General features: G+C 63.6%; 17 protein-coding genes, 1 long non-coding RNA gene and 1 other non-coding gene across 63 annotated transcripts; 8 read left to right on the forward strand and 11 right to left on the reverse strand.

The window, feature by feature from the left end:
• The first annotated feature begins 5,987 nt into the window (after positions 1-5,987).
• CIAO3 (cytosolic iron-sulfur assembly component 3) lies at positions 5,988-12,667 on the forward strand. The gene is made up of 11 exons (XM_006049904.3): positions 5,988-6,144; positions 6,993-7,088; positions 8,468-8,611; positions 9,106-9,238; positions 9,713-9,847; positions 10,087-10,205; positions 10,300-10,429; positions 10,538-10,610; positions 11,073-11,210; positions 11,572-11,729; positions 11,811-12,667. The coding sequence occupies exons 1-11, from the start codon at positions 6,079-6,081 to the stop codon at positions 12,047-12,049; spliced, it is 1,431 nt and encodes a 476-aa protein (XP_006049966.1). The 5' UTR covers positions 5,988-6,078; the 3' UTR covers positions 12,050-12,667.
• Positions 12,668-12,674: 7 nt separating this feature from the next.
• Positions 12,675-15,740, reverse strand: HAGHL (hydroxyacylglutathione hydrolase like). Of its 5 annotated transcripts, none has more exons than XM_025274843.2 (9): positions 15,600-15,740; positions 15,001-15,184; positions 14,586-14,650; positions 14,380-14,497; positions 14,201-14,309; positions 14,020-14,123; positions 13,721-13,819; positions 13,350-13,426; positions 12,675-13,075 (listed from the first exon to the last, which is right to left on the reverse strand). In XM_025274843.2, the coding sequence occupies exons 2-9, from the start codon at positions 15,103-15,105 to the stop codon at positions 12,907-12,909; spliced, it is 846 nt and encodes a 281-aa protein (XP_025130628.1). In that variant the 5' UTR covers positions 15,106-15,184; positions 15,600-15,740; the 3' UTR covers positions 12,675-12,906. The 5 variants fall into 5 exon arrangements, with proteins under 5 accessions (XP_025130628.1, XP_006049968.1, XP_025130627.1 ...); XM_006049906.3 differs by having other exon boundaries at positions 13,350-13,429; XM_025274842.2 differs by having other exon boundaries at positions 13,721-13,822.
• A 32-nt stretch (positions 15,741-15,772) lies between these two features.
• CCDC78 (coiled-coil domain containing 78) lies at positions 15,773-20,220 on the forward strand. Of its 14 annotated transcripts, none has more exons than XM_025274833.2 (14): positions 15,778-16,413; positions 16,616-16,711; positions 16,822-16,908; positions 17,088-17,264; positions 17,344-17,427; positions 17,525-17,592; positions 17,711-17,786; positions 17,875-18,000; positions 18,227-18,414; positions 18,546-18,687; positions 18,809-18,852; positions 19,526-19,592; positions 19,666-19,766; positions 19,859-20,214. In XM_025274833.2, exons 1-14 carry the CDS (start codon positions 16,366-16,368, stop codon positions 19,968-19,970), a joined length of 1,416 nt encoding a protein of 471 aa, XP_025130618.2. In that variant the 5' UTR covers positions 15,778-16,365; the 3' UTR covers positions 19,971-20,214. The 14 variants fall into 14 exon arrangements, with proteins under 14 accessions (XP_044791883.1, XP_044791880.1, XP_025130618.2 ...); XM_006049909.3 differs by having other exon boundaries at positions 15,783-16,413; positions 17,711-17,789; positions 19,859-20,213; XM_025274834.2 differs by having other exon boundaries at positions 15,788-16,413; positions 17,088-17,240; positions 17,711-17,789; positions 19,859-20,212.
• Positions 20,221-20,262: 42 nt separating this feature from the next.
• Positions 20,263-21,738, reverse strand: ANTKMT (adenine nucleotide translocase lysine methyltransferase). Of its 4 annotated transcripts, none has more exons than XM_025274825.2 (5): positions 21,439-21,738; positions 21,123-21,227; positions 20,890-21,030; positions 20,646-20,696; positions 20,263-20,518 (listed from the first exon to the last, which is right to left on the reverse strand). In XM_025274825.2, the coding sequence occupies exons 1-5, from the start codon at positions 21,598-21,600 to the stop codon at positions 20,297-20,299; spliced, it is 681 nt and encodes a 226-aa protein (XP_025130610.1). In that variant the 5' UTR covers positions 21,601-21,738; the 3' UTR covers positions 20,263-20,296. The 4 variants fall into 4 exon arrangements, with proteins under 4 accessions (XP_025130610.1, XP_044791891.1, XP_025130611.1 ...); XM_044935956.1 differs by having other exon boundaries at positions 21,114-21,227; XM_025274826.2 differs by lacking the exon at positions 20,646-20,696.
• Positions 21,739-24,869: 3,131 nt separating this feature from the next.
• Positions 24,870-27,097, reverse strand: METRN (meteorin, glial cell differentiation regulator). Its single transcript, XM_006049911.3, has 4 exons — positions 26,885-27,097; positions 26,199-26,599; positions 25,383-25,442; positions 24,870-25,295 (listed from the first exon to the last, which is right to left on the reverse strand). The coding sequence occupies exons 1-4, from the start codon at positions 26,980-26,982 to the stop codon at positions 24,979-24,981; spliced, it is 876 nt and encodes a 291-aa protein (XP_006049973.2). The 5' UTR covers positions 26,983-27,097; the 3' UTR covers positions 24,870-24,978.
• Positions 27,098-34,564: 7,467 nt separating this feature from the next.
• Positions 34,565-45,674, forward strand: FBXL16 (F-box and leucine rich repeat protein 16). The gene is made up of 6 exons (XM_006049912.4): positions 34,565-34,937; positions 41,325-41,980; positions 42,898-43,406; positions 43,784-43,868; positions 44,158-44,221; positions 44,421-45,674. The coding sequence occupies exons 2-6, from the start codon at positions 41,339-41,341 to the stop codon at positions 44,567-44,569; spliced, it is 1,449 nt and encodes a 482-aa protein (XP_006049974.1). The 5' UTR covers positions 34,565-34,937; positions 41,325-41,338; the 3' UTR covers positions 44,570-45,674.
• A 1,689-nt stretch (positions 45,675-47,363) lies between these two features.
• On the forward strand, positions 47,364-52,739 carry WDR24 (WD repeat domain 24). The gene is made up of 8 exons (XM_006049915.4): positions 47,364-48,564; positions 49,727-49,904; positions 50,047-50,719; positions 51,237-51,355; positions 51,434-51,555; positions 51,652-51,756; positions 51,841-52,181; positions 52,323-52,739. The coding sequence occupies exons 1-8, from the start codon at positions 48,084-48,086 to the stop codon at positions 52,674-52,676; spliced, it is 2,373 nt and encodes a 790-aa protein (XP_006049977.4). The 5' UTR covers positions 47,364-48,083; the 3' UTR covers positions 52,677-52,739.
• Positions 52,740-52,902: 163 nt separating this feature from the next.
• Positions 52,903-55,710, forward strand: JMJD8 (jumonji domain containing 8). 4 transcript variants are annotated; one of them, XM_006049914.4, is made up of 9 exons: positions 52,903-53,057; positions 53,144-53,242; positions 53,432-53,480; positions 53,558-53,654; positions 53,744-53,812; positions 53,890-54,009; positions 54,097-54,164; positions 54,248-54,382; positions 54,473-55,710. In XM_006049914.4, exons 1-9 carry the CDS (start codon positions 52,966-52,968, stop codon positions 54,551-54,553), a joined length of 810 nt encoding a protein of 269 aa, XP_006049976.3. In that variant the 5' UTR covers positions 52,903-52,965; the 3' UTR covers positions 54,554-55,710. The 4 variants fall into 4 exon arrangements, with proteins under 4 accessions (XP_006049976.3, XP_025130630.2, XP_025130633.2 ...); XM_025274845.3 differs by having other exon boundaries at positions 53,144-53,230; XM_025274848.3 differs by lacking the exon at positions 53,890-54,009.
• STUB1 (STIP1 homology and U-box containing protein 1) lies at positions 54,600-56,850 on the reverse strand. Its single transcript, XM_006049913.4, has 7 exons — positions 56,692-56,850; positions 56,003-56,201; positions 55,751-55,916; positions 55,476-55,563; positions 55,267-55,323; positions 55,063-55,179; positions 54,600-54,985 (listed from the first exon to the last, which is right to left on the reverse strand). The coding sequence occupies exons 1-7, from the start codon at positions 56,848-56,850 to the stop codon at positions 54,860-54,862; spliced, it is 912 nt and encodes a 303-aa protein (XP_006049975.1). The 3' UTR covers positions 54,600-54,859.
• On the forward strand, positions 56,849-58,483 carry LOC102415074. 2 transcript variants are annotated; one of them, XM_025274851.3, is made up of 5 exons: positions 56,849-56,979; positions 57,389-57,482; positions 57,612-57,771; positions 57,944-58,096; positions 58,197-58,483. In XM_025274851.3, the coding sequence occupies exons 1-5, from the start codon at positions 56,849-56,851 to the stop codon at positions 58,358-58,360; spliced, it is 702 nt and encodes a 233-aa protein (XP_025130636.1). In that variant the 3' UTR covers positions 58,361-58,483. The 2 variants fall into 2 exon arrangements, with proteins under 2 accessions (XP_025130636.1, XP_006049981.1); XM_006049919.4 differs by lacking the exon at positions 56,849-56,979 and adding an exon at positions 57,086-57,316.
• A 185-nt stretch (positions 58,484-58,668) lies between these two features.
• Positions 58,669-61,803, reverse strand: RHBDL1 (rhomboid like 1). Of its 4 annotated transcripts, none has more exons than XM_025274822.3 (8): positions 61,171-61,796; positions 60,565-60,723; positions 60,114-60,338; positions 59,885-60,033; positions 59,648-59,760; positions 59,476-59,576; positions 59,334-59,394; positions 58,669-59,263 (listed from the first exon to the last, which is right to left on the reverse strand). In XM_025274822.3, exons 1-8 carry the CDS (start codon positions 61,654-61,656, stop codon positions 58,992-58,994), a joined length of 1,566 nt encoding a protein of 521 aa, XP_025130607.2. In that variant the 5' UTR covers positions 61,657-61,796; the 3' UTR covers positions 58,669-58,991. The 4 variants fall into 4 exon arrangements, with proteins under 4 accessions (XP_025130607.2, XP_006049978.2, XP_006049979.2 ...); XM_006049916.4 differs by having other exon boundaries at positions 60,565-60,726; positions 61,171-61,781; XM_006049917.4 differs by lacking the exon at positions 59,476-59,576 and having other exon boundaries at positions 60,565-60,726; positions 61,171-61,803.
• Positions 61,804-62,697: 894 nt separating this feature from the next.
• Positions 62,698-68,015, reverse strand: RHOT2 (ras homolog family member T2). Of its 3 annotated transcripts, none has more exons than XM_025274807.3 (19): positions 67,858-68,015; positions 67,696-67,754; positions 67,524-67,605; positions 67,402-67,445; positions 66,520-66,573; positions 66,044-66,096; positions 65,859-65,967; positions 65,674-65,775; positions 65,504-65,602; positions 65,270-65,378; positions 65,058-65,178; positions 64,781-64,865; positions 64,565-64,707; positions 64,381-64,481; positions 64,166-64,296; positions 64,003-64,077; positions 63,773-63,895; positions 63,483-63,682; positions 62,698-63,251 (listed from the first exon to the last, which is right to left on the reverse strand). In XM_025274807.3, the coding sequence occupies exons 1-19, from the start codon at positions 67,892-67,894 to the stop codon at positions 63,125-63,127; spliced, it is 1,854 nt and encodes a 617-aa protein (XP_025130592.2). In that variant the 5' UTR covers positions 67,895-68,015; the 3' UTR covers positions 62,698-63,124. The 3 variants fall into 3 exon arrangements, with proteins under 3 accessions (XP_025130592.2, XP_025130591.2, XP_044791895.2); XM_025274806.3 differs by having other exon boundaries at positions 63,483-63,685; positions 67,858-68,014; XM_044935960.2 differs by lacking the exons at positions 67,524-67,605; positions 67,696-67,754 and having other exon boundaries at positions 63,483-63,685; positions 67,858-67,968.
• Positions 68,016-68,161: 146 nt separating this feature from the next.
• WDR90 (WD repeat domain 90) lies at positions 68,162-83,505 on the reverse strand. 7 transcript variants are annotated; one of them, XM_025274793.3, is made up of 43 exons: positions 82,728-83,505; positions 82,442-82,533; positions 82,150-82,326; positions 81,956-82,064; positions 81,597-81,758; positions 81,223-81,337; positions 81,079-81,146; positions 80,628-80,731; positions 80,328-80,546; positions 80,081-80,176; positions 79,778-79,846; positions 79,047-79,157; positions 78,834-78,979; positions 78,708-78,765; positions 78,196-78,314; positions 77,971-78,114; positions 77,754-77,884; positions 77,568-77,684; positions 77,046-77,281; positions 76,728-76,867; positions 76,497-76,627; positions 76,025-76,155; positions 75,593-75,754; positions 75,283-75,411; positions 75,046-75,200; positions 74,913-74,953; positions 74,610-74,738; positions 74,318-74,485; positions 73,925-74,022; positions 73,318-73,420; positions 73,025-73,146; positions 72,757-72,916; positions 72,473-72,663; positions 72,225-72,393; positions 71,984-72,095; positions 71,668-71,839; positions 70,033-70,155; positions 69,676-69,850; positions 69,432-69,562; positions 69,183-69,326; positions 68,997-69,116; positions 68,802-68,886; positions 68,162-68,548 (listed from the first exon to the last, which is right to left on the reverse strand). In XM_025274793.3, the coding sequence occupies exons 1-43, from the start codon at positions 82,735-82,737 to the stop codon at positions 68,391-68,393; spliced, it is 5,532 nt and encodes a 1,843-aa protein (XP_025130578.3). In that variant the 5' UTR covers positions 82,738-83,505; the 3' UTR covers positions 68,162-68,390. The 7 variants fall into 7 exon arrangements, with proteins under 7 accessions (XP_025130578.3, XP_025130577.3, XP_025130576.3 ...); XM_025274792.3 differs by having other exon boundaries at positions 68,997-69,326; positions 75,046-75,176; XM_025274791.3 differs by having other exon boundaries at positions 68,997-69,326; positions 74,318-74,467.
• Positions 83,506-83,652: 147 nt separating this feature from the next.
• Positions 83,653-89,233, reverse strand: MCRIP2 (MAPK regulated corepressor interacting protein 2). 4 transcript variants are annotated; one of them, XM_025274853.1, is made up of 6 exons: positions 88,653-88,813; positions 88,430-88,544; positions 85,592-85,747; positions 84,594-84,721; positions 84,261-84,362; positions 83,653-84,041 (listed from the first exon to the last, which is right to left on the reverse strand). In XM_025274853.1, the coding sequence occupies exons 1-6, from the start codon at positions 88,702-88,704 to the stop codon at positions 83,971-83,973; spliced, it is 624 nt and encodes a 207-aa protein (XP_025130638.1). In that variant the 5' UTR covers positions 88,705-88,813; the 3' UTR covers positions 83,653-83,970. The 4 variants fall into 4 exon arrangements, with proteins under 4 accessions (XP_025130638.1, XP_044791900.1, XP_025130639.1 ...); XM_044935965.1 differs by lacking the exon at positions 84,261-84,362 and having other exon boundaries at positions 88,653-89,233; XM_025274854.1 differs by lacking the exon at positions 85,592-85,747.
• A 2,695-nt stretch (positions 89,234-91,928) lies between these two features.
• LOC123331588 lies at positions 91,929-95,648 on the reverse strand. The gene is made up of 2 exons (XR_006548310.1): positions 95,210-95,648; positions 91,929-92,207 (listed from the first exon to the last, which is right to left on the reverse strand). It is a non-coding gene; the product is annotated as an uncharacterized LOC123331588 (long non-coding RNA).
• On the forward strand, positions 95,496-95,566 carry TRNAG-CCC. The gene has a single exon. It is a non-coding gene; the product is annotated as a tRNA-Gly (tRNA).
• Positions 95,649-95,974: 326 nt separating the features above from the next.
• Positions 95,975-97,673, forward strand: METTL26 (methyltransferase like 26). Of its 5 annotated transcripts, none has more exons than XM_006049922.3 (6): positions 95,990-96,272; positions 96,358-96,595; positions 96,772-96,831; positions 97,161-97,228; positions 97,318-97,396; positions 97,476-97,673. In XM_006049922.3, exons 1-6 carry the CDS (start codon positions 96,076-96,078, stop codon positions 97,521-97,523), a joined length of 690 nt encoding a protein of 229 aa, XP_006049984.1. In that variant the 5' UTR covers positions 95,990-96,075; the 3' UTR covers positions 97,524-97,673. The 5 variants fall into 5 exon arrangements, with proteins under 5 accessions (XP_044791899.1, XP_044791898.1, XP_006049984.1 ...); XM_006049923.3 differs by having other exon boundaries at positions 95,996-96,272; positions 96,433-96,595; XM_025274852.2 differs by having other exon boundaries at positions 96,081-96,272; positions 96,372-96,595.
• A 300-nt stretch (positions 97,674-97,973) lies between these two features.
• WFIKKN1 (WAP, follistatin/kazal, immunoglobulin, kunitz and netrin domain containing 1) lies at positions 97,974-101,825 on the reverse strand. The gene is made up of 2 exons (XM_006049926.3): positions 100,464-101,825; positions 97,974-99,582 (listed from the first exon to the last, which is right to left on the reverse strand). Exons 1-2 carry the CDS (start codon positions 100,632-100,634, stop codon positions 98,101-98,103), a joined length of 1,653 nt encoding a protein of 550 aa, XP_006049988.1. The 5' UTR covers positions 100,635-101,825; the 3' UTR covers positions 97,974-98,100.
• A 142-nt stretch (positions 101,826-101,967) lies between these two features.
• RAB40C (RAB40C, member RAS oncogene family) lies at positions 101,968-124,542 on the reverse strand. Of its 3 annotated transcripts, none has more exons than XM_006049927.3 (7): positions 124,362-124,499; positions 123,418-123,636; positions 111,053-111,113; positions 110,544-110,604; positions 104,696-104,773; positions 104,173-104,395; positions 101,968-103,712 (listed from the first exon to the last, which is right to left on the reverse strand). In XM_006049927.3, exons 2-7 carry the CDS (start codon positions 123,557-123,559, stop codon positions 103,432-103,434), a joined length of 846 nt encoding a protein of 281 aa, XP_006049989.1. In that variant the 5' UTR covers positions 123,560-123,636; positions 124,362-124,499; the 3' UTR covers positions 101,968-103,431. The 3 variants fall into 3 exon arrangements, with proteins under 3 accessions (XP_006049989.1, XP_044791897.1, XP_006049991.1); XM_044935962.1 differs by lacking the exon at positions 124,362-124,499 and adding an exon at positions 124,218-124,319; XM_006049929.3 differs by lacking the exon at positions 123,418-123,636 and having other exon boundaries at positions 124,362-124,542.
• Positions 124,543-125,319: the final 777 nt, after the last annotated feature.

Here is a 125,319-nt window from a genome sequence, read left to right on the forward strand (position 1 = left end):
GCTGGGTGTCACCCCGTCCACATGCCTTGACCCCAGAATGAGGGGCTGCTGCAGGGTCTCCAGCTGCTCCAGCACCAGGGCCCACAGCATCTGCTGAAACTTCCTGCCCTGCAAGGTGTCTGGGGGTGACGGCAGGTGAGCAGGGCCACCTTAACTCTCTGACCCCCAACCCCACCAGTCTGGGGTCCTGGGGTGGTCACTGGGGGCAGCGGATGGGCAGGGTTTGGGAGCAACCCTGGCTAGAGTCAGAGGTCAGGCTCGGACCCCGAAGGGCCCGTCCCAGGTCAGGCTCGGGGGCCTTCTCCCTGCAGGTGTCTCAACCCCAGTGTGGGCAGAGAGGGTGCGCACCTTCACATGCACACGCGTCTGTACCTGAGTCTGTGCAAACTCCCAGCTGTGGAGGGAAAGGACCTGGGAAACCACCTGTCTCCAGCTCAGCACCTGCTTGGAAGGAAACTGAGGCTGGGGTTGGGGGGGAGCGGGCAGGGCGAGGAATGGGGGAAGGCAACTTGAGCAGACAGGCAGGGGGCCCGGTGTCAGGGTGGGGCCAGGTGTCACAGTGGAGTCCAGGTTCAGGGTGGGATAAGGCCAGGCTGACGGGCAGTGCCCACCCTGGCCTGGGGCCTGGGCACACTTATGCTGGCCCGGCTGGCCGCCAGCCCCAGGACCTCAGGCGTCATCATCACCCGGAAGCTGGATGAGGACCAGGCCTTGGACCAGCTCTTCCTGGAACTCTGTGGGTGGGCCTTGGGACTGGCCCCTGGCCTTGGCACAGTTGGCACGGGGTGGCGTGCCCAGCCCCTCCCACTCTGCCCTCAGGCTGGGGCTTGTCCCACACAAAGCAGGCAGGGGGGCTGACAGATGTAAGTCAGGAGGGTCAGACTGGAAGGAGGGGTCAGACCGGCAGGAGGGGCACAGGGATGATGCCCCTGAGGCTCACCTGGTGCTCTGGCCGCCAGCACACCAGAGGGGGACATGCTCATGAACCTTGACCCCAGGCAGTCTGGGTGGGCAGCCCAACTCCTCCCTGACCGTCACGTTCTTGGGGCCAGGCTGGTGGAGCAGCTATGGACCCCCCATGCCCCCGCCTGGAGTCCTGCTGCGAGGGCCAAGGGTAGGGGAGCAAGGGAGGATGAGGAGGGTGCCAGGGGACTGGGGCCTGACGACAGAGACGAGGGGGCCACCGGTCCCACAACACTTGCAGGGGCTGCCTCTCTGGAAACCAAGCCCCCAAGACCTGCGGTTGAGCCTGCGGCTCTGCAGGCTGTGGGCACCTCAGGGAGTGCGGCCTGGGTGGGGACCCCTGCCCCACCCAGAAGCCTCGCGGTCCTGCTGCCAGGCACACGCCACCTTGGAGGCTCCAGGTGCCCCCTGACGACCTGTGGGCTGAATACAAAGTGTGGCTGCAGAGGCAGCAAAGGGTGGGCCGGCCTTGACACTCTGACAAGGCGGCCGGGGCAACAGCACCACCAACCAGCTGCAAACCCGCCGTCAGGGCAGGCCGAAACACGCTTTAGCGGACGCCCTGCAGAGTTAGACCCCCTCAAACCAGCTGTGTGACCGGCGCTCACCCTCGGAGACACAGACCAGGTGCCCGGCCGCCATCCTTGCAGGCCCGAAGCCCCGAGGCTCCACGATGGAGGTGGGCCCCGTGCCCAGCACCCCGCAGCCGGTGGGGGGTACCCCCTCAGCCTCCCCACCTGTGCTGCTTGGCCCACCGTCCCAAGAAGCAGCCTCCTGGGCTAGGGCAGGGCCAGCCTCCGGTGTGAGGACAGTGTGCGGGCCCTCCCGAGGTCTGGAGTTAGGGCACGGCGAGGGCCTCTCTGGGACCGAGTCTTTCTGCTGCTTCCTGCAGCCCCCCAGCCCTGGGCAGCAGCGTGGGGGACCCCGAAGGGCTTCTGGGCTCTCCCGGAGCCCTCTCCTCTCCAGCCCTGGCCCTGGCTACAGAGCGAGTCACACAGGCCCCTCATTAGGCGCTAATTGCCGCAGGCGCCGGGCCCCCCCTCAGGGCCGTTGCTGGGATCACACCTGTTGACAAGCTGGGGCGGCCCCGGCGGGAAGGCTCACGGCATTGATGATGCCGCTAATGATGTGTTCTTGGCCCACAGTGATTCCCTTCCACTAATAAAGCCCTGTGCAGCCCGGGGCTGCAGGTCTCGCCTCGCAGAGCCCGGGGGGCTCGGGTGGGGATGCCTCAAGCCAATTTCCTACAAAGGTCGACTCCTCTCTGGGGTTCTAGACTGAGAAGCACAGGGACCGGCCCCAAGTGGGCCCCCCACACCCGGTGCTCAGAGCCTGGAGCCGCTCAGAGGGCAACGGGAGGGTCTGCACAGACTGGCCCGGAGGCTGCGCCTCCATGCCTACTGAGTCATGGCTGGGGGAGCACCTGGGACCAACAGAGACCAAGCTGACCTGCCCAGAATCCCCAAGGGTGAAGACTCTTTACCTTGTAAGGAGACCCTAGCGGGGCACCCGTACTAACAAACAGTACAGTCCCCGGTTTATGAAAAGGAAGAGGAGGGCTTGGAAGGCAAGAGCCCCGTGGCTGGGTATGAGGCTGGCCTGGCTCCGGGACAGTTGCCTGGGGCAGGCCCCTGGGACACGAGGCCCTGCAGCCACGTGGGCAAGGCCTGCGGCCCCGTGGTCTCCCCATTCCTCTCACCCGGTGGCTCCCGGCCCCAAACTTAATACGGAGCACTTTTTGGCAGGTGGCCCTGCCAAGCTGGGGCGGCAGCAGGAATCCCCTGCCCCTGGCCCGAGTCACCCTCCCCAGTCCAACCTCCACAAGGGCATCTGGGTGGGTCCTGTGGACCACAGAGACCTTGACCACGTGGGCTGCACCCTTGAGGCATATCCCTGCTCCTACACCCCAGCCATGTGGAACCCCACTTCTGTCCAGCTTATTGGGGGGCGTTGACCCACAACACCATAACAGAGAGAACATGTTTCAAAATCACATGTTTAGGAACATTTTTAATTTATTTTGGGAAAGACAAACTACCTTTTACTTGTCCCCACCAGGGTCATTGTATTCCCACTGCACACAGACTGTCTGCCTGGCAGACAGCTGCTGGCCCAGCCCGGGGCTGGTGGTCCTTGACACCAAGGCCCATGTCCCCTCTGCCTGCCCGTGTCCCCTGACTGTCTGCCGGCCCCTAGAGGAGGGGGCTACAGCCAGGTGAGCCACACCCCATCATGCAGCCCTCTGCTGAATCCCCCGATTCCCATGAAAACGTGGACATGTGGCCTGCGGTGGACTGAATGGTGCCTTCCAGCAGAACCCGTGGACGGGGCCTTTGTAGACATAATTAAGTCAAGGCTCTGGAGAGAAGCTCATCCTGGATTAGGGTCCTGAACCTAGGGATCCTTACAGGATCAGAGAAGTGGGGAGACACAGGAGCCATGTGACAATGGGGACAGAGGCTGGAGGGACGCAGCCCACGCCCAGGGAGGCATGGATGCCCAGAGGCTGGATGGTGGGACGGATCCCCCCAGAGCCATTAGTGGGGCCCAGGCCTGCCAACACATTGATTTCAGACTTCAGGCCCCCAGACCACGAGAGAAAACTCTTCCGTGGTTTTAAGTCTCCCAGCTATGGTTTTGTCCCCGCAGCCGCACGGTTCCGACGCCTCACAGGATGAAACTGAATCCACGGGCAGGAGGGCTCAGTATATCCACATGCCTTGGGAGAAACCCCACCTGCTCCTGTCCAACCACCAGACACTCGATGGTCAGGTTTGGACAAAGCAGGTCCTGTGGGCGTGGCCAGAGCAGAGGACGAGCTCTGCACCCGCTCGGGTTCAGGGACAGGGGTGCCCACACACAGCCAGAGCGTCAGAGAACGTGCTCAGGCCTACCAACCCGGCCTCAAGAGCCTCAGCCCCTCCCTGTGTCCTCATCTGGCCCTCGCGGTCCCCCACGTGTGTAAACACTGGCATTGCACATGGGAAGCGCAAGGTGAACACTCGATAATGATGATGATGAAATAATTTGCAAAATGTGAGGGCACACACACCGGAGGCGAGGTGTATTGTTGGCACAATAGCCTAGGGGCTCTAGGGACATGGCTGTGAGTTAATAAAATACCCCGAGGGGCTGAAAAGTCCCTGCTCTTGGCTCTACTCAGAGCAGGCAGGAGGAAGACCTGCCCTCATCATGTGTATGTGTGTGTCAGAGAGAGAGGTCAGAAACCCCTGTTCAGCTTTTTTCACCAGAAGCTGGCTCTGGCACTCCCCCAGGCCCTCCTACACGGGTAGACCAGTGTGTGCTTACTGCCTGGGCCTCTGGGGGCCTCTTGGGGTAGCCAGCTTGAGTGGCAGCCTGCAGCCCCATTTTTAAAAATACCTTTAAAGAGATATAAATACACATACCATGAAATATGCAATTCACCCATTTGTAGTGTGTGATTCAATGGTTTTTAACATAATACATTATTAATTTTAAAATTGTGTTAAAACATACATAACAGGTCTTCCCTGGTAGCTCAGCGGTAAAGAATCCACTTGCCAATGTGTGAGACGTGGGTTTGATCCCTGGGTTGGGAAGATTCCCTGGAGTAAAAAATGGCAACCCACTCCAATAATCTTGGCTGGAAAATTCCACAGACAGAGGGGCCTGTCTGTGGGCTACAGTGGGGCTACAGGTGGGCTACAGTCCGTGGGGTCTCAAAGAATCAGATACTACTGAGCACACACACAATAATGAGACTGTCAAGATTTCAGGAGCTGTACCCCAGACCTTAGTCAGATATTGCCAGGACATGGAGGGGATGCCGGGCCCGGAAGCCCACCGTACAGCTCCTTGGGAAAACCCCTCTTGATGCTGAGAAGGAACTCCCATCCTGGGAGCCAAGAGGAGCAGCTGCAGGGGCTGGAGAAGGTCACGCCAGCTTGTGGGCTGCAGCGCCCTGGACTCCACACTTAATCCACAGGCAGGTGAAGAGTCAGCAGGTAGCGCCCACGTCAGGACAAGAACACCAAGAGCAGAGGCCGGGATGGCCTCCCAAAACGTGAGATCATGCCCAGGGGATAGTCTGGGGCTGACCCTGCCAGGGTGCCTTCAGGGCTGGGCCCAAGTGGGGCCCTAGGATGCACCAGATTCGACCACTGGAGTTTTCTGGAAAGCCCCCATAAAAAGTGGTCATTAAATGTATATGACGGAGACGTCCCTGGTGGCCCAGTGGTTGAGAATCCACCTTCCCACGCAGCGGACATAGCTTCAATCCCTGGTCGGGGACTAACATGCCACACGCCACGGGGCAGCTAAGCCCAAGCCGCAGCTGCCGCCTCTGTGCTCCAGAGCCAGGGCTCTGCAAGAAGGGATGCCCCGAGCGCCGGAACGGAGACCCAGCGCAGCCAAAATGAAAATAATAATAATAAAGACCTTTAAAAAATGTATAGGACCACTGAAGAATTGAGTCCAGCCAGCAGCGTTCTATCCGCGTTCCACAGAGAAAAGGGCTTTTCTCAGGCCGGTCTCCGGAATAACCGGGGGCGGGCTTGCCAACGCAGGGGACGCGGGCTCGATCCTCGGGTGGGGAAGATCCCCTGCAGGAGGAACTGGCAACCCACGCCAGTGTTCTTGCCTGGGAAACTCCATGGACAGAGCAGCCATGGGGTCGCAAAGGCGTCGGACACGACCACGTAATTGAGCACACACCCTCCCAGAGCTGCGGGGCCCTGCACCGGCCGGCCGCCTGGGGGAGCCGCTCCGCACCCCTGCTCCCATTCCCTTCTCACTCCAACCGAAGCTGGCCGCCTCTGCGCGTCCGGCGCCCTTCCGGGTTCTTGGGCTGGTCCAGAACCAAGAACAGCGACTCTGCGGCTTCTCTCCGGGGCTGACACTCGGGGAGGCGAGCCCGGCGCTCCGAGAGAGGCGCGGCTCCTTCCCCGCGGCCCTCGCCGGCGCGGGGTGCGGAGCACCGGCCCGCCAGCAGGGGGCGCGCGCCCCCGGGAGCCCGGCCGCGGGGCCAGCCGCGCATGTGCACGCGGCGCTTTCCGGCAGTGTGGCGGAACTGCCTCGCTGTTTCGCGGCGTTTGGCGACGCCGTCCGTGCCGGGGCCGGCGGCAGTGTGGCGCCATGGCGTCGCCCTTCAGCGGGGCCCTGCAGCTGACGGACTTGGACGACTTCATCGGGCCGTCTCAGGTGGGCGGGCCGGGCGGCTGCTTCGCGCAAGGAGTCCTCTCCGCCGCGGTCTCCCCCGCCAGCCCGAGAGAGGGGGTCGGGATCGGGGGGCCTGCTGGGTCGCACAGCCCCGCGGTTTCCGGGTCCCCTTCCCGGGCGGCCACGACAACCAGCTCGGGGCCGGGAGGCCCCGCCGAACTTCCCTGGCCGGTTCCTCGCACCGCAGCGAGGGCAAGGGGGGGCGTTCCGCTGCGGTCAGCGCTGTGGTCGGCGTAGGTGTCGACCTCCCGGGGAAGGAGACAGAGCGTGTCCCCAAGGGGACAGGCCAGCCGCACGTGAGGGCCGGCCGCCTCCCCTGCTGCCCCGCTTATCGGTTGCCGGCAGCCGCGCGGGACCAGGGCTCGGCAGAGGCGTGTCGAGGGGAGCGCGAGAGGCCGGACGGACCTCCTGCCAAGGCTTTCCGAGGCTGCTCGCTGGGAACGCGACGGCCCGCGAGCTTCCTCTCAGGCGGAGAGGAATTGGGGAGAAAGGAACCATCTTCCAGGAACTGGGCGAGGCAGAGCTTTTCTGCCGACCCTCGGCCTCCAATGAAATACTGGCCTTCCGTGCGGTGCCCCAACCGCCATTTACTGGCGGTGTCCGCGGACAGTTAAGTTGGCCACAGCGCCTGCACCTGCATCAGGTCAGCGACCTCGATGCACTCGACAGGCAGGGTAGTGTCTGAACGCGCGCGAGTAGGGTAAGCAGCCACAGCGCCAACCGCTTCTGCGGCGGGAAGGCCGGAATCAGGGCAGAGTTTTCGTTCCAGTCAGTGTTGGGGCCCCTCCGCCGCTGTGCGCTCAGGCGCCCTTCGGGTCTTTTACGGGTAGGACTGCATCAAGCCCATGAAGGTGGATAGGAGGCCGGGAAGTGGCGTGGCCAAGATCCACATCGAAGATGACGGGAGTTACTTCCAAGTCAGTCAGGTAAGTTCCAGCCCAGCTGACCTGTCCAGTGACAGGTGCAGTGACCATGGCACCTTCCACGTGTCACCAGCCCTTTCTCAGGTGTGCACTGCAGAGGGCTCTTTGCAGAGGTGGCAGTTCCGGCATCCCTCTCTCTCGAGTTCTAATTGTGTAACATTTTTTAGTCCAGACCACTTGTTCTTAGTGAAACCTACTTCCTGTGTAATTGAGCAATGCCAAGACCCTGGTCCCACGGCGTTAAAGTTGACACCCCGACTGTCTGCCATTTGGGTCCTCGAGAACACCCATGCTGTCCCGAGGACTGCAGGCACCACTGGGCGCACCGGCCCAGGGGTCCCCCCCAGCAGGCGAGGAGCCACAGGATGGCTCGCGGCAGGGCCAGACAGCGGGAGCCAGCGATTCCGGGGAAGGAGTCGATGTTTACTCAGCCCTGGAGGGCGACCTGGCAGCCCAGCTGGGGTCCCGCCTGAGCCCAGCAAGCATGGGAGGCGGGGTCCTTCATGGGGCCGGGGGCCCTGCTCCAGAGCAGCAGGGGTTGACCTGGAGGGAAGGCCAAAGCACATCAGTCCCTGTTGGCCTCGAGGCTGGCCAAGCACCCTGAGCTCCGCCTGCCACTGCAGTGCAGCGTGGGCCTCGTGAGTGGGCTGGGAGGGGGTCCCGGCTAGTCAGCCCCCAGTCACAGTTTGGGCCCCTGAAGCTTTGCCGGCCCTGACTCAGACCACTCCCGTGTGTGCAGAGGAAGCGAGGGCTCTGCTGGGCCCGTTTGTGGCTCAGAGCTGCCCAGCCGTCGGCCTGGAGGCCAGTGTGAATGCCCAGTCCTCGACTGTCTGGCTGAGTCTGGCGTCCTAACTGCCCCTTGCCTGCCTCGCCCACTCTTCTCTGTGCAGGTGTTGGGGGACACAGGCTCCCACCACCTCCTCCTCCCTGTTCCTCTGTCCTTTCTTCTTTCATCTTCGCCCTTGCCTTTCTCTTCCTTCTCCTTTCAGAACCTGGCCTTGAGCATTTTCCTGTCCCCACAGCACTTTCCTGTCCCCGTAGGCACAGTCTGGGGACCAGTGATGAGTCGGCTGCTTCTTTGCACATTTAATGTCCATGTCCCTCCCCTGGTGGGCAGCAAGGCTCTTTAATACAATACGCCAGCCACGTTTGTACCCGAGTTAGGATTTGGTGCCTCTAGGAAAGTTTAGAACATATATATGTATTTCTGTACTAAGTATTTACTTTCTAAAAACTTACGGCACATGAAGCCAGCCAACTACCATGCTGCTTGTCAGCACTGTGAGCCAGAGAATGAAGCTCTCCCATGGGTCCCATCATCCTGAGCGCGCTGTGTCCTCGTGTGGAAGGGCCCTTGGGGTACCGGGTTCTTGTGCTTCCAGGATGGAGGGATGAAGAAGCTGGAGAAGGCCAAGATCTCGCTGGACGACTGCCTGGCGTGCAGTGGCTGTGTCACCTCAGCGGAGACTGTGCTTATCACTCAGCAGAGCCACGAGGAGCTGCGGAAGGTTCTAGGTGCCAATAAAGTGAGCAGTGGGCCGTCTTCACTAGTGTGGTTAAGGCAGCTCATCTGGTGCTACTTGTCCTGTGTCTCCTGGGGACTCCTGGCATTGAAGTGTTAACCCTAAACTTCGAGTTCTGTGTGTTTGCAAAATTGACACGCCCTGATGTGGTCAGCAGAGAAGGCAATGGCAACCCACTCCAGTACTCTTGCCTGGAAAATCCCAGGGACGGAGGGGCCTGGTGGGCTGCAGTCCATGGGGTCGCTAGGAGTCGGGTCGGACACAACTGAGCGACTTCACTTTCACTTTTCACTTTCATGCGTTGGAGGAGGAAATGGCAACCCACTCCAGTGTTCTTGCCTGGAAAATCCCAGGGACGGGGGAGCCTGGTGGGCTGCCGTCTATGGGGTCACACAGAGTCGGACACGACTGAAGCGACTTAGCAGCAGCAGCACCAGCAGCAGATGTGGTCAGGCTGTAAACCACACAGAGTGAGCCGTGGGTCCCGTGCTTTACAGACGGCAGCACCTGATCAGCAGAAGCTGGTTGTCATCTCGGTCTCGCCCCAGTCCAGAGCGTCGCTGGCTGTGAGGTTTCAGCTGAATCCTACGGACACCGCCAGGAAATTAACAGCATTCTTTAAAAAAATAGGTAGGTGCTGAAGCTCGGCGAGCTCCCGTGTGGGCACGGGGCTGAGGTGACACCCGGCTGTCACTGGACTTAGTGTATCAGAAGCTCTGTTGGAGGTCAACTCAGCTTGAGCTTCTGTTGTGATGATTGAGAGCAGGGCCTTTTAATAAAAAACCCCCTGAATTTTGATGCTGCACATCCCCGGGCCTGGAGTTCACCTACTCTTTACTTCGTTTTTAAATTATTACCACCAAGGCACGGTTCTCAGGCCTGAGTTCGGCCCCTGGTCGGCCCCTGCACGCCGGGGGCAGGGCTGGGAGGGCATGGGGGGCCCAGTGCAGGCGGCTGTGCCGGCGTGTGCGGGGTGCGGCCTGGCACCTGCAGGCCTGAGCTCAGAGGCAGGGCGCCGGGCGTCCACCACCGACGCATCCCGTGACACCCGCCCAACCTGGGCGCAGCCGTCCTTCCAGGGGTGAGGTGGGTGCTCCCTCACAGGCGCACACTACGTGTTCGACACCGCCTTCTCAAGGAACTTCAGCCTCCTCGAGAGCCAGCGGGAGTTTGTGCGGCGGTTCCGAGGACAGGCCGACCCCGAGCAGGCCCTGCCCGTGCTGACTTCCGCCTGCCCAGGTGTGCGCCCGCGGCCGGTAGCTGGACGTGGTGAGGAGGGTGGGGGCTCTTCGGCAGGAGCCACCTGAGGGTCACCTGGAGCTACTTCAGTTCCTGAGGGGTGATCACGGGGACACTAGAGACACGTGTTGGCAAGAGCAGAGCAGAGGGCTCTTTGGTGGGACCCTAACTCCTTGCATGAGTCGGGCCACCCCCGGAAGTCACCTCACTGCCCTGCTCACACCCCGCGTCGGCCTCAGGCTGGATCTGCTATGCCGAGAAGACCCATGGGAGCACCCTCCTCCCCCACATCAGCACGGCACGGTCCCCGCAGCAGGTCATGGGCTCCCTGGTCAAGGACTTCTTCGCCCAGCAGCAGGTAACGGGGACCCAGAGTGAGCCCCCTGCGGTGCCCCCCACGCTGCCCCCCGTCAGCCCCGCACCATCACCTCACTGCCACGCCCTGCGCACAGCATCTGACCCCCGACAAGGTCTACCACGCGACAGTAATGCCCTGCTACGACAAAAAGCTGGAAGCCTCCAGACCCGACTTCTTCCACCAGGAGCACCAGACACGCGACGTGGACTGTGTCATCACCACAGGTGCGCGCCCGGGCCAGCCAGCGCTGTGGCCGGGAGCCGCGCGTCCGTAATGGTCTCTGTCGCTCTTGAGACTCAGCTGAAGCGCGTCTGTGCTGTGGTCTCCTGCAGGCGAAGTCTTCAAGCTGCTGGAAGAAGAAGGGGTCTCGCTGTCAGAGCTGGAGCCGGCTCCTCTGGACAGTCTGTACGTCATCACCGGCCGTGTTGGAGGAGCTGTAAGCTCACCCAGCACTGGGTGCTCTCCACCGGGGGGTCCCGAGGGTCTGGGCAGGCGGCAGGAGGGGCCGTGGCCCTCAACGCAGGCACTGGCCTCCTCCCTTTTCTCTGGCCTGGCCTCCCTTGGCCCCTCGTGTGTCTCGGTGTCCAAGATGCTTGAGATCCCGAGGCAGCCTGTGGACAACTGGCTGATGGTCGTCAGAGCTGACCCTGACTTCACACAGGTCTGAGCTCCCCCGGGACAGGTGGTACGACGGAGGGGACAGTCCTTTGCCGCACAAGCCTCTGCCCAACACACCCTCAAAGCCTTGGGCTCTATGACTCATCTTCTGCTTAGAAAGCAAATGCTCTCAAACCTGAGACAGAGGTTGCTCCGAGGCCTCGGTGGGCAGCAGCCCCAACACCACCTGAGGCCTGGCCTCTTCCCCAGGTGCAGCAGTGCCTCTGCCCAGGAGCCCACGAGCCATCGGGGCGGGGGCTCAGGGGGCTACCTGGAGCACGTGTTCCGGCATGCAGCCCAGGAACTCTTCGGGATCCATGTCACTGAGGTCACCTACAGACCCCTGAGGTCAGTGGGGAGGGCCGGAGTCAGGCCCTGCGCTCTAGCTCAGGTGATGGGACCAGCGCTCCCGAGCCCTGGGTCTCCTCATGGTAGAGCTCAGTGTCCCCTACCCACAGCACTGGGCTGCACGAGGGCGGGACGGAGCTCCTGGCACACACTGTGTCCTGATGTGAGCCCCCACTCCAGGGAGGGTGGGCTGGGGCTCATCTGACCTTGGGAAGGTGGGGTTCCCATTCTACAGACCAGGAACCTGAGGCTGGGACTACCTGCCCCACTGGTGGGAAGGAGCTTCTTCCCCTCCCCCCTCACCGCCCCCACCGGGAGTGAGCCTGGTATGCTGTGTGGACAGCCAGGTCTGTGCCCTCAGGAACAAGGACCTCCAGGAGGTGATTCTGGAGAGGGAGGGCCAAGTCCTGCTGCACTTTGCCGCAGCCTACGGCTTCCGCAACATCCAGAACCTGGTGCAGAAGCTCAAGCGCGGGCGCTGCCCGTACCACTACGTGGAGGTCATGGCCTGCCCAGCAGGTAGCTATGGGCAGGGGGCCCCCGGGACCCTGTGCACCAGCCGGCATTCTCCGTGACCACGCCTGCCCCCCTCTGCCACAGGGTGCCTCAACGGCGGGGGACAGCTCAAGGCCCCCGACATGCCCGGCAAGGAGCTCCTGCAGCAGGTCGAGAGGCTATATGGCCTGGTCAGGACAGAAGCACCGGAGGACGCACCCGGGGTCCAGGAGCTGTATGAGCGCTGGCTGCAGGGCGCAGGCTCGGAGCGAGCTGGCCGCCTACTGCACACCAGCTACCACGCTGTGGAGAAGGCTGGCTCTGGACTCAGTATCAGGTGGTAGAGGCCTCACGGGTCCAGCCAGTCCACTGCCACCAACACCAGGACTCCTGAGAAGGTGGGGGGTCTCCAGCAGGGCAGTTGCCCGAGACCCCGAGGGGCACCCCAAAATGCTGCAGGGACACTGGGACCCTCGGAGCAATGGGACTCGGGATCGCTCTCACCTGGACTCCTCCTTCGGGGCCGCAGGCTCTACCAGTCGCTGGCCCTCTCCATGGTCCTGAGCCTTGAGAGGCCCGGGCTCCCCCTGGGTGTGGGGTCTCAGCTCGTCCCGTGGGAGGGCTCCTCAACTTCCACCTCTAGAGTCCCCCCAAACTGCTGTGGGGCGGTGGTGACAGGCTGGACCTGCCCAGCTGGTGAGGTCACAGCAGAGCCTGGGGAACCTGCCACACTGGGCAGCCGAGGACACTGGCTGGACACAGGCAGCCAGCCCATGACCCCACCTGGGGTGGGGTGCCCTTCCACCGAGACCAGGTGTCTGACAGAGCTGTGATGCCTGGGGCCAGAGAACCTGCCTCCCGGGGGCTGAGTCCTGTGTCCACAGCTGGACCCCTACTGGCTGGAGCCGGGGTGGGACACGTCCCTGAGAAGCTCATCTCTAGTAAAAACAGCTTCTTTTCAAGAGTGTCTGTCTGCATCGAGAAAAAGGCCTTTCCAAGCTTTATTTGAAGTTCAGGAGCCCTGCGCACCCCACTGCACTGTGTGCAAACACCCCTGTCTCACTGTGGCCCGGAGTGGGGCTGGGTGTCCAACCCCAGAAGTGCCAGAGCGCCCACCCTCTGGGGCCGGGCAGGACTGAGGATGGCCGAGCCCTCCTGTGGGTCGAGGGAGGAGGGCCGTGTGGCCTGGCCCATGTAGAGCTCACTTCTGCCGGGGTGTGCTCAGGAGCCCCCACTGCAGCGCGAGGAGAGCCCGGGCCTGTGGCTGCAGCGGCTCAGCCGCCCTCTCGAAGCTCGCTCGCTCCCTGCAGAGCACGTCCAGGACGTCAGCTGGGGCCGCCTTCCCTGTGAACTTGCGCACAGACTCCTCTCTGTGGGGAGAGGGGCACTGTGGGGTTCAAGGGAACCCACGGGGTGAACCAGACGTGGTGGTAGAGACAGCCCAGGGACCGGCCCCCTGCCACCTGATGTCCAGATAAGTGCAGGGGAGACCCAGAGCACAAGTCAGCCCCATGCCAGCCTGCTGTGCAGCGAGGTGCCTGGGGAGGACACAGGTCCCCAAGACGCACTGGCTCAGGTCCTGCCCCGTGCTCCCCAGCCCCCCTCACCCACACGCGAGGGCCCAGCATGTTGGCTGGTACTCACGCCACCCTCAGGAAGGGGTTGTAAAGGAGTTCCTCCCCCAGGGTTGCGGGCACCGTGGGCACATCATCCTCATCCCTCTGCTGGAACGAGCACAGGCCCCAGTCACCGCCTTGTCTGGCAGCCCCAGGCAGCTTGGTTCCGTCACCTGCAGCCTGGGGGTTTGAGCCTAGGCCCTGAAGGTGGGCACTCAAGGGCCAGTCTGCAGGTGGCCCAGAGCCTACGATGGGTGAATGCCCCAGCCAAGCCAGGCCTGGTCACCCAGGCCAGTAGTCATGGCTGACACCCCACCCACACACACACACTTGGTGCTGTCCTGGCCCCAGCCCGCCCCACCCTCAACCTTGCCACCGAGAGTGGAGGAGCGGCCACACCTTGGCCCACGACAGCTTGGCCTTCACATGGTCGTTGTAAGGCTCCACTTTCTGTGCGAACTCGAGGTTGCCCAGTGTGTGCTCATGACCACAGAACACCTTCTGGAGAGACGAGGTGCTTGGGTGCACAGCAGTGCCATGGGCAGAGATGCTCCCCACCCCCTCGCCGGTCCACTTCTCGCCACAGCTGGCAAGAAGGCAGTCATCCTGAACCCTGGCATAGGCAGGTGCAGTGCGTGCTGCTTATACGGGAAGCCGGGCCCCCACAGCCATGAGAGGGCAAGGGGCAGACTGCTCACTGTCTCAGGGGGCAGGGTGCCCAGGGTCTCCACCAAGCTCTGGTACATCTGCTGAACTGTGCCCTCCAGGCGTGAGCCGCAGCCGGCCACGGACAGTGCATCCCCTGGGGAGTTGGGTGGGTCAGAGAGAGTGGAATGGGGCACGGGGAGGTGGGGCAGGTGGGTACAGGGCAGCCAGTACCCGAGAACACGGCGGGAGGGTCCAGACACTCCTCTTCCCACAGGAAGTAGCTCATGTGGCCCAAGGTGTGGCCGGGCGTCAGGAGGCAGCGCACGTGGATGGCCCCAAACTGTGGCAGAGGAGCAGGTGAGGAGGTTGGGCTCAGGCTCTCTCCCCGTCCCTCCCAGGCGAGCGCTCACCCGCAGCTCCTCGCCATGTGCCAGCCTGCGCGTCAGCGCACAGATGCGCTCGTCCGCACCCAACACCACCAGACCAGGCAGCAGCCTCGCCAGTTCCGCGTTGCCGCGAGCGTGGTCCCTGAGGATGGGTGAGAGTGGAATCACGTGGGGTTGGGGCTGGGTTGGAGTGAACCCGCCTGCCTCAGCCCTGCCCCTACGGCACTTACCAGTGGTGATGGGTTGTCAGCACAGTGGTCAGTGATACCCTCTCCCGGCCCACGATCTCCAGCAGCTGAAAGGGATGGGAGTTAGGGACATGCAGATGGCCCAGGTGGCTGCCTGCATTGGGGCACCAGGCCTGGGTGCACAGTGTCCCAGGCACGGGATGGTGCTAGGGGCAGTGGAGACCCAGCAGACAATTAGTGAGCACCCACTGCGTACAAAACAGGCACCAGGTGAAAAAGTCCAGAGATGGCTCTAACCTCAGAGAAGACCCAAATCAAGACACCCTAAACTCCAAATAACCAGAGACCAGAGAATAGGGGAGGGTCTGCCCCCAGCAGTGTTGTCCAGAGCCTCTACCGGCGGCCTAAGGTGCCTGGGCCCACAGCAGTGCCCCCGCTGCCTCAAACCTGCCCTCACCCTTTTGGGCACGGCCACGTCCACGGCCACAGCTTCCCGCGTGCGCTCCTCGATGACCAGGTACATGTAGTTGTCCTCAAGCACAGGGATGACTTTGACCTTCATGGCCGCAGAGCTCAGCCGCACAGCGCCTCCTGAGCCCCTTCCTCAGCGTGGGGCTGCCCTCTCCAGACCCTAGGCAGGGCTGTGCGCGGGAGGGGTCAGTTCCACACACACGCCAGAAAGGAGCCCCGCTGGCTGCTCCCGGACTGTCCCGAGGCCCGTCTGGAAGGCCAAGCTCCAGGTTCCAGATGACCTGCAGCTGCGAGGACCAGTCCCTCGCCGAGACGCCTCCCGCCGCAGGCTCCGCCCCCACGCCAGAAGCCCCGCCTATACAACCACGCCCCCTTCCGGTCCTGCCCCCAGTAGGACCGCTGCCCGAGTAGGCCCCGCCTGCTTCCCAGGCCCCGCCCCCCACGCCCTCCCGGCACAGCGCGACCCCGGGCCCGCCCCTCTCCGGACCCTGCCCCTCTGCGGATCCGGCCCTCAGCGCCGCTCCTCAGGCCCCCGCCCCAGACACCCTCCCGGCCCGGCCACCCCCTTCCCGAAGGTCCTCTCACCTCTGTGGGTTGCGCCAGCCGGTCGCGCGGACTCCCTGAAGGACAGCCGGACAGAGGCGGACCTCGGGCGCCAATCCCGGGGCTTGGACGGAGCGCGCCACTCACGCCGCCGCCGCCAACGGCCCGGGCCCGAGGGGCCCGCCCGCGGGGCCGGCCCGGAGCCTGCGCGCCGCGGGACCCGAGCCCGGCGCAGGGAGCACGCGTGCGCGGAGGGAGCGCGCGCACTCGTCCGGCCAGTCGCGTCCGGAGCTCTGGCCCCTACTCCGCGAAGCCCTCTTGGCACCGCGCTGAGCCAGTCTTCCCGAGTCCCCCGGCCCCGGGTTGGGATGTCTTCGGTCGGGCTGGGAGTGTAGGGAGGCTCCCGTTTGTTCGCCTGCTCGTCCCGGCGCTCAGCCTGGGGGCCTAATGAGTGTGGAACCCACATGATAAGGCAAAGCGCGCTGCCTGAGGATAACAGTGACAGGGGCGGCCGCTGGGCTCCCTGTGCGCTGTCCCACACCTCCCCAGCCTGGGCCTTCTGCGCACTCCTGATTCCATTCTCGCCCCTGAGATATGCTGGGGTGACCGTCTGAATTTCCCAGATAATGGAAAGGAAGCCGGAAAGGTGTCACCAACCACTGAACTGTTCTGCTTGCCCTCGTGGGCGGGGCACCGGGAGTCTCCTGGGAACGACAGAGGCCTTGGCAACACAAGCCACGGTGTTGCAGTAACAGGCCGGTAGTCGAGGCGACACTGGGCTTGGGGCAGCCTGCAGTCCCTTCTGTGTATGGAGCATGTGGCAGCCCCAGGGCCCCCTCCTCGGGCCACTGAGAATGTGAGTCCTCCCAGGACGCTGCTGCTTTTGGGGGTGTCCCCTGTTCCCTCACAGGCCAGGAGGGGTGTATGTACTCAGGAACCGAGCCTGATCCTGGCCACGGGAGAGCCTGCCCCAGCTCTGCCAGGCTGGGTGTGCGAGGGTGGAGGCCACAGCCCGGGCCTGAGACGAACCTTGGGGTTGAGTGGTGGTGCCTCCCTAGGTTCTGCCACGGGCCGAGGCCTGGCTGCCAGGAGTCCCTGGGGGTGCCCCAGCCTGGGCCACCAACCTTGGGACAGAGCTTCCCTCAGACCTAGAGGTGAGTGAGGAGCAGCGGCTGCAGGTGGGTGTGGGGCTTCTGGGTGCTGGCAGGAGGGAGGGCATCCCCAGGGCCTCACAGACTCCACCTCTCACCCTGACCAACCCCAGGTCTGCAAGGAGCTGGTCGACCTGCAGATCAAAAACCAGCGCCTGCAGGAGCAGCACGATGCTGAAATCTTTGAGCTGAAGACTGAGGTGGGCACTGATGTGTGCCCAGGTGTGGCATCCCGAGGGCATGTGGGGGGGGGTACAGGTATGCCCCGAGTGACTATGTACACTTGCACAGTGTCTGTAGACACTCACACACCCCACCTGTCCTGTGTGTGCCGCGTCCCTGTGGATGCCCAGATGGACAATGACCTGGTCTCACGCAGGTCCTGTGGCTGAAGAGCCGCATGCTGGAGCTGGAACTGCAGGGAGCGCAGGCGGCCCCCGCAGAGGCTGATCCAAGGCACCACCCGGCCCTGGCACAGGAGCTTGGGCACAAGGCCGGGGGGCAGGGACACTCCTACCGTCGCAGACTCCAGGTCACCGGGAGTGCACAGCAGGAGGTGGGGGCGGGGGCTGCCTGGGTGGAAACTAAGCGGGTCCAGGGAGGAACAGTGAGGCCTAAACAGCTCTTCTGTGCAGGCACAGTCCACAGACTTCCTGACCCCCGAGAATAAGCAACAGGAGCTGGGGGATGGCACAGGTGTGCAGCCACCCAGCCCGAAGGTCTGTCAGGGTTTCTCTCAGCCTGGGGTGGAGGTGGGGCGGAACAGGGGACCTGGGGCTTGGGCTTTCATCCAGCCAGCCATCGTGTGCCCCACAGCTGCCGGCAGAGGCAAAGCGGGTGCAGGAGCAGCACGGGGCTCAGCAGAAGGCCCTGGAGACGTGTGTGTGAGTGGCTGCCTCCCTCATCTGGGACTGGAGGGCCCAGCGAGCCAGGGGGCTGTTCTCAAGGGGAAGAGGGGGTCACCCTTCCTGGGCCCGGCTGAGCCTCACACTCTGTCCACAGGGCAGCCCTGGGCCGGCAGCTGCAGGGAGCCTGGGAGGAGGCCAGGACAGCTGGGCAGCGACTGGCTGCACAAACCGTGGTGAGGCCCAGCCATACCTGCTTTGCAATCTGGCTCCGCAAAGTCCAGCTGTGGGACACAGACTCAGGGCCTCCTCCACCCCCAGGTGTTGTCTTCCTGCCGGGGCCAGCTCCACCAGGCTGAGGCAGAGAACGCCCGGCTGCAGCTGCAACTCAAGAAGCTGAACGAGGCGTATGCCATCCGACTGCAGCACTGCGCCCAAACCGTGGCCGTGAGCACCGAGGGATGGCCTCGTACTGGGTGGGAGGCCTCTGGGTCCTGGGGAGCCTGAGCCTGGCCTGACCGCGATCAACCACCTCTGAGACTCCTGGCCTTGTTGGAGAGACTTCAGGCCTACCCAGCACACTATCCTCAGACCAGCTCTAGGGAGGGAGTTAAGAGGGAGATTGGATCCGACCAAGCCCCGCCCTTCCCGGTCCTGGCCCCGCCTCCTCCAGGGATACGCAGATGGCGCAGGCCCGAAGCCCACAGCCGCAGCCCTTCGGACATTCCTGGAGACCACTCTGGAGGACATTAGGGCAGCTCATCACAGCCGTGAGCAGCAGCTAGCCCGGGCTGCCCGCTTCTACCGCAAGTGCCTGGCAGATCTGAGCCGGAGGCATGAGGAGCTGCTGACCGCCCACAGGTGGGCCCCTCCCTGAGACTGGCACCTGGGGGTGGACAGCCCCTCCCTGAGGCAGGCATCGGGGGGGCAGACGGCCCTGTGAGACCCGGTGTGGAGCTTAGTGTGCAGCAAATGCTGGTGAACCCTTTCAGAGCCCCGGGGACCCCCAGGGCTGCCTTTGGTGCGGCCCCCTCAGATGTGGCGCTGCTGCCCCTGAGCACAGTCACTGAATCCACCCACCAGACAGAGGACCAGGCCAGGATGGAGAAGCAGCTCCAGAAGCTCAAGGCCCAGGTGACCCCTCCCTGCTGCCCCCTAACCCACCCAAGGACCCCTTCCAGGCTCAGCCAAGCCCAAACCCTCAGGCCTTGGAGCAGCCTGCCCTGTTTAGCAACCCCTGCTCTTGTTCCCACAGAAGGGATCCAGTGAAGTCTCCCAGGGGGGCACATTAGAGCCACAGTGAGTACCTAGTGTGGGTGCTGGGGGGACCCATTTATTCTGGAAGCTAACTACAGGGGCAGTGTTCTGGTTGCTGCAGCAAACAAAGTGATCTAGCTGTGACTTCCAGTCTCGGCCTGCTTAGGAGACACTATCTCAGAAAACCAAGCGCCTGGAGTGAGGAGGGGTCCTGACAGGAGAGGGGCTAACCTTGAATGGGAGGGTCAGGGAGACGCCCCAAGGAATGGACATCTCGGCTGAGACTCAGGAGCCCCAGCTGTAGACCGCTGGGGGTGTGGACAGAAGAGGGCCCGACCCAGGACAAGGCAGGAGCAGCTGCCCGGTTACTTTCACAGCCTTTGTGCCTTCATGTTCCCAACATGAAGTCTCCTTACTGACACTGCAGTCACTGTCTAAGCTGGCCCGGTGGCTCAGCTTTCTGAGTGGCCAGTGGGGCCCCCACCCCCACCCCCTGCCATACAGAGCTGGCGCCAAGACTCAGGCAGGGCCATCCCAAACTTGCTCCCAGGAGGAACCTCAAGGACCGCAGAGCCCTGACTTGAGCAGGGTTGTTGATCAGCACTTGGGTCAACGAGCAGGGTTGTTGATCAGCACTTGGGTCAATGAGCAGGGTTGTTGATCAGCACTTGGGTCAATGCCAGCTCTCATGCCCACCTCTCTGCCTCCCCTCAAGGGGCCTGGAAGCTGCGTCCTGGGCCCAGATCCACCAGAATCTACAGGAGTTCGCCCGTGGCACCCAGGTAGTGAGCAGAGCCTGGCCCGAGGCCCATCCTCACACTGAGCCTAGCTCATGGCTTGTGTCCCCCACGCCAGGCAGAGCTGGAGCGGGAGCGGGCACAGCTGCTGGTCCGCGCCACGATGGCAGAGGAGCAGCTTTCTGAGCTACAGGAGTATGTGGACCAGCACCTGGGAAGGTGGGCCTGGGATCCGGGGACCTCGGTTCCAGGCACTGGCAGCAGGGCTTGTCCACAACTAGGCAGGTGACTAACCTGGTTTCTCTGAGCAGGTACAAGCAGGAGATCCTGAGGCTGAGAAAGCTGGTGGGTACAGGGGACCCCTGGAAAGTGGGGGCCATACCTTCAGACAAGCCCCAGCACCCAAGGACCTGCAGCCACTAACTGGTCAACAGGCAAACCTGGAGCAGAACTCTTCATAGTCAGCCAGCATGGTGCTCTCCCCACAGCACCCCCTAGAAGATGACTTCACCCAGCCCTCCAGCCAACAAGCAGCAGGGTGGGGTCTTCCCTTGTGGTCCAGTGGCCAAGTCTCCACACTCCCAATGCAGGGCACCCTGGTTCAATGCCTGATCAAGGAACTAGATCCCACATGCCACAACTAGGAGTTCTCAAAACATCCCACTGCTGCAACTAAGACCCAGCATAACCAAATAAATATTAAAAAAAAAAAGAATCAAGGTGGAGCCCAGAGTCTTTATTGCGTGCAGTCAGCCATTCTGAGAATTGGGGGTTCCAAGTATGGAGGCAGAACTGGGCCCTGGCACAGCCTGCCCAGCGGGCCCACCTCTATGGATGTCATAGGCCCAGACTCGGTCCAGGCCCTCACCTACCACAGCCACAGGCTGCCAGGTAGGGAGGGGGAAGCGCCCAGACACCACGCGGGCTCCTGCAGGCAACTCTGCCTGCAGCTTGTCCTCCAGCAATGGGAGCTGTGGGAGAGAGGGGAGGGTGGCGTGGGCCAGGGGGACATGGCTCCCCCTAACAGCTCCTCCAGGTCCAGTGCCTACACTGGGGATGGCCTGGGCGTCCCATGGAGTCATCAAACCCCAGACCTACCACACTAGGAGCCAGGAACACAGACACATTGTGGCAGTCCCTCAGGCTCACCTGCAGGAAAAGGAAGTCACCCCAGCTGGGAAAGAGGTTTGGTGGGCATGGAGTCACCACAGCTTCCAAGGCCCAGCCCCAGCCTGCCAGGTGGTAAGAGGCACCCGGCGCTGTCAGCAGAGCGGCCATGCCAGAACTGGAAGCGTGGAGATCAGGCCTGGGGTCTGAGGGGATCCAGGGCTCCCTGGGTTACCTTCCAGAGGTCCTCACGGTGGTAGCGGACACTGCCAGCACAACCTGCCCTCCAGGCACGCAGCCGCGCCAGTCCCACCAGCCAGGGGTTCAGCTCGTAGCCCACAGCGGGGCGGAGGCCGCACCTGTGGGCAGCCAGCACCTGTAGGCCCAGAGAGTCAGGACCAAGAGACGCGGAGGCGCGCTCACAGAAAAGGTTATAGCAAAGATGTCCCCAACACACACAGTCCTTACAATCCTGCCGTCCCCAGAGCCCAGGTCCACTGTCTTCCCAGGACGGCCTCGCAGCAACGACAACACGTGCTCCACCTGCCTGGCACTCGCGCCGACATACGGCACCTGGACGCGGAAGACGGGGCTGTGAGGGTGGGGCCCGCCTCCCAGGCCTCCTCTCTGGGCGAGGGCTGTCAGGTCCCACTTGAAGCGAGCTCCACCCCACAGCCCCGCCGGCCCGGCGCAGCAGCACCCTCCGCCTCACACCTGCGCTCAGCGACCCGCCCCAGCCCAGCCCACCCGGCCGGCGCAGGCCCGCCGCACCCCGGCCCCGCACCTGCAGGCGCAGCGGCACGCGGCGGAAGCCGGGCTGCAGCAGCAGCGCCCACACGGCGTAGACCGCCAGGCCCGAGCCCGCCGCCACCTGCAGCAGCTCCAACGGGCCCGGCCGCCGCTCGCGCAGCTCCGTCAGCGCCTCGGCCGGGTCGTCCTGCTCCATGGCTGCGGGGCACTGGCTTAGGGGCGTCCCGCCGCAGGGACCCTCCCCGGCTCAGGCCCAAGAGCCTCACACGCCAGCCCGGGCCAGAGACCGCCCCGCCCCGCCGCCCTCGGCCTGCACCGCGCAGCTCCCTCCTGCTCCCCGCCCTCCCGACCCGAGTCGCCGACGCCGGAAGGGGCGGGGCGATGGCCGCTCTGAGACGCCGGAAGTGGCCGGTCCTGTCGCGTCCCGCTTCCCCCGGGTCCCGGGCCCGTGTCGCGGGTTCCGGGGCGACGCTCAGGGGTTCTGGCCGCACAGCACGCGGCGCATAGCGCGCGTCCCTCAGTCGCGGACTGTTGCTGCAGACCCCAGTGCCGCGCGTCCCAGAGCGGGGGCCGCCCGCGGGAGGCAGTGCCGGGCCCCGGGGACTGGCGGCGGAGGCCCGTGCGGCCTGGGAAGGGCTCGCGCGGCTGAGGCGGCGACCAGCACACCCCGATCGCCCGCCGAGCCCAGGAGCAGTCTCGGGGGGGCCCGGGCCCTCCCACGGCTGAAGGCAAAGAGCCCGGGTGCGCGGGAAACGCCGGGTTCTGCAGGGGCGGGGGCCGGGGGTTGGTCTCCGCTGAGGGGCCGGCGAGGGGGTTGACAAGGAGAATTCAGCAGAACGGAGAAGACAGATGGCTGTCTCAGCGCGACGGGAGGGGAGGCGAATGCGAGGGGCCGGACCCTCTGGCAGCTGGCCCAGCCATGGGGGTGGGAGGAAGAGCCCCAGGAACTGGGGAGACCACCTCCCTTCTCCAGGAAGCATCACACACACAAAGAAAGATGGAGCTCCCAGAAGTGCCCTGGCAGAACTTGGGAACGGGAGAGGGAACTGGCAGGACAGAGCCAGGACCCCCTCCTGAGGCCAGAAGGCCTTGAGTGGTAGAAACTTGTCTGCACACAGGCTCCTCCTCCATCCATGGCCCGTCAGTAGGCCCAGCGGGGACGGACGCTGCTTCAGGCAACGTGGACCTGCCGGATACCACTGTCCGCCCGCAACCCCCCCCCCAAGTGCAGACTGCTTCACACTGGGGCCCCGCTGCCACCAGCGTGGAAGACAGGTGTCCTTGTGCCCTGCTCCCGAGACCTGAGTACTGAAGAGGAGGAGGGCTGCTCCCACCTCCAACCCAAAATCTCGTGCCTCCTTCCTGGCTCCCACTGCCCCTCTCCAGAAAGGGCGACGTGCACTGGGCTTATACAGCATCCCATTCTTGCCTCTTTAGTTCCTCAAATTATTCCTGGTGCCTGGCACAGCACCTGACACCTAGAAGAAACTCAATAAAAGCTGGTCAAGTGAATGACAGCGCCTACCCAGACTCCCCCCTGAGCATATTCACAAGTCCTTCACTTTCACACCTGCATCTGCTCCTCACCTTTGGGCACCGGTGCACAACTCTGTAAGTACACGCACCCAGTGGTGCCCCAAAGGCATCTGCTCCCATAGCCCCAGCCCACATGCTCACCCACACTTTTCCCTTTGGCCACTTCCTGGAGAGCAGGCATGAAGCTCCTGGCCCAAGCCTTCCTGGTGCCTCCCAGAGCACCCTGGGGCTCCTTTGGTCCTGTTGCCACACCCACTCCTGCTCTTTCTGCTCCTCCTGAACTGGTTGCAAAGCTCACACTTTCTCTGGAGGAGGATGTGTGCATCAGAGATGCTTCATCAGAGGCACTTCCTGGGGCAGGTGGGTAGAGGCCAGTGTCCAGCCGAGGGCCCACCCCAAGGCAGCTGCCCTACATTTTTATGACAGATGGTCCCAGAGGCAATCCACAGTGACCACTGGGTGTGGCTGTAGGCCTCTCTCCAAAGAAGAGGAGAGCTGGCCAGAGCATCATGCCAAGAGCCAAGGGTAAGGCACCCCTCAGGTCTGGAGGGGAAGCCCTCCTTGGCCAGGGCCTCTGCAGACAGAGAGGAGGAGGGGGCAGGAGACCACACCCCCCCCTCCTTCTCCTTTGGTCTTTACTGAGATACTCCCTGTTGGGGTTGGGGGGGGGGACAAGTATACAAGGGTCTGGTCGAGGAGAGAGGTCCATGGGAGATCCAAATGTGGGGTGATCAGCATGTTGGTGGTATTTAAAGGCAGGAGGCTGGCCTCGCTCGGGATGTACTCGGAGAGGAGGTCTGGGGCCTGAGCCCCGAGCAATCTGGGGTTGCCAGTCTGAGTCTGGGGGAGCAAGAAGCTCCACAAGGAGCCTTAAGAACAGCAGAGGTGGGAGGAACCCAGGGGCTCTTGCCCTCCAGGGTGACTGTACTCCCCCTCACAGTTCTCAGCAGTCCCCTCAGCAAGTGGCCCATCCGAGTGAAGAAGTATGTCCCCCCGGCACTGTAGCCTTAGACAGTCTGCCCCACGGAAACTCCAGAGCAGCCACTGGAGTGTCGCACTGTCTGCACAGGGCGTGGCCACACGAGGCACCTACACCAGCTGAGTCTGGCAGCAGGCGCCCCGAGGAACCTTGCTCCCTTCCTGCCGGCAGGATGGCAGGGCTGCTTCTCCAGTGAGGACTGCAAGGAAAGTTGTTTCTGGGGCTCAGCCCAGGAATCTCCCCAGATATGAGCTATGGGACTGGGTCAGCAGAGCCAGCTCGTTCTAGCTTCCGAAGTCCCCCATGCACAGCCCCCCACCCCCTTCTCTTTCCCCTACCCCCCGCCTGGCACTGGGGCCTTTCAGCCTCAGGGCCTTCAGCGTGGTCCAGAGCGCGTGGTCCAAGGCAACGACAATTAGGCCACTGGGGAGAGGTGGTGGAAATGGTCCTTAAGAGACCCCATTGTGTACCCCCACCCACTGGAAATGGGCAACAAATAGGACCCCTGCAGGAGAGACCCCACAGCTGTGGGGGAAACACATCAGAGGGGCCTGGGGACAGAGGCCCATTCTTCCCCATGGGTGGGGTGGGGCCAGGGTGACCGCTGGGCTTGCGGCACACCACTTGGGGAAGTTGGCAGGTTGCCAAACCGCAGCCCTTTCCCTCAGGGTGGGAAGTGGGGTTGCCTGCCTGCCCACCTGAGACCTTGGGGGTTATGGCCCCTTTTCATTCCCACTCTGGTGGTAGAAGCACCTGGCATTGGGGCAGCAGACCGAGGGTCACATGAGAGGGGGTCCCTGTGTGCACCCCCAGCAGCAGCCCCTCGCCCGGGCATGGGCTGTGTGGCCGCGGTCTTGGGCTCTCTGAAGCAGGAGCTGTGTATCCCGAGGCTGTGGGAGGAGAGAACGGAGTGAGGCGGCCACACTGGGGACCATATGCACACTGGCTCATCCATTCAGCGCTCTTATTGGTCATCGCTGTTACCTCAAAAGCAGGTGACGCTGTAATTCCATCTGCAGGCCACCCCCCACCCTCCCCAGCACCCTGCTCCCAGGCCTGTCAGTCCAGCACCACCTCGCAGGGGTGCAGGTGGTCAGCGTGGGCAGCCGCGTAGGCACGGCTGAATTCCTGGAGGCGGGGAGCGCAGCCCAGCCAGGCCTCACCAAAGCGGTTCCAGCCCATGAAGAGGAAGGTGCCAGGGCCGGGGCGCACGCCGCAGTGCAGTGGGGTGCGAATGGAGGCCTGCCTCTGGCCCCCAGGGCCCCCCACCCGGAAAACCGGCAGCGTCTGGCGGAGGACGCGGGCAGTTGCCACAGTGATGACAGACTCCTGTAGCTCTGCGTCGTGGGCGACCCCGAGGATGGTTCCGTAGATCACTGTGGGGACACGTGTTGGCCAGTGGCCTCAGGGGAAGACAGGCCCCTGGCTCCTCCCCACCACCCGCCCCACAGCGGGGCACTCACCAAAGTCACTGGTGCACACAGCCAGGAGGAGCTCGGCATCACTGCAGGGTCTGCAGGCAGCTGACATGCAGGGCAGGGCAGGAGTGGAGCCCTGAGCCCTCCCCGAGCTGGACACTCCTGTGTCCACGGCGAGGGCAAGCTCCCAGACCCCCCTCAGGGCCTGATGGCACCTGTGGTCTCAGATAACTTGTGTGCACACTCTGAAGACACCCTGCACTTGTAACACTAAAGGTTCGTGCGTGTGTGATGCACACACAGCCATGGGCCAGCACGCAGGCACAGGGCCCACAGGCCTGGAGCTGCAGGGCCAGGTGCCCGCCCATCTCCCATGCAGTACCAGCAGGCAGTAACTCCCTGTCTCCCAGAGCTGCTTCCTGGGCCCAAAGACACCAGCCCAGCCCACGGGGCAGGAGGTTATGATGGGTTCGGGGGTCAGGGGACAGAGCAGACACCACCGTCATCCCCCGTGGGGTCAGGCTCCGACCTCCCTGAGAGCAAAGAGCTGGGCCTGGGGCCCTGCGGGGAGGCGGGGCTGCGTCTCCATGGTGACAGGCTCACAGTGGACTTCTGTTATACTGGGCTAGGGGAGGGGAGGGAGGTCACCGCTGGGCCAGGGAGCCCTGGACAGCTTTGGCCGTCATCCCCTCCCCAGCCCTTCAGGACCGGGTGGCCCTGCCTGGTCTCCAGGCCCCTGCCTGGTCTCCAGGATTCTGCCCCCCGCCCCTCCCCACCTGCCCTGCCTGTGACAGGCCGCCTCCGTTTCTCCCCCGGTGCGGCGGGGAGGACAGTCAGGTCTCCACCCAGACCCGCACTCACCATCTGCTCCAAGGCTGCGGGCCTGCGGGGGCAGCTCCGGACGCCCGTCCTCCCGCAGCTGGAAGCGGAAGGAGGCCAAGCGGCGGCTGAGGTCGGGATGCGGGGTGGCCTGCAGGAAGAGGGCCCGGCGCTCGCGAGGACCCCAGCGCGCGCACCGGGCCCCGGCCGGGCCCTGGCCCTCGGCCAGCAGCAACTCTAGCGCGCCGCCCGTCCGCTCCACGAAGACTTGGGCGCCTGCGAAGGGCCGCGTCGGCCGCAGGCAGACGATGCCGGGCTGCGCGCTGGGCTCGGAGCCACCCAGGGTGAGGCGCAGCGCCCCGGCCGGGTACAGCCACTCGATCTCGCCGTCCGCACAGGCCAGGGCGAGCTGTCCCACGCTGCCGGGCTCCTGGGTCAGGCCGCTGCGGACGGACAGGCGGCGCTGAGACGGGCGGCCGGCGTCCCCACCCGGTCAGCCCGTTCCCCCTGCACCCCGTCCCCGCAAGCACCAAGAGCCGCGTCCACTTGGTGGAGAACGAAACTGAGGCCCGGGGTTCAGAGACTGGGAGGCGAAGGTGGCAAAGGCAAGGGTTCGGCGCCGGGACGGAGCGCCCGAAAGGGCGGGCGACACATCTCCCAGCCCCCGCCTAAGAGGCTCACACAGCTCCGAGGCGTTGGCCCGTGGGGGCTTCCAGTGGGGCTCGTACCTGCCCCTCCAGCTGCAGCGGTCCTCCGAGTAGCCGGCGCGAGCGGCCGCGGCCAAGAGGCAGAAGCAAAGCGCGCAGAGCAGCGCAGGGGTCGGCATGGCTCGGGGGACGCGCGGGGGCGCGGCGGGAGCAGCCGGGGCCTTGGCCCCGGCCCCCGCGCAGCCCCGACCGCCCGCGCCGCCGGCCACGCACCGGGTAGGAGCCTGGGAGCGGCTTAGGCAGTGGGCGGGCCGGACGGCCAATCGCGCCGCGGGCCCAGAACTTTCCACCAATCGCAGCGGCGCTCTCGGGGTGGGCGGTTCGCCAGGGGCCCGGGAGGAGCCGGGGAGGGGGCTCCGCGGACGGGGAGTTCTGCGTCACCTCCTCAAGGTCCCCCTGCTCCCCGCCCGCCTTCAGCCTCGCCCTGCACGGCCCCTGTCCTCCAGGCCTTCGGCGGCAGTGGTGCCCACTGGAACATCTGGGGTAGGGGGGCTTCATCTGGGGGGCTCTCTCTAAGAGTGGTACCTGGGCCTGCGGCCCCCATCTCTCCCCAGCCTGGCCCTGGTGACTCCCCACATCCAGGTGGGTAACCCCGCGATGCGGGCTCAGGCTCGGTGAAGCAGCAGGAGCAAGAACAGCCCTAGCCCCCGGAGTCAGGCCCTGGTAGGTCGGGCAAGCTAGAGCCGGGCACTCTTTTAGAGGAAACTCGCAGCCAGTGTCACTGTGGAGGCCAGCGCAGGAGGAGAGGCGGGGTGGTGATCAGCTGGGGATTGCAGAGACGGCCAGACAAAAGGGAGGGGCAGACAACCTTGGCAAAGGCCTGACGGTGTGGACCCAGCAGACAGGCCCCAAAGAGCCTGGTGAAACGCCGGGGTCGGATTACAGAGGCCTTAGGCCCAAACCCAGGACTGCAGCCTCAGTACTGGACCGCTTGGGGTCCCTGAGAGCTTTGGCTGACAAAGACCCTCTGCCATCTCTGGGTGTAAGGTCCCCCCGGCCCAGCCTCCTGCTGCCCTGGGCCAGAAGTCCACCCTGACAGATGAGGCAGACGGCGCCAATGGGAAGGCGGCATTGGAGCTGTTGCCAGGCCGAGCAGACCACCGCCTCCTCTCCGGCCCCACAGCCCTTCCAGGTCAATGAAAAGCCAGGCACACACAGGGCTCAAGGGCTCAGTTGCCCCTGGCTCTAGGCAAGGCGGGTTGGAAAGTAAAAGTGTTAGTCACTCATGTCCGACTCTTTGTGACCCCATGGACTGTAGCCCACAAGGCTCCTCTGTCCATGGGATTCTCCAGGCAAGAATACTGGGATGGATTGCCACACCCTCCTCCAGGGAAGCTTCTCGACCCAGGGATGGAACCCAAGTCTCTTATGTCTCCTGAACTGGCAGGTGGTGGGTTCTTTACCACTCGCACCACCTGGGAAGCCTCTCAGTGAAGTAAGCCAGTCACAAAATATGAGTCTACTCACATGAAGTACCTAAAACAGTCAAATTCATAGTGAAAAAGTAGAATGGAGGTTGCTTGGGGCAAGGCAATGGGGGACTGGTGCTTAATGGGGACAGGGTGTTCATCTGGGAGGAATAGAGTGTTCTGGGGGCGATGGTGGTGACAGTGGCTTGACACACACACTCGACGCCCCAGTGCACTTGGAAATGCTGAAGATGCTAAGCTTTATGTGTATTTTACCCAACTACGAATTTAGAAAGGGGCGCACAGGGCAAAAAAGATTTTCATGACCCAGATAACCACGATGGTGTGATCACTGACCTAGAGCCAGACATCCTGGAATGTAAAGTCAAGTGGGCATTAAGAAGCATCACTACGAACAAAGCTAGTGGAGGTGATGGAATTCCAGTTGAGCTATTTTAAATCCTAAAAGATGATGCTGTGAAAGTGCTGCACTCAATATCCCAGCAAGTTTGGAAAACTCAGCAGTGGCCACAGGACTGGAAAAGGTCAGTTTTCATTCCAGTCCCAAAGAAGGGCAATGCCAAAGAATGCTCAAACTACCACACAACTGCACTTATCTCACACGCTAGTAAAGTAATGCTCAAAATTCTCCAAGCCAGGCTTCAACAATACGTAACTATGAGCTTCCAGATGTTCAGACTGGATTTAGAAAAGGCAGAGGAACCAGAGATCAAATTGCCAGCATTCATGGACTATGTCAAAGCCTTTGACTGTGTGGATCACAACAAACCGGAAAATTCTTAAAGAGATGGGAACACCAGACCATCTTACTTGCCTCCTGAGAAATCTGTATGCAGGTCAAGAAACAACAGAACTGGACATGGAACAACAGACTGGTTCCAAATTGGGAAAGGAGCATGTCAAGGCTGTATATTGTCACCCTGCTTATTTAACTTATATGCAGAGTACATCATGGGAAATGCCAGGCTGGATGAAGCACAAGGTGGAATCAAGATTGCTGGGAGAAATATCAATAACCTCAGATACACAGATGATACCACCCTTATGGCAGAAAGTGAAGAAGAAATAAAGGGTCTCTTGGTGAAAGTGAAAGAGGAGAGTGAAAAAGTTGGCTTAAAGCTCAACATTCAAAAAACTAAGATCATGGCATCCGGTCCCATCACTTCATGGCAAATAGATGGGGAAACAATGGAAACAGTGACAGACTTTATTTTATTTTCTTGGGCTTCAAAATCACTGTAGATGGTGACTGCAGCCATGAAATTAAACGACGCTTGCTCCTTGGGAAAAAAAGCTCCTTGGAATTAAAAAGTGGACATATTACTTTGCCATCAAAGGTCCGTCTAGTCAGGGCTATGGTTTTTCCAGTAGTCATGCATGGATGTGAGAGTTGGACTATAAAGGAAGCTGAGCGCAGAAGAATTGATGCTTTTGAACTGTAGTGTTGAAGACTCTTGAGAGTCCCTTGGACTGCAAGCGGATCCAACCAGTCCATCCTAAAGGAGATCAGTCCTGAATATTCACTGGAAGGGCTGATGCTGAAGCTGAAACTCCAATACTTTGGCCATCTGATGCGAAAAGATGACTCATTGGAAAAGACCCTGATGTTGGGAAAGATTGAGGGCAGGAGGAGAAGGGGACGACAGAGGATGAGATGGTTGGATGGCATCACCAACTCGATGGACATGAGTTTGAGTAAACTCTGGGAGTTGGTGATGGACAGGGAAGCCTGGTGTGCTGCAGTCCATGGGGTTGCAGGGAGTCGGACAGGACTGAGCGACTGAACTGAGCTGAGCACAGGGTGTGGCACTGAGCACATAGAAGGCAAAGAAGTCTCCAGTGGGAGAAAGGGAGCGGGAATCCCGGTCGGTCGCCTTTGCTGAGACCTAGGTTCAGTTCTGGAGGGACTCCCAGGGCCCTGGACCGCCCTTGCCCAGGCTGGCGAAGCTGACAGCGGGCTTCAGGCGCCCTCCAGTGTCAGTGTGGGGATTTGCTTCAGACCCTCCTTCCGCCGGCTAGGGGCCCTGGCTCCCCACCCTCCCCGTCGGCCCCCTCCCACCCTCTGAGAATGGGACAGTGTCCCTGGGTTCCTGGGAGGGGTTCCTAAAGAGTGACCTGGTCTGGCAAGGGCACAAGCCTGGCCCTGAGGTGGCCCCCCCCGATAGCAGGCTTCCCCTTCCTCCTGCCTAGCTGGTTCTCCAAGGGCTGGGTGGTGGCACTGTCACCTGCGGAAGAAGACCCCGCAGGCTGCCTCTGCTCACAGCTCCTGGCCCTGCAGCCTGTGAGGGGTGCTTCTCTGAAGCACCCAGTGCGGTTAGCCATCAGAGGTCTGCTGCCCACATCAAGAAGCCCAGAAGGCTGTGGGTGCAGAAAAAGACGTGCTCGGTAAACACCCAGAGAGTGAGTGTGTGGACGGACGAATGACACCCCAAATCTCAGGTAACTCCCCCAACGCTGTGTTCCATTGGAGGCTTTTGCGTGTCCCCCTAGCTCCAGACCCTGCAGTGCTCTGACCCTCCAAAATGGGCCTTTCTCCACTTCCCACTCAAAGCCCAGGTCCTGGCTGGGGATGAGCAGATGGTGGAACCAGGAGCAGTCTCAGGTGGGCCATGCCCTCTGGCAAGGGGGCAGCCCCGCAGGGTGCAGGGCACAGGTGAGGAGCACGCAAGATCGGGGTGGGGCTGGGCCGTCCAGGGCCTGTGGGAGCCACACAAAGCCCACGCAGAGTCAGTGGGCATGGACGGATAGGAACAATGGCCCAGGTCTGGTTGGCGCCCAGGGCAAACCAGGAACAGGAAGCTGGCCAGTGGGAGGCGGGAACTGGCTTCAAGGGGTCAGCTAGCCGAGCTCCTGAGGAAATGGTGGGAAATCCCAGAGGGGTCAAGTTCCCCCAGCTGCCGAGACGTCTCATTTGGGCTCCCGTTTCAGCAAAATCGAGGAGAGGGAGAGACGTGGGCTGAGCAGAGGCCAGCTGAGCCTGTGGGCATCCAGACCCCCGCAGCCAGGACCTCCTGAAGGTGTGCTCCAGCTGACCTGGGGCAGGGCGCCGTCACCCTTGGAGGGGCTGGGGGCTGGAGACACCAAGATGGTTCCCACAACTGAGAGCCACGTGGTGCCAGGAAGCTGCCACCCAGTGGCACACTCCAGGGGTGCCCACCATCAACACTGGCCTGGAAGGCTCCTGGCCAGCCTGACCTAGGGAGCCCCAGGGTGCTGGAGGGACCAGCCCTCCCAGAAACCCCTTCAGGGAGCCAGTCACATCTGTCAGCTCTCGCGGGAAGCCTAAACAACCTCTGGTTCCCCTTCACCTGCACAGCCCCCACCCTGCTCCCAGGTGGACTCTGGCCTGGCCCACCTATGAGCCTGTACCTTAGGACACATGGCAATTTTCCTCCCTTGACGAGAAGTCCACTGCCTCCCTCCCGCCGCCCCACATACACCTTGCATCTTCAGGAGCCAAAAATGCAGCTGCAGATTGATTTGCAGCTGAGCTAAAAATAACCGCCAGGCTCCAGCCAGGGCCCGGGAAAATATCCCATTGCTAGGAGACAACGTTACTGGGAAACCGCCATTGCTAGGCAACAGGGTTGCTTGGTGACAGCTGGGCCCTGAGTCATACTCAGCCCTGGCCACTCCACCCCCCGCACCCCCTCCCCTGCCTTGGTGAGTCGGGCCTGGGTCCCAGGAGGAGGGAAGGCAGGGAGCAAAAGCTGGAGGCAGCAGAGGCCTGCACCCACCGCCCGCCACCTCCCACAGCTGCCAGGGCCGCCCCACGCTGTGAGGTTCTCACTTCCCTGGGCTCCCATTGGGCTTCAGAGTGCTGAGGACCGCCAAACACACCTGTGGCCTCCCCACGCCACGTTGTCCCCCCCACAGGCCCTCTCAGAGGGGCCCCTGCCTCTGGGTGGGGAGCAGGGGCAGTGGGAGCACAGTGTCCATCCTCCCTGTGGGTCCAGGGCAGCCTGACCTCTGGGGAGCATGGGACTGTCCCGACCCGCGCTACACCAGGATATCCAGGGCGACCCCTTGGGCCCCAGACTCACTTTCCAAGAGGGGACCTGCTTGTCTGAGGCCCCACCCCGGGAGGGCGGACCTGAGCCCAGGTTTGTGATCCCTGAGCACACACTTCACCCCAAGGAAAGGCCGTTCCTTCCCCGTGAGGAGGTCGGGCCTGCAGAGCCCTGAGGTAAGCAGCTCCTCCGCTCCCCGATGTGTCTGCGGCTCCCTCTCAGGGCACAGTGTGCCAAAGGCCTTTCGTCCTCACCCCCTCATGCTCCAGAGCTGGAGACCCCCAGCTGCCTGGGCTAGGGAGACTCTCTGTGCCCAGGCATCAAGACGAGGGGAGCTCCAGGTGAGGGGTGCCCCAAGTGAGTGCAGGGGTGTTTTAGGTGATGTGGTGATTAGGTGAGGGGTGTCCCAGGTGAGGGGAGCTCCAGGGGAGGGGAGCCCTAGGTGATGGGAGCTCCAGGGGAGGGGAGCTCCAGGTGAGGGGAGCCCCAGGTGAGGGATGCTCCAGGTGAGAGGCACTCTGGGTGAGGGAAGCTCCAGGGGAGGGGAGCTCCAGGGGAGGGGTGCTCCAAGTGAGGGGAGCCCCAGGTGAGGGGAGCTCCAGGTGAGGAGAGCCCCAGGTGAGGGGTGCTCCAGGTGAGGGGAGCTCCAGGGGAGGGGAGCCCCAGGTGAGGGGAGCTCCAGGGGAGGGGTGCTCCAAGTGAGGGGAGCCCCAGGTGAGGGGAGCTCCAGGGGAGGGGAGACCCAGGGAAGGGGAGCCCCGGGGAGGGGAGCTCCAGGGGAGGGGTGCTCCAAGTGAGGGGAGCCCCAGGTGAGAGGAGTCCCAGGTGTTGGCACAGCCTGCTCTCTGCCTGGGCCCTGGCACCTGCTGAGGGACGAGAGGCCCGCAAAGTGCAAAGTGAAGCCCTGCCTCTCAGTCAGGGCAGTGTGCACACCGGGTCGGGGTCTGGGCTGCCCCACTGCCCTCTGCCCACCTGGGCTGAGCCCACGTGGAGGTGACAGGCTGGGTCAGACAGCACTCCCCAGTCACCTCAGGTCTCACGCACCCCCACCCACCCCACCAGTCCTCCTCCTTTGGTCAGGGTCAGCAGGATGGGGGCACCAGTCTCCACCACACACAGAGGTGTCCTCACCCCGCCAGCACCCACACAGCTGCCGGCACCGCCCAGGCCAGCGCGGAGGGCCAGCCTGCCCCCTCCCGCTGCCCCGCCTCACACCAGTCCCCCTGGGTCTGCTTCCTGTCAAAATGTTGCTGACAACAGCTGGTTTCATTTTCTATTAAGGCTCTCAGGGGGCTGCCTCTCTGCCCTGAGGCTCTTTCCCTGGTGCAAAGACCCCGCTTTGCTCTCCCCACACCTGGTCCCTCTGCTGTCTCCCAGGAGGTCCCGAGGTGGGCAGTATGAGCCTCGGTCCTCCACGCCGAGCCTGCTGGGAGGCCTGGCGTCCCCAGGGGCCCAGACAGAGCCTTCCGCATCCTCCCGCCCCGCCCCGTCCCACCCTCTCTCCAGGCCTATTCCAGAAGGAACGTGCCTCAGGACCTTTGCACACCCCTTCCTGAACAACTTCCTTTGCCCTCTCTCCCTTGGGGGACTCAGTTTAGTGTCCTGTCCGCAGGAGCCCCACCACCACCACCACCCTCGGAGGCCTCCATCACGTGTCCCTCTTGAACCTCCATCGCGCTCGTCTCTCTCCAAAATGATCTACTGGTCACTTGTTTCTCTGCTCTGCGGGTGCGCAACTGTGTCCCCCGCTGAGGGAGGTTCCAGGGCCTGGTACCCACAGGTGCGCGGAGGATGTGATGGCCGGGCGGTGAAGGGGGCCCGGCCTTCCGCTCCGCAGGAGGGGCCGGAAGGGGGAGAGTCGGACCGCTGGCGCCCAAGGGCTCGATCCTCTGGGGCCCGCTGGATTCGGGGTCCCCGCCACTCCTCCGAGGCAGGGCTCGCTCTAGCCTGGCTCTCCGTTCGCGGGCCTGGACCTTCCTTCGGCCTCCCTCCTGCCCTCGCCGGCCCTCCTCTCCGCTCCCCGCCCCGCGCGCGCCGGGTTTGTTATTGTGCGGGCGCCCGTGGCAAGGGGGAGCGGGGGCGCGTGCCGGGCCGGCGCGTGGCCGTGGGCGTCGCGGCGGGAGCGCGCTGTGCGCGCGGGAGGGCGCGGCGGGGCGGGGCGGGGCTCGGCATCCTCAGCACCCCCGCCCGGGCTCGCCAGCCCGGATTGGCTACCGGCGCCGGGAGCGCGCGAGGGAGCGGCGCGTAAGGCCGGGCTGGGGGCGCGCGCGGCGCCGCCGGCGGCCGCGGAGGAGCGCGGGGAGGAGGGCGGAGGAGGAGCGCGGGGAGGAGGGCGAGGGGAGGGAGGAGGCGCCCGCCCGACTCCCTGCAAAGCGGCCTTATTTATCTGGGCACAGCCATAGCCTCCCCGGTGGGAGGCTCGGGGCGGCCGATCCTCTCCCACCGGGGAGCTCCTCTCGGGGGGCAGCGGAGGGGCCCGGCCAGGCCGGACGCGGGGCGCGGGGCGCGGCCGGGCCCTGCCTGCCAGGCCAGCACCTCGGTCGCCTCCCTGCCTCGCCGGTGCCCATGCCGGGCTCCCCATGACGGGAGGACGCCCGGTGGACAGCGTGGCATGAGCCAGGAGCCCGGGCCGAGGTAAGGTGTGTGTGCCGGGCCAGGCTACAAGGCGGGGAGGGGGCAGGCCACAACACTGGGGAGGGGGCAGGCCACAACACCGCGGAGGCCACAATGAGCAGGAGGCTGGGAGGGGTCTTGGGACAGCGCCGCCGCTGCCCCCCCGAGGGCTTACGTAACCGCAGCCCCTTCCCTGGCGGCTGCAGCTGGGCCTCCAGCCCTGCCAGACCTTCCCCCAGCCCTTCACCCCAGTGGCTGCCTGGTTGAGGCCCGATCCCCATGGCAACTGGACCAAGGCTGTGGGTCGGTGCCACCGTGCTGTTCCCCCATGGACCCCGAATTACAGGCCCCCAGCTGGGCTGCCTGGGTGAGCTCCTGGACCCCACAGCACTCAGGACTCCTCACCCCAGCACCATGAGCCCCTATGCCTGGAGACAGGTGTTAGATACAGTTACACTCCAGGAGGAGCTTGTGAACGCGAGGCCCAGTCTCTGACCTGCCCCTGGACACCTGAGCCCGGCCCTGCATGGAGCTGCCACAGTGGGAGGTCGAGGGGAAGGGAGGGCGCTGGCCACGTGTGCTCTGGAGGAGGGGCCGGGCACTGGCCAAGGCTGGAGGGCCCCAGAAGCAGAGCTGGGTACCCTGAAACTTGCTGGGGGAGGGTCTGTCCTTCTGGGGGGTTGAGTGGGTCGAGGAGTCCCCCACCCATGACCTGAGAAGGAGAGAAGGCCTGGCTGTTGGAACCTCCAGGAGCCTGCAGCCTGGCGGCTGCTCCTCCACCCCTCCCAGCCTCTGCACGGGAGGCTTTCCCTCCATGGACAGGGCCCACGGACCAGGGTCAGCCCAGGCCCCCCTGGCGCCAGGCAGAGCCTGGGCCCCTTTCTTCCCACAGATGCCTTCAAAGGATGCTGGACGGCAGCCTTGGGGCAGGAGGCCTGGGCGGGTTGGGAGCCTGAGAGGTTTCGGGCCCCCCAGGGCGACCCACTGGCTCCACAGGAGGCGGCTCTGGGGCTGGCCGAGGCTGTCTGGGGAGGAGGGGGATTCAAGGCCCAGTCCCAGACACAGGCAGAGCGGGGAGGCTGTGCAGGCCCCAGGGCACCCCAGGACTCATCTAGCCGGGTGCCTGCTCCCTCTGTGGCCTGGCTCCCCCTCACCGGGGGCCTGGGGGGCCTCTGCCTCCCCTTGCTGTGGGCCAGGCCTACGGGCATCTCTGACGCTGCGGGGATTCACGGGGCCGATGCCACCCTCCAGCTCACACCCACTTTTGGGGCACTCACACAAGTCCTGTCGCCCACTAGTGAGAAGGGAACAAGTAGTTGTAGGTTGGAGCACCCGGACATTCAGGCCAGCTGGGCCCAGCCTCAAGAAGGGCTGCGCTGCGGGGACCAGGGAGACCTCACCTGGAGGCTGGGGAAAGGGTTCCTGGGCTGGCGCTGTGAGGTGTCTGCAGCCCCCGTCTCATCACACGTGGGAGCTGCTACTGTGTCTGAGGGCTGGCTTGAGGGACGAGCGGAGGTGGCAGCGAAGCGGGTGGCCCAGAACCTCCCCTCCCAGTGGCCCGGGGGAGCCTCAGTCAGACCCACTGCAGTGGGTAGGCTTGGCCTCCCCTGGGCAGTGTTTGAGGCACTGGATGCACCAGGCCCTGGAGGGCATGGACCCTTCAGAGCAGAGAGGCCTGGAGCCTGGCACGTACTCCCAGAGGCGCCCGGTCCCACGTGGCTGAGCTGCCCTGAGCTTGGCCACAGGACATGCTCTGCTGGAGCGCCAACTCGGCTCTCTCTTGAGGCCCACGTGCTGCCTTTCCAGAGCCCTGGGCGCCCGGGTGGGGCAGCCCTCACCCCCAAGCATCTCTGAGCTGGGGGCGGGAGGGGAGCGCTGCTGCTAGGACGTGTGCAACGTGGTAGGGATGTGCGTGTGCCTGAGTCACAGAGCTTGTCACGGAATTTGTCAGCCCGCGCCGTGTCCCCAACCCCAAGCTACCCTGGTCGTCACCCCAGTCCCTGGGCCACTGCTGCAGGTTGACCTGATGTGAGCTACCCATGCCCTGTCTAGCTCGATGGCCCTCAGCCGGCAGGGGGAACTGATCAGTGCAGGTTCTGTTGTATTAGATGGGGTATCAGGGGTGAGTGAAGAGACCTCTGAGCTGAGGACCATGATGGGTGGGTATGAGCAGTCCCAAAGATGAGTGTCTCAGTGGTCAACACGCAGCTTACAGCTTCTGGAAGGAGAGCAGGGGCGTGACAGGGGGTACACTGGGAGAGACCCCGGCCCAGGGCTCCAGGTTGGGAGAGCATAGGGACTGAACCAGAACAGAGCAGAAAAAAGGAGGCAGCAGCAGTGGGCGGGGGTGGGGGTGGTGGTGGTGGTGGGGCGCAGGGTTGCACTCTGGACAGCCATGCCTGGCCTGAGTCTTGGGAGTAGATCAGCTGGAGGACTTGGGGTCAAATCCTAGATTTGTGCAACTTCTGAAAATGCACTCTGAACCTTGCTGTCCTGGCTTGTGTGTGATGGGCTGAGATCAGCAGTGCAGTGGGAGGACATGGCGCTCGGAAGCTTCCCTCCCTTCTAATGCTTCCTGTCCCCTTCCCCCTGGTCCGGCCAGACCATTGGGAACAGGCAGCCAGCACCCTCAACCCTGCAGCCCTCAAGGCGGGGACTTGGCCAAAAAGAAGACACAAGCCGTCCCCTTCCCAAAGGTCTGAGTAAAGGTACAGCCCGCCCCAAGCTCCAGGGTCTTGGGAACCTTCTCAGAGACCCTGGCATCACTCTTTCCCTCCCTCATGGACACCGGCCTCTGTCACAACCTGGACTGAAGAGCTGAGCCACAGTTGAGCCCTTCTGTCAACTGCCCTCCGTCCCACCTCCGGGGAAGCTGCACCCCTTTCTACATGACCCTGATCATTGGGCTGGCATTCTTCATTCACTCAGCCACCCAGCCAGCATGCTGTCTGTCCTCAGGAGAGACAGACAGGTAGACAGTGATGACAGTCCACGTCATGGCGGACATCTGGAGATGCTTTCAGGCCAGGGGTCCCACGGGGAGAGGCAGGGCAGTGCTCACACCAAAGGATAGAACAGGAGGAGCTTGCGGGGTTAAGGATCCTGGAGGCCTCCTGAGCAAGCAGGGGACCAGCATGTGCCTGGGCAGAGGGGGAGGAGAGTACAGGACAGCAGGTCTCACTGAACTGTAGGGTCAGGTCTGGAAAGGGGCTGGAAGTGAGGCTCTTAGGTGGACTTGCTGGGTCTCAGGGCCCAGTGACTCCATCTGTAGAAGAGGCAGCTCCTCAGGAAACCCCAGCATGGCCATCTCCAGACCTGGAAGCCACCAAGGTCTGGAGTCCTTGCAGGACTCACAGTGCTCCCCAGGTGCCCTCTGGCCCCCACGGTTCCCGTGAGTCTTCTGGGGAAGCAGAGGCCTGGTTTGCTCTCCTTGATTCACCTCTGGCTCAGGCTGGTGAAGACAAGAAGCTAAATTAGTGACTACCTCACTCCTCCTGTGGTGAACCAGGAGCCTGGAGCCCCTGCAGCCATCATAGGAGAAGCCCTCCCCCAGAATCCCACTCCTCATGGAGACACAGCACACCAGGGGCTGAGGCTGAGAATAGTGCAAGCCTGACTGTCTTATTTTAAAAGCCTCTTTCCCTGCACGTTAGCTGCTGGTGCTGCTCCCTAAAGGGGAGTAGTCCCCAGGGGACTGGCTGCCCCTGCCCCGTCCTGACAGGAAGACCAGGCGGGTCCTCCTGGACACACTAGGTGCAGCGGGGGCAGGTGCCAAGAAGGTAGAGACTCTGCAACCTGTCTTCTGGGTCAGAGGGTCAGAACCAGGCTGAGGGGCCCTTGTCCCAGCCCCCCAGGGGCCTCTTGCCTCACCGGCAGGAAGACCCATTTCTGATTTGAGCATTGTCCCAAAGCCCTGACCCCTGCGCTAAGGTGTGGCTGTTTCCAGTTTCGAGCTGAAGATCTAGGGCTCAGACTAAGTCAACGAGGCTTGGAGGGTGAGGAGCAGCTGGAGCGCAAGACCGTGGACACGGCCGGGGAGCAGCAGGCCTGCTCTGTGGGAAGGAGGCTCAAACCCAGAACGTAGTGGGTGGGGAGGCTAACCGACAGGCCGGCCAGGGGCTGTGGAAAGAGGGGCGGCCAGGTCTCGGACACTCCCTGCAAGCTGCTGTAAGCTCTTTTCCGTGGATGGGCTCCACCCAGAGGTCTGGGGGGTGGGGATGGGATTGTGGGTGTATGCAAATGTGAGCTGCTGTGGGGGACGGAAGGGAGCCCCGCGGATGCCCGGGGCATACACGTGATCCCCTCGACTCAGGCTCCACGTGCGCACCCATGGCTGGGAGAATTTTCAACCTAAATCGGCACTGCTCTTGAGTTATTTCTCCCTTGGTGCCGCCTCCGCCGCCTCCTCCTCCGGATCTTAGCTGGGCGGGCGTCTTCTCCCCCCTCCCCCCGCAAGCCTCCCGGGCCCCTCCCAGCCGAGCTGAGTTTGCCGGGCCGTAGCCTCCCCGCCGCGCGCTGCCGCTGTCCGTGGTGGCGCGGCCCGGCCCGGCCCCGGAGCCCGCACGAGGCTGCTGCGGGGGCGCTGTCCATGGTGCTGCCGCCGCCGGGCGCGCCCTGCTCTAGGGACGCGGAAGGTATTCAGACAGGGGCTGCCCCTCTAACCAGCACAGCCCGCACGAGGGAATTGCCAGGATGCTCTCCCTTCTGGCCCCAGGATGGGGGTGGGGGGTGGGGGGCACTTGTAGGCTTCATACTGTCCCTCCATGCGGCGCTGTTGTCCCAGGATGGCCCCTCCTATGTACTGGCATTAAGGGGTCTGGCCACCCCTGCCACTGTGGGCAACTGTAACTCCTGGGAGCCTCATGTTCCTGGTCTGAAAACGGTGCTCACAGCAGTGCTTCCTCCTGTGCCCCCCAGCCGGGCAGTTGTGAGGCTGACATACACTACTAACCCGGTGGGCACTCGGCACGTGCTGTTAGGGATGTCGTGTATCAGCCCAGGTGAGGAATGCAACTACCTGGTCATGGCCTGCAGTGAACGGGCAGCCAAGGTGTGGGGGTCTCCTCTTGGGGTGTAGACTGGCAGCCTGAATGTTCATGACTATCAGGGCACGAAGGCCTTTGGATTCAAAGCTGGGCTGGCAGCCATGAGGGCCACGTGTCCTAGTTAGACCCTTGGGCCCAGCCCAGGATGCACCCTCCCCAGATGTGGAATGCCGGCAAGTGTAGTCCTGTTCAGGGCTTGGGAACCAGTGGAGGTGTGACTCTGGGAAGGGCAGGGCAGTGAAGGACCACTGGTTCCTCTCCCCCTCCGGCCAGCAAGCTCACTCTGAGCCATGCCCTTGGTCCTCTTCTCATGCTGTTCCATGGGGCATATCGTCACCCCCAGGCTTTGAAGTGAGGAAAGTGAGGCTTGGAGCAGGGAAATGGCTCCCCAAGGCCACACAGCAATTTGGGGTGAGCCACGGGGTACCCACCTCCAAGCTGAGTGTCAGAGGTGGGGACAGGCAGGAGATCTGGAATGAGAGGCAGATGGTAGCCCTGTGAGGGACTCACTGCCTCTTCTCTCTGGGGTCATCTGCATCCTGTGCCCTCTGCCACCCATTCACAGCCTTGGAGGCCTGAGCAGGGGAACGGGGGATGGTCTCAGTCCCACCCTGTGGGAAGATCCCTACACATAGCCTTTTGCAGCCAGTTCTGTGTTTGTGTCTTGGCTCCACCACTTGCTGTGACCTCAGGCAAGCAATTCATGCTCCCTCAAGCTATGGTTTCCTCATCTGTACAATGGGTACAATCATCAAAGCATTGTCCTCCGTGGGTTGAGTGGGAGATTAAGGAAACAATATATGTGCAGGGCTCATTGTGCTGGTATCACCATGAGCACCCTGGGAAGACACTTGCTCTTTCTCTGGGTATGTTCTGAGCCATAGAACCTCCTGCAGCCACAGAGATTCTCAGTGCATGCGCCTCAGATGGAGCACTTAAACCACTCCAGAGAGCTACACAGGCGTGACATAGAGGAGTGGCTAGAGAATGCCCCAAACCCTCAGTTCCCCAGCCCTGCCTGGCAGAGAGAGGCCTGGCAGGTGCCGATGGTGGGCAGCAGAGGTGAAGGGGACGGTCACCAGCGAGTGTCCCTCCACCTCTGTTCTGTCCACAGAACCTGGGGGTCAAAAAGCTCTGTGGTGGGTGGAGGTTGAGCTCAGTGCATACAGTAGGTGCTCAGGAGTGTTGTAGTTGTGACCAGCCCTGCCTTCCTGCACCTGCTCAGTCAGGGAGTCAGGGCTTACACTCAGACCCTTTCTGTTGGGCGTTTCTGGGAATGGCCTGGGAGGGGACGCGGGGGGGTGCGGCGGAGCCTAGTCCTCCCGCACAGGACTCACTGCCGTCTCCTGGACCCTGTCTGCAGCCCGAGCGAGGAAGATGTCGAGCCCGGGTGTCGACGGCGACCCCAAGCCTCCATGCTTGCCTCGCAATGGCCTGGTGAAACTGCCGGGCCAGCCCAATGGCCTGGGTGCAGCCAGCATCACCAAGGGCACGCCAGCTGCCAAGAACCGCCCTTGCCAGCCACCCCCACCCACCCTCCCACCACCCAGCCTGGCTGCCCCGCCGCCCCGGGCTGCTCTGGCCGGGGGCCTGTGCCCCCAGGCAGGGCTCCCCCTTGGTGGACCAGCCTTAGCCCCAGTGCCCGGGCCCCCAGCAGAGCGACCGCCCCTGGCCACAGATGAGAAGATCCTCAATGGCCTCTTCTGGTACTTCTCGGCCTGCGAGAAGTGTGTGCTGGCACAGGTGTGCAAGGCCTGGAGGCGTGTGCTCTACCAGCCCAAGTTCTGGGCGGGCCTCACGCCTGTGCTGCACGCCAAGGAGCTCTACACAGTGCTGCCTGGAGGTGAGAAGGAGTTCGTGAACCTGCAGGGCTTCGCAGCACGTGGCTTTGAGGGTTTCTGCCTGGTCGGCGTCTCTGACTTGGACATCTGTGAGTTCATCGACAACTACGCGCTCTCCAAGAAGGGTGTCAAGGCCATGAGCCTCAAGCGCTCCACCATCACTGACGCCGGCCTGGAGGTGCGCACTGCCACGGGCCCAGAGGAGCAAGGGTTGGGGGCTGGGCCAGGCAGCAGCCACTCAGCACATGTGTGTTGTAGGGGTGGGGCGGTGAGGAAGAAGCTTTCACACACAAGCAGCAAAGTGGCTGAGGGTGGGGCTGGTGCCCTGAGGAGTGTGGCTGTGGGGTGGGGGGAGCAGGGCTGGCTACTTAGTTTGGGGGATCTAGTTCAAAATGAAAATTTGGGTCCTTTGCTCAAAGATAACTAAGGATTTCAGGACAGTAACAGCAAAGCAGGGGCTTCCCAGGTGGCGCTAGTGCTAAAGAACCCACCTGCCAATGGAGGAGACAGCTTCAGTCCCTGGGTTGGGAAGATCCCCTGGAGGAGGATATGGCAACCCATTCTAGTATTCTTGCCTGGAGAATCCCATGGACAGAGGTTGCAGAGTTGGACACAACTCAACTGACTTAGCACTCATGCATGCAACAGCAAAGCAGACAAATGTGAGACCCTGCATGCTGAGGATGCTGGAGGAGGTGGGAGAAGCAGGGGCAAAGGTCAGAGGAGCAGCTGTGGAGGTGGCCCCTTCCCCAGGAAGGGGACTCTAATCATCACATCATTAACACCAAGGGCTCTGAGCACCTGCTGGGGCCTGGCCCCGGACTCCCAGATCCCCTGTGCCCTGCCTCCTCTCTTAGAAGGTTGTTTACATGTAACGAACACACTGTAGAGTGCACTTGGCCGAGTCCAGCTTGATGGATGTTTACACTGTCTGCACCCTCAAGAGCACAGCTTCCTGCCCCTCGGCAGGCTCCTTCCACCCTGTCTGCTATCAGCCCACCATGCCTGTGGGGAGTCTCATGCTTGGGAAAGCACGGTAGGCTTGAGCCCCATGGAGGCCTCCTGACCCCCTCCTGACCCAGCACCTGTCCACAGGTGATGCTGGAGCAGATGCAGGGCGTGGTACGCCTGGAGCTGTCAGGTTGCAACGACTTCACCGAGGCTGGGCTGTGGTCCAGCCTGAGCGCACGGATCACCTCGCTGAGCGTGAGCGACTGCATCAACGTGGCCGACGACGCCATCGCGGCCATCTCGCAGCTGCTGCCCAACCTGGCCGAGCTGAGCTTGCAGGCCTACCACGTGACGGACACAGCCCTGGCCTACTTCACAGCGCGCCAGGGCCACAGCACGCATACACTGCGCCTGCTCTCCTGCTGGGAGATCACCAACCACGGCGTGGTCAACGTGGTGCATAGCCTGCCCAACCTCACCGCGCTCAGCCTCTCTGGCTGCTCCAAGGTCACGGACGACGGCGTGGAGCTTGTGGCCGAGAACCTGCGGAAGCTCCGTAGCCTCGACCTCTCCTGGTGCCCGCGCATCACTGACATGGCGCTCGAGTATGTGGCCTGCGACCTGCATCGCCTGGAGGAGCTCGTGCTGGACAGGTGTGCACGGCCCCACCCCTAGGCCACGGAGGGCAGAGCCAGGCGAGGCTGCTGGACCTCTAAGAAGGGAGCCTAGTGGACAAACCTGTAGTTAGAGGAGGGCTGCAGCGAGGGGGGCGGGGCCCTCATAAGAGGCTAGCCTAGTGTGGACCATAACACGGGGGTGGGGCTGAGCAGTGCCCGCCACCCCCCACCGCCCTCCCAGGGAATATGACCTAGCGGCCAGTTGGGGGCAGAGGCTAGGTGGGGCGCGGCACTGTGGGGCAGGAAGGTAGCTCAGCTCTGGGCGTCTGGGGCGGAAAAGGAGGAAGGGGCCAGAGCTGAGGGGCGGGGACAGGTGTTTTGAAGGTGGGCAACCCCTTCTGTTGCGACCACAGGTGTGTACGCATCACGGACACTGGCCTCAGCTATTTGTCCACCATGTCGTCCCTCCGCAGCCTCTACCTGCGATGGTGCTGCCAGGTATCAGCCCTCCATGCCTCCAGAGACTAGGGAGTAGCGGGGGAGGTGGGGGGCGCGGGGAAAGCCCCCACCCAGATATGCCGCTGACCTGTAAGGAAGCCCACTCAGATCCTGTAAGGAAGTCTGGGATCCCTTCACACCCAAGCGGCGCGCACGGAGTTCCCAGGGCCCTCAGCAACTCCCTGGGGACCTGAGAACCTACCCCCCTCCCCCCTACGGCCTGACGCTAGGAGTGGGGCTCCCTCGAGGCGGAACGGAAATAGCTAACACGCCCCGCTCTCCCGCCCAGGTGCAGGACTTCGGGCTGAAGCACCTCCTGGCCATGAGGAGTCTGCGTCTCTTGTCTCTGGCAGGTGAGACCCTGTGCCGCCCTCCTGGGCAGTGGCCACTCATCCCCACCTAGGCCGACTCCGCCAGCACTGCCGGGACCCTAGTGCAGACCCACGCCTGGTGTTGACTCACGGCGGCCCAGGCCCCACCCGGCCAGAGGCGGAGTCTCGCCTGGTCCGGGCCCCGCCCTGGTCACGCCCACTAAGCCCCGCCCCTCCGCAGGCTGCCCGCTGCTGACCGCCACCGGGCTGTCGGGCCTGGTGCAGCTGCAGGACCTGGAGGAGCTGGAGCTGACCAACTGCCCCGGAGCCACCCCCGAGCTCTTCAAGTACTTCTCGCAGCACCTGCCCCGCTGCCTCGTCGTCGAGTAGTCGGGGCCTCCCGGCCCTCGGCCCCTCGCTCTCCTCCCCGCCCCGCCCCGAGCAAGGAGGGCGGCGGGCGGGCCAGCCCCGCGCACGCACGCACGCACGCTCGGGGAATTTGTGCATGCCCCTCGCGCCCGCAACTGCACGCCCGCCCTTCGCCACGCCACAGTCGCCTCCATCATTCGCCCGCCCGCCGGAGGCGGAGCGCTGGGGCTCGGTCCTGGGGGCGCTTTGAGCTCGCCAGACGGCCGCCCCTACCGCCTTCTCCGCCACACCCCGCTCTGTCTCCCCACCCCGGGCAGGGCCCAGGGGGATTGAGGGGAGCTGGGTCCCCTAGGACACAGGGGCCCGGAAGAGCCCCCAGGGCTTCCCGCATCTTCCACTGCACCGCGCCTGGAGCCCTCCGAGGGGTGCGAGGGGAAACAGGCCGCCGCCAAAGCCATGGCCCGCCCAGGAGCCCAAGTCCCGCCCGCCCTTCCCCCGCTCATGCCAGCCTGACCCTCAGCGACCTCCCCTCTTCCTTGCCGCTGTGTGAGAGAGGCCCGGCTCGCCCCACCCCACCCACAGACCTAAGGTCCTCGGACCCTGGCCAGGCTAGGGCAGAACTGGATTAGGAGAGGGGCCACTGGGCTGACAGTGACCTTGGCATAATCAACATTAGCCCAGCTGGCCCCAGTCCACCTCAACTCAGGGGTGGCATAGCTACCTTGAGAAGCCTGCAGCTGGAGCGACCATTAGGGCCTGCAGGCCTTGGGAGCAGTCCTGAGTGGACCCTGCCCTGCAACCCCTGTAGCCAGCTGGGCCCAGGCCCCTCAGCGCAACACTTCATCCTGGGCAGGTCTCCACCAGGTGGAAGCTGGGAAAGGGGGCCCTAGCCAGTGACCAATCTTCCAGTGACCAGCTCCCCCTCAACACCCAAAGGGAGGGCTCCTTTCTAGCCACAGCCTCCCTCTCCCCAGCTTCCCAGACTTCTACCTGCCCATGTGGGCGCATCGTGTTCTGTCTAGTCCCAACACATCTGGAAGTCCTGGGGTGCTGGCCCATCTTGGCGATTGCTGAGGAGGGGGCTGGGACCCCTTTCCATCCCAACCTTGAGCACCCACACCCTATCTTGGGACACCCCCCCCCCCCAATCTGGTTGGAAGAGAGTAGCCAGTTTCCAGAGAGCCAGAGAGTGACAGAGAGAGAGAGAGAGAAAGAGAAAGAGCGAGCGAGAGATGCTGTTGAAGAGAGACAGTTCAACAGCCCAAAGATTTCCCTGCCCCTGGAGTGCTGGCCAGAGGCTCCAGGGCTGAGAAGGTCAGGAGCCAGTTTCTTCAGCCCCTTCTCCCCACAGCTCCCAGTGGGGAGGGGCAGCTGTCCATTTGTCCAAAGTATTAATGCAACTGAAGCTGTGATATTTCCAACGACTGTAGGAGGAAAAATTAGGGGGACAGAGGAAAACAAAACCAACCAACCCCTAAAATCATTTTCTTATTGTACATAACGACCTCATTCTCCTGTATATGCGGAAGATATAACCTTATATTTGGTAAGTGTTTCTTGTGCTATTTTATCACGTGACCTGTTTATAAAAATATATATTAAAAAAGTTGTAAAAACACATGTCTGAATTGTTTTTAGGTCATCAGACCATGGTGGGGGGAAGGTGTTATCTGTCCTGAGTGGCCCAAGTCTGAATGTTTATGCACCCCTCATCAAGTTTATTGGTTCTTTCAATAAACATGCAGAGACTGGTAACACTGTGCCAGGCTGGAAACCCAGCAGTGACCACCACAGAAGGCCCCTAACCTCTCACTGTGTCAGCGAGGAGAGACACTAAAATCATTACATATAACAGTCCTTCCAAAATATCTAGGATATAGCCCATTCTTCCAAGGGCAAAAATGAGGGCTGCTAGGGGTATCCTTGGAGAAGGAAGTGGCAACCCACCCAGTGTTCTCGCCTGGAGAATCCCAGGGACGGGGGAGCCTGGTGGGCTGCCGTCTATGGGGTCGCACAGAGTCGGACACGACTGAAGCGACTTAGCAGCAGCAGCAGCAGCAGCAGCAGCAGCAGCAGGGATATCCTAGACGATCACACAGAGCAGCAAGCACAGGCCAGGGCGCATACCCAGCAAAGAAAGGGCGGCTCAGAGAGGGTCACTGATTGAACCGTTTGTGTGAACAGGTCCAGTCAGGCACCAGAGCTCTTGGAGACAGACGGATGCGAGTTCACACTCGTGTGAAACAGATGTAATCAGTATACCAGGTTGTGACGAGTGCCGTGGAGGCCACTTAGATGGGGTGGCCGGGGAAGGCCTCTAAAAACGTGCCATTTAAGCTGAACTCTGAGGGATGAGAAGCGTTCTGGGGAGGACAACGAGCGAGCACGTGCGATGACCGTGAGGCAGGCAAGGGCTCGGCCGGCTGGGAGCCGCCGTGGCGGGAGCTGCGCGGAGGGGACGGGGCCGGGAGCTCGGGATTTGCCTCCCAGCGCGGTGAGGACGTGTGGAGGCCCGCAGGCCGAAGAGTCCCTGGCTGTGTGGAGCTCAGATGAGTCGGGAGGGGGACCCCTGGAGAGCCGCTAGGAAGCTGTTCCCGAGTCCCGAAGAGGGCGAAAAAGAAGGCGGAGACGGAGGAGGGGTGTGGGGCTAGCCTGGGGATGCCTGGGCTTGCTGATGGACCGTGGGGCAGAGATGAGCACTAGCGTTAAAATAACACGAGTAAAAGAGGAAGAGGAAGAATACCGGAGGCGGAACCGGCGGAGCCTCTCTCCCACCTCTGCTCGCCCCTCCGCCTCCAAGGCGCGCTCCCGTTCCGGAACGTTTGTGGTGTGGGCACCAGCTTCCAGCGCTGGGCTGGAAAGAAAAGGACCACGTTCGGCGGGGGGCGGGACGGAGACGGGCTGCTTCCGGCGCGGCCGTTCCTCCCCGGCTCGGCAGTTTCGGGAAATGGCTCATCTGCCCGCGGAAGGAGAGACTTCTCCCTTCCTCCGGTTCTGTTCCCGCTGTCTCCGCTCCTGCCGCAACCTCTGCGCCGCCAGGCTCTCCTGAGCGGTCGCGCCAGCCATCCCTCGGGCTCCGTAAATAGCTCAGTCCTGGAAGCCCCTCTGACCCTCGCGCCTCTGTAGCCTGTGTTCTCTGGGAGTCTCTGGTCTTCCTGCCCCCTTTCCAGAGGCCGACGGTGCACGGTGGGAGCCATCTGGCTTCCCTGGCGGGACTGACTGCCCGAAGGTCCAGTGACCATCCTGATCTGGCAGTTAGGGGGTTGGAGAATTGGCCTGGCCTGGGGCTGACCAGGTAAGGTCTCCCCCAGAAGTCACACATGGGGCTGGCTAGCCTCAGGGCAGCCATGGCGCCCTCCGACTGCCCGGTGAGGGTGATGGAACTTGCCTATCAGACCGACTAACGGTGGACTCCCCTGGACTAAGCAGTTTTGGAGGAACCACCCAGGGTGAAGGGTCTGAACGGCCACGCCCCTGCCGCCAGGCTGACCAGGCCTGCCCACTTCACTGATCTGTCCTCGCCACCCGTGCAGCCATGGAGAAGATGTCCCGCGTGACCACGGCCCTCGGTGGGAGCGTGCTGACTGGCCGCACCATGCACTGCCATCTGGATGCTCCGGCCAACGCCATCAGCGTGTGCCGTGACGCGGCCCAAGTGGTCGTAGCAGGCCGCAGCATCTTCAAGATCTATGCCATTGAGGAGGAGCAGTTTGTGGAGAAGCTGAACCTGCGCGTGGGCCGCAAGCCCTCCCTCAACCTGAGCTGTGCAGACGTTGTCTGGCACCAAATGGATGAGAACCTGCTGGCCACGGCAGCCACCAACGGCGTGGTGGTCACCTGGAACCTGGGCCGGCCGTCCCGCAACAAGCAGGACCAGCTGTTCACGGAGCACAAGCGCACAGTGAACAAAGTGTGCTTCCACCCCACTGAGGCCCACGTGCTGCTCAGCGGCTCCCAGGATGGCTTCATGAAGTGCTTTGACCTGCGCAGGAAGGACTCTGTCAGCACCTTCTCGGGTGAGGCCCTGGGAGGCAGGTCAGGCAGGTGTGCATCTCTGCAGGTGGCCGACCTGTCTAGGCAGACTGAGGAGTGCTGTGTGTCAGAGGCCCTCAGGTGTGCTCCCAGAGGGCTTCCTGGAGGAGGAGCCAGCTGAGCTGGCACTGGAGGAGGGGGTGGAGGTCAGCAGGGAAGGGGCAGGGGTGGGCCTGGTGGAAGTGTGAGGGGTACCTGGAGTGTGGGCACAGCGTTGATGCACTTGCGGGGCCAGCAGGAGTCAAGGGTAGTATGGGATCAGGGAGAGGGCAAATGGGTGGCTGCCCTGGCAGCTGAGCCTTCTCTCGCCATGCCTCAGAGCTCCAGGCCACCTCATTGCATGAAGTCTGCTTCCAGGGTCCTCAGCCCAGGGAAGCAGTGGGGAGTGGGGCATTGCCTGGTTCCTCCCCCCTCAAGTTCCCTTCCCAGCAGGCCCAGCTCTTGACACCCCCGCCTTGAGCCAGCTCACGTTTTTACCTCGATGAGACCAAATGAAGGACAGGGCAGAGCCCTCAGATAATCAGGGAGCATCTTACGACAGTCCTTGAGCTCCCTGTGCAGGGGAAAGCTGGGTGCTGCATTCGCAGGCTCCTGGTGTGGTGGTCCTCAGGGCTAGACGTGTCCCCTCAAGGTCTCCAGTCCTTGGGGGCTGGCCAGCCTGGCAGCTCCAGCTCAAGGTGTAGGGCCTGGGCAAAGCCTGGGGCATTCTATCCCTGCCTCCTGAGGCCTGAGGCTTCCAGAGGATTGTGTTTGGCCCACCAAGGCTCCTGTTCACACAGTGCTCTGACACCTGGTCCTGAAGCCGTGACAGCTTTGCACAAGGATGGATGTCAGATGCAGAATCCAGAGAAAATCAAGGTCCAGGAGTCTGTTAAAAACCACCCGATGCCTGGTGTCCCTCTCACCTGCCTAGGCTATTATCTGCTTTGCCATGCCTCTCTTCGCCCCTGTCCACTCTGGACAGGCCTTGGCAGTGTCTACACCACCCTCCAGGCCTTCTGGTCTGGGTCATGGGCAGGAATGCAACACCAGCCCACATCCATTCCAAGGAATCCCCATTGGTTGCTTGCTTTCCCTCCTGGAGCTCCTGTGGGCCACCCCGTCCCCCACCCCCAACCTTCTCCCTCCACTAATGTCCATCCACAGGCCAGTCTGAGAGTGTGCGTGACGTCCAGTTCAGCATCCGGGACTACTTCACCTTCGCGTCCACCTTCGAGAATGGCAACGTGCAGCTCTGGGACATTCGGCGGCCTGACCGCTGTGAGCGAATGTTCACAGCCCACAATGGGCCTGTATTCTGCTGTGACTGGCACCCCGAGGACAGGTGTGGGCTGGGGGCCAGGGCAGCGGGGCAGGGTTGGTGGGCTTGTGGAAGGGCTCTCTGACTGCCTCAAGACCTGTGAGACAGAGTGGGGAGCCCTCCCACCCCTAAAGAGGTCACTGAGGACTTCATGGGCCTTCCCCAGGGGCTGGCTGGCCACAGGTGGGCGTGACAAGATGGTGAAGGTCTGGGACATGGCCACACACCGTGCCAAGGAGGTGCACTGCGTGCAGACCATCGCCTCCGTGGCCAGAGTCAAGTGGAGGCCCGAGTGCCGCCACCACCTCGCCACGTGCTCCATGATGGTGGACCACAACGTCTACGTGTGGGACGTGCGCCGGCCCTTTGTGCCCGCCGCCATGTTTGAGGAGCACCGGGACGTCACGACGGGCATCGCCTGGCGCCACCCGCATGACCCCTCCTTCCTGCTCTCTGGCTCCAAGGACAGCACTCTGTGTCAGCACCTGTTCCGCGACGCCAGCCAGCCTGTTGAGCGTGCCAACCCTGAGGGCCTCTGCTACGGCCTCTTTGGGGACCTGGCCTTCGCAGCCAAGGAGAGCCTCGTGGCCACCGAGTCGGGGCGCAAACCCTACGCTGGGGATCGGCGCCACCCCATTTTCTTCAAGCGCAAGCTGGACCCTGCCGAGCCCTTTGCGGGCCTCGCCTCCAGTGCCCTCAATGTCTTTGAGATAGAACCCGGCAGCGGCAGCATGAGCTGGTTCGTGGACACGGCCGAGCGTTACGCCCTGGCCGGCCGACCACTGGCCGAGCTCTGTGACCACAATGCGAAAGTGGCTCGAGAGCTTGGCCGTAACCAGGTACACAGGGTGGGCTGAGGGCTAGGATCTTGGTACAGGGCCTGGCACTCCTCTAACAGCTGCAGCCGGACCCTGCCCTGAGTTCAGAGTTCAGCTCTGGCTGAGGACACCCCCAGCTTGCCCCAGTAACTGAGAGTGTCCAGAGCCCCAGGAGTGGGCCAGATGCCAGTGCCATTCCTGGGGTGCAGGCCTGGGTGTTGGGTCTTGGCCCCTCTTGGCTTGTCCTTGCTTCTAGACTTCCCAGGATGTCCAGCCCTACAGAGAATGTCCACATTGCCTTGCTCACCATCTCCCTGGGACCTCAGGCCCATTTCCATGTTTCCTCTGCCCCTACAGGATGGAGGCTAGGTTTTTTGTTTTTCCTATGGGCCTTGGCTTCCCACCTGGGGTGGGCCAGGACATTGGGTCCCTGGGGCAGCTGAAAGCTGAGGGTTTGTGGTTCTATCCAGGCAGAGGGGAGCCTGTGCAGGCCTCCAGGGACCCAGGACCCCCAGGAGTGACTAGTGCCTACCCCTAGGTGGCTCAGACGTGGACCATGCTCCGGATCATCTACTGTAGTCCTGGCCTGGTGCCCACCACCAATCTCAACCACAGCGTGGGCAAGGGCAGCTCCTGTGGCCTGCCCCTCATGAACAGGTAGACACCTGGGGGCAGCTCTCCCCAGAGGGTGGGACTGCTGGTGCCTATCCACCCATCGGCCCTCCCTGCCTCCAGTTTCAACCTGAAGGATATGGCCCCAGGACTGGGCAGTGAGACTCGGCTGGACCGCAGCAAGGGTGATACACGGAGCGACACAGTGCTGCTGGACTCCTCAGCCACACTCATAACCAATGAAGGTAGGGTGGGGGCGGGCAGAGAGCCTTCATGGGATTGGGAATGGGTCTCCAAGCGTGAGGCAGTCCTGGAATGCCCTCCTTCCCTCCCTTGGACAGATAACGAGGAGACTGAGGGCAGCGATGTGCCCACCGATTACCTGCTGGGCGACGTGGAAGGTGAGGACGATGAGCTTTACCTGTTGGATCCGGAACACGCACACTGTAAGTGGGGGCGTGGGGAAGGGGTGGGGTGGGGCTGGGAGGCGGGGCCAGAGCCTGCCTACCCTTCCTGCCCCTATGTCATAGCGGAGGAGCCCGAGTATGTGCTGCCCCAGGAGGCCTTCCCGCTGCGCCACGAGATTGTGGACACCCCACCGGGGCCCGAGCACCTGCAGGACAAGGCCGACTCGCCCCACGTGAGCGGCAGTGAGGCAGATGCAGCCTCCCTGGTGCCTGTGGACTCCTCCTTCTCACTCATCTCGGTCTCGCACGCGCTGTGCGACAGCCGCCTGCCGCCCGACTTCTTCAGCGCCCTAGTGTGTGACATGCTGCGCTTCTATGCCGAGCAGGGTGACGTGCAGATGGCCGTGTCCGTGCTCATTGTGCTGGGTGAGCGCGTGCGCAAGGACATCGACGAGCAGACCCAGGTGGGTGACAGGGTCTGGGGGTCTTCCCGGAGCAGCTGCCACCCCGAGGACTGCCCCTGCACGCCCCGCCTACACCCGCACCTGTGTCTATGCCCAGGGAACCCTGGGTTCTTACTCCGCCCTCCCCGCCCTGCCCACCAGGAGCACTGGTACACGTCCTACATCGACCTGCTGCAGCGCTTCTGCCTCTGGAACGTGTCCAATCAAGTGGTCAAGCTCAGCACCAGCCGCGCCATCAGCTGCCTCAACCAGGCCTCCACCACCCTGCATGTCAACTGCAGTCACTGCAAGCGGCCCATGAGCAGCCGGGGCTGGGTGTGCGACCGCTGCCGCCGCTGCGCCAGCATGTGCGCCGTCTGCCACCACGTGGTCAAGGGGCTCTTCGTGTGGTGCCAGGGCTGCAGTCACGGCGGCCACCTGCAGCACATCATGAAGTGGCTGGAGGGCAGCTCCCACTGCCCCGCCGGCTGCGGCCACCTGTGCGAGTACTCCTGACCCGCTGCCGGGCTGGTGGGGATGGGCTTGTGAACCAAATAAAGGACGCGGGAAGCATTCTGAGCGGCTTGTTACCTACTCGCGTCGCTTGGGGTCAGGTGCCGGCGCGGCCTACTTTACCGGGCGGAGGGCGAGGCCTCCGCGGCGCAGTAGCCAATAGCATCCCTTGGAGCGGCCCTCGCCCCGCCCCCCGGAAGCGCCCCCCTCCTTCCGGGCCGAAGGAAGCGGCTCCCCAGCCGGTCGGTGGCCTCACGGAGGCAGTCCCGGCGTGCCTCGCGGCGGCAGGCTCATGGCGCTGGAGGCGCGGCCGCTTCTGTGGCTCGCGCTCTGGACGCTGGCGGTTCCCGCCCGGAGCTTCGGGAAGGACGCCGACGGAGGGTGGTGAGCGGCGCCGGGCGGCCGGGCGGGGCGAAGCGGGGCGGGGAGCGCAGCGGGGCGCCCGACAAAGTGAGCCGCTGTGTCGGCAGGCGACGGCCCGGACCGGGGGCGCCGGCGGCCGTGACGGAGGAGGAGCACTGCACCGTGGAGCGCCGGGCTGACCTCAGCTACGCCGAGTTCGTGCAGCGGTACTTGCGGCCTCCTGCGGGGCCACACCTCCCGGAAACCTGTCCCTAGAGCCGTCCCCTGCACCGCCGAGGACGCGCACTACTCGTCCTCCCTATGCCGCTTCCCCTTGAGCCCCTTCGAGCGCGTGTGGGCGGGAGCCGAGGGTGGGCGCGGGTCAGACCTGGCCGTGACCCTGCCCTTCCTTCTAGCTACGCCTTTTCCAGACCTGTCATTCTGCAGGGGCTCACCGACAACTCGGTGAGTATTCACGCCCCTCTCGACGACCACTCGCCAGTGCAGGGCCCCGCCCCGAAGTCCTTTCTCTATCTCCGCAGAGGTTCCGGGACCTGTGCACCCGTCAGAGGCTGCTGGCCTCCTTTGGAGACAGCGTGGTCCGGTTGAGCACCGCCAACACCTACTCCTACCAGAAAGGTGAGCTGCCCCACTCTGCAGCCCAGCCTACTTGCCAGCATCTTGCAGGCAGCACCAACTAGTCCTGACCAACGCCTTTCAAACTGCAGTGGACCTGCCCTTTGAGAAGTATGTGGAGCAGATGCTGCACCCCCAGGACCCCATCTCCATGGGCAATGGTGAGCCAGACAGGTGACCATGGGTGTGTGTGGGGGGTGACTTGGAGATCCCTGTGTCCTGTGTTTTCCGCTGGCAGACACTCTGTACTTCTTTGGGGATAACAACTTCACCGAATGGGCCTCCCTCTTTCGGCACTATTCTCCACCTCCGTTCAGCCTGCTGGGTACAACTCCTGCTTACAGCTTTGGAATTGCAGGTGGGTGCCCTCCAGGACAAAGGGACTTGGGGGCTGGGTTGGGGAGGATTAAGCCTGGTAACCAGGTGCTCGTAACTTGCCCCACAGGAGCTGGCTCTGGGGTGCCCTTCCACTGGCACGGACCCGGGTTCTCGGAGGTGATCTATGGCCGCAAGGTCAGCACAGGGTGCGGGCTGAGACTCTGGGTTCACTGACCAAAACACAAAGCGTAACTTTGCTGCTCCTCCCCACCCTCCAGCGCTGGTTCCTGTACCCTCCTGAGAAGACACCCGAATTCCACCCCAACAAAACCACACTGGCCTGGCTCCGGGACACATACCCGGCCCTGACACCATCTGCACGGCCCCTGGAATGCACTATCCAGGCTGGTGAGGTCAGTAGCTGGCAGGCAGGGGCCAGGCTGAGCCGGGCTAAGGATCCCCAACCAACCCATCAACCCACATGTCCCCCCACCCCTCGCCAGGTGCTGTATTTCCCTGACCGATGGTGGCATGCCACACTCAACCTCGACACCAGCGTCTTCATCTCTACCTTCCTCGGCTAGCCAAAGGGGGTGGCTGGCGAGCCCACTGCACACCAGCACACATCCCTGCAGTGCTCACAGGTTTTATTACAGGGACAGAGGTGGCGGCAGCAGCCTCAGCCCAGCCCACCTCACCCCCCCTTTCTGGCCCAGAAGGAGGATGAGAGGCTCGTTGCCCAGCAGAACTGATGGGGGTGGGGTTGGGGACACCAGGGTAGGGATCCAGGGACACAAACTATATACAGAAAACTAGGGGCTACTGCCCCAAGGCCCTCCTGAGCTAGGGTACAGGGCAAGGCAGGTGGGTGGCCCATACACCCACCCTGCTCAGTAATCCTCTACCCAGCCATTCTCAGAGATGAAGGCATCGATGACCTCTTTCATGGCCAAGTTGGGGATGAGCTGTTCCTGGGTCAGGGGGCTCCGAGTCACAGGGTCAAAATGGCCCACGCGCTGTAGTGACGACAGGATCAGAATTAGGAGCTGCTCAGTGTGTGTGGGTCCTGCTGCCAACACCCACAGGCCCTCACCTGCAGGTGCTCCTCGATGTCCTTGCGGTCATACGTGATGCCGCTGGGCGTGATGCAGGGCTCCCGCATCAGCTCAAAGCTGATCTTGCCGCACAGGTAGTCGGGGATGTCTCGCTTCTGCAGCACACAGGGTTGGATCAGGTCAGGGGCTGGGAAGGGACACTGCTCCGGCTACCCACAGGCCCCAGAAGACGGGCAGCTCACCTTTCTCTTCTCGTCTACCTGGGAGAAGAGCTCGTCCATGTCCGCCAAGTACTTGTCCTGCAAAGAACCAAGCAGCCACTTGTGGGCCTGACACCCCTCTCCCCTCCCCAGACACTGAGACACACAGACCCAACAGGAGCTGGGGCACCGCACATCACAGGCACGCACACACACACACAGGAACCACACTTTGGCTGGGGCATCCTCACATGCTTGGCTTCAATGCAGGCCTGCTGGGCCCGTATGTGGCTGTCGTCCTCGTCACCCTCGTGGTTCCGCTGACACTCTTCCAGTTCCCTGGGGGTTGACCAAAAGGTGATCAGAGATGGGTCTGGCCAGGGGCAGTCAGACTCCATTCCAGTCTTAGGATCATTCAGGCCTCATTCCCCTCCATCTCCTGCGTGCCAGAGTTGACCTTCAATAAACACTTGTGTTCACACCTCAGAGTTAACCTAAGAGTGGTGACTCGAGGAGGGGAGCCCACCTCTCACGCTCAGCCACAATAAGCCGTGTAAGATAAGAGTGCAACTCATTTTCCTGGTGGATGCGTCGCTCTTCGATGCTGTTCCAGCGCTTCTTCTTTGCGATGCGCAGAGCACTGGGGATGTCATCCCCAAAGTTGAGCCGCTGCTCCTTGGCCAGGTTGTAGGCTGGGGGATAGAGTATTTGGGTAAACTTCAACCAGTCCACCCACCTGGTCCCAGGCACCCTGGAACCGGCTAGCCTATAAGCCCACCTCGCTGCAGGTTGGCAATAGCCTCATCATAGCTTTCCATCTCCAGCTGGCATTGCCCCAGGAAGAAGTGTGCCTTCACAGACTGCCCGTCCAGCTCCAGGGCGCGCCGACAGTCAGCCAGGGCTTGCTCGTGCTGCTGCATCTTCAGGTAGCACAGTGCCCGGTTGGTGTAATACACTGCCACCAAGGGGTTCCGGGTCTGGGGACCAAGGCCGGACCAGCCGGCATGAGGGCGTGAGCTCAGCCTGCCCACTCTGTCCCAACTTGAGGCCCACAGTTGGAACCAAGACACTAGCGTTTTCTCAGCTTCCAAGCCCTTGGGTTCTGAGGGAGGGTGAAGCCTACGTGTGCCCACTCTCTGGACTCCAATGAGTCTTGTGAGGTAGCTTTCCCAGACTCGTGGAAATGCCCAGCATCGCGTTTGACTCCTCAAGGAGCAAGGGTGCCTGGTCCCCAGCCCAGTGGGCCTCGAAAACCTACAGTTCCCACCCAACACAGTTCTCTGGCAGCCCGCGCTGGCTTGGGAAAGGCGCGGCCTTGGCCCCAGACCCCAAGCACCCACCCCCTCCCTCCGAAAGTCTGGCGGGCACGGCCTGACATGTTCTGGAGAGGGCGCGGGGCAGAAGCCGCACCCCGGCCCCTCCCCTGGCTCGGACGCCAAGCCCCTCCCGCAGCGCGGGCGCACTCACGATGGCGCGGCCGTAGCAGGCCGCCGCCTCCGGGTACTTGCGGCCCACGAATAGCCGGTTGCCCTGCTCCTTGAGCTCCTGTGCGCTCGGGCTCTTCTCGGGGCTGCCGCCGCCGGCGCCCAGCCGTGCGCCGCCCTCCTTCTCCTCCTTGCCCTTCATGGCGCCGCGCGGCACCGCCTGGGCTCCGCTCCCAGGCTCCGCGCCCAGCCCGCCCTGCGCCCGCAGCCCGAGCCCTCGATCCGCTCGGGCCCGGTCCAGCGCTCCGCCACCGGAACTTCCGGTCTGCAGGTAGGCGGGGCCAGCGGAGCGGACCGCCGCGCGGGTGGGCGGGGCCGCGCGTGCCCCGGCGCGCTGCGGGGGCGGGGCCGGCGGGGAGCGTGACTCTCTGGCAACGCGACGCGACGTCGAGGCTTGCGAAGCGCCGGGTCACACGGGCAGACGCCCGCCGCGGCCGTGCTCCGACGCCCCGCCCCCGAGGCCCCGCCCGGCGCGTGGAGATGGCCGCGGCCGGCGGGCTCTGGAGCTGTGCGGACCCGAGTCGCTGGGCCGCGGTCTTGGAGTGCCGCGGGGCGGTGCTGGGGGCGCGCGCGGGTCCCCAGGGGCGTCTGGAAGCGCTGGACCGGTGGTAGGGCGGAGAGGGCAGGGGCGGGCTGGCCGAGCCCCGTGGCCCGGATTCCGTAGCGCCGCCTTCCCCCAGGTACCGAGAGGAGCTGCCCGCGGCCATCGGGGACCGCGCGGAGAAGCACGTGACACGAGACGAGCTGGAGCGGCTGCTGGCGTGGAAACTAGCGGTAAGGTTTCCCACGTGGGGCGCGGCACAGCCACGTGGGCGGGGTTTCTCTGGGGGCGCACCCTCGTGGCAGTCTTGGGGCTCCTGGCGAGGGCCACCACTCGTGACACCCGACTCGACCTGGCCACAGAGGGGCCGCTTCCGACCGCGCCTGCAGCAACTCGTGGCCGCCAACTCTCCGGAGCTGGTGGTGCAGCATTCGGCCGCCGCCTTCCGTCTTCTGCCAGACATGCACGCAGCGGTCATGGCTCTGTGCGCCCTCCGTGGCGTGGGCCCGGCTACCGCCTCGGGTTAGTCGGGAAAGCTGGACCACCCCCGGGCAGGGTCGCGGGCGGAACCTGGCCTGTTAGTGTCCTTATCCATGAAGTGGTCCGATGGTCAGATACATGATACAGGAGAGTTGCTGGGGACAGCAGTCCCAGGCCCAGGCGGGGCTGAGTGCTGTCCATTCACTGCCCACAGCGGTACTGGCTGCTGGAGCTCCTGAGGTGGCAGCCTTCATGTCTGAGGAGGCAGTGGCCGCAGTGCCCGGCCTGCCCGCCCTGCAGTACACCGTCAAGCACTACCTGCTCTACCTGAGCCGGGTGCAGGAGCGTGCAGCAGCCTTGAGCCAAGGTGCGGAGACCACGGGCGGCCAGGGTGGTCACGGAGAGTTCTCTCTGACGGTAGGAAGATCGGTATCTCTGAGCCCCAGACTCTCTCTGCCCTTCTCTAGGCAGTGCGTCTGGGCTGTGGACCCCGCACCATGTGGAGACGGCCCTGTGGACCTGGGCTGTAGGTCAGAAGATGTGCCCAGACCTGCTGCCAAACCTGGGTCCCAGCCCGGTCCCTGCTGAGGACATCAGGCCAGCCAAGAAGCGCAGGACCCAGGCTGAGTGACTTGGCTGCAGCCCAGAGCCTGCTCACCTGCCCTGTGATCTCAGGCCGTAAGTCTCTGGACAGGAGGCTGGCCGGCCAGGAAGCTGGTTGCTGTTGAAGCTCAATAAATGCCTGCTGAACTGACACCTGAATGTGAGGCCCACAGCCCCTCCCCAGGGCTCCTGGCTCCCACAGACACACCTCATGCTGGGTACAGAAAAGTAAGGTGGGGGTGCCCTCAGCCACTCTTGTGGAGGGAAGGGCTCTCACAGTTGCTCAGAGTTAGCGGGGAGATGAGCCCAGCCCCGGGCCCCAGTACAGCCAGCTGATGCTGTGTAAAATATTTATTTATTCTTCAAAAAGGCTTAGACTGCAAGTCTCAGGGAAGAGGTGGGGGCAGGGTCTCCTCCGGGGCCACCCTTGGGGACCTCCACCACCCGCCCCAGGCCAGCAATCCTGTCCCTCCAGCCTGGGAGGGGGTGGCCAAGGCTGGTGTAAGGCTCGGCCTGGACTCAGTGGGCCACAGGGGCCACCAGCCCACACCGGGAAGGAGCAGCCTCAGGACTACATTCACTGAGGGTGGACATGCAGGCCCTCCCAGTGGCTGGCCCTGGGATCCTGCACCCTGGCCCCTATAGACCTGGGGACCCTGTCAGGGTGGTGGGGGGATATGGGCACCCAACAGGTCGTAGGCAAAGATGTTCCAGAAGATGGCGAACAGCAGGAAGGTGCCATAGGCAAGCAGCACCACCCACCAGCCGCACTGGTCCCGCAGGCGCTCTTCGTAGCTGCGCAGGATGGTCAGGCCCATGCTGACGCCCACCACCGCGCCCGCCAGGTGCGCCATAAAGCTGGGCTGTGGGCCTGAGGCAGGCAGTGGCGGGGAGAAGCGCAGCCACACGGCCCGGCCTACCTCGGAGCTCACTGCAGGGGGAGGCGGCAGGTGAGGCCCCCTGGCCAGGGGCTGAGACCCCCGCCCTGGCTCCCTACTTACTGCACACCAGGGCCAGCACCATCCTCAGGAGCTTGTAGGGACACCTCATCCCAGCCCAGTTCTGATGGGGTGCAAAGAAGAGGTGGTGAGATAGGTCTTGTGGGCCCCTCCCCGCACCCCACCCCAGGGGCTGCCCCGTTACCATGACGACATTGGCCAGGTGTGCAGAACACAGGGCATAGACCCCGCCGGAACCCCCCACCACAGGGGCCCGCATGTCAGTAATGGAGACGGTCAGGGAGCCTGTGTGAGCAAGGGGAGAGCCGTGAGGGCGAGGCCGGCCGGGGCGGCCCCGGCGCAGGCAGCTGCCTCACCTGCCAGCACACCCGCCAGGTAGAGCAGGCTGATGCGGAGCAGGCCGTGCACCATCTCCAGCGGCACTCCAATCATCAGCTGCAGGAGGGCATTGAACCCCAGCTGCTCCAGCCTGGCCATGGGGGGCAAACGGGTGTAAAGGGAAGGGTGGGGTCCACAGTGGGGCTGCCAGCCCCCTGCCCCCTCCTCAAGGGGCTGAGCTCTCCAGACCCAGTCTGGGAGGGCGGGGTGCTCACCCGACATGCATGAACATGTAGGTGAGGAAGCGCCAGGCCCGAGCGCGGTGGCCGGGGTGGTACACGAGGGGGCTCTTCATATATTCGGGGTGGTAGGTCTGCAGCACCCACTTGTTGAGCCGGGCCCCGTAGCACAGGAACACGATGATCTGGGGGGACAAGTGCTGGGGCCAGGCAGGACCAGGGGCGCGGGAGGCTCCCAGGGAGCTGGCTGGACAGGCAGGCCCACCTGGGCAAGGGTGACCGAGGCCATAAACACAGGGGGCGGGCAGCTGCGGTGCCGGTAGAAATACCAGTGGCGGTCCACCTCTCGGGGCAGGATCTCGTAGGCCACGTAGCGCACGAACCGCTTGTAAACACCCAGGCCCGGCTCATCCAGCAGCCCGTCCCGAGGCAGTGCCCGCTGTCCGTTGGCGATGGCCCTCTTGAAGCTGCTTGAGCGCTTGCTGCTGATCTAGGGGGCGGGGCCCAGGCATAGACCACCACACTCCCCCCCAGGGCCGCCCCTCCTGAGCGGTCCACCCAGCTCCTCACCGGGTCCCAGGCTCTGCCCCATGTCCACAGCCCCGACCTGGGTGGGCAGGGCAGGGAGGAGGGGCCACCTGCCCACCCCGCTCCAGCCCAGGGTCTGCACGCGCCAGGTCGAGCCCCACCCCGCTGCCCGCCTGCAGCACACTGACCAGGTCCGCCAGCTCCTGGTAGCAGACCTGGCCCCGCTCGTTGCTCTGGGCCAGCGCCACCAGCATGTCCAGCTTGGCTGGGTCCAGGGGCAGCTCATGGCGGTGCACCAGGCCAGTGAAGGTGTCCGCACCGATGAAGCCTGTATTCTCAGGGTCCAGCTGCTGTGGTTGTGGGGGAGGAGGGGTGGCCAAGGCTTGAGCGTGGGCCTGGCCCCCAGACCACAGGGCTGGGCAGGTCAGCCTGGAGAGGCAGCCTCTGAACACCCCAGGTCCAGGCCCCTGTGCCCACGTGGTCCCAGGAGCTGCGGGCACCAGCGCCTAGGTCCCTGGCCTGAAGCTCCGCTAGTTCTCTAGGGGTCTCCTCACCTCATTTCAGCCCTGCCTATCCTGGAGGGGTAGGGCCAAGGTCTGAGGGCAAGCACCCCCCTCCTGCCACGCTGCAAGCGCCCTGCTCTGGCTCGCCCTTTCCTGGGTCTTGGGCAGGAGGCTAAGGTCGTGCAGGGAGAGGTTGGGCTGAGGGTCTCTGAGAAGTCCGTTCCCCCGGCCCACCCAAGGGCGAAGGGCCGCGTAGGGGGCGGTGCCGTCGCCCCCTACCTCCGCACGCACCTGCTCCTGGATAAGCTGCAGCAGCGAGCTCCTGTCCATAGAGCCGGGCCGGGGGCCGGGGCCGGGGTCGGCGGCCGCGGCCGGGAGGGGCTGCTCTGCGGACGACTCCGCTCCGCCCCGGCCCTCCGGCTCCGCCCGCTCCGCTCGGCGCCGCGTCACGGAGCCGCCCGCCCCCGCCGCACACGCCGCCGCCACCGCCCGCCCAGCCACGCGCGGTCGGGACACGCGCGCGCCCCGCACGAGGACGTGCCCGGGCAAGAACGGTGCGCGGCTCCCGGTTCCCATCCCGCTAGTCCCGCGGAGCGGCAGCCGTGAAACTGAGTCAGGCGCAGCACCCAAGCCCCTCCCGCGCACGACCCGTTTTCCCGGGCGGGGTCTCAGCGCCAACGCCACCTCCTCAAGGAAGGCCTCAAGGGAACTGCCCACTGCTGGAACTCTCCAGGCGGGGGCTCCCAGAAGGTACCTCCCTGTAGGCAACTTGCCCATCCTGACAGACTGGCGTCACCGCCCAGCCGACAGACAACTAGCAGGGGGCAGGGAGGGCCTGCAGTTGGCCCTGCTCGGCAGGCAGGGACCAACACACCTTGGCCTGGAGGCTCCTGACCCCGCCTGTGGCCACAGCTGGGGTGGGATGGGAGGCGGACCTGGCCCCCAGGGAGAGCAGGCGGACAGCTCCAGTAAGGAAGGTGGCACTCGGGACACGCACCACAGGGCCACCCTCACCCCCGTGCAGCTGGGCCTTGCGATGGACCCAGCAGCAAAGAGCATCCTGCCAGGCCTGGCACCAGTGAGGACTGTACCAGGAGCCTCGGGTGTGGAACTGGGGGCCAGCGGGATGGTCGGACAACGTCCAGGTCTGACCCCCAGCCCCTCCTGGGCTAGGCCTGAGCGTCCCTTCTGGGTGGGCAGCTCCCCGCCCCCTAGAAACAGCTTGTCAGGACTTGAGGGCCCGGGCCCAGGGCCTACCTTGCACAGAAAGACCAAATGTAGGCCGGAGGGGGCAGGAGCCCAGGACGCAGGCCAGAGCAAGGCCTGAATGCCGAGCTGGGCCCCCACCTCAGCCCCAGGAAGGCTCTCTGCCCGCTTGTCCGCAGGCTGTCCTCTGCCCAGCGGGAAGGGCAGAGGCTCGGGGGGGGGGCGGGAGGAGCAGTGAGAAATAAGGCAGCTCCCCTAGAGCAGGGCCACCGCACACCCCAGAGCCTCAACACACTGTAGCCAAGCTGACAGCCGGAGGCTGAGATTGGAGAGTGGGTACTCCTGGCAGTGGGGAGGGGGTCGCATCAGGGGGACCTCCAGTATTAGGCAGCCCAGCCTCTCACCCTCAGCCAGCATGGACTCAACTTGAGGTCCTCAAGGCTCTGAGGCTGCATCAGGGCTGAACTGGTCCTGACCTGGACCGGAGGCCTCAGGATGGTCACCCAGGCCCAGACGGGAGGTGTGAGCTTAGGAGGGATGTTCCCAGCCCACACCCATGAGGACGCACTTTAGTTAACTCAAGAATTCGTTTTCAGTAAGCAAGACTCAATATGGAAAAGACACAAGCGACGTTTAATCAGGAAACCCAATCTCACGTCTGCCCTGGACTGGTCTTCAAATCGGGGTGGGGGAACATGCTGGTCCAGCCGTTTCTTCCTCCCACCCCCTGCCTTTAGTCCCAAGTTCCTACCTTTGTACCCCCTTCACACCCACTGGCCATACACGGAGGACCAGGAAGAAGGGATGGAGCCCTGAGAATTCGGGTCTGGGGGCACTGACTTGCTCAAACACCCCCGGTCCCTCCAACACCTGATGCCCAGAGGCAGGCCACACCCAGCATCTGCAGCAGCTGGGAGCCAGGCCTACCTGTGGGCAGGGCAGGGGCAGGGCAGTGGGGGGCTGTCCTCAGGAGGAAAGCGGAGACCGGGGGGAGCCCTGCCCCCCCAGCACCCTGAGATAGACCACGGGGCCCGGGGCCTCATCGGCTCTTCACCAGAACCCTGTAGAGGGAGAAGCTGAGGACGGCAGCGACGGCGGCCCCCACAGCCCCCAGCGCCACCCGGAGCCAGAAGGAGGTGGCCTGTAGCTGCCGGTGGACAAGGTGTCTGCAGGAGAGAGGAGACCCTTGCTGCTGTACCCCCGTCTCCCAGAGACCACAGAGCCCCCGCAGCTGCTCCCTGCCCGCGCCCACTCGACAGACCGCCCAGAGCAGGCGGATCCTATGAGGTCCGGTCCCTAGGGCCCGCCCTGCCCCACCGCAGTCCCAACACCACAGCCACGCCGCCCTCCTGGGACAGGGTGCATCTCCCACACGGGGGCTGCGTGCTGGTACCCACGGGAAGGTGGCCATGGTGGCCAGCCGGGTGAAGATGCCCATGCAGGGCTCCACTGGACCGGCACAGGAGAACAGGGTGGGGGCGGGCAGGCGGTGCCGGCGGCAGAACTCAGCAGGTGACAGGCCGGGCAGCGGGACGCCTCCGGGCAGGTCAGCCTTGGAGCAGACGAAGAGGCAGGGGGTCTGCCCATCCATGTAGTGCTGCTGCAGGGCGGGGGCCAAGTGAGCACGCCGGGGGTCCCTGCTCACGCGCTGCTGCCTCGCAGGCCCCCAGGGCGGGCGGGACCTTGCCTTATAGACGCTGGCACACAGCGCGAAGGACCTGAGGTCACTGCCATCAAACATCAAGCAGGCCACGTCACAGGAGGCGTCCGCCGAGGCGGTCAGCAGGCTGTCTGCAGCCACCTCGCACAGCTAAATGGGATGGCCACAGAGGGGCACAGGGCTGGGTCCCTGGGCCATGCTGGGCAGCGCCCCCCGCGTGCATGTGCCAGGCCACCCTAGGGACGCCCGGCACTCACGATTAGGTATTTCTCCTGCCCGTGGACCTGCACTGTGTCGATGGCATAGACGGAGGGCTCCCCGGCATCCTGGTGCTGAGGAGGAAGGCCCCTGCAGCTTACGGCTCAGCCGCTCCCCAGAAGCCCAGCCCCCAGGTCCCCTCACAGCCTCACGGACGCTCACCCCCAGGCTGTGGCCAAGGAAGGCCCGCAGGAAGGATGACTTGCCCACACCGCGGGCCCCCACCACCTTGCATAGGAGAACGTTTCTCTGCGTCTGTCCCTTCTCCTGGTCCAGTCTCTTCTCTCGGGTGACTGTGGGCAGGAAGAGAGGATGAGCAGGAGGCGGGGGCTGCGAAGGAAGCACTGGCCAGGGGCTGGGGTGAAGCGGGCACCCACCTGTGATGGCGTGGGCCTGGGAGTCCTGCTCGCAGAGCGTGGGGTAGCCCAGATAGCCCAGGTGCTCAAGAGAGCGCCGGACATCCAAGTAGGTCACCAGGCTGGGGACGGGAGAAGGGGGCATGTGGCGTCGCTGCAGGGCAGAGGGCGTGGGCCTGTCTGGGCAGGCGAGGGCTACACTTACGTCCACTGGCAGAGGTACCCGTGCAGGGGCAGCCTCCCGGCCTTGGTGCGGACCGTGCTGGGGAGTTGGGGGCCCCAGGGAGCAGCGGGAAACACGCTGAAGAGGCTCTGCAGCTCCGCCGGGGACAGGGCACCGTCCCGGTCCTGTGGGCAGAGGGGCGGCGGTGACAGGAGCTCAGGAGGCCACGGGGGTGCAGCCGGGGCCCAGCGCCCTCACCTGGTCGTGCTTCTCAAACATCCTCTGCACAAACTGGTAACCTCGGTGGTTGAGCTCGGCGCTGCAGCCAGGGGGCACACGGAGCCTGTGGGCGCCGGGTGGGGCTGTGCTCAGCTCCCGGGCACTGCAGGGCACTTCCTCCCAACACAGGCCGGCCACACAGCCAACCCCCCAACCCAGAGAAAGACATGCCAAGAGCCCCCAACGCAGGATCCAGGAGCCCCATGCCCAATCCGACACAGAGCGGAGGTGAGCCCTGAGCCTGAATGCCACTCACGGTGGGCAGAGATAATCAGCTGTCAACTCCAGCGAGTCTCCATAGCCAAAGCGCCTCAGGATGGTCCACGTGGTCTCGTGGCGGCCTCGCTGGATGAAGAGCGTGTTCAAGAAAAGGAAGCCTGCTCAGGGGTGCAGAGGATGGAGTGGCACCGGACACAGCCTGGCCTTGCCCACCCCCGATCCCCGGGCAGGAAGGGCGTCAGGCCTCACCGTCCAGGGTTAGCTGGTCATCCCGCACACCTCCCGCCACGTTCTTGCTCACCACCATCTTCACGTCCTCCAGGGCCTGCGGGGCCAGCGGGTGCCCGAAGCAGGACGTCTGTCTCCAAGAGAAAGCAGTTGTTGGTCAGGGATCCTCTCCCTCTGTCTCAAGGGTGGCCCAGGAGTGGGGGTCCGCTGCTGCCAGGGGGCATGGGAGGAGCCGGGAGACAGGCAGGGCCGCACCTGGAAGGCGTTGAGCTCCTGGTCACTGAGTGCCTGGTCCATGTCCTGGTCTGAGAGCCTGAAGATGCGGGTGAGCGCCTGGGCGCACGCGGGCCTCAGCTGTGGAGACAGTGGCTCAGCAGCCCCGCCGCTCCCTCCTGCTCCCCCCACCGCCAGCACCCGCTGCCCACCTGCTTGGCCTCGGGGTCGTAGAGGGGGGCTGTGGGGTGCAGCACGGCCTTCTGAGCATAGTAGAACAGCTCTGAGATGTTCTTCAGGTTCTTGGCCGAGCACTGGGACGTGTGGGAGCAGACTCGGGTGAGACACTAAAGTGCATGCCCTCGCCTCTGCAGCCCCGTGGCCCTGGTCCACTCACCTCCACGCAGGTCTCAATCTCAGGGAACTGGCTCATGATGGGCAGCACGGCCTCCATGGAGCCCCCTGGCCTCAGGTCCGACTTGTTGCCCACCAGGATGATGGGAACCCTGGGGAGAGGCCCATGGTCACCAGGGATCAGGGAGCTGGCAGGGCCCAGCCTCCTCCCTGAGCCCTGCCTCCTACCTGGGTCCCCTCTTGGTATCCCCGTTCACCAGCGGGATCCATTTGGTTCGGATCTGAAAGTAAGAGCTGTTCGTGAGGGCTGGGGCCCACCTGGCCCACAGCTCCCAGGTGGAACTCTCACTTGGCTCAAGACAGGCCCACTGAGGAGCGAAGTCACAGCCACCGGCAACAAGGCCAGCGTGGGAGAGCAGCCAGCAGGCGGTTCCCAAACACCCACAAAGGGCCTGATGTCAGCAGCCCTTCCCCAGGGCCTAAAGAGACTCAAATGTAAGGCCATCCACCATCTCTGCTCAGACACGTTCCGAGGAATTCCAGGGAAGCTGGGTGCCAGGGGCCCCACGAGACTCCCCAAAGCCCTCGTGAAACACAGGGTCGGCTGCGGATGCAAGTTGCCCTGAACCTGGGCCAGCCTGGGGTGTGTGCGAACGGGTAGGTGACCAGGCTGAGCACCAGTGACGAGAACCTAGAACGCTCACCTTCTCGACGGTGGCCTCTTCAGACACGTCATACACCACACACACCACGTCCGCCTGTTGAGAGAGGGCAGAGGTTGCACAGCGGGACCTGAAGCTTCCTGCTCTGCTCACAGGCGAGACAGGACAGGGCTCAGAGATCAGAGAAGCCCACTGCTCCAGCTGCTCCCAGGCTGAGTCGCTGGCCGTTGGCCACCCACACCTCAGGCCAGCCCTTCGCTGCCCTCTTCTGCTGCAGAAGCCAGGCCCTAGTACTCAGCTCTGGCCAGCAAGTCCCGTGAGGACTCAGGACACAGCCACCCTGACATTTGGCACCCCAACCCCAGCCTCAGCTCTTCGCTCCCTGGCCCCTACCGACAACAGCAGATAGACAGCGACAGCACAACGGGGTGATGGTAACACAGTGGCTGTGGCCTGGACCCTGCCCGGCCGCGCCCCAGGACACAGCGGAGGCTGCAGGGGCAGCACCCGAAGCTTGGTCCAGGCCCAGGTCCTCTCGAAAACAGGAAGGCAGAGAGCCCTCAGCCCTGGTCACGATGCCCAATGCAACTGGGTTATCCAGGACGGTGTGCTGGACTAAAGGGTCAGGACTGGGGGTGTGGGCACACAGCTGTCAAACGGATCACTTTCAAGAACTTGGAGGCTGCTCCCCAGGGTCCAGCAGAAGAGGGAAGACGAGGCAGGGAGGGCTGGAGGGCTGACCAGCCCGGTGCGCAGGAGAGGTGGAGCCCCGCCCCCGCCCGAAGAGCTCGGGACAGAATTAGCAAGGCTGTGGCTCCTTAATCCGCTCCCTGGGAGGATGAAGCGGATCCGGCCCTCGGCGGCCCCGCCCACAGGCCATGAGCCCTGACCCCGCGCCCAGCAGCCCCCCAGGACACCCTATACCTTGTCAATCTCACCCTGGAGCTCCTCCACCGTCTGCTCCGTTTCTGAAACAAGAGACCCCGCTGCAGACCTGCCAGAGACGCCGGCTCCCGGGCGGAGCAGCGGGCGGCCGGCCGCGCTACCTGAGTAATCCACGATGTGGGTGGGCACCTTCTCCGGGGTGACGTCCGCGGGAATCGTGATCTCCTCCGCCCGGGCGGGGACCTGGGCAGACGCGGCCGTGAGGGAGCCGGGCGGGGGCGCGGGGGGCGCAGGGGTCGTGGGGACGCAGGGGCGCGGGGCGCTCAGCCTTACCTCCTCGGGGAACTCCTCGCCCACCAGCGACAGTATTAGCGACGTCTTCCCCACCTGGGCTGCGCGGGGCAGCGCGGTCAGCGCGGCGACCGAGGTCGCGCCGCTCCGCCCCGCCCCGGCCCGGCCCCGGGACCCCCGCCCGCCCCGGACCCAAGCGCCTACCCTCGCCCAGCAGCAGAATGCGCACGTCCCGCTTCATGGTGGCACCGGGAGCTGCAGCCCGGGGACACCCACCCGCCCGCGACCGCGACCCAGACCCGGCCCCGCGCTCGCGGAGCTCGCACTTCCGGCCCCGCCCGCGCAGCCGCTCTGAGGCCGGCGGGCCAGAGCGGCGGCGGAGTGCGGCGGCGCCTCCGTGTGGGCGCGCCGAGCACTGCGGGCGCGTGCGGTCCTGGCCCAGAGCAGGTCTGGGGCTGGGGGTAAGCTGAGCTTTGGCAGTAGTCTGCAGTGACAAGACGACGATGCCTCACCGCTACACGCACATTTATTTGAACTGTACAAGGCAGAAACAAAACCCCAAGGGAGAGGAGCTCCGAGTACTTCCCACACGTTCAAGGTCCTGATGCTTCACACATGCTCCTAAGGTGCCGGTGAGGAGAGCCCACTGGGCCGACAGAACCAGCACAAGGCCCGGGGCGGACCCAGCTTCTCAGTCAAGCCTCTGCCAGGCCAGGGGCCCAGCTGAGTGGCAGGGCTCAGCGGCCTGTGACTTCCCACACCAAGATCTCGCTGTGGGCCGCCGTGAAGAGCAGCTGGGCTGACGGGGCGAACCTGCACAGCTGCACAGAGTCGTCATGGCCCGCAAAGTCCTGTACGGCCCCCGATGCGCAGTCCAGCAGCCGTACCATGCGCTCTGCAGGCAGACAGCAGGGGCTGGGCCAGGGTGGGGGCGGGGGGCCTGCTGCCCCCTGGCCCTCTCTCCAGATGGTGCCTCGCTGGGGAACCCGGCGCCCCACCCCTTCACAGACCCTATCTGTGAGCCCCAGGAGTGGTATCCTCAGTCCACTTTTAGGGACAAGAAACCCGGGGCCCAATGGTGAAGAGTATGGCTCTGTGAGGGAACACAGCAGTGCCCAGCCGGCCCGACTCGAGTCACCAGCACTCACCAGAGAAGCCAATGGCCACAAGGTGGGCCCCAGGGCACAGACTCATGGACACAGCAAAGAAAGGCAGCGGGATCTTCTCCACCACCTGCGGGCAGCAAGCATGAGGCTCTGGGGGAGGGGCCCCTGGCCCTGAGACCTGGCCCTCCCCAGCCCTGGGTCCCTCAGGCTCCCAGGACCACGGCGAAGTACACGTGCCTGCTTCTGGCGGAGGCTGTAGAAGACCACCTCAGGGTACACGCCAAGGCCTGCACACACCAGCAGCGCCGGGTCCCAGGGGCAGAAGGCGGCGAGCGAGGGTGGCAAGCAGCCGGGAACCTGTGGGGGCACAGTGCAGGGTGGGAGCCGGGGGCACTGCGCCCACGGGGCCGCCGGGACTCTTACCTCTGTGAGGCCGGGTGCTGGGAAGCTCAACCAATCCACGAGCTCACAGTGGTCCCGCAGCCAGTCAGAGGCCCACACGCTGACTCGCTGGTCCCCGCTGGCGGCCAGCCACAGGTCCACGCCCTCTGCCCCGAAGTCTCCACACTGGGGGAACAAGGGCTAGTGGTGCTGCCTGCCCTGTTCTCCCACCCTGTCCCACCAGCACCCCAGCCTGTGCGAGCCCCACCCAGAAAGGACCAATCATGTCACCTCCTTCCTCGTGCTCTGGAGAGTGCAGATGGGGGCGCCGCGATGGTCACTCAGCACCCGGAAGGTCATCCCTGTGCGGAGGCGGCTCACGGCCACGAGCCCGTCCTTGTCTCCAGAGATGATGGTCTGACCTGGGCCAGGCAGACCCCATGCTGTCACTTGTGCGCCCGGCCTTCAGCCCAAAGGCGCGACCTGGGCCAGGCAGAGCCGCAGAGCCATGCCGCCACCGGGAGCCCAGCCTCACCGTCAGCGGAGAAGGCAAGGGCCCTGATTGCAGCCGCGTGAGGGCACATCTTGAGCTCTACAGCCGAGCGTGCGATGCTGAAGACCCGCAGAGTCCCGTCGCTGTAGCCCGCTGCCACGTGCTCCTCTTCTGGGCGTCCGCACGACGGGGGGCTCCAAGCCAGGCAGAGGCAGCTCTGGGGACCACCAGCGGAAAACATCAGGACCCCCCGGGAGGGGGCGGGGCCCGGGCCCAGCCAGACACCAAGGCTGGAGGGAGGCCATGGGGCCTGCATGAGGCCAGGCCAGCAGGGACCTGGCCCGGGCTCTACCCGGATATGCCCCCAGCCCCGGGCGTGCCCCCAGCCCCGCTGAGTACCTGGCTGAGCACCTGGAACTGGATCAGCAGCTCCGTGCTAGCCACGCACCACACCCTCACGCTCCCGTCGTCACTGCACGTGGCGCAGTGGGACTCGTTGGGGCTGAAGGCCACCTCATTCACCTGTGAGGAGCCACCAGCCTGCCTGAGCCCATGGCCAAGGAGGAACACAGCCTAGCCATGTGGCTCTGGAGAGTATCCGCCTCCCCCTGGAGTCTGCCAGGCCCCAGCCCTGCCATGTGACACAAACTCACTGTCCCAACCTCCCGAGGTCCCCCACGAGGCCTGGGTGAAGGCCCCTCCCGAGGTTCCCTACGAGGCCTGGGTGAAGGCCCCTCCCGAGGTCCCCCACGAGGCCTGGGTGAAGGCCCCTCCCCAGGTCCCCCACGAAGCTTGGGTGAAGGCCCCTCCCGAGGTCCCCCCACGAGGCCTGGGTGAAGGCCCCCACCCGAGGTCCCCCACGAGGCCTGGGTGAAGGTCCCTCCCGAGGTCCCCCACGAGGCCTGGGTGAAGGCCCCTCCCCAGGTCCCCCACGAGGCCTGGGTGAAGGCCCCTCCCCAGGTCCCCCACGAGGCCTGGGTGAAGGCCCCTCCCGAGGTCCCCCACGAGGCCTGGGTGAAGGCCCCTCCCGAGGTTCCCCCACGAGGCCTGGGTGAAGGCCCCCACCCGAGGTCCCCCACGAGGCCTGGGTGAAGTAAGGCTCCCTCCCAAGGAAGGTCCCCCATGAGGTCTGGGTGAAGACCCCCTCCCGAGCTCCCCCACGAAGCCTGGGTGAAATGTGAAGCCCACCAGTCAGCTGAACTTGACCGTCCACTTGCTGGGACGTGACAGAAAGAACTGTTCTGACAAAACCTAGAACACAGGACTCCTGGGGACCACAGACTGAACTAAAGGACGTGCTGTTAACCAGGCCTCATGGGGGGCTGCGCAGTGGGGGGTGGCCTGAGATCGTCACGTGTGTGGAAAGAAAGATTACACAGAATCAGGGTCTCTGGTATAAGAAAAAGGAGATGAAGACCATGCACCAATGTGTGGGCAAAAGCCAAGTCTTGAATTTGAATAAAAAGCTAAAAATTGAGCCCTGCCTGGGTGAGAAGTGCTTGTCCCTCTGGCCCACAAACCATGACCTCTAAGCCCAGTTCCCACTGGAGGGGCACAGAACTGAGGCAGGCAGGCCAGGGTCAGGCAGAGCCACAGAGGGAGGGCCTGGAGCACGCGTGCCCCTCGGGAGGCGGGACCAAAGTCAGCACCAGCTCTGGGAGACTTGGTACCAACAAGGCCACTGCCACTGCCACCAGACACGGGCACTGCTGGAGAGACACAGCGCTCCCCAGGGAGTCAACGCCGACTGGCTGGCCCTGCGCCAACTGGCTGGCCCTGCCTAGACCCCGGCCCGGCCTCCAGACCCCCGGGATCCTAGAGGGGCACACACAGCCCCACTGGTGGGGGATCCCAGCAAGGACGACCAGCTTTCTCCAACAAGTAAACTAGAAGCAAAGGGGCGGGACAAGCAGGGTCGCGAAGGCCATGGGGCCTGGGGCTGCTGCGGGGACACCTCGCAGACACAGCACCCATGGGCAAGGGGGAAGGAGCGAGGAGGCTTCCCACTTGTGTGAGCAGCGGCCCGGCACTCACCTTGCTCCGATGGCCACTGATGAGGCGAGTGCTGGTGCCCTCAGCCCAGCTGATGTACCAGAGCGTGCCCGCTGTGGTGCCCACCACACCCATGTCCATGCTGTCGTGGAAGACCGCGCTCACGATGGCCCCGTCGAGGGTCAGCTCGCGCTCCAGAAACACGGAGCTGGACCTGGAGAGCAGGGATCGCAGGGCAGCAGCGGGAGGCCAGGGCGCCAGGTGGATAAGTCCACAGCCCTGACTTGCCCGAGCACACCCCTGGGGGGCGGGTCCAGCCGGCTGGAGCGCTACCTGCGGACACAGCACGCACGCTCACCTGGCCCCCGAGCCCCTGCGCCGCAGCTCCAGCACAGCCCCCACAGCCCACAGGCGCAGCCGCCGCGTGTTGCTGCCGCTGACCAGCCAGGTACCCGAGCACAGCAGCACTCCTGGGGAATGGGAGCTGGCGTGAGCCGTGTCCCCAGAGGCCTGGGGCTCGAGAGGGCATCCCACCGCCCTGGCACTGTGACTCCCAAGGGAACAGCGCCCCAAGGGCCGTGGGCTCGTCTGATACCCACCGATCTCGCCATCGTCCGCCTCCCAGGCCAGGAAGCAGCAGCCGGCACGTGTGTCCCACACGGACACCTGGCCCTCGCTGGAGCCGCAGTACAGCAGGGGCGCGGCCCCGTAGCAGAGCGAGCTCAGCTCGCAGCCCCCTGCCTCCTCGGGGACTGGCTCCCGGTTGGCCTGGCGGGAGAACAGCAGGGGTCAGCCACGCCCGGGCCGCCACACCCCGTCCTCCAAGGCCGCCTCCCAGCCCCGGCACCTGGAGGCTGACGTCGCCCGCCTGCCCCCACAGCAGCTGCAGGATGAGGACGCCCCGGCCCACGCAGGCCAGCTCGCCAGCGTGCCAGGGGCTGAAGGCCATGCTGTGCACTGGCTCCGGGAGACGCAAGGAGGACAGGAGCTCACAGGTGGCCGTGCTCCACAGCGCCAGGGTGCCGTCGCCGCAGTCCCCTGGGGAGACGCAGAGGGCCCGTGTCAGCAGCCCAGGGGTCCCAGGATCGGCAGGGGCTCAGAGACCACCATCCTCCACCCCTGTCCACTGACCCAGTGTGACGAGGAGCCTGTCGTCTGGTGAGAAAGCCAGAGCCTGGACTGCAGAGTCGTGGTGAGAGAGGAGCTGCCGGCAGGAGCCCCGGGGCACGTCCCAGAGGCGGATCTGGCAGCGGGAGGCAGTGCCGCTTCCGCCGGAGGCTGAGGCCAGGACCTGGCGGTGGAGGAGCACCATCAGCACGGAGGGTGCAGTCCACGGGCCCGCTCGGGTTGCAGGGGCACCTCAGCTCCAGGCCTGTGCAGGGGGCCGCAGGGCGGGCACCTGGGCGTCGTGGCTGAGGGCCAGCGTGGAGATCTCCTCGGGGTGACCGAGCCAGTGCCGCTGGGCGCCCGAGTGCAGGTCCTCCACCACCACCAGGCAGCCGCACGTGTAGGCGAAGAAGCCTGTGGGCAGACGGAGCCCGGCGGGCCAGCACACCATGGCACGCTTCCCCACGGGCCCAGCCACAGGGGCTCACACCCGCGCCCCACCCCCCCACGGAGAAAGGCGGGGGGGCAGGGGGCCCAGAGGAGCATCAGGACAGGCCCCCCACAGCCCCTGGGCCGTGGCCACACCCGTGTGTGGGCTCCAGATCAGGTTGGTGCGCCCGTTCCCATTGTAGCCCACGACGGCCTTCAGACGCAGCCACTCGTCACCAGCAGGTGGCAGGGAGAGGCCCTGTGGGGAAGCGACCAGGACGCGGGTCCCCACCTCAGACTCTGCCCTCAGGCCAGGCCTGGATGGAGCCCGCAGGTGTGGCTCCGGGGGTGAGGCGGCAGAGGGCAGGACTGTGGGAGGACGGGAGAGAAGGGAGGCCAGGCAGGGGCTCCTGGGAAAAGCCTGGGGTGTGGGGAGACCTGGGCAGGGCAGGGAGGAGCCTGGAGGAGGCCTTGGTGGGGGGAGACGGGAGGGAGCCGGCACGGTGTGGGGGAGGGGGCACACAGGACACTCCCCGCCCCACTGGCACGGAAGCGAGCCTTAACCAGCCCGTTGGAGGCATGGACCGGGCTTGAGATGGAGGGTGACCAGAGGCCTCTAGCCCAGGGAGCTGCCCCAGGGACACGCCAGGAGCCACTGCTGACGGTGGGGGAGCCCCTCGGACACCACAGGCTGCATTGCCCAAGCCCAGCCTCCACAGCATCCGTCAGTGGCCAGGACCAGGAGGACCCCCGCCCGGCCCACCTGGGCCGGTGAGGAGGCCTTGTAGCGCGCAGTGAAGTGCCTGTAGGAGTCCGGGCGAGCGAGGGTCCGGGCCCTGGCTCCCACTGTGCTGCAGGCGCCTGTCGGGCAGGGCGAAAGGCTGTAGACCTTCGGGACCACACAGCGACCTCCCCGCTGTTGCCCTGCCCTGGCTGGTCAGACGCTTGGAATCAGAGGGCACTGGCGGGCCACATCGCCCTGCCCGCCTGGCTTGACTGGGGCCTCGGGCTATCTGCCCTGCAGGTGACCCCGCCTTGTCTGCCGGGGCAGCTGGCTTTGTCCTTAGACCACCTGGAGTCCACGAGGTACAGGCACCTGGGCCCCAGCCCAGTTACGAGGGACCCCGCCCCACGCTGCTGCCCTGCCCCTGCTTACTGGGCCAGCCACAGGGGTGGGGACGCCTGCCAAGGTCCCAGGGGCCTCCTGTCACCCCACAGGCCCCATCGTCAGCCTGGCCAGCCTCCTTCTGCACCAGCACGGATGGGCCTGAGGCCTGATGGAGATCCTCGGGGCCACGGCTCTCGTCTGATGGGAAGAGAGCACCTGGGGAGGTTGGGGAGACAGCAGAGGTGGGGAGCAGGCGCTCTGAGCCCCCAGCCCGCCCCCAGGCCAGGAGCAGCAGAGCACGTAGGGGGGAGCCTCCCCCTCCCAGGACCCCCACCCTCACCGTCAAAGCCCTCAGGGGGCCCAGCACAGAGGCCCGGCTCGGGCGGGAGTGCCAGGGGTGACACAGACACCTGCCGGGGGGGCCCTCTGGCCCCGGACGCCACGCCCTCCAGCTCTCCTGCACCCGGGCCTGCGGACGGAGGAACCAGGCTGTGCTCAGAGACGAGGAGCAGGGGCACAGAGCAGGAGGCGTGCCAGCCCCCCGCTCCCAACCAGCTCTGGCCTGGGGCCCCAGCCAGCATTAGCGTGTGCCTCCCACACCAGGGGTCACCGCAGGGCCTGCCAGCCTGGTGGGGCCACTCACCTGCTTCGCAGGTCAGGGGGGGCCTGGGAGCACCCTGGACACTGCAGAGACGACAGAGGAAGCTGTCAGTGTGTGTTGGGGGTGGCGGGTGCCCAGAGAGGCCTGGCAGGTTCAAGTGAAGGCAGACACCTACCTGCCTGGGGACCACCCCTCACGGGGAACCAGAACGTCCCAGAGAAAGATGGTGTCTCCCACGCTGAGGAGCTGCTGCTGGTCGGGGGTGAAGGCCACGGCCCGCACTGGCTCCGAGTGGCCAATGTACACCTGGGGTGGCGGTGTCGTGCAGACCTGAGGCACGGCCCTTGCGCAGTATCAGCGGGGCACCCAGGGCCGTCCTCTACCTTCCTGCCCACCCGCCTGGGACACACACCTGGCAGCTGAGGCCAGCCTGCGTTGCGTAGTCCCACAGCCTGACAGCCCGCTCGGCGGCTGTGAGCAGAAAGCGGCCATCTGCGCTGAGGGCCAGGGAGGCGCAGGCCGTGGGGTGGCCACAGGACAGCTGCAAGAGAGTGCGCTTGCTGCGAGGCAAGGTGGGCGCACCCGGGACTGCCAGCCGGGGGAGCCCTCCCCAGAGCGCAGCCACCCGGGAGCAGCAGGCAGCCCAGGGCCGCCCCGCCGTGGGCAGCAAGGCCGGAGCCGGGAGGAGGGGGGCCAGGTCGCCAGCCACGGCCTGGGCTCACCTGCCGGACCACGCGGCCTGACCTGGCGTCCAGCACGGCGATCGTGTTGGAGGACATGGACACCAGCAGGTGGCTGGGGGATGAGGGACCAAAGCAGAGGGCCACAGCCGAGTCCAGGCAGCTGCCAGCCAGGTCCAGGGCACTGACGTCGATCCTCAGAAGCTGCAGGAGGAGCAAGTATTGCCCCCATGAACTCCAGGCGGAGCTGGGGCCCCCGAGCAGAGGCCCAGGTCATGGGCAGCCTCGGGCACTCTGCCATGCCCAGCCACCCGCAGCTCATGGGTCCTCTATGCCCCTGAGGGGCCCGGGACCTGGGTCCTCTCTGCAATGAGTGTGGCCTCCCGCCCACAGTAACAACCCAGCCACCAGGATCAGGGGTGCCCACAGGGCCTGTGCACCCTCAGCAAACGTGCAGGGCTCCGGCTGACTCACCTCATCCAGTGAGGCTGTGTCCATGACGCTCACCGTATACTTGGAGGGACCCACGAAAGCCAGCAGGCAGCTGTCCCCGCTGACCACCAGGATGCTGGAGCTTGGACAGGCCTCCTGGCACACCACGTTAGCTGCCAGCACACGGGGGCAGGCAGTCAGCCGGGCAGGGCGGACCCCACGGCAACGTGCACTGCCCGAGCGCCGGGGCTCTCCCAGTGACCACCCAGAGACCGCCTGGCTGCCAGAGACACAGTGTCCATGGGGGCCCGGCCCTGCCCTCTGGTGCTCGGGCTGCAGGCGATCACCCACTCCTGGCGCAGGGCGGGCGCACTCTGATCTCCCACTTGGGGAGTGCTGGGCAGTCCTAAGATCACATCTGGCCCCATGGGTCTATGAGTGAGGCTATGGGACACAGTGCCGTGGTCAGGGAGGTACTGGGAGGGCCAAACGGGGCCGGGCGTGGGGGCCTGACCTGCTACTCGCAGGACACGGCACCGGGGCGCACCGCTGTGGTACTGGGTCAGGGCGCCCTGGGAGCAGGCGCTGAAGAGGAAGCGACCGTCAGGGCTGGTGGCCAGGCCGGTGATGGCTCCTCGGTGACACCTGCACCACACGGAAAGGTGTCAGACGCCACGTGTCCAGAGGCAGCAGAGGGCGGGCGTCCACGTGGGTATCTGTGGGGCAGGCCTGCCTGGGCACCCACCTGTGCTCCACCAGGGCCTCGGCAGACTCCAGGCTGAAGGAGCAGACGGCCCCGCTGCTGAAGCCGCAGAAGAAGGTCGGCTGCGTGGGGTGGAAGGCGACAGCACGTGGGGCCTCCTCGGGCGACGTGAAGTCATACAGCTGTGGGGGGGGCATGTTAGGGCAGACAGCGGGCCCCCGAGAGCCAGTCTCCCCAGGGGGCTGGAACCTCAGGCCCCAAACCCGGGCAGAAGAACCCAGGGCCCACCCTCCAGGCCTCAGTATGGCCTGTGGCTTCCAGATCGCCCTCCCAGCCGGTGCCCCTCTAGCTACACCCCACCTGCTGCAGGGTCGCCAGGTCCCAGACGCGCACGGTGCAGTCCTGGGACACAGTGGCCAGCTGTCCCCGGCTGCGCTCGGTGGCAAGGGCCAGCACCGGGGCCGTGTGGGAGCGCACAAGCATGCGATACTCCTGGGACGGGACGTCCAGGAAGCCCAGGTGACCCGAGGACGTGGTGGACAGCACACGCAGGCCGCCGGGGCTGACGCGGACGGAGGTGACTGGCCCCTCGTGCTCTGCAGGCAGGGGGCTCGGTGACCATCTGAGCCTGCAGTGGGGCGGGTCCCGCACCAGAGCCCACCCAGGCAGGCTGAACCAACCCCTAGCCCCTCGTCCAAGACAGCAAGAAGTATGTTTTCCTGCAGCCTGGAGCCCTGTCTCCCTGTGAGCTAGGACCAGCACCGCCCCCGTGACTACCCACTCCCAGGTTCAGGACACAGCCCCGTGGAGCCCCACGCTGTCCAGCCTGGGGACACGGCCCTCCTGTGCCGCCTCGGGGGCGAGGTGGTGTGCAGGCCCCACCTGCCTCCAGGAGGACGGAGGAGAAGTCCAGAGGCCAGAGGCGCAGGTAGCCATCCTCGGAGCCCACGGCGCACACGGACCGGGAGACGCCAAGGCTGCTGATGGCGATGCCGGGGCCTGGGTGGGGGGAGCCGGGTCAGCCCCCAGCAGCAGGGCCCCTCCCCCTGCAGAGCAAGGCCCACCTACCCGAACTGAAGGTCTGTTTCTGTGCGAGGGGGTCGCGGGGGGTCTGCAAGGGCAGGAGGCGGCGAGCGTGCCGCACGGCCATGCGCTGGTGGTCAATTTCCAGGATGTGGCCGCTGCGGCTGCACACGTAGCTGCCAGGGAGCAGCAGGTAAGGGCTGTGGCGGCGGGGGCGGGGCGCCGGGCCTTCAGGGAAGGGGGCGGGGAGGGGGGTGCTCACAGAGTGTGGCCATCCTGGGCTGGCCCGAAGGCCAGGTCGGTGAACTCCAGAGCGTGGTGCTCCCCCAGATCCACAGCGCAGGAGCGCAGTGTCCCACCTGAGAGCCGCCACAGCCGCACACTGCCCCGCCCGCACGATGCCATCCTGCGAGGGTGGGAGGTGAGTGGGGCGAGGGGCGGGCTCACGACTCAGCGGCCCCAGCACCCAGAGAGGGCAGGCAGTCACCTGGCTTCGTCGAAGAAGGCCACCCGGAACGCCTGGACATCGGCGTCGCTGTGCGCCTGCGCGACGATGACGGCCTCTCCGCCTCGCCCCAGCTGGGCCACGCCCCACACCAGCACCATCTGCAACAAGCCTGCACTGAGTGCCTGCCCACCCACCCGGCACCTCCAACAGAAGTCAGAGAAGCCTGCCCGTGCCCACCCAGGGAGTCCACAGACATGTGTCTGCAGAGAGGAATGGAACACGCAACCATAAGGGGAGGGGAGGCCCCGGGGGAACACCCAGCTTCAGAGACACTGGCGTGAAAAAACATCTGTCTCAGGCCTGCAGGACTCGCCAGCAAAGAGAGCAAGGCCAGTCACTCGAAAGGCAGCTCCACCCACAAGGGCGAAACAGGTGCCCTGTGGAGCGTGTGACTTGGGGGTGCCCGGCCAGGCTGAGGGAGGCCAATGGGGGTCCCTGCCGCCCGCCTGTACCCTTGGACGGCTGCCCCACCTCCCCGCTGGCTCAGTTACCGTCCGCCCATGGCGGTCCTTGCCAACGCCGCAGAGCAGCTCCCCGCTGTTGGAGAAGCTGTGGACAGAGGCGACAGTAAGCGTCACAGGAGCTGGCCCCCACCCCTCCGGAGGCCCTTCACCCACCTGAGGGAGCAGATGTTGTGGACCGGGCTCCGGAACAGGGCCAGGCAGCTCCCCGTCTGGAAGTCCCAGAGACGCAGCATGCTGTGGGGCCGGGCCTGGGCCGAGGCCAGCAGTGAACCGCTCCCATCCAGCGCCAGAGCAGAGACCTGGGGGCAGGGAGTTAGGAAGGGTACAGGCCAGCAGACCAGGCTGCCCCGGGCCAGGGGTGCCCACCTTGTCTGTGTGGCCAAGGAAGAGACGCTGCTCCCGGGTTTCGACGTGCAGGACGACAACGACTGCGTGGCAAGGGTACACAACAGCAGCCCCATCCGGGGTCCACAGGGCCTGCAAGCAGGGGCCGGAGGCTGAGGTCACAGGCTAGTCAGCTTCACTCCCCGCCACCCTTGAGCCCCCCGAGACACAAGTACAGGATTCACCATGCTGCATAAGCCTAAAGGACAGAAAGCCTGGTTGTACGTGGGTATGGCAGAGCTCCCGCTAAGCAGGGAACTATAGGGTTAAACTAACAAGAGGCTGAGAGCCCACAAAGACTCAGAGCCCACATCCAGGACAGCCTAGTGAGCACACGGCCACCTCTCCCACGGCTGCCTCCACAGGGACCCTGTCTTGCCCACACCAAGCCCCCTTCGGCTGGACGACACGCATCCAAGACTTAAAGGATGAACAAGGGTCTCAGGTCTCTCAAAGCTCGAGCATCTGGACCAGCACCACCCCAGCTGGTGCTCACAACACAAAGGGCCGCCTGTGTCTGGACATCACAGCACCAAGGACGCACCAGGCGTGTGCGGACGCGGGCGGGGCTGGGTGACCACAGCAGTGCGGGGACCTGGTGCCTAGGGGAGCTCAGAGGCCCACAGCCAAGGCAGGGAAGTGCAGCATCTGCCCGCTGTCTGCTCGGTGTAGCTGACGCTTATAAGACCCAACATGAACACAGGATCCCTCACCCATTTGGTGCTGTGACCCCCAAAGCCGATGACCCCCTTGAGCCTCAGGATCGGATCTGGGAGGAAGCTCTGAAACAGGCAGACGCACAATGAGACCCAGGTGGCAAGGCCCCCGTTGCAACAGGGCTGTCCTGCCCAGAGCCAGTTCCGGCCTCCCAAGAAAGCCACCCAGTCCTGAGCTCCGGCCAGCTACTCTGCGGCAGGAAGCCAGGACTGCAGCCACTGCTGGATCCTCCAGGTGCCCCAGCCCTGAGGTTTCCCCGCAGATCACCGGGGCTGGGGGCAGGGCACCGGCTCTCTTACTCTTTGTTGAAAACGCTTCTTGCCCAAAGCCGCCTCCGGTAAGCTCTGCTTCTTTCCCAAAGCCGCCTCCGGTAAGCTCTGCTTCCTGCCAGGAGACTGGATGGGAAGGGACCATCAGAGGGGACCACCTGCCCCTCGCCCATTCCCAGGCGGGCAGCAGCCCGGCAGCCCTCCATCCACTGCTCATCCACACGCAACCCCCTCGGGGGCACAGTCCAGCCCCACCTTCCTCGGGAAAGGCCCTCACCTCATGCGGAGCTGCATGCTCTGGGACCGTGGGCTCCACCGTCGGCTGACGGGCAGACACGTGAAGGCCGTCACCAGCTGCATGCTCATCAGTGGCCACCGCCCAGGCCGAGGGCTCCTGGATACAGCCACCAGGGCCAGCCACACGGGAGACCTCTGAGTGCTCACAGGACACGCTGACCTCCGGAAGGGGCCTGGGCATGGAGGGGGCCCAGCAGGACTGCAGGAGGACAAGTGCCCATGAGCACCCTGCCTGAGACCAGCACCCCCAGCCCCACCTCGGAGGGCGCCGGGCACTCACGGTTGCGGGGTCATGCTTCTGGACCATGAGGGCCCTGCTGTCCCGTGCACGCTTGCTGCAGGCCACTGGGGAAGGGAGCAGCCGCGGCACATGCCCCACTAAGACTGCAGCGGAGAAGAACCGACTGAGCAGAGTGCAGACAGGCACAAGGCACTGGGCAGGGGCGGCAGGGGGCCCGGCCTTGCCCACTCTGCAGGAGAGGGGCCACGCCGACAGCGGCAGCCCACCTAGCAGGGGCCCCAACACCCATACCAGCAGGAAAGTTTGAAGCCCCAAGCACTCAAGTCACAGCCTCCCGCTGCTCCAGAGCCTCAAGGCCACCTCCCCGCGCCCTTACAGGCACCACACTGCTGGGGTCACCTTCCCAGATGCAGCATCAGTACCCCTCTCCTGCCGAGCGCCATGGGCCCTGCAGACCTGAACCCCGGTCACCGCTGCCCCACAGGCCCACCTGCCTCAGGAGGGAAACCGCTCTTCTGTACCAGCTCGGAGGGCACGTGCGAGCTGCCGCTCGGAAACCTCGGTGGGGTAGAGGGAGAGTCAGCTTCCGGGACGGCCCTGCCCAACCTGTGCCTGGGACGGCAGAAGCACTCACCGGATATGGACATAGCGGTCGTGCCAGCTCTCTCCCTTTGGCACTGGGAAAGCCATTTCTCGAGGTATGGGGGTGACAGGCAGTTTTGCACGCCGGGCTTCAGCAACGGTGACGGCTGCAAAGAGCAGCGCTGGTCCAGGTCCAGGGAGCCGTCCAGGCCCCTCTCCCAGCCCAGGGCTCTCAACCAGGGGCCAGCAGGGTCCCGCCTGGCCACCAGCCCAGCCGCCACTCCCTCTGATGGCTGCCTCGGGAACTGGGAGGCTCAAAGCTGGCACAGCATGGGCATTTCCACTGAGTGCCAGGGACGGAGCGGAGGGCAGCACACAGGGAGCAAAAGCAGGTGGGCTGCAGGCTAACACAGCTGGGGTCCTCACCGGGGTCGAAGCACAGGTCACTGGTGTAGAGGTTCCGGACCATCATGCTGGCACACAGCCTGACGCCCTTCAGGTGACTGTAGCATCGGTGCAGATACACCAGCAGGATGTCGTGCAGGTCAAGCTGCAGGCAGGTCCAGCGGGCACCAGGGGAGGCCACACCTGCAGGTGTGCAGGACTCGTGCCAAAGTCAGCACCTACCCTCTCACCAACCAAGCCACAGCACTGTGTCCTCGGCCTGTTCCCAGTCTCGTGGCCACAACCACGTGGCCCCCACCCAGACCTCCCCCTGAGCCTTCTGACTGGACGCCTCTCCCAGACCATCCCCGTGTCCCATTCATGCCTCATCTGCACGGTACCTTCCCTGGGTGTCCCAGCCTCACAAATGAAGGGGAACTGAAGCCACGTAGCTGTGGACTTGAACTCCTTGAAGAGGTTGGAGAAGGACACTCGGATGACCTGGCTGTCCTGTGGGACACAGCATGGACATGAGGGGTCCAGGCTGCCGCAGGAGTGCAGGGCCCCGGGCGGCCCCCCTCTCCCAGCTCAGCACCTCAGTGGACACATCCAGGTGAATGACGAAATGCTTGGCGGGCAATGGCCGAAAGAGCACGTACAGGTACCGTCCAGTCAGCCCCAGGGACTGGGTGCTGGTTTTGGGGAGCTGGATGTAGTTGCTCGCAGAGACAGAGCCCCGCACGCGGTACACGGTGCACTTGAGGGTCTTGTCCTGGAGAGAAAGACGTCTTGCAGACGTCCTGCAGCCCGGGGAGGCCGGGAGGGCTGCAAACAAGCGTCCATAGAGAAGAGAGGAGACGCCGCCGCCGGGCGCCCCGGCCACTCACCGTCACGGCGGCCACGTCGCCCTCCTTAGTGGAGCGCTTCCACTCGTTCACCTTGAAGTGTCTGAAGACGTTGAGGAACGGCTGCTGCCACACTGGGGGACAAGGGGACGTGAGGTGTCAGGCCCACCGCAGGTCCAGGGAGGGCCCGGCAGGGCCTGCGTTCTCCCCAGCGGTGACGGCCAGCGCGGCGCGCGGACTGGGCTGCGAGCGAGTCTCAGCACCAACCCGTGCGCGGCGGCCCGGGCCCTTGGACCCCAAAACCCAACACCGGTCCGCGCGCCGCTACCTCTCGCCATGGCGCCGCAGCTCGCGCTTCCCGCCTCTGCCGACGCGCACCGCACGCAGGGCACGCAGCGCGTGCCTAGCAACAGAAGCCCGGCAACGGCGCCACTGACGCCGCACGGCCGCAGGTACGTCACCGCGCCTGACACGTGACTGCTGCACGGGGCGGGGCCTGGCGCGGGGCTAGACCCTAGCTAGGCAGTTTCCCCCGCTACTTTTCTTCCGGTAGCCCCGAGTTGCTGTCTGGCCACTTCCTCTTTACTGCTGTTTTGCCACGGGACAGGAGCCTCCGCCCCCGAGCCTCTGCGGCCATCCCCAAGCCGGGACCCCGTGGGCTTGCTCTAGCACCGCCGGCACCCCAGCTGTGGGGTCTGATCCGGGAGGTTCCTGATCCTGAGGCCCGTGTTCGCGATGGGAGTGAGACGCCAGCCCAGAAATCCTGACCGCACTTGGCGTGGGCGGTCCTCCCCTCCCCTGCTGCTGCCCAGCCCTCTGGAGGCGCTTATGTCAGCTGCAGGCCTCACAGGACCCCGAAGGCTCCCCGCCAGACCTGGGGGGGTTCAGATACGACAGCAGGCGTCCTGAAACCTGACCCCAATTCTGTGTGGCTGAGACCCCAACTCAGGGTCAGTTAAGTAACATCTCTGGATCTTGAGAGCAGGTTTCGACACCTGACAATGATTACAGGGAAAGGAAGGGGGCGTGGGTGTCAGTGGGATTGGCTGGCATTTACAGACTTCTACGCAAAATGACCTGGCCCAGGACACAGGAAGGCAGCTAGGCAGGAGGCTAGGTGCCAGAGCTGGACAGAGCTTCAGCTGTGGGGAGACGAGACTACTGAGCGAGTCATGCCCGGCCTGGGGCCTGGACACAAGCGCACCTCCCCCGCTCACTCCCCACAGCCCACGGAGTCAGGGCCTCTCCAAAAGGCAGTTTCTCAACTTTATTAGCCTGGAGCTCGTCCCTGCCAGCCCCACGGGCTGGTCCCCGGGCACAGTGAGCAGGACTGAGGTCAGACAGTTTCAACCCCTGGCCCCCGGCAGCCTGGAACAGTTGGGCCAAAGGGTCAGCAGGGGCAAAAGTCCAAATGCTGGCACTTCAGGTGTGGCTGGCGCCTGGCCAGGCCCAGGGTGAAGCACAGCCTGCCGCAGCTGGTGGACAGGGCGCCGTGGTCCTCTCCTGGCAGAGGGTCCAGCGTGGGGCAGGGCCAGGCCCTGCACAAGACAGCCTTCCTTCCAAAGCTGTGACTAGGAGCAGTTGGTGATCCTGGCCAGGAACTGCTGTGCCCACCACTCGTCCAGGTCAATGGGCACGAAGTCTGTGGAGAAACAGAAGGCTGGGCAGTGACACACCTTCCCGGCGGACCAGCGTGAGCTGGCCACAAGCCCCTCACCCAGATCCCAGCTTTAGCAGACACTGGGAAGAGTGGATCAGGCTCCATTCCTCACCCCACCCACCCCCTTGGGGCTAGAACCTGGCTGAGCCAGGTCAGGGGTGGATGGCAAGGGGCGCTCCTTGAGGGTGGGGGAGGGCTCACTCTGCAGCCTGGGGTTGGGGGTCCTCTCCACGTACTGCACAGGCCTTGGCCCGCTCTCACCGGCCGGGCCACCACCCAGCTGCTGCTCCACTTGCTGCCAGGCTGTGGGGAGAGGACGGTTAGACTGAGCCAGGCCCCTGGCACCCATCCACCCTAGTGGCTAGCCTGGACCCCTGCCCGGAGCTGGGAACGGAAACGGGCAGCCTGCTGGACGGTCACAGGACAGACGGGCCCAGAGCCCAGGTACGTCCCAGCCCTCCAAGGACTTCAAGTTCAGGTTACAGTGGGAAGGGGACCAGTGGCCTGGGCCACTCCCTCAGGCCTCAGCGCTACCTTCTGACACAAATCGGACGTTCTCCTCGTGGGCCAGTGTGTAGGGCTCCTGGGTTCCCTCGAGGGATGGGGACGTGGCAGGCGGCCGGCGGCCATTCACCCGATTGAACACGAGCCTCGGCCCTGGACTGTGGGAAGGCAAGGAGACGCTTAGCCACGTTCCCAGGCCAGGTGCTACCTGGCAGAGCTCCCGGAGCAGTCGCAGGCCACCCCGCCCCACAGGCCAGGCCCACTCCAGGCCCTTCCCTGAACCACAGGGCAGCTGTGGGCTGCAGCCGGTGGCCGAGGCCTTTCTCCTGCAGGCCTGCATCCCCAACAGCTCAGCTCACACCTACAGCCCCTGGTCCTGAGGCAGGTCTTAGTCTGCAGAGGGGCTCTGTGTCCCCAGATCTCCACAGAGCCCCATGCTCAAGGCACACAGACGGCCCCCCATGTGTCTCTCAGGAACCTCCACTGCCACCTGCCTCCCCCCTCCCCACTGACGGGCCAGGCCTCCAGCAGCCCAGGTTCTGACCAGAGTAAACAGGTTTTTCAGCCCAACCCCGCCCCCAGGCACAGTTCTTGGTCACTCTCTCCCCCACAGAAGCTTCTTCATCTCAAGATGCCCCCAGGATGGAAGAAGGACCCTAACAAGAGCAGGTGGACTTTGCCCTTCGCAGCTGCCCGGGCTCCAGAGACAGCTCCTGGTCTGGCTAGACAGTGCCAAGTGCTGAGTGGGCCATCCTGAGTGGGGAGGGTAACCGTGGCCCTGGTCCACCCCTGCAGCTTCCAGGCAGGGACCATGCTCTTGCCCACAGGGCAGGAATGCTGAGTGAGGAGATGGCCCTGGGTGCTGGAGCCTGGCCTGGTGGGCATTCAATGTCCAGATGGCCACTGGGCCCACCCCAGCCAGCCGGGCCCAGGGCATGGATGGGCTGCCCTGGCCGGAGTCAGCTGGCCCAGCCCTGCACACATGAAGCCCGGGACAGGGCCACGGAGGGAGCGGGGCCCACACCTACAGCAGGAGGTGGGAGCCGGGAGTCCTGGGCTGCACGTGCCACTCCGCCAGGCACTCGCGGTCCCGCCGGCCTGCTCGCCATCCTGGGCTCAGGTGCCCCACCGCCGCGCGGGGTTCCTCCTCAGTTGAGAGGGGCACTAAAATAAAGAGGAGCATCCTGAGGGGCACCAGTCCCGCCAGCTCCAGGCTGGCAGGTCAGGTGGCCACAGAAAACGTGGAGGGGCAGGGCTGCTCTCAGGCTTGAGCAATACCAACCAGAGGGCGTGGATGTCTGTCCTCAAGTGGGACAGCCCCTCGCTTGCCTGCTAACCTTACCCCTGCAAGGCCACAAACTCTAGGAAAACTTGGAGACTGAGCATCCAAGAAGGAAAAAAAGAATTGCAGTCAAAGGCTACGAACTGCCAAGTACTTAGAGGGTGCTTTCCCTGGTGGCTCAGTGGTAAAGAATCCGTCTGGAGACCCAGGTTCAATCCCTGGGTCAGGAAGATCCCCTGGAGAAGTAAATGGCAACCCACTCCAGTATTCTTGCCTGGAGAGTCCAGTCCATGGGGCTGCAAGAGTCAGACAGGACTTAGTGACTCAACCACCAGAGGGCCCCCTGGCTGGGGCTGAGAAGGGGCTCAGGCTGGCACCTGCCCGCCCCCTGCTGGCAGTTACGTAAGGCGGCTCCGCGGGCCCTCTGGAGGAAAGGGCACTGCTCCCCTGTGCGCCTATGGTCGAGTCCGGTGCCACCCCCATCTCCACCCTCGTGCCAGCACCCAGGGACACGGTCCACTGGCAGGCCCTGCCCACGGCAGCAGCAGCTTTGGACTCCCTGCTCAGGGCCTGCCAACTAGGGCCTCCTATTCATCCCCTTCACTATCCTCCAACATAGACCACCCACCCATTTTCAGCCAAGGCTCAAGAAAGAAGTGACCTGTCCAGGGTCACACATGGTGAGTGGACGGCAGCATCTGAACTGTACGCGTGTCTGAGCCCGAAGCCCACAAGGCAGTGCAGCTCCCAAGCCTCCTCCCCCATCAGCCTGCCTCCCCTGCACCATCAGCAGGTCACAGGTTCCCCTTTCCTCTTTTCCCCCGACAGCAGGTCTTACTCTCTCTGGCGCAGAGGGAGAGAGCTCATCAGAGGCCCAGATTCACACAGCCTGTTCACCACCATGGGCAGCGCCCAGACCCAAGCCCAGTCAGGGGCAGACGCTTGGGGCACCCGCGGTGCACCAGGCACAGAGCGCCCCAGTGGCTCAGACTCCTTCCCTGGCAAGCCTGGCTGAGGGAGGGTGGACCGGAAGTCTGGGTGGAGTGATTTTGGTAGGTCCCCCCCCAAGAAGTTTCAGGAGCAAGGCTAGGGGTCCCCGTGTGGGAGACCTGAAGGTGCTCTGGCCTCCCAGTGGGGGCTCGCCCCTGAGTCTGGGAGGGGAGTGGATCAGGGAAGGGGTGACTTCAGAGGGAAGGGGGGATGGCACGACCAGCACAGTCTGCCTTCCTGCTGCCCCCCTGCCAGACGGGGCTGCGGAGGCGGGGGCAAGCACCAGCACCCCCGACCGGGACCTGGCAGGCTGCGGCCCCTTGTCTCATCCATCTCTCCCAGCATCTGGACCCTGCACACACCGCATGCTTCCTCCCCCACTCCCCGGCAAAGGTACATGGAGAAAGCACAAGCTTCTCCAGGTAAGAGAGTGGGAGCTTCCTGCCTGGGTGTTGGGGCGGGGGCCGACACTCCTGTGCCTCGTTTCCCTCCCCCGGGGCGGGGGGCACAGGGCGGCTGAGGACCAGGGCTGACGTCACAAGGCAGGGTCACAGCGCAGTGGGCCCTGGGACTCACCCCTACGGCCGCACACACCCCTCTCCCCGGAGGCGCTTGTGGTCCTCATAGGACCAGTCTCAGAGTGTCAACATGCTCCCAGCAAGAGGCTGCCCGAAAGGGCCTCAGCCTAGAAGGGTCTCACAGGCTGCCCCCACCTGTGGCATCTCAGGCCAGCACTGAGGGGGAGGGCAGGTTGAGGGCGCGCAGCAACACAGCCCCCAGCTCTTAGCAATCTGGAGGCCGTCTGTCCTCAACTAGAGAAGAAATCCCAAGCCCTGTCGGTGCTTCCCCCACCCACCCACAGCCTGCAGGAGCCTCAGGCCTGTGTGGCCTGGACCAAGCCCTGGGCCCTGAGCCTGCAGAGAATAAGTAAGAAGTAAGACCAGAAAACAGACTCGAGCCAAAAAGTTACAGGTTCAGTCCCAGAGATGGAGGCGCTGACCTCCTGGGCACAGTGACTTGGAGACCACAGTGGTTGAACTGAGGCTCCCAGCAAAACTGCTGGTCAGGAAAAGCAGAAAAGCACCGGTGGGGGCTAGGGGAGAAGGCGGAGGAGAGCAGAGGCCTGGCAGGGCCCGAGGGAACCACGTGCACCTCTCCCCCGCTGCTCGGCCAGCACGGGGCTGGCAGCCTCCGGCGGCGGCCGCTCCCGCCCTCCAGGGCAATTCCGCGGTAGCTCCTCTCAAAGCGTGGCCTCCGCCGCCCAAGGTCGGCCCGGGCACCTGACTCAGCCTCCTGGAGCCCCTAAGATCCAGGAGCGGGTCGGCTTCCTCCCGACTCTGGGTGCGTGGGGCCCCAGGGCTCGGAGGAGTGTCACGCACCCCCGGCCCGGTTCCCTCCGACCCAGCCAGGTGCCAGGTGAGGCGGAAGCGCGGAGTTGCGGTCGCGAGCCTCAGGCGGGCCGGGTCGGCGGGCTCCGCCCCCTCCGCGCCCGCCGGGAGCATGTGGCCCGGGCTCCGCTAACCTTTCCCCAAGGTCACCCTCGCGGCCCCGCGAAGGCCGGCGGGGGAGGGGAGAGGAGGGCCGTGCGTCTCACCTCGACAGAGGCCAGGGGCCCGGCGGCTGTGCCCGCGGGTGCTGCGGGGTCGGAGCGGAATGCCGGCATTTCAGGAGCTCGCCGAGCCTGCTCTCCACCTGCTGCTGCGTGGGACCTGCGGGCACCGGGAGCGCGCGTCAGCCGCCGGCGCCGCGCCGGCTGCGGGCAGCGTATGCGGACCCCCGCCCGTCCCCTCCCTGCCTTGCCCGCCCCCGCCGCGCACCTGTGCGCCGCTGCGCGACCAGCTTGCTGGGTCCCTTGGTGATGGTGTACATGGTGCGGAGGGGCCGCAGTGCGCCCGCGCCCTCCGCGCCCTCCCCGCCCGCCGGCCCGCGGCCAGACCTCGCGCCCTCCGCCCGGCTGGCACTCTGCTGGCGGCGAGGGCGCGGCCCCTTTAACAGGCGGCCGGCGCCGCGGGGAGGGGGCGGGCCCGCCGCACACCCCCGGACCTTAAAGGGCCCGCGCCGAGGCTCGTGGCAGGGGTGGTGCTTGAACCTTGGGGAAACTGGCGGGACCCCCTGGCGAGGTCTGAAGGCGGAGTTTAAGCAAGTTTCTCAGGGCCCGGGCCGCCGTCCGCCATTGGAGGAGGCTCGAGGGGCCACGGGCACCCAGACGTGGCGAGGCTCTGGCTCAGGCCCTCGTGGGGTCGGCGGTGGTGTCCCAGGAGCCGAGGAGTTGACAGGTGCTGGGAATGATCTGTGTGGACTCTGGAAGCAAGGGTGTCCCCACGCACAGCACGTCGGAGACCCTCGGCCAAGGTGCCTGGGCCGGCCTGGGCCAATGCTGCGGTTCACTCACACGCGACTGAGGGGTGTCAAAGATGAGAATAGCGGGTCGGCCCCCGGGTTCGGGCAGAGACATGGCACCCTGGGAATCTCCCTTTCATCCTACGGAACAGGAGCTGGGTGCCGTCTGCCATGTGTGCACCTGCAGACCCCAGGAAGGGGGAGGGAGGCCCTTTACCAATCTAGGAGTACCCTGGGTGCTGGGGGGGTGCAGAAGGCAGGTGAAGGAGCCCAGCTCGCCTGTCATCCCGCGCGAGAGAAAGAGCACTTACTCCTCCACCCGCCCCAGGCACTGGGGTCAGGACGCAAGCCCTACTGCAGTGATGTGCCTCAGGAGGAACCAGATATACCTGCAGGGGAGGGTCTGGGGGCTGGGCCCTAGCCTGCCCACAGCTCCTTCCCGAGGGTGAGGTGGAGCTGCTCCCCCTCCCACAAGGCCTGTGACCTGAGAGGGGAGAGCATGTCCAGGGAGCCAGGGCATGAGCACACCCCCCACCCACACCCCCGGCCACGCTGGGCCCCCTTTCCACCCCTGGGGCCCCTCCCCCGCCCCTCCCCCCACTCCCAGCTGTGTCAAGGCCAGCATGGTCCTGCGTCATCTGTGCTGCCGGCCCTGGTCTCTTCAGTGGCCTCGAGCACAGTGCTAACTCATGCTGGGGAGACTTTGAAGGGTGAGGGGCCTGGGAGTGGGGAGGGTCTCTTCCAGAAGGCACATGCTCTGGGCAGGAGGAGCCAGGCCCTGGGCTGACACAGAGCTGAGAGCTCCTCCTCTCATGGGCAACCCTTCAGGCCAACATGGAGAGGACCCTGTTGATGGGCAGGCAGGCTTGGCCTTGTTGGTGGGCAAGGCTGCTAGACCCTAATATCCCAGCCCTGCCCCTGGCCCTTGTCTGACGTCAAAGGTTGTGTCCAGAGCCCTTGGAAAGACTCCAGGAGAAAGCCACAGAAGAGGAATGGTCCTGCCAGGTGAGAGGGGAGGGGGTGCAGAACAGGCTGGGGGTGGAGGGGGTGGTGAAGGAACCCAGAGGGCCCCCAAAGACACTGAGCTGGGGCAGCAGGCAGCCAGGGGGAAGAAGGCCAGCTTGTAGGGAGCAGGCAGCAAAGCCCTGACACCTGTGTGCAGGAGGGCAGGGCCTATCTCCCCACCCCCACCGCCACCCAGAGGCCTTCCCAGACTCCCTGCTGCCAGAACTTAGCCTGAGCACCTGAGCCACCCTGACTTGGGGACAGAGCCAGGAGGCATGGGGAGGGCCCAGCCTGAGCCGGAAGAGTCAGGGTCTAGTCGGTCTGTGACCATGAGCTCAGGTCGGTTCTCCAGTTGGGGTAGGAAGCCTGGCCAGTCTGGCCTTGCCTGGACTACACTGTCCATGACAGTGAGCAACCTGCTAGGCCCCCAGAGACAGCGTCTTGCAGCCGGCAAACATTTCCTATTGTCAGAGAGGCTGGGAACACAGCCCAGAGTCAGTCACAGGCAGCTGAACAGGAGGCAGGAGCCTCACCCAGCAGCCAGCCACAAGCCCAGAAACGCCTGGAGCCACACAGAGAACATGGGTGTCGTAGCAAGGAGCGACCTTTACCTTACTGACTCCAGTTAACCCTAATGAAGACATTAGGGTTTTTCTCTTCTTTGCTGTTGTTCAGTCACTAAGTTGTGTCTGATTTTTTGCAACCCCATGGACTGTAGCCCACCAGGCTCCTCTGTCCCTGGGGTTCTCCAGGCAAGAATACTGGAGTGGGATTCCATGCCCTCCTCCAGGGGTTCTTCCCAACCCAGAGATAAAACCCATGTCTCCTGCATTGGCAGGTAGATTCTTTACCACTGAGCTGCTGGGGAAGCCCTTCTCTTCTGTGTGTTAGTCGCTCAGTCATGTCCAACTCTTTGTGGCCCCATGGAGTATAGCCTGCCGGGCTCCTGTCCATGAAATTCTCCAGCAAGAATATTGCAGTGGGTTGCCAGTTCCTGCTCCAGACTTTCTCTTCTAAAAGGCTCTAAACATGATATGGAAATTTCATATTAGAGGAGAAAGTTTAAGTTTTCAGCCATCCTCAGTCATTTTGCAGGTCTGAAGTTCATGCCCTCACCAACCCAGACTGGAGGATGGGCTTCTGCCAGCAAAGCGTGGTCAGTAGCCCCAGGAAAAGCTCTGGCAGGATGCTCCCATACCTGCCACCAAGTGTCCAGGGACTGCCCATCCCTTTTCGTTTGCTTGTTTGGCTGCAGCTTGTAGGATCTTAGTTTCTTAATCGGAGATTGAGCCCGGGTCCTGGGAGTGAGAGCGCAAAGTCCTAACCACCGGACGGCCAGGGGGTTCCCAGGGCTTGCCCGTCCCCACACCCAAGTACAATGAGCTGAACAGTGGCCCCTCAAAGAAACACCACCTGGAACCTCAGAAAATGACCTTGTTTGGAATAATGGTCTTTGCAGATATAATTAAAGCAAGGGATTTGAGATAAGGTCATCCCAGATTAGAGAGGGTCCTAAAATCCAGTGAAGCCTGTCCTTGGGAAAGGAGAGGGTCGTATCCTCCCATTGTGTGAAAATGGTATAAATCCTAATTATGTTGAATTGGTTCATAGTGCTTTTCAGGTCTACTCTATCCTTCTACTTGTCTATTCAGCATATTAAATTTTACAATTCTATTAATTTCTAAGAGTTTGATATTGAAACTCCAACTAAAAATCTTACTTTATCTACTTAAAATAATTGTCATATATAGTGGAACTTTATGTAACTTTATATTTTCCAAGTATCCTGTAAATGTGTTATCATACTTTCATAACTTAAAAAAGAAAAAAAAAATTTAAATACAGATAAAAAGGAGAGGGATATTAGGACACAGAGAGACCCAGAGGAGAGATGGCAGGGAGGTGGCCACAAGCCCGGGAGCGCCTGGAGACACAGAGAGAGGAGCAGGAAGCTGTGCTGACGAAACAGCTTCCGGTAGGGCCGTTGGGCAGCCGAGATCTTTATTCTGGACTTCTGGCCTGCAGAACTGTGAGAAAGGAAACTTGTTTGGAGCCACCACACTTTGGAGTAATTTGTCACTGTAGCTCTGGAAAATCAATGTACTGAGGGAATCAGTAGTGGGCGAGAACCCTGGGTACACACTGCAGGGCTCCGGAGGGAGCTCAGCAGGTGGCAGGCACCTGGGCCTGGACCCCAGGAAGGAAGCTGGACGCCGCTGTTGGCTCTGGCCATCACGAGGCAGCAGGAGTAGCCGAGAGGGCCCTTCTGGCTCCAACAGTAACCCTCAGGACACAACCTCAGGAGGTAGCACTGAGCGCAGTTCCAGGCATGGGATGCTTCCAGGGGTCCCATGTTCAGCAGCTCCTGGGGGGCTTCAGAGTCTGACTTACATCCGGGACTTTATGGAAAGTGTTCACACGTTCACACACACACATTCACACAGTCCCAGGTGCTCCCATGCATGCATTCACACACGCATGTGCACTCATACTGCAGCAAAGCCCACTGCTCTGCTCTGTCCACTGTCTCTGCCCCAGGCTCTGAGGGTGCTGAGTGTGGAGGGAGGGCAGGTGTCAGTCAGTCATACAGAATCCAGCCCAGAGGGATGAACGGCAGGCAGAGAGCAACTTGAGGTCAAGGGCTGTTAAATGGAAGACCTTGCTGGGCATGTGGGCAGCACATACAACATGAAGGCTTGCTCCCTCCTACAGGACGAATCTCTGACTCTTTGGATCCCAACTGGGTATCCTGCAATCTAAGTGGATTCTAACTCCACCCACCCATTGTCCACACAGATCCACAGGCTCAGGGCTCAGTCCCACAACACAACAGGCAAGAATACTGGAGTGGGTTGCCATCCCCTTTTCCAGGGGATCTTCCTGACCCAGGGATCAAATCGGTGTCTCCTGCAGCTCCTGCATTACAGGTGGATTTGTGACTGACCAGCTGTAAATCGGGGTCCTGTAACTTGCCAGAATGACTCACAGAACTCAGGGGAGCATTTTGCTTACCTTATTGGTTTGCCACAAAGGACACAACTTGGGAACAGATGCAGGAGATGCCCAGGGAAGGTGTGGGAAGTGGTGCAGAGCCCCACACTCTCCCCGGGAGCCACCCTCCCAGCCCTCCATGTTCACTAGCTGGAAGCTCCCTGACCCCCTCCATTTGGGGTTTGAGTGGAGGTCCATCACATTGGTAGGAGTGGTTAATAATGGAGATTAACTGCATCTCCAGCCCCCTATCCCAGGCAGGAGGTCAGAGGTCAGGAGTGGGGTTGGTTTCCCCTGGCAACCAGCACCCCCCCCCCCCCGCCCCTCCTCCTGACTTGTCACCTGTCTGGTGTGAACCCAGGTGAGATTGAAAGGGGCTTGTTATGCATAACAGATGCTCCTCTCACTCCTTCCTTCAGGAAATCCCAGGGTTTTAAGAGTTCTATTCAGAAATCAGGATGCAGACCAAATACACATTTCCTTCTTTTTTTTTTAAGTTTCTTTGGCTGCTCTGTGTCTGGGTGTTTGTTGCCGCACAGAGGATCTTTGATATTCATTGCAGCATGCAGGCTCTTTAGATGTGGCATGTGAGATCTAGTTCATTGACCAGGGATGATGGCTCAGCGGTAAAGAATCTGCCTCCTGAGTGCAGGAGACGGGTTCAGCCCCTGGGTTAGGAAGATCCTCTGGAGGAGAGCATGGCAACCCACTCCAGTATTCTTGCCTGGAGAATCCCATGGACAGAGGAGCCTGGCCAGGCTACAGTCCATGGGGTCGCAAAGAGTTGACTCGGCGACTAACACTTTCTTTCCCATTGGGAGTGAGGAGTCTCAGCCACTGGACTACCGAAGACGTCCCTCTATTGTTTATTGTATGAGAACAGCGCAGGGCAGCCCAGGGAAGCCAGGGAGCTTTGTGCCTCTTGAGTGGGCGAGGAGGCTGAGGGGCCTGGGTGGAGAGGCCCCAACTGGCCACTGATCATCACAGGTGGGGGCAGAGATTCACACTGAGGGACACCTCTTGTCCACCTGGAGACGCAGAAAATACCCAACAAACCAGGCGTGCATGCGTTGCTCTGTTGTGTCCCTCCCCCACTGTCCGTGGAATTTTCCAGGCAAGAATCCTGGGTTGCCATTTCTTACTCCAGGAGATCTATCCCAACTCAGGAATTGACCCCATGTCTCTTGCATCTCTTGCATTGACAATGCTGATTCTTTACCACTGGCACCACCTGGGAAGCCCCAGCAAACCAGGACTTGAGGCAAAAGTGAGTCGGGTAAGGAAAGCTTATGAAATGAGAAAGTCGGCTAAGAAAAAAGTGTGGTAACACTGAATGCTAAAGGGGTTGTCTGGAGGCCGGCCCACTGAAACTTTTCTAGGGGCCTTGTATTCACATTGGCCAGCTCTACACCACCTCTTGTCCCTAAGAGGCAAGGCTGTCCTCCCCGTCTGATGGCATTCATACTGTAGTCTCTGGTCCCACTCTGCATGGCCCCGAGAGAGCACCCCCAGACTAAAGCCCGGTCAGCGCCATTCGCAGAGCTTTTTGTCAGAGCGACCCTGGGTGGGTGGGTGTGTGTGTGTGTGTGTGTGTGTGTGTGTGTGTTGGGGCCGGGAGGCGGGGGGGAGGTGCAGGGAGCGTCTAGCGCAAGAAAAATCGCCCAGCAAAGGAGATAAGCTAGACCTGAGTGTTGAGCGCCGCCTCACGCCTGCTAAGAGGGCCCTTTCCGAGACACGGGCCCCGAGACAACCAGGGAAGAGCGGTAGAACACACAAACCGGCCTCCGACGAGACTCAGAGGTCACCGACCCCTTAACACCCGTGAACCCTGGGTTTGCACTGCTTATCGCAGGGCCACAGAGACGCCCTGAGCAGTAAGGGCTCGTCTCCGCAGGCAGCCCGCCCCTCCGGGGGCCGCGCCCCGTCCACCGCAGGGAGCTCCGCCCCGCTTCCCCGCCCACCACAGGGAGCTCCGCCCCGCGGCCCCGCTCAGACGAGAGCCCAGTCTAACCACGAAGGCCCTTCCATGGCCCCGTACCCACAATTTCCGGAATGCCGCGGTTGCTATGGTTTCCCCGGCGTCAGTTCGAATCCAGTCGGCCAGAAACCGCGTCCCTCATCGCCGCTCCTTCCCCTGGAGTGCTGAGTGCCCGAGAGACTAGGCGGGACCCCCGCCTTCCCGCTCCCCGCCCCTCAAGTCCAGTGCTTCCAGCCCTGCAGCTCGCGCCGCAGCGACGCCTGCGCTCTGACGGCTCCGCCTGGGGCTGGGCGGCGGGGCTTGCGTCACAATCTCCTAAGTCTCGCGGACACACTTACCGCCAGCCGCGCCGCTGGTGTAGTGGTATCATGCAAGATTCCCATTCTTGCGACCCGGGTTCGATTCCCGGGCGGCGCAGGTTATGATATGTATTTTTTTCCCTCTCAGCCCCCAAAACCCCCGAGGGATTTAATTAAAAAAAAAAAAGAAAGCCAGACAAGGTGAAGGAATCCATTCCAGTACGACAAGAATGAGACAATTTCGGAGTAACAAGCACTATGAAAAAGTGCTAGGACAGCCACGGGCACCGGGGTGCTGAGCCAATGGACGCCTGTAAACTAACGACCCAAGCTTGCCTCCCGGTTCCTGTCCAGAGGTAGCGGGTCGCAGCGCGCCTCCCGGGACTGCGGTGCCTTTACGGCGCGGCGCGTGTCCTAATGGGAATTGTAGTCCGTGGAGGGGAAAGGCCAATTGCAACACGGCCAGGCCACAGCCCCCGCCCTCTCGCAGTGCCTGACTACCACTCCCGACGGGCCCCGCGGCTCCGGACTACCACTCCCGAAGGGCCCCGCGGTGCTTGACTACCGCCCCCGACGCTTCCGACTGTGCCAAACTCGTGAAGGCGCTCTCCGCCGGGGACTGGGAAGATGCTGGTTGCGGAGGCCGCCGAGCGGAACAAGGAGCCCATCCTGCAGGTGTTGCGGCAGTACTTGGACTCGGCCCAGCGCGGGGTCCGCGTGCTGGAAGTGGCCTCGGGCTCGGGCCAGCACACAGCCCACTTCGCGCGAGCCTTTCCCCATGCGGAGTGGCAGCCGTCCGACGTGGACCAGCGCTGCCTGGACAGGTGCGGCGGGAAGGTGGGACCCTGCGGGTGAAAGTGGGCCCCATCCCGTTGCCCTGGACCCCCCCGCTATTGTGGTTCCTCTAAGCTTCCTCCAAGCAGGATTGCAGGGGCTCAGAAAAGGCTGCACAGGCCACCCCCACCACGGGCTGTCCTCCCGCAGCATCTTGGCCACCACTCAGGCCCACGGGCTGCCCAACGTGAAGGCCCCGATGTATCTGGACGTGACCTGGGATTGGAAGCAGTGGGGCGGGATCTTGCCGCAGTCGCTGGACCTGCTGCTCTGCATCAACATGAGCCACATCAGCCCCCTGAGTTGCACCGAGGTCTGTGGGAGCGTGGGCGAGCCACCCAGGGGCCACCCACCAGCGCCATGTGGCACTCTTTTTCCTGTACTGGGAGGGAGCAGAATGCCCGATCTGCCCTTTATCAGCGATGGGGACTCAGGCCAGGGAGGTCCCGGGAAAGCTCCTCACTGCTATCCTGCCTCTCCGCTCCGCAGGGCCTGTTCAGAGCAGCAGGACACCTGCTCAAACCCAAGGCTGTGCTCATCACCTATGGGGTAAGTGCTCCTGCCTGAGATGGGCCTCCCCAGGCAGGCGGCCTTGGCTGTCCTGGCTTTTCTGGACTGCCTTCTCGTCTTGGTATTTTCAGTTGCCTTTCCCTCCAGCTTCCTATCAGCACTGAAGCACACCCAAGCCCTCTGCTCTCCAGCACTCCCCTGTCACTTGCCCTTGCTCAGCACTGTCCTCCGCTGTCCCCTCTCTGGGGATCATCGAGGGGTGGGTCCTTTCCATTCTGTGGGTGCCATCCTGCAAGTGTGCACAGTGCTTGGCTGCGGACGGCTGAGCCTGTGGACAGTGGGCAGAATCGTGTCTCCCGTCTCCACAGGCCTATGCCGTCAATGGGAAGATTTCTCCCCAAAGTAACGTGGATTTTGACCTGACTCTCAGATGCAGGTCAGAGCTGGGTGGGTAGGGGGCTTGGCTGGGGGGCAGGTGGGTCGAGTGACCCCCAGGCCACGACCCTGCCACTTCCCCTCATGCAGGAACCCCGAATGGGGGCTGCGGGACACCTCCCTTCTCAAGGACCTGGGCCAGGCCAGTGGCCTGCTCCTGGAGAGGATGGTAGGTAGAGAGGGCCGTGGTCATGGGCAGCCTCCCTGGGGACCAAGAGCAGCTTCTCCAGCCCAAGTATCTCCCCCAGGTGGACATGCCAGCCAACAACAAGTGCCTAATTTTCCGGAAACAGTAACTCCCTCTTCTGCGATGCCTGTGTCCCTGGACAAAGCCCCTGCCGTCCTGGGCCAGACTGCGGGGCGTGGCCCTGCCCAGACTGGGGATTTGTGACCAGTGGCCACAGGGCTGCTGAGAACCTGAGAATAAAGTGTTTCCTGCTGCCCCACTCCTGGTATCTCCCATGTCATCTCCTGGGAGCACCCCTGCAGGGTGCCTGTGGGCTGTCTCTGTCTGTGAGGTTTCCATACTGGGCACAGGAGGGGTCTGGCCTGTGGGTCAGGACTCGCGGGCATCCTGGACTCTGCTGCTCCCCTCGGGCAGTGAGGGGATGCAGGGATAAAGGCCCCGGGAATGCTGAGGCAGGACCGAGCTGACTGCCTGGTCCTCTTGCCAGGGGGAGGTGGCACCCACCTCCCAGGCTGGTCCTCACTGGTGCTCCCTCCTGATCTCAGAGCAGAGCCACGTGCGCATGTGAGGGCCAGGACCCCAGCACGCACAGGCTGTGAGGTCCAGGACTTTTATTCAGGCAGAGGGTGGGAGTGTGGGGAGGGCGGGGCCTAGCGGGGAGCTGGGGCTGTGGGTTGGTGGGCAGGCTAGTCCTGGAAGCGATTGAGCAGCTCGCAGGCCTTCCTCTCTAGCAGCTCAGAGATCTTCTTGACGCGCTTTTCGCTGGCGGCGCGCACATAGCTACCCGCATCCAGCATGGCTACGCCGTCGCGCACCTCGCCCATGATGACCAGCGGGCCGTCGCCGGCCGTCACGTTTGGGCAGGGGCAGGCTCGGTCCACACCGATCAGCGTCACCTCCAGGTACTTGGTGCCCAGGAGCCTGAGGCCCATCTTGTCATCCTTGAGCACTTCGTCCAGCGCCACGCGCGCAATGCCGCCGCCCCCCGCCTCGGGCTCCTCCAGCACCTCGGTGAGCCGCCCCACGATGGCGAAGTCGCTGCGGCACAGGCTGAGCGCCAGCTTGCTGCGGAGCCGGCAGGCCCGGCAGGGCGGTGTGCGCGGCACCGGGCAGGCGTGCTCGCAGCTCTCGCGGCTCTCGAAGTTGTTGCCATTGCCCTCGCAGCCGCTGTACTCAAAGGGGTGGCAGTGCTGCAGCAGCGGGCTGTAGGCCCAGCGCGGCTCCCAGCCCTGGCAGGGGCCCTGTACGGCCGGCAGCGCACAGGCGTCCCCAGGGTCACGGGCGCACGCCTGCTGGCACGCCTCATAGGTCTCGAAGCCCTGGGCGGCCCCAGCACAGCTGCCCACGGGGAAGGTCATGCAGCCGCGCCGCTGCGGGTCAAAGTGCCAGAGGACCCGGCCAGACGAGGGGCCGACACAGGCCTGCGTGCTGGGCAGGCACTGGGCCGGGGCGTTGGCGGCCTCGTGAGCCCCAGCCCCGGCTGGATCCCGCTGGACCACGGACAGCGGGAAGTCAGCCCGCAGCAGCCCGGCGGCGTTGCGCGCCGTGCACGTGTAGAGGCCGGCATCCTCTGGCCGGGCGTTGTAAAGCACCAGCTGCCCGATGCTGGTGACCACCACGTTGCCGTACATCTGGTCTGGCCGCATGATCAGGTTCTCCCGCTGGTCACTCTGCTTCTCCCAGGTCACGGCGGGGGGCGGGCGGCCGCTGACGTCGCAGTGGAGGCTGGCCGTGCCCCCAACATATACTGCCTGCGGGGAGGGGCTGCTGTAGAGGGCAGGCGGCACTGGGGCATCCCCGGGCGTGGGGCGGGCGGTGGTCTCGGGGGGCCTGGGGCTGCTGGGTGGCCAGCTAAGGACGTGCTTGCAGGGCACGACGCGCAGGCGCAGGCCACGCAGGCAGGCCTCAGCATCCATGTAGCAGCGGTTGTAGTAGGTGAGGCCATCCGAGGCGCAGGTGAAGCTGGGCTCCTTCTCACAGCGGTCCCGGCAGCGGCACACTGGCTGCCCATCCCAGATGTCACAGTCGGAACCCTGCTGTGCGCACACGAAGCCCTCACACGAGGCCGCCAGCCTGGATGCAGTCGGGCCACTGTCAGGGAAGCGGGCGGCCACACAGCTTTGCAGCCCGCACACGTTGGTACAGCACTTCTCGGTGGCCGCGCAGTCCTGGGGGGTGGGGGGCACAGCTCAGCGGGCACCTGAACGCTCCTTCCCGCCCAGCCCCAGCATGCCCAGCTTGGGCGGGGAAGGCCTGCTGCCCCTCCTTGCGTCAGTGTCCCCTCTGGAGCCAAGCAGGTTGGCTTTCCATCTGGGGGTGAGCCACAACTGCCAGCAGCCCCTCACAGGTCACCTTGCTGAACCTCACTACGCCCACAGACCCTTGGCCCCCAAAGCAGGTGGTGCTACTCCCATCGTACAGATGAGGACACGAAGGCCTGGGGGGGACATACAACGTTCTTAAGGCCTCAGCAGTGCTGCGGGGTCGGGCTGTAAGGACAGCACATCCAAACAGGGCCCTGGCCTCTGCCTTGCTGGGCACGAGAACGACTAGTTTCAGGGTGGGGGTGGGCAGGTCTGGGGACAGAAATGAAAGTCGCTCCGTCGTGTACGACTCTTTGTGATCCCATGGACTGTACCATCCATGAATTTCTCCAGGCCTCAATGCTGCAGTGGGTAGCCATTCCCTTCTCCAGGAGATCTTCCCAACCCAGGGAATCAAACCCAGGTCTCCCACATTGCAGGCAGACTCTTTACCAGCTGAGCCACCAGGGAAGCCCATTCAATCTTCAGACACATGGAGGCAGCATCTGGGGGTGTCTGTCCCCAGGGCCCCTCAACACGGAGCACAGTGCCAAGAGTGGGGAGCCCCAAGAGAAAATGACCTCCAGGGTCAAGGGTGGCTGGGTCCTCTCTGCAGTGCAGGCAAGGCCTGGGGGAGGGGTGAGATCTGGGCTCCTCCAGCGCTGACCAACCAGACCAAGACACCCTGGGCCCTCCAGGAGCTTGTCTCCCCCGCAGCCGGGCTGGGGGAGACTGCCTGTGCTCACCTGATCCCCGACGCACTCTCGCTCACAGGTGCTCTGCGCGTCCACCCACAGGTTGGGGCTGAGCTGGTTGGGGCACACCCCCGGGTGGCCCCCAGGGCCTGGCGGCAGGCTGGCCCCCGCAGTCAGCCCAGCCAGGAGCAACAGCGGCAGGAGTGGCCTCAGGGCCGGCATGAGGACCGCAGGACCACAGGGTGGGGGGTGTGGCCACTAGCCCCTCCTCAGACCCCGCGAGCCCCGCGCCCTGCAGGCATCCACCCTCCCAGACCTGTGATTGGTGCCCCTGCTTTCTGCCCCGGGCTCCCCTGTACCCCAAGATTGGAGCCCACAGCGGACGCTGGCCTCGGACCGGGTAGAGCAGAGTCTGTGCATGTGGCACCGGCCCCTCCCCCGCCTGGCCCTTCTGGTCAGCTCAGGGCAGGGGGCGGGGAGATGAGGAAGGCTGGGGAGGGGCTGGCGCCAGAAGCAGAGACACTGGCCACGAGGGTCACCGAGGGGCGGAGAAGGGCGGCTCTGGACAGAGAGGGGAGGGGGCACTGCTGTAACCGGAGCCCCTCCTCCCTCCAGGCCCTGGGTTCAGGGATGGAAGGGCCCTGGGATCAAAGCTGCCCTGCAGGAGGGGGCAGGGCTGGCCAGCCCCTTCCCCAGAGCAGGCCGCCCCCTGGGAGTCACTGTGTCCATGCAGAGCTGCAGGGGCTCTGCATCCAGCCCAGTCACCGTGGGGTTCTGCTCCCTTCCCGGGGAGCCTCTTCCCCTGCTCCTTCCCACAGGCACAACCCGAGAGCAGGTCTTGGGGTCAAATCTAAATGCTTTCTGCTGGAGAGAGGCATTCGCAGCGCAAAGATACCTGGTGGGCGGTGCCGCCTGGGCTTGCTCTGGTGACCAGTGGTTGGTGGAGGTGGGGAAGCTGATGCAGGGCAGAACTCTGCATTTAGGGCCCCCACCCCCACCCAGGCGCCCGACCCCTGGTCCAGGGCTTTCCTCAACTGGCTAACGGTGGGTGCCTGCAAAGGGTGGGTCCTAGAGCTGTGGTCACATGAGACGTGGACACTAGACAGGCTGAGTATTTGCTTGGACTGATTTGAATCTTAGTGGCTGTGTGTGGCCCTACGTGGGGCTGTGCAGTCCTGAGAGAGACCAAGGGCATCTAGGAGCACCCTGAGAAGAGTCCCAGGAGAGCTTAAGAACAGCCAGGACCCAAAGGCATTGGCCTGTCCCCTGCAGGCCCCACAACAGGGAGCCCTGCTCCTCATGGGCAGGGGCAGATCAGGGCCCAGGGGCCGGACCGCCCACTCTGAGACCAACAGGAAAACATCCTGCTACCCCATGTCTGACCCGTTGACTTGAGAGGCAGGGTCCTAAGAGCCTGGTCTGGTGCAAACACCACCAGGAGACACCCCAGGTGCGGAAGACTGAGCAGGACAAAGCAGCCGTCTGCAGTGCCATCTGCCAGCCAGCCCAGCCCATGAGAGCCAGACCTTCATTCTCTCCCAACGCAGCCCAGAGACCAGAGCTGAATTATGTTTACTGAACAAAGAAAAAACCGTCCCAAGACAGGCCCAGGAATGGTGCAGGTGTGGACAGCAGCAAAGGGTAGTGTTGACACGGTGAACGCAGGCCCGTCCGTTCCCTCCACACAGTCCAAAGGGGCGCCCGCTGGCAGCCGGGATGGGTGGGCCTCCTCTGCAGGCCCTGCTGGCAGCCGGCGCCCGTCCACAGATGCTGCGGCTCCCCCCACCTCACCTCCCAGGACAGCAGCCCCCAGGGCACCCACCACACAAGTCCTGATCAAGGGGTCACAGGCCAGGGAGGGGCCCACAGGCAGGAGGTAGAGTTGAGCACCAGTGTGACCTGTGGCCACGTCACCAGCCAGGCGGACGGAAGGAAGCCAGGCCTCCAGCTCAGGCTGGCTGGTGGGTCCTCGAGGAGGGGTTCAGTGTCCACCACGAAGAAATGGGTGAGGAAGGCTCTTGTGACGTGTGACCTCACATTGTGACGTGTGACCTCACAGAGGGGTGAGTCTGGGTGAGGAGCAGCTATCGGATCCTACCCAAGGCCAGGAAACTGAAGCTGACCAGAGTAGGGTCTAGAAACTCCAGGGCAAGTGGGACTGGCTCGGTCCAGACCTACCCTGGCCTCAAGGCCCAGCGAGTACTGCCTGCCTACAAACAGCTGTGTCCTCAACTAGGAAAGAGGCTGAGCCAACTTCGCGTGGCAATAGGTACAAATGGAACTGAAGGTGCAGAATCTCAAGGCTGTCAGCCCCCGAGTGGGGAGAGGGCGCGGGGGAGGGATGTGGGGGTGTGCCCACTTCCTTTCCCAAGAAAGCTGAGACCTGCGCGTCACCCCGGCCCTGACCCCGCGGCTCGGGGCTCACAGGGTGTCCTCCAGGAGGGCTGGTGGGCACCCTGGCAGCTGCAGCCTAGCGTCCTGGGGCAGGTGCACCAATCACCATGCTCAGAGGCTGACAGTGCAGCTGGGGGTCCCCGTGACCCTCGCTGGCCCCCGCAGCCACACCCCATGTGAAGTGCCCTGTGAGTTCAGACTCAAGCCTGGATGGTGGCTCCCTTCTGGTCTCAGCCTCACCGCCCTCCCCGTGTTCCCAGGCTTACCCCCTCAGCAGCTGTGCGCTCACTGCGTGGCTGCACAGAGGCTTCCCTGCTGGTCCTTTAAAAATGTACAAAACGTGTGTTACATAAATAAGAAAGGGGGCCTAGCCCCAGTCCTCAGGCCATCACCAGGCACAGCCTCCTCGGGGCCCTTCTCGGCCACTCCTCAGGGTCCCGGCGTGCTCCACCACCATCTGCACAGCATGGTCCCCGCTGTCCTGTGCAGCTGGTCTGGCCGAGACCACTAGCCTACCAGATGCGTCCCCCATGCCTCCCAGGAGGGGCTATGTGGCCAAAGTCCCCGGCACACAGCACAGGGCCCAGAGCCCGCCAGGAGCATTCCCAGGCTGACCCTCCCGTGGCTAGGAGATCTTGCAGTTGCTGCGCGAGCAGTTCTGGGGGGGGCTCTGCGGCGGCCGGATGGACTTGGACCGCTTGAGGCTGTTGCCCTTGCTGCCGCCACCCCCAGCCCCACTGGCCAGCGAGTAGGAGCGCCCGTGCATCATGACGGCGTTCATGCCATTGGCCATTGAGAAGGACTTGAGGTGGCTCTTGATGGTGACAGGCAGCGGGAGCTTGTCGATGAGGTGCACGGGGGTGCAAGAAACGATGGCCCGGCAGCAGAGGTCCTGCAGACTGAACACTGCGGGGGCGGGGAGCGGGGGTGTCAGATGATGAGGGGTCAGGTCTGGGGAGGTAAGGGGGGGGGTCTTGGTGGCAACTGACAACCTCGCCATCAGATGAGCACAAGTGACAGAGAAGGGGCTTGGGGACTGGGAGGGGCGGTGCGCAAAGCTCCCAGGGCTGCTGAAGCGGAACAACCCCCACCCCACACCAGGCAAGCCCAGAGCAGCCACTGGGCACCCCGCCCCTGTCTCCTCCCCACCCCGCAGGGCTCCGCGGCTAGACATCCAAGCCCATAACCCTGGGTAGGAACTGAGCCTCCCTGCCACCTCGTTAGCTCTGCTCTGGTGGGACTGGGGCCTGGAACCTGTCCTCTGACTGACGGTGGGACAGGTCAGTCCGCAGCCGGCCCCTCCCCCCAGGCCCCGCCCCCGCAGCCGGGCCCCGCCCCTCCCCTGCAGGCCCCACCCGCGCCTCACCTCTGTTGGGCCTCCAGATCTTCTCCATGCCATGCCGCATGAGCACGATGCGGGACAGCTCAGTGAAGGACTCGATGACGTTGAAGTTGCACAGCGGGCTGACCTCGAAGAAGGTCATGCAGTTCTTCTCCGCGTAGGCGCGCGCCTGCTCTGTTGGGACTTGCCGCTTGAAGGCTAGATGCAGCCGGTTCCCCACCAGGATCCGGGGGACTCCGGGTGCGTGCTAGGAGGTGTGCAGGACTCAGCACAGGTGCAGTGGCAGGATGCCCCTCTGCACCCACCCCCACCCCCCAGCCCGCGGGCCAGCCCTCCATCGATTCCGTGCTGAGGGGCCCCTGGGGACCCAGAACCCCAACCCGCGGTGCCATTGCAGCCAGCGGCCAGCGGCTGGGGACGCACAGAACCTGGGCATGGGAGGCGCCGCAAGTGGGGGCCACAGAGGCTCCCTTTGCAAGTGGGGGATGTCGGCCCACATGCCAGGGATGGGTGTGGCCTTGGAAGGGGGTCTGGGGGAGTACACTACCTCGTCGATCTCTTTGATCCACCGGTCAATGCCGTCGAAGGACCAGCGGTTGGTGATGTCATACACCAGCAGGATTCCCTGCAAGGCAAGTGAGGGCATTACGAGGTCCAGGTTCCCACGGACGGACGGGGTCTTGTTCAGGCTCTGCCCCGCAGCCCTCCATCCCCATATGGGCAGGGCCGGGGCACTCAGGCACCAGCCAAGCTGTCAGGTGGACACGCAGTTTACCCAACAGGCAGCGATGTGGAAAATGAGCTCTGAACCTTCCTCCTGCATTTAAGGGGGGCTCTGTGCACAGGGCTCAGCTAGCCCAACCTGTCTCCTCACCGCGGCATGCCCTGTCCACCATCTGGCTGGGGGCCATCTGACTGTCAGGGACCTCAAGGGTTCGGTACTGCCTCCCTCCACGTGGGGAATCCTCTGGGGCAGAACTGTAGTTTTTCCATATCTTTCCTCAAGCACACGTGGCAGCACCTGGGCCCCCACAGCCTCAGCAGTCCTCGGGCTGTGTGGCCCGTGTGCCAGGCCCAGCCCTGGCCTTTTCTGGTCGGCCTCAGTGGCTGCTGGCTCACCTCCACCTTGGCAGTTACCCCACAGACTGGCACGATCAGGCCTTTTGTTGCATGGCAGCCCCTGCCTCTCGCGACCCTACGCCGTGTAACAGTCACTCCACCTGAGAACGGCAGGCGCACAGGACTGCGGTGTGGGGCACTCTTCCTGGGGAACCAGGGGGTGCTGAGCAGAGGTGTTTCTGAGCGGTCCCACCCACACTTGCAGGGGACGTGAGTCCGGGAGCAGCTGCCCCAAGACTGCACAGAGGCTCTGCTGCGGGGACTTCCCTACCACAGCCCTTGGAGACTGCTACTCTGCCCGCCTGGTGGCAACCTCTCATGAGCCTTGGGGCTCCGGGGTCACCCCTGTCTCTGGCCTCATGTTCCACCCTGAAACAGGCTCCGTGAGAACCCACCCGCCAGCATGGCTCACGCCCTTCCTGTGCAGGGAGTAGCCTTCATCTAGCCCACGTCTCCATCACACACCAGGAAGGGGAGAGTGTAGCTGTGATGGAGGGCACCCTCCATCTCAAAATGAGGAATTCTGAAGCCTTTCCCCTTGAAACTGTGCTTCGAGTTCTGGCAGATGAGGTCCTGCTAAGGAGCAGGTGGAGACCGCTTTCACCCCGGCCGGGGTGGGGTGGGGGATGGAAAGCTTGTGCAGGGCAGGGTGGAGCTGCCTGCCGGGGACACGCTGGGCCTGGAGGGGAGCCACCCACTGTGGGGGGACGACAGAGTCCACCAAAAGGCACAGGGACCAAGGGCTGGGCCATCCGCGTCCAGTCTTTACAGATACTCAACACAGAACTACTCATGAAACAAACATCAACAAACTAAACGTGCGGCCCCCAGACCCCCCAGGCGGGCAGGCGACGAAGGCAGGGTGCACTTGCGCTCACCCACGCTGCTCATGGGCACCACAGACAGCAAGGGGACAAACGCGGACCCCAACGCCACACATGGGCAGTTTTAGAGAACAGAAATACAAACACAACACACAGAACAGACTTCCACAGACGTGACCACCCGTGGAAGGGCTGGACAGGGACTTATTTCCTTGCTTATGCTTCCTGTGTGATGTTTATTTTTTGATTCAAGCATCTTTATTAACCTATCAATGTTACATTTTACACATAATATAAAAAGGGATCTACATTAGTACATCATGTTAATAAAGCAGTGCTCCAAAGTGACCAAGAAGCTGGGGAGGGAAAGAAATTTTCATTTTGGTCTTTTTCTTTCCCCTCCAGCAAATTATACTTTCAATTAACAGCAACAAGGGTATCTTAAAAATGCTCTGCTCGTTACATTTCTGTGCCTTACTGCAAATTAAGAGTAGCACTGGAGCCTTTGGGCATGTGACTGAGTCTTCACTGACAGCCCCGTCCAGGCTGGGTGCAGCCCTGGTCAGAGGGAGCACGGACACGTGACCTCCGGGGTCCTTCAGGAGGGGGAAACCTCCTCTGGGGCTGTCAGGCTCCCATCTGGCCTGGAGCCACACCAGGACGAGAGGCAGGGGCTGCCATGCAACAAAAGGCCTGGTCGTGCCAGTCTGCGGGGTAACTGCCAAGGTGGAGGTGAGCCAGCAGCCACTGAGGCCGACCAGAAAAGGCCAGGGCTGAGCCTGGCACACGGGCCACACAGCCCGAGGACTGCTGAGGCTGTGGGGGCCCAGGTGCTGCCACGGCCATGGCTGAACTCCACCCTGCTGTGGGCGCAGCTGCCCTGAGCTCCCGGCGGCCAGTGGGGGGAGGCAGCAGCGCGGGAGTGCTCCCGACGGCCGCTGGCTGGAGCCCTGAAACCGGCGTATCCGTCAAGCCAGACGCCGACAGGACGTTTTCAGTGATTTCGTCCTGGCTTGTTAAAGCATCAGAAGCTGACTGCCGTGCTCCAGAACCTGAGCGGGCCGTGTTCCGGGAGCGCCGGGAGCAGTGGCGCTCTTCTACCCCCACAACCTACTCCTGGGCACCTCTGGGTGGTCCTGGTTGCCAAGCCATCCAGCACGCAGTGCATGCTATTTCCAAGTCCCACCGGTTCTTGCCGAAGGTCTCACCCAACCTGACTCAAGGGGTCTCGGCCGGCCGTGAGCAAACACTCTGCTTTGGTTTCCTGCCGTGCAAGGGCAAGGTCAGCACTACCAAATCTGCAGCAAGACCCCCATCTCCACGCTTCTGTCTCCTTGTAACTCCGTCAGCACTAATCCATCCTAAGTGTCATCTTCATCATGAACAGGAATCCGCAGACATCCTCCCCCAGCGGAGCTTTGATGATGGCTTCCCACTCAGTCCACCTGCCCATTCCAGGAGATTCCATACATGAAACTCCAGAGGCGCCGCCCTGGTGGTCCAGGACCTCAGTCTCCCAACGCGGGGGGCCCGGGCTCCAGCCCTGGTCAGGGACCCAGGTCCCACAAGCCGCACCTCACAGACAGCTCACCTCACCGGCAGCTTGAGCGGGCCCCAGCCAATCGCACAGACCCACCAAGCCAGTGCGGGCAGGTGGGGAAGAAGAGGGGACCCGTAACGTTTAAAAGCTCGAGCAAACGGAAAGAAGCCCATCTTTTGGGTTCAGGCTCAAGTGCACCCCAAGGCTGTTGAAGAGCCTCTGGCTGGTCTCCTAGCTGGCGCCAGTCTCTGCCTACCACCGCCACCTGTGTCCGCCAGGTCAGGCTAATGACAGAAAGGTCACAGGATGAAGGACAGCGAGACGGCCGAACTGTGGGCAGGGACCAAAGGGACCACAGACTTGGCAGGAAAGACGCCTGGGACTGAGCACAGGTGGCTTCCTTGAGACCCCAAAATGAGGCTCCTGGTCACCAGGACCCCTCCAAAGGACCCCCGAGTCAGCTGTGACCTCAGAGAGCCACAGGAGTGGCAAAGACATTCTTACTGTATTCTCCCCTTTTCTCTTAACTTTGGCTCAGCTTCTTAAAACTGAGTAAGCCTCCACGGTAGAGACAGAGGCTCTGGTCCTGCCCCCGCCCCAGTCACCTGCTGCTGTCTTTCAGGTGCCCACAGGCGTCTCCTAACCCAAGAGGGTCCTGGTGCAAACCGCCCGGCGCAGCAGGGCCCTTCCCCACAGCAGCCACACTCTTGCACCAGGCTGGTCAGCGGGCGAGGCTGCTGGGTCACAGGTGACACACCTCATTTTGTTACAAACATTGGCAGCGAGCCTCTGAGCACACACAGGTGACTCGAGCTGCGAGAGAAAACCTCCCAGGTGTGGGTGGGCGTGTGCACCCTTGTTGCCAAGGTTGTTTATTGAGCTTACACACCAAAAAACGTAGGCATTTCAGGTGTGACCTGTTCAATGAGTTTGGACAAACACACACCTGTGCAATCACCACCTGACCAAGGTTGGAGGGTGGCTTTTACCAGTGAGTGTGGGGCTGAGTCACGCGGTTGTGGTACAGCAGCCAAGGAACCACAGGCTGTGGCTGAACGCCCCTGCCCACGCCCCACGGCGCAAGCACAGCTCTGCCCAGAAACGAACGCGCTGACGAGGGGAGCAGACGAACTGCATACACCCCACCCAGGCTGGTGTCCTACTTGGCACTCGCTGGAAGGGCGCATGTGCCCAGACCACTCACCTGTCTCCAGGAGACCAGCGCCTGGCTGAGCTCCCCTTGGTGCTAACCCAGCTGATCCCAAGCCCCAGCTCAACAGGACGCTGCCCTCCCCGGTTCCCCCCACACGCCCAGCCCGTGGGAACTGGCACAGGGGACCACGGTCCCCCACACAGGGAGCGCTGGCCGCCTGGGCCACAAGTGGCCACCTCAGACCTCAGCAACGGAAACAAGGGTCACAAGTCAGGAGACCTGAGACAGAGAGGGCCTCCCAGGAAGAGACACATGAGTGCAGCCAGGGCTGCGTCGGTGGCTGTGGGGCCCTGGTGCCTGCGAGGCCTCCGGGGACTGCGCCAGGGCAGGAGGGCGACTGGACAGACAGGACCTGGGGAGGAGCAGCTGCTGATCACACCCCGGGCCGCACAGGCCACGCTGCAGCCAGCGTGGGTCATCGACCAGGCAGGAGACCTGAGGTCAGCTTCCCAGCTGGAGACCCACCCCCACCCGCCACCCGGGCCGGAGACACACCCGGGATCCACGACTGGTTCCTCCAGCCCAGAAGCAACAGGAGCCTCCGGAACTAGAACAGTCAGCATGAGTGACACGTCCACGCCCGCTGCCCTACAGAGAAGTGGACGCGGAACGCGCTCCCCTCCCCAGGTCCTCGCAGGTGAGCCCTCAGCCAACCTGCCTGCGCTCATCCCAGAGGAGTTGGCCTGCGTTCAGGGGCCCCCAGGGCCTCCTTGCTGTTCTCCGATCGCCCTATCCCCATAAACCGAGGTAACTACCCACCCCCCACCTCATTTCCTGTTTTATTGAACGAGTAGCAATGGGTGCATCGTAAAAATTGGGAAACATTCAAAAGCAACGGGAAGAATAGAGACCTCGTCAGGAAGCCTGTGGTCTCAGGCCCAACACCCGTTCCCCCGTGCACGAGTAGACTCCCCGTCAGACCCCCCTACAGAAGAGGCCGCGGGACACCCCTGGGCGCCCGTGCTCTCCCGCGGTCCTGGGCTGTGGGGAGGCCCCCACACCCTTGTGTCTGCGCTGGTGCCAGCCAGTCTGCGGGCTGCTGGCTCCGACCGTCTGGAAGCAGCCACTCCAGGTGGGACCGCCAGGCTAAGCAGGTCGGCAGCAGCACCCTCGCTCGCACCTTGGTGGAGGCCTGCACAGCCAGGAGCCCCGCCGTGGGGCTATCCACCACACGCCCAGCCGCAGTAGGGAGCGGCGCTCTGGACGCTCCTGAGAGGCACCTGCAAACGTGTCAGCTCCTGCTCACCAAGCAGAGGAGGCCCAGCCTCCACTGTCCAGTCCACCATCGGGGGGCACGCCCCACCTGGTCAGAGCCTGGGCCCCCCACAGGTCCCCTGAAGCCAGTCCCCTCGTGAAGGCAGCGAGTGGGCAGCTGGTCTATTCACACAACTGCTGCTTCCCTCCGTGCAGCCTCAAATCTCACACTGACGGCTGGCACACAGGCCACCAGGAGATGCCCAGGACAAACAGGGACAAGCAGGGCCCCAGGAGCCCCCACACTGCACACAGCCCAGCCCCGGAGCTCCTCCCTGCAGGCCCGCCACCACAGCCCGTGTCTGCCCTCTGGCATCTGCAGCAGCCCTTCCCACAGGGCTCAGCCCTCTGTCCAGCCAGCTGGCCTCGAGCCCACAGCTGCCGTGCCCCGCACAGGGTGCCACAGCCCTGCAGACCCCATGGAGGATGGCCGTGCAGGTCTTACCTGTGCGCCCCGCGAGTAGGACCTGAAGATGGTGCAGAACCGGCCCTGGCCCGAGGTGTCCCTGAAACAAAGTGGGGGGATGCGACCCATGGGAGCCCACCTGCATGAAGGACCCCGCCCCTCCCCCTCTGCATGGGCCCTGAAGACCTCCTTGGTCTGGACACCCCAGAAGACTGCCCTGTGGGGCTGGAGAACCCAAGTGCGGGGGAAGTCACACATCAACTGCGAGGGTCTGCAAACGCCCTCAATGTGGAATCCGGTAGCGGCAAGGAGGGAAGGGCCGGGGCCCCCTGGAAACACGTCTTTATGGGCAAAAGGGAGCCAGGCTCTGCTAGGACAGGCAGCCCTGACCTTCTGGTCTCTGCATCACATGCGGTCCCGTGTCTACACGGCTGCTATACTGGTGGTTTCTTTAAGGACCCGACTTACTTCACCCCGCTCCCTGGCCCCGGCAACAAGGGAAGCACAGCAGCCCCCGCCCAGGCGTCTCGGCGCGCAGCCCAACTCACCAGAGCTCCAGCTTGACCCGCCGGCCGTCCAGCAGGATGGTGGTTGTCTTGTAGTCTATCCCTGCAATGAAGCAGAGAGCGGGTGAAGGACTCACCTGACCAGGACCCGGTCTCTGCAGCCCAGAGGAGACAGGGCTGCAGCTGGGGAGCCCAGCGACCTCAGTCACCCGAGCTGCCCACCCTCCTGTCATCCCAGAGGCCCAAGGGGGGTGCCAACGCGCCAGCCAAAGGGAGGGTGGTTGGTCTCAGCACTGGCCACGTCACATGCTTCTCAGAGCTAATGGATTTCTGAGTTCCTGGGTTCACCCACCACCCAGGTGCTGACAAGTGGAGTGTGCCTGGAGCACTGTTAATGACAAAGTGGCACCTGAAATGCTTCTTCTCTGGAAAGTGCTCAAAGAACCTCTGCTGGCCACGTCTTTACTTTTCATTTTTTGAATACTTTAAAAATTGAAGTATAGTTGAATTACAATTGCTTCAGCTATACCACAAAGCGATTCAGTTTTATACGTTTATCTATTCTTTTTCAGATTCTTCTCCATCATAGATTATTATAACATACTGAATTTAGTTTCTGATGTTATACAGCAGTTCCGTGTTTATTACTTTCTTATACTTTCATGCAGAAAAAGCTAAATAAGTCCCGTCCCTGGCAGGGGCAGGGACAGTGATGGGCGCATCGCCTTACACCAAGGTCTTCAACTGGTGTCCGAAAAGCTGGGTCCTTCGTCCTCCTCCCTGGAGCCTTAGGCGTCCAGGTTCTCGGCTGTTCACAACACCTGTTCCAGGGAGGCTTGGAAATAGGCATTTTCCATGCAGACTCTGCACGTGGGCAGAGTCCACCACAGCGCTGCACAAAGGGCCCCGAGGGCCTTCCACCCCACTCACTGCTGGCCACATATCAAAGCCTGGCTCCCACCCATCAAGACACTCATCAGAAGGAAAACGTAATCCACAAAATGGGACGTGATAAATACTTGCAAATCATGTATCTGAAAAAGGACCAGTATTCAGAAAACATAAAGAAATCTTAAAACTCAACAAAAAGAATCCAATTAAAAAGTGGACCAAAGACTTAAAGAGATGTTTCTCCAAAGAAGATAAGCAAATAGCTAACAATCACATGAATTAGGGAAATGCAGATCAAAGCCATATGAGACACCGCATCACACCCATCAGATAGTTATTATCAAAAAAGGAGAAAACAAGCAGTGTTGGTGAGGATGCAGAGGAACCGGAACCCGTGAGCACTGCTCGTGGGGCTGGAAGATGGCGCCGCCGGGGGGACAGCACGGCGCTCCCTCAGAATTAAACTCAGAGTTGCCAAGGAATCCAGAACGTCCATCCAACATGTACGTATCGCACACGCACGCTCACAGCAGCATTATTCACGACAGCTAAAAGACGGACACAACCCCAGTCTCTAAAGATGAAAGAATGAATCAGCAAAACGCGGTCCATCTGTACAATAGAGTATCATCCCACCTTAGAGAGGAAGGAGAGTCTGACACGTGCTGCAACGGGAATGAACACTCAGTAAAACGAGCCAGACACAAGACAAGCCCTGCCTGACCCCTTCTGCGAGGTCCCTGGAGCATGAGCCTCAGACGGAGAGTGGACGGAGAGAGGCCGCCTAGGGCCGGAGGTGTGGGGGAAGAGGCGCTCAGCGGGGAGTCCCAGCTGGGAAAGTGGAAAAGCTCAGGAGGTGCTGGGAGGGCCACTGAACTGTACACCTAAAATACTTAAAATGATAAATTTTACGTTGCCTATATTTAGCCACAATTTTTTTCAAGACGGAAGAGAAGATTCTCCCACACGCACTCTCGAGCTAAAGAAACACAGAACTCGGGTGTCTCCCCCGTCTTTCCTGTGCATTCACCTCCCCTCAACTGTCTGCCGACAACCCACTTTTTTAGGTGGGAACTCCTGGAATTCTCTGTCAAACGGGGAGCTCAGATTTGGCCCTGGACGCCTTAGAGGGTACGGGCTCTCTGGCTGCGTGAGCCAGACCCTATGAAGACAGGGCTGGCTACAGCGATCCTGGGAAGGCCACAGACGCCCACGCTCCAGGCAGTCACCTCTGTGGGTGCTCAGCCCAGTGGGTGCTGGCCACGGGGACCCACCCCAAGGCCACCCCCACAAAAGGACTATGGCCTATGGACCAGGGCCGGGGGGCCAGCCTGGAGTTGCAGGGAGGAGCGGGCACCGAGGGAGGGCCCAGGAGGAAGCAGGGCACAGGGAGCCACTGGGGAGCACGCCAGCCTCTGTGGCCCTGGGGCAGTGCACACGGGCACCTCACCCACCCCTCGCCTGAGCCCGCCCGACTCCTTACTCAGGACTTCAACTCCAAAGAGGACGGCCAGCCCCCAGCCTTCAGGGCCTCTGCTCAAAGCGCTGCCAGATGCCCCAGAGGGCCCTGTGCGGACAGGCTCGCAAAGCTGGGCACAGGCACCGCAGAGGGACCAGCTCCACCTTCCCCGCAGCACCCCCTCCACGCACAGCAGCTGGGCCAGACGGCCCACTGACGGGAACCAGTGGGACTCCCACCCAGGAGCCCGCCCCAGGGCCAGAGGATCCTCAGGGCAGACAGCGGGGTCCAGCTGAAAATGGCCAGGGGCCCAGCTCTGCAGAAGACACAGGAAGCCGGCAGACTGACACACTCCCTCGGAGATTCTAAACAACCTCAAGGAGGGGCTTCCCTGGCGGTCCAGGGGCTAGGACGCTGTGTTTGCACTGCAGGGGCGGGGGTCCCATATTCCTCGGGGAACTAAGATCCCACGAAACACACAGCGTGGTTAAAATACATCTCAAGTATGCTCTTCAAGCTCACCCTGCCGCTCACCCACCCACCTGCCAAACCTGGGCAGAAACGTACAGTGTGCGTAACAGACTGAGAAAACCCAGACACTCGAGTGCAAAGGGAGGCCCACCCACAGAGGCAGCGCCTCCTTCAGGGACAGCGTCAGACCTCACGGCTTCCCAGCCTGGACCCCCTCTGTGGCCTCAGGACCTGTCCCAGCAGAACTGCAGTCCCCCGCCCATCCTCGAGGACCAGCAGCTTCCTGGGATGCATGTAACACCTGGTGGGCACAGAACACCACCAGTCCCAGCTGCCAAGGCGACTGCCCAGCGCACACAGAGGCGGGGCAAGGGCACCTCACACACGGGGAGGAGTCCCCACAGGACCTGGCCAGGGGCCTGGGACTCCAGACACTCCTCCAATGGACACAGGGCTCAGGAGGCCGCCGGGGGCCAGAGCAGGCTGGCTGTGTCCCCACTGGCCCCTAGCTGCCCAGGCTTCAGCTCTGCGCCTCCTAGACAGCCGGCCCCTCTCTCCTGGGGGCTCACGGGAGGTCTGCCTGCTGCTCCCCGGGGCTTCTGAGGGGGCGCAGTTCACCTGACACAGTGGCCTTCTGCACGCCTCACTCCGCCAGGCCCCGGCCACCACGCGCAGCCCCGAGCCAGGAACTGCAGCCTGAGCATCGACTTCCACCCCATGCCCCGCTGCGGCCGGGTGTTCACAGCTGAGACCCCACCTTGACATCGCGTGGGGTCCGACATTTCACAGGGATGTTTCCACCTTATGAATCATAGGCGTCTGTTGTTTGTTCAGAATCTGAACAAGAACTGTTCACCATCTCAAAAATAATCGCATCGTGCACAGTGACACCGTCACCAGGTCCATTTTCACCGTCACCTTCTCAGCATCGCACGGCTGTCCCCAGGCACTGACTCACTCGGCCACAACCACCTTACGACTTCGCCCGCACCCCTTCGTCCTGCTTCACGTTACAGATGTGTGTGCTGCAGCGACGAGTGTGGGCAGAGCAGGTGATCCACTAATTTCACTCCTTCTCAGGACAGTCAAGGGGATGCTGCAGAGACCTGTCCGGGAGGGCCGACGCCTAGGACCCCGCGTCCCCTGGCCCACGGGACCCGCCCAGCAGGGAGGCGCACAGCCCGGGAGGCAGGGATGCAACAGGAACTGCCCGGCACTGACGCTTCCGCCCTCCCCAGAGGTGCTCAGAGCAGGGCTCGGAGGAGGAGGCAGGTCGCTCAGGTCCCATCCTGGCAGGTGCCCACGTCCTGGTGATCGGGGAGTCTATCGGGCACCCCTCAGGGCTCGACAGCCAGCGCACCTGGGGCTGGGACTGCGTGCACGGACACACAGGAGGAAGGCCAGGAGGCCCCAGCCAGCAGGAGAACCCCACCGCGGCCCCAGGGCCCTCCTGTGGAGGACGGCCTGGTGCGGGGGTCGCCTCCCTCGGGCCCTTCTCCCCGCAGTGCAGCAGGCGGTCCTCCCTTGGGACCCACATTTCCCACACCTGCGGGCACAGATGCAGGACAAAAGACCTTGAGAAAACCCACCTTCACTCGAGCCCTGGGAATAACAAGGTCAGCAGGGTGAAAGGGACAAGCAGCATCAGTTCTCAGCTTTAGCCTGCGCACAAACCAAGTCCGTGGGTGTTCAGAAGCCCAGGGCTCTGCCCTCCCTGGGAGCAATAGCTTTCAGGAGCAAGACCACCAGGCACAGCCTGCCTGACCCCTGGGGGCTGAGGGGGCACTTCCCATGCACCAGTCCAGGCTAAACTCAGACCCGTCTGCAGGACGGGCAAGGAGGGGTGCCCCACCCACAAAACCACCTGCCAGCCCTGCTTCTGGCCGAACTTTAGTCTTCACAAAGGAATCGGCAGCTCTAGTGTATATCCACCCAGGCACTTCCCAACAAGATGAAAAGCCACAGGACAGCTTGTTAAAAATTCGTAACAGTGAGAAAAAAACAAGTGATGAAGACTGGGTTAAGAACGAAAGAGAAAACGCTGATCAATGCCTTCCCTCGCGCCTGACACGGGCGCACAGCTCCCGGGCATGGAGGGGCTGCCGTCACCCCGCCATCCCTGCGCGGGAGGAGCTGGTCTCCCAGCACGGCCCCCAGACCCCCGCTCCCCTCCTGGACCCAACACGACGCCAATGCCCAGCGTCAGGGTGCTGCCCCAAACCCAGACAGGCAGCCGCTGCTCCTCAGAGCTACTCCTTAGGGAGGGAAAACCAGATATCACCAAGTTCCCAGAGACAGACAAAGGCAAAAAAGGCCTAGGTCCTTGCAGAACCAGAAACAGCGTTCAGCAACAACGGCAAATGTGCAGAAGTGCTGGGGGCCGTGCATGGCCATGCAGGCAGTGCCAGGCCAAGCGGTCCTCCTGACACACCTGACCAGCCCTTGCACACCCTCTCCCCGGGGGTGGGGGGGACAGCAAGGCCTCTCTCTGCCACATGCCTCCTTCCAGGGCAAGCGGAGGGCAGAGGAGGGTCTCTCGCAGTGTGGCGGGCCCTCACAGGCGGGCACAGGCCCCAGTCTTCCCGAGAGTGATGGGGGCCAAACCTGGTTTCTGCTCCTCAGAGAAAGGCCCAGCAACGATGGCCACTCCACGATCACACTGCACAGACAGCCCTGCGGCTCCGTGAAGCAGGAGGCTCCTGGGGAGAGGCCTGGCCCTGGACGGAGGCCGGGCACCACCGCTGGCAACACTCAAGCTCAGCGGGCCTTCAGCCTGGCCCACGAGTGCGCAGAGCCCCCGAGGCCTGGATTCCTGCCCCACAGACACGTGCGTGGCGCTTTCTGGTCGGCTCGAAGCTGAAACAATTCCACAGTCTGGGACTCATGGACAGCAGACGTTTATCCCCCACTGTCTGGAGCCCGGGAGGGCACTCAGCACGGGGGATCCAGCATCTGTGGGGGTGGCTGCCCACCGTGTCCTCGGGGGGAGGCGGCGAGGAAGCCCTCCTGACCAGATCACCTACCGAAGGCCCCACCTCCTAATACCATCTCTGGAGTCAGGTGTGAGCATGTCAATTGCGGAACGCCCGCCCAGTGCTGGCAGGGGCAGAAACACGGACGTGCACTCCACCGACCAGCCTGCAAAAGCCGACCAACACCAACAACCCAAAGAGCCTTCCATAGGGCTGTGTGGTCCTAGTCCTGGAACCTGAGGACACGCTTCCCACAGGGCGAAGGGCTTGGCCGACATGATGGGTCCCGGGCCTCAAGAGGGAGAGGACCCTGGGCTCCCCAGCCTGATGTCATCGCAAGTCCTCAGAGGTGGGCACCCCTGGCCAGTGAGTCTGACAGATGCGATGGAAGGAGGGCCCTGCCCTGGCTCTCAGAGTGGAAAGGGGGACCTGGTGAGGAGTGCAGGTGACCCTGAGGGGCTGGGACAGCCCTCTGTCCACAGCAAAGGAACAGGGACTCGGCCCCACCTGACTGACCACTGCGCCTGCAGAGCGGCAAGACAGCGAGTGACGGCAGAGAGAGCGGCCGGGGGACGGGCGACCGCGGCAGTGGTTTCAGGGAGTGTCCAGGGGATGGGTGACCAGGGCGGTGGTCTCAGGGAGTGCCCGGGGGACGGGCGACCGCGGCAGTGGTCTCAGGAAGCACCCGGGGGACGGGTGACCAGGGTAGTGGTCTCAGGGAGCGGCCGGGGAATAGGTGACCACGGTGGAGGTCTCAGGGAGTGCCCGGGGGACAGGCGACCAGGGCGGTGGTCTCAGGGAGTGCCTGGGGGACGGGCGACCGCGGTGGGGGTCTCAGGGAGTGCCTGGGGGACGGGCGACTGGGGCGGGAGTCTCAGGGAGCGGCTGGGGGACGGGTGACTGCAGCGGGGATCTCAGGGAGCGCCCGGGGGATGGGTGACCGGGGCGGTGGTCTCAGGGAGCGCCCGGGGGATGGGTGACCAGGGCAGTGGTCTCAGGGAGTGCCCAGGGGACAGGCGACCGGGGTGGGGGTCTCAGAGAGTGCCCAGGGACGGGCGACAGGGGTGGGGGTCTCAGGGAGTGCCCGGGGGATGGGAGATCAGGGCCGGGGTCTCAGAGGATGGGTGACCACAGCAGGGGTCTCAGGGAGAGCCCAGGGGACGGGTGACCGGGGCGGGGGTCTCAGGGAGTGCCCGGGGAATGGGTGACCGGGGCGGGGGTCTCAGGGAGTGCCCGGGGGATGGGTGACCGGGGCGGGGGTCTCAGGGAGCGCCCGGGGGAATGGATGACCGGGGCGGTGGTCTCAGGCTGTTTCTAGTAACAACTCGACAGGGTCTAAAACCCGCCTGCTGGGAGGATTTACCAGGAGGCGGCCCTCAGCACGATGAGCGTAGAGTGCCCGCAGCCCTCACGCCCTCCCCGTCGGGCAGAAACTGCACGTCTGCTCTGGAAAGCTGCCAGGAGGTGCCCACCCCCAGCACTCACCGCACCCCTGACAGAAACACGCGTGCTCACTCGCCCAGACACATGTGAGAATCTGCACACCAGCGCCCCTCAGGGTGACCCAGACATGGAAACCCGCTGGTTGAAACGAGAAGACAAGAGAGGCCAAGTCGTACAGCTCCGCTTACAGAAGTTCAGGCAGGAGAAGCGGGCCGGAGGGGCGCGGGGTGGGGCAGCTGGGGCCTGAATCGCACCATGGTCAGGGCCACCCGCTGATCTGCTGGCCACAGAGACGCTCTCAGCACACGCACGACGCGCTGCCCACGCCCGCCCTGCGGCGGCGCAGGGTCGGAACCACAGCTGCAGGCGGCAGCCCGCCACAGGCCTGAGGGGACGGAGCACACGCCCCTGCACACGGGCATCGGGCTGGGGAGCAGCTCCAAGGAGGTCATGGGCTGGCTCCCTTAACACCTTGAAAACTACATGAGACCAAACCAAAGCAAAAGCTTTCTGCTGTCAACGAAGAGCAAGCCATGTTTCACACACAAAACTTCTGTTATTTTAAAAAAAAACAACACAACACCCTACCGATAATCCCAAAACTCAAAGGTGACCATTAACGTTCTTGAGTGTTTCAGCCGATGATTCTGCCCTTTGTCTTACTTACACAGACTTGACAAGATGACAAAGGCTTTCCTAACCACTGAATGTTCATTCACTATTTCTCCACACCAGCATTTTTAAAGGCTCCACAATATCTCACCCTACCCATTTCCATATGTCCTTGCCAGACCTGTGGGCTGCTTCAAGTTTTTCATTTTTATTTTTTTTAAAAAAAGAAAAAAGCTTTGCTTTCCCGCAGATGTGCCCCTTAAATTCCTCAGGGTGGGTACCTTACCACTCGCAGGAAGCGGGGCTCGTCCACGTCTGGACACAGGTGGCTGCACGGCCGGTGGGAAAGCAGGCACCCTCTGACCTGGGCTGTGCTGAGCTCATGGGCGAGCACCCCATCCCGCTGCACCTCAGGGCTGACGTCTTCCCACGTCCTCCCCCTGAAGCCTACGTGTTGCCAAGTGCCAGAGAGGAAAACACTCCCAACTACGACAGCATGACCAAGTTGCTCCCATTGTTAAGGGATGTGGGTGCTGCTGACGCGGTCCAAGTCAAATCACCACAGCCCCATGGTGTGTGTGTACGCACGCGTGCACACCCGCAGCTGACAGGCCTCTGTGGCCACGTCACACCTGAGCCCTGTGCTCAGGGACACACCTCCTCCCGCCCAAACTGCATCGGCGGGAAGATCTGAATCCGGCAGTCTGAGGACAGACATCGGACCCAGGAAGGTAGGGGCCAGATGGGGGAGGAGAGTGCTGAGCCACCACAGCCCCGGGGCAGCGCGGCCCGCAGGGCGGGCGCGGGTGGCCGGCAACGCTGCCACACTGCAGCGCCCATGGGCCCCGCAGCGGCTTCTGGACCTGAACACGGAACCTCGGTGCTCCTCAGATGGATGTCTCTGCGTTCTCAGGTCTGCACACCCCATCTCATGCACCATCCCTCCCCATCCCTCCCAGAGAGGCGCACACAGCCCTCAACCGCAGGCACCCCCCTCACCTTGGACCAGGTGCTCCCCCGGAAGGGAAGGCGCAGCCGGCTGTCCGCTCAGCTCACGCCCCCAAGAACCGCCCCGGTCCCAGGACATCTGCCCACTGGGGATCCACGGTGCCGTGCTCAGTCTGACCCACAGAACACACCAGGTAGCCTTTTGGGCTCACAAACACGTGTTTATCACCAGCCAAGATCTCTGTCCAGGGGCTTCCCAGGTGTCAGTGGTAAAGAATCTGCCTGCCAATGCAGGAGACCCGGGTTCAATCCCTGGGTCAGGAAGATCCCCCGGGGAAGGAAATGCTGGTAACCCACTCCAGTATTCCTGCCTGGAGAAGCCCATGGACAATGGAGCCTGGCAGACTACACTCCATGGGGTTGCAAAGAGTTGGACACAACTGCGCAACTAAGCCACACAAAGACCTGTGTCCAGGGTTGGCACTGACTCCTTTGCACCTGCTGTGGGCAGAGAACTGGCCCACTCCCAGGGCTCGGGCCTTCCCCGCTCTGCTCTTCCGTCTGAGGACAGGCGTCCTCTCTGCCACGCCCTCTGCACGCCTTGACTCAACTAGGCAGAGTCCGCCCAGGATCCTGGAAGCCTGCCTGCCGAGCAGCCTCCCTGTGTGTGAGCACATCCCCTGAGCGCTCCTGGTGGTGCCCACCGCCCCCATCGGGGCTGGTCTCCCTCACCATTGTTTCCGCCCCCCTGCTTCTGAAGGACGCATGTCCACAGCCAACGAGGGTCTGGACATTCCAACCTCCACAGAAGAAAATGGTCCACCATGGACACCAGAACCTGCTCATTACTACCAGATCCCGAATGTGACTGAGAAACCTCAGTTACCACCTTACACTCAAGAGTTCAAGTTCACCTTTCCTGCATGCCCAGTTGCTCAGTCCAGCTCTTTGTGACCCTGTGGACTGCAGTCCGCCAACCTTCTCTATTGAATTTCCAGGCAAGAATACAGGAGTGGGTGTCAGTTCCTCCTTCAGGGGATCTTCCAGACCCAGGGATCGAACCTGTGTCTCCTGCCCTGGCAGGTGGATTCTTTACCACTGTGCCACCTGGGAAGCTCAACTTCACTTTATTCACTTCTATTTCCCAGCTCATTCCCACAGGACTGACGAAGTCCAACTGCCCATCCTGAGAGTGACCTGCGCACGGTCTCTGACACCCGCACGCAGTTCCAGCGTGCTCTCCAGAGCGCCCAGGTCAGCACAGTCAGCCCAGTGCCACCTCCCCTCCCTCCCGCGTTCCTTCTGCAGCTCGCTCCAGGTCAGGGTGCCGGACACTGACACCTTCCCCACATTCTCCAAGCGACTGAGGGATGATGTCCCAACTGATGTGGTCCTGGGCCCTGTGAAAGGCGTGTCTCCCGCACTAAGTACTGCCCACGCCCAAACCAGGCAAGTGGCCAGCTCTTCAGGGAGCAGCCACTGTGCACCTGGTCAATTCCTGGGCTGCACCGCAGATACGAAGCGCTGCAGTGGAGGACTGTGGTCATTGGGGAGAAGAGCCAGGCCCAGGCCCAGGGTGGAGATGCAGCCAAGGGTGCAAGCACAAGTGTGAGAAGGGCTTGCCGCTGCACTCTCACCCCAGAACCCGGCACCCGACAGAGGGAAGGCAACCCCGAAATCACCTAGCTCCAGACTGCGGTGCCCAGGAAAACACAAAGGAAGAGAAGAGACTGGGAGGGGTTGGGTGGTAACCATGAGCCCAGGGGTGCCATAGCAGGCTGCCTGCTGTGCCTCCCAAGCGCAAGTCTCCTGCCAACACTGGGGACAAGGCAACGGAGAAAACAGCAGGGGTCACACCCCAGCACGAGAGCTCCGGGTCGGCACCGAGGACGGAAACCAACCTCCAGCCCCAGAAACAGCTGGACCTGTCCAGGGACGCACGCCACACTGGGTCACAGAAACAGAAATAACCGTCAGGGCAGACCCCGGGCAGGCCACCCCTCAAACCAGCTCGCCCCTCCGGCCCCTCCATCTCTTTCCTTCCCTCCCCCACACCCCAGGCTCAAAGGAGGCGCACGCCCAGCAGCACTGACACCAGGAGCAGACAGTGAGGACGGAGCTGTGCCTTTTCTCCAGCTTCCCAGGACATGGGCGCATCACGACGTGTCTTCCCGCTGCCCCTAACCCTGAAGACCCTGGGAGCCAGGGAGCCAAGGGCGGAACTGCCCTCTGTGAACGGGCAGGGCCCAAGGGGCAGCAGAAGGCTTCCAAGCACTGGGGCGCATTGAGCGCCCCAGGGACCCAGTAGTGTGGACAGTGTCGGAGCGGAGTCTGTGGAGCCCTGGGGAGAAGCCGCTGGGCTGCCGGCGCCTCCCGCCAGCTGCCTCTGTGCCAGCAACTCCCAGGGGCTGGTCCACAAGAGCCAAGTCTTGCCACAGGCACGGACCCCTCCTCTGGCCCCATGGCAGGATGTTAGCAGAAAGGAATCTGAGCTCCCAGGGAGCGGGGAGTGAGAGGACCACCCGTGAGAGGCTCCCTTCACCGTTTCTGGCTGACCCGCGCTGGCCCAGGCCACTGGGAGTCCCTGAGTCCCTGCCATCTCCACGCCTCAGGCAGCGCTCCGCCTGTCACAGGGAGGAGGCGGGTCCCCTCTCCACCTGTGGCTGTGTCCCCAGTGCTCACCACACCCAGCAGGAGGACCCTCGGCAGCAGAGGTCTCGTCTGAGGAAACCTCTGCTGCCCTGATGGCGCCCTGGCCTCGGGATCTGCCGGATACGCACCACCAGCCTCCTGGGCATCGGCTCCGGGAAGGTGACTCAAGAGTCCACCATCCGCGCCTGGAGACACCCAGCAGTGGCGGTGGAGGCCTCCCGCTGGCCCTCTTGCCCTTAAAACGAACCCAGGGCCCTACTCTCGCTGAGGCTGGGAGCATGTGCTCAGGGAGGTGGGACAGATCTCAGCAGGAGGGGGCCCGGCCAGCCCAGGTAGCCCTACGACCCTGACAGTCCTGAAAGGAAAGGATGGAGGAGCAGCGTCCACAGTCTCAGCCGCCACAGGCCAACAGGATAGTCAACAGCCTCCGCAAGATCCCAAGACACAAAGAATGTGAAGGACGAGGACGCCAAGAAGCAGAATTCCTCAGGAAAGACAGCCTTGCCGGGAGCACGAAGGTCCCCGGGAAGGAGCGCCAGAGCCTGGGAGGGGCCGCGCTGCCCCGTCAACCGCGGACGCTGAGAGGAGCCCAGGCAGGTGCCAGGGATGCGTATGTGCCGTGTTTGGGCCACACGTCCGGGAACGTGGACAGAACGTTTAATCCCGTCAGGAGCGCGCGTTTTCCTCCAGCACAAGGTGCTGATGCTCGGAGCCCGGAGCCTGGAGCCCGGAGCCAACCGCCTTCCTCTGAGGACGCCCAGGTGTGTACACCTGGAGCGGCCGCGCGGCCAAAGCAAGGCCCTTCTTCCTCGGAGGCCCGAGACCAAGTCTCCGCCCCAGAGACGCCGCGGGCCGCGGCGGGCCCCGGCGAGCTAGGGCGCTGATCCCCGGCCCCCGCCCGGCGCCGGCCCGCGGCCAGGCAGACGCAGGTCGCCGGGCGGCTCCAGGTGCCGGCTTACCGTTGCTGTAGGCGTACGGGGACTCGGCCGCGCCGTCCTGCAGGCTCTCCAGGATCTCGCCCTTGCCCACGTCGCTGTCGCCCACCAGCAGGAACTTGAGCAGGTAGTCGTAGCTCTTGACCGGGCTGCCCTGCGTCCCCATCGTCGCTCACGCGCGCGCGGGCCTCGCCCGCATTCCCACGGCGCCGCGGAGCCCGGCGGCGGAGGCCTCCGGCCGACCTGCGGGCGCCGGCGCGGATGAGTGGGGCTGGGGGACGGCGATGCCGCCCAGCCCACACCTGCTCCACCGCCCCCGCCGGGCCTCTCCTCTCCTGGCCTCAGCGTCGCCGCCGCCCCGCCGCTTCCCGCAAGGCGCCGCTCAGCCCCGCCGCCCCGCCCCGCCCCGCGCGCCGCCATTGGTCGTCCGTCATCCCCCTTCCCACGGCCATTGGCCGGCGGCCACGTCCTTCAGCACCACGGGCGCCCCCAGCCCCTGCCCCCGCTTCCCAGACTTCGCCGCGAGACCTCCGCGCGCCCCGCCCCGCCGCCGCCCCGCCCCCGCGCCGTCGCCATCGGTCATGCCCCGCCCCCTCTCCGCGGCCATTAGCCCGAGCGCAGGTCCATCACAGATGCCCCGCCCCACCGCTTCCCAGGCCGCGCGGAGAAGCCCGCAGATGCCCCGCCCCGTCGCCGCCGCGCCCCGCCTTCCCGCCGTCGCCATTGGCCCTCTGCCGCCCGCTTTCCCGGAAGCACTGGTCCCCCTGCACGTCCGTCACAGCCCCGTCGTCCCCGCTGCGTCCCACAGAGCATCCCGGACTCACCGGCAACCCTACCCCCTGCTACCACGGCTCCTCGGCCCGCCCTCCACTTCGCCACTGGCCGCCGCTGCAGACCCTCCCACAGCAACTGGACCACCCGCACATTGGTCTCGGCCTCTGAGCCCGCCCCCCTTCCTAGATGCTCACCAATCAGGAGCCTGGAGCTCCAGGTTGTTTGCATACGCCCCTCCTTCCGCGTACGGAGCAGGACGGCGGCCGTCCCCAAGACGGGGTGAGGCGGCTAGGCGCGGGAAGACTGGGGTCTCGGGAAAGTCGCGGCCGCTGCCCCCACGAAAACCTCGGACGGGACGGAGTGGCCGGCTTACTTCAGCGCCCTCGGAAGCTGCGCTCTTCGACAAGGGGGCGTGGCGCGGAGAGGGGAGCCAATCGGCGCTCGGAGTGGCCTCGGGAGGCGGGACTTCCGCTCCCGCGTGGGCGCCGGGGCGGTGAAGTATGGTGTGAGGAGGGGGCGGGCCCGGAGGACCGAGGAGGGCCGCGGGCGGCGATGAGGATGGTTGGGCGGCGGTGAGGAGGGGATGCTCGGGGGCGGCGAGGGGACGCGCGGGTCATGACGGGGGCGCAGGGCCCCCAGCGCAGCAGGTCCGCTCCGGTCCTTCGCCTCTGCTTTTCCCCTGGCAAGGCCTGCAGTTAGACAGCGGGGCTCCGATGGCCGGACCCTGCGGAATGGCGGGCTCATTGCGCTGGTTTTCCTCCGGCTCCAGAGAAGATGGCACTGCCGGCTCGGAGCTGCTGTGACCGGGTGGGGGGCCCAGGAAGAGGGGCGGGGCGTGGGGCTCTGAGGTTTGACCAGGGGGCCTCCAGGAGAAAGTGACTTTGAGGTTGTTTACAGGATGGATTAGAAATGCGTGTGAACACGTGTGAAGATAACAGTTTTACTCTTCAAGATGGAAAGTAAAGCAAAATAATACTCTTCTCCCCATTGGATCGGCAATGTCACATGTGGGCCACGATGTGGGGAACAGCTCTCTGGGAGGGAGGTTGGACAGCCTAATAATCCCGTGTCTTATTTAGCCTGGAGAAGTTGTCAGAAACAAGCTCAAAGAATCACTGTAGAGCATTGTAGTGATGGTGAAAGTGGTGAAAC

This window comes from Bubalus bubalis, chromosome 24 (genome assembly GCF_019923935.1).
Source record: "Bubalus bubalis isolate 160015118507 breed Murrah chromosome 24, NDDB_SH_1, whole genome shotgun sequence".
In the NCBI taxonomy this organism is placed as follows: Eukaryota; Metazoa; Chordata; class Mammalia; order Artiodactyla; family Bovidae; genus Bubalus; species Bubalus bubalis.

Excerpts from the sequence above, each read along its gene's own strand:
- CIAO3 (XM_006049904.3), top strand. The coding sequence starts at position 6,079 with ATGGCGTCGCCCTTCAGCGGGGCCCTGCAGCTGACGGACTTGGACGAC. Across the intron at positions 8,612-9,105 it reads AGGTTCTAGGTGCCAATAAA|ACGGCAGCACCTGATCAGCA; the intron begins GTGAGCAGTGGG and ends CGTGCTTTACAG. Across the intron at positions 10,611-11,072 it reads CCGGCTCCTCTGGACAGTCT|GTGCAGCAGTGCCTCTGCCC; the intron begins GTACGTCATCAC and ends CCTCTTCCCCAG.
- HAGHL (XM_006049905.3), bottom strand. The coding sequence starts at position 15,105 with ATGAAGGTCAAAGTCATCCCTGTGCTTGAGGACAACTACATGTACCTG. Across the intron at positions 14,651-15,000 it reads ACGTGGCCGTGCCCAAAAGG|CTGCTGGAGATCGTGGGCCG; the intron begins GTGAGGGCAGGT and ends CATCCCTTTCAG. Across the intron at positions 14,124-14,200 it reads CCCTCCCGCCGTGTTCTCGG|GGGATGCACTGTCCGTGGCC; the intron begins GTACTGGCTGCC and ends CCAACTCCCCAG.
- CCDC78 (XM_006049909.3), top strand. The coding sequence starts at position 16,366 with ATGGAGCATGTGGCAGCCCCAGGGCCCCCTCCTCGGGCCACTGAGAAT. Across the intron at positions 17,790-17,874 it reads GACTGGCTGCACAAACCGTG|GTGTTGTCTTCCTGCCGGGG; the intron begins GTGAGGCCCAGC and ends CTCCACCCCCAG. Across the intron at positions 19,767-19,858 it reads GTGGACCAGCACCTGGGAAG|GTACAAGCAGGAGATCCTGA; the intron begins GTGGGCCTGGGA and ends TTCTCTGAGCAG.
- ANTKMT (XM_044935956.1), bottom strand. The coding sequence starts at position 21,600 with ATGGAGCAGGACGACCCGGCCGAGGCGCTGACGGAGCTGCGCGAGCGG. Across the intron at positions 21,031-21,113 it reads ACGGCAGGATTGTAAGGACT|GTGCTGGCTGCCCACAGGTG; the intron begins GTGTGTGTTGGG and ends CTGGGCCTACAG. Across the intron at positions 20,697-20,889 it reads ACCGTGAGGACCTCTGGAAG|GTGAGCCTGAGGGACTGCCA; the intron begins GTAACCCAGGGA and ends CTTTTCCTGCAG.
- METRN (XM_006049911.3), bottom strand. The coding sequence starts at position 26,982 with ATGCCGACCCCTGCGCTGCTCTGCGCGCTTTGCTTCTGCCTCTTGGCC. Across the intron at positions 26,600-26,884 it reads CGCTGCAGCTGGAGGGGCAG|CGGCCTGACCCAGGAGCCCG; the intron begins GTACGAGCCCCA and ends GTCCGTCCGCAG. Across the intron at positions 25,296-25,382 it reads TGTGTGCACCAGTGACTTTG|TGATCTACGGAACCATCCTC; the intron begins GTGAGTGCCCCG and ends GTGTCCCCACAG.
- FBXL16 (XM_006049912.4), top strand. The coding sequence starts at position 41,339 with ATGTCGAGCCCGGGTGTCGACGGCGACCCCAAGCCTCCATGCTTGCCT. Across the intron at positions 41,981-42,897 it reads TCACTGACGCCGGCCTGGAG|GTGATGCTGGAGCAGATGCA; the intron begins GTGCGCACTGCC and ends ACCTGTCCACAG. Across the intron at positions 43,869-44,157 it reads ACCTGCGATGGTGCTGCCAG|GTGCAGGACTTCGGGCTGAA; the intron begins GTATCAGCCCTC and ends TCTCCCGCCCAG.
- WDR24 (XM_006049915.4), top strand. The coding sequence starts at position 48,084 with ATGGAGAAGATGTCCCGCGTGACCACGGCCCTCGGTGGGAGCGTGCTG. Across the intron at positions 49,905-50,046 it reads GACTGGCACCCCGAGGACAG|GGGCTGGCTGGCCACAGGTG; the intron begins GTGTGGGCTGGG and ends GGCCTTCCCCAG. Across the intron at positions 51,556-51,651 it reads CACACTCATAACCAATGAAG|ATAACGAGGAGACTGAGGGC; the intron begins GTAGGGTGGGGG and ends TCCCTTGGACAG.
- JMJD8 (XM_006049914.4), top strand. The coding sequence starts at position 52,966 with ATGGCGCTGGAGGCGCGGCCGCTTCTGTGGCTCGCGCTCTGGACGCTG. Across the intron at positions 53,058-53,143 it reads AAGGACGCCGACGGAGGGTG|GCGACGGCCCGGACCGGGGG; the intron begins GTGAGCGGCGCC and ends CTGTGTCGGCAG. Across the intron at positions 53,655-53,743 it reads CACCTACTCCTACCAGAAAG|TGGACCTGCCCTTTGAGAAG; the intron begins GTGAGCTGCCCC and ends TTCAAACTGCAG.
- LOC102415074 (XM_025274851.3), top strand. The coding sequence starts at position 56,849 with ATGGCGCCGCGCGGCACCGCCTGGGCTCCGCTCCCAGGCTCCGCGCCC. Across the intron at positions 57,772-57,943 it reads GGGCCCGGCTACCGCCTCGG|CGGTACTGGCTGCTGGAGCT; the intron begins GTTAGTCGGGAA and ends CACTGCCCACAG. Across the intron at positions 58,097-58,196 it reads TGCAGCAGCCTTGAGCCAAG|GCAGTGCGTCTGGGCTGTGG; the intron begins GTGCGGAGACCA and ends GCCCTTCTCTAG.
- STUB1 (XM_006049913.4), bottom strand. The coding sequence starts at position 56,850 with ATGAAGGGCAAGGAGGAGAAGGAGGGCGGCGCACGGCTGGGCGCCGGC. Across the intron at positions 56,202-56,691 it reads CCTGCTACGGCCGCGCCATC|ACCCGGAACCCCTTGGTGGC; the intron begins GTGAGTGCGCCC and ends CTTGGTCCCCAG. Across the intron at positions 55,324-55,475 it reads CCTGCATTGAAGCCAAGCAT|GACAAGTACTTGGCGGACAT; the intron begins GTGAGGATGCCC and ends GGTTCTTTGCAG.
- RHBDL1 (XM_006049916.4), bottom strand. The coding sequence starts at position 61,656 with ATGGGCAAGTTGCCTACAGGGAGGTACCTTCTGGGAGCCCCCGCCTGG. Across the intron at positions 60,339-60,564 it reads ACCAGGAGCTGGCGGACCTG|ATCAGCAGCAAGCGCTCAAG; the intron begins GTCAGTGTGCTG and ends CCCGCCCCCTAG. Across the intron at positions 59,395-59,475 it reads ACCTGGCCAATGTCGTCATG|AACTGGGCTGGGATGAGGTG; the intron begins GTAACGGGGCAG and ends GCACCCCATCAG.
- RHOT2 (XM_025274806.3), bottom strand. The coding sequence starts at position 67,894 with ATGAAGCGGGACGTGCGCATTCTGCTGCTGGGCGAGG. Across the intron at positions 67,446-67,523 it reads CCACATCGTGGATTACTCAG|AAACGGAGCAGACGGTGGAG; the intron begins GTAGCGCGGCCG and ends CTCTTGTTTCAG. Across the intron at positions 63,896-64,002 it reads GGCAGGAGAAATACCTAATC|CTGTGCGAGGTGGCTGCAGA; the intron begins GTGAGTGCCGGG and ends CATCCCATTTAG.
- WDR90 (XM_025274790.3), bottom strand. Across the intron at positions 76,868-77,045 it reads ACCTGGCGACCCTGCAGCAG|CTGTATGACTTCACGTCGCC; the intron begins GTGGGGTGTAGC and ends CCCCCCCCACAG. Across the intron at positions 68,887-68,996 it reads ACAGCCTCCGCCAGAAGCAG|GTGGTGGAGAAGATCCCGCT; the intron begins GCACGTGTACTT and ends TGCTGCCCGCAG.
- MCRIP2 (XM_025274853.1), bottom strand. The coding sequence starts at position 88,704 with ATGTACACCATCACCAAGGGACCCAGCAAGCTGGTCGCGCAGCGGCGC. Across the intron at positions 85,748-88,429 it reads GGCCCCTGGCCTCTGTCGAG|GATGCTCCTCTTTATTTTAG; the intron begins GTGAGACGCACG and ends GGTGCCCCTCAG. Across the intron at positions 84,722-85,591 it reads CCCGGCTCCCACCTCCTGCT|TCCAGGGCCGAGGCTCGTGT; the intron begins GTAGGTGTGGGC and ends GCCTTCCCACAG.
- METTL26 (XM_006049922.3), top strand. The coding sequence starts at position 96,076 with ATGCTGGTTGCGGAGGCCGCCGAGCGGAACAAGGAGCCCATCCTGCAG. Across the intron at positions 96,596-96,771 it reads GCCCCCTGAGTTGCACCGAG|GGCCTGTTCAGAGCAGCAGG; the intron begins GTCTGTGGGAGC and ends TCCGCTCCGCAG. Across the intron at positions 97,397-97,475 it reads GCCTGCTCCTGGAGAGGATG|GTGGACATGCCAGCCAACAA; the intron begins GTAGGTAGAGAG and ends TATCTCCCCCAG.
- WFIKKN1 (XM_006049926.3), bottom strand. The coding sequence starts at position 100,634 with ATGCCGGCCCTGAGGCCACTCCTGCCGCTGTTGCTCCTGGCTGGGCTG. Across the intron at positions 99,583-100,463 it reads GAGAGTGCGTCGGGGATCAG|GACTGCGCGGCCACCGAGAA; the intron begins GTGAGCACAGGC and ends CCCACCCCCCAG.
- RAB40C (XM_006049927.3), bottom strand. The coding sequence starts at position 123,559 with ATGGGGACGCAGGGCAGCCCGGTCAAGAGCTACGACTACCTGCTCAAG. Across the intron at positions 111,114-123,417 it reads CCCGTACGCCTACAGCAACG|GGATAGACTACAAGACAACC; the intron begins GTAAGCCGGCAC and ends GCTTCATTGCAG. Across the intron at positions 110,605-111,052 it reads CGGGTCAAGCTGGAGCTCTG|GGACACCTCGGGCCAGGGCC; the intron begins GTGAGTTGGGCT and ends ACTTTGTTTCAG.